Here is a 121,896-nt window from a genome sequence, read left to right on the forward strand (position 1 = left end):
TGCAAATACATAGAAAATACTATAAAAACATCTTAACTCTACTTTTAATACATCAACAAAAATCCGATATTCAAATATTTCAAAATACTCAATTAATGTACTAAGTTACTTTTAAAAAGAACCTTTCGTACACATGAATTCATCCAATTGTTAAACATAGATTCCAGATTAGATGGTGTATGTGTGATGGGTAAGACTCTTGTCAGAAAGATGAATTCTGCTTTTAATATGTTAAAATACATTTCGACTATACAAATATAGTTTTCGCACCTTAAATTTAAATATAGACTATTTTACCATTCTCGAGTATCTTGCATATTGAAATTGTTACGCATACAGGGTTACCATTTAATTTTGGAATAGATCACCAAGCTAAAAATATAAAAATTGATAAAAACTTACATGGCTACGTCCTCATCCGAGAACAGCGGAGATGGATTTCTAGTGGACTTGGTTGGATACAAAAAACAACAGAGTTGTGATGTCTTAGGGACCAAATCCCTGGGGTTTTATACCCAAAAGGACCCCCATACACACTTTGCCCCCCATACGTAGGGCCATTTGGGATGTAAAATCAAAAATCTATGAGAATCCCGCGTAGTTTAAACTGAAATAGTTAAGAGGTTCTATTCCCGCTTCTAGTTTATGGGCCTCCATAAAATTCTACACCCAAAAAAAGATTTTTGGTGGGAACACTCGTTTGTTATAACCATTTTAGCGCTAAGAATCCACACCTGATGTAAAACGTTGGGGGTCAGTTTTTCAATTTATTCGCCATGGTCTCTACAAATCATAGAATGTCGTAGAAAAATAAACCGTTTTTATAATACACTCGGCTCTTTTTTACCAAAACGACACTTTTAGCTAGCAAGGGGGGACACCCGCTGTGTCTATTTTACGTACGTGGCTAAGGGCAATTCACTACCTTTTGCCCCTTAGGGGGGTTATTCCGTAAGACGGATAGCTTTGCTCGTAGTAAAAGTGTTTGAAAATAATGTTACAAGGGGAAAGTGTTTGTCGGTGAAAATAGTTGTGAATAGATACACAAAAGGCTGGACCCATTGAACTACTTGGATTTATTACATAACACCACCAAAGATTCCACTCGCACGCTGAGAAAAGTGTTTGACAGCGACGGATAGGGCTTTGACAAGTGGTTGAGAAATAATGAGGGACCCATTGACCTATAGGTAAGTAGGCCAATTACTCGGGTTTATAGCTACTGGCTGTTTGCATAACATCATGTCAGATGATTCCACCACCCCTACCTAATAGGGACGCTAAAGGGGGGGATCCTCCAACTATCGATAAATCATTTGACCTATTGTCTACCCTTTACCGGGACTTGTAGAATTTCTATCTCTTTGGTTTACCAATATGGGCGTCGCTATACACATAACACCGCAAAATTAGACTAATCGCGTGAGTCATTGAGTCAACCCATTACGTCATCCTGATTACGTCATCAAATTATTATCGCTATATATAAGGCATTCATCCCCATCATCCATCGGCAGTACACTACAAACCGTTGCTCGAGCATCATGTCTAAACGAAGCTGTGTAGATAACGTTCCAGGGCCGACTAAAATGTCTAAATTTTACCAGACTCAGCGGAAAATTAACCCTCGGTATTCACTTTCATCCGAGCTTTTCGTTACTACGGGTTTTACGTCTGAGCTCGATATATCTGAAGCTCTATGCAATAAAATCACACACCAGGTCTTTGAGATGTCTTCGCGCGCCTGGGACGATTTATACGGGCACTGGGAACAAATAAATGATCCACAAAGGCTCCCCTTTCGATCACCGTTCCCGCTATCTGATGCGCTAGTGACCGCCGCCATGTCTGACCAAAAAGAATTAACCTTGCAAATTACGATATCCGAAGCGTCGGTCGAGAATTGGACAGACTCCAAAATATCTTTAATTCGCACATTCAACTTCTTAAAGTGAACCAAAAACTCTTTGAATTAATGGGTTACGTTATAACCGATAATTATCGCAAAATTTACGAAATATTGTATAAAGAACCATGCGCGCCAAACAATTTATTTCTTTCCGTTGAACATGAAAGGTATGATACCGTTGTACGCTACGCGTCCAATTACGTAACAGCATTTAAAATTATTAAGATTTTAAAGAAACAGTTGCCAACCAAAATATGTTTTGTGTATTTAACTTGTAAAATTTGTTCGCTATGGTATCTACAAACCATAAATATATTAAAAATAAATTGTTTTATCTTTAAGCGTTTTTTTTTCATCCGCTATCAGAAAAAAATGTACTGTAAATTTGAATGTCATGTATAAATAAAACCGTATAATTTGTATACACTCGACTCTTTTTATTTTTTCAAAACACTTTTAGCGAGGACCGCCCGCTATTTTACGCTACCCTTTTACAACCCTTAGGCCCCACCATATAAGATGGAAAGTGTTTGAAAATACTGGCTTGGAGGCGGACAAGTGTTTGTCGGCGGAAACCCATTGAACTATTTATTACCACCTCGAAAAGACAGGTGCCCTAGGCCAGACATTCACTATGACGGATAGGTTTTGACGGACCTATTTAACGGTTTATAGCTGTTTGCATAACATCGTGTCAGTCCACACCACCTGCCGAATAGCGACAGATAAATCATCTAACCTATTGACCTAAAATGGGGGGTTACCACCTAGGTTTTATGAGGGGTTATAACATCGTAAATCATCTAACCTATTGACTTCGTAAATCAGCTAACCTTTTGACCTGCCGAATATTGCCGCCAAAGGGGGGGAAAGGGGGGAATGCTTACCCCCACGGGGGTCTGTTTCATCCCGGTTTCCCCCGCCCGCGGGGGCCCCCTATCGGTAGACGCACTCCCTTATCTCTCCATAATTTAGCTTTCCCTTCTAATACTAAATTATTTAAAAACTCATCCGCGGGGGCTTGAGCCGCTACAGCGTATTCGTATAATGTTTGTAAAAAATCAATGGCTTCGCTACCTTCGCCGCCGTCGAACCTAACGTTTAACGCGGGGAGTTTGAAATTATTTCGCCGTCGAAAACTATCGTGTTCCGCCCGTGAACCGCTCCTCTCTCTCAGTTTTCGGGGTAACTGCGCGTATAATTTTATCATATTTTCTACGAATGCTACGGTGCTTTCTTGGGGGCCCTGCTTCCGATTTTGCAACTCCCATCCAACTTTACGCGTGTAGGTTTCATCTAGAAAGGTATCCTTGAAGAGAATTTCAAAAGCGTCCCAGGTTCGAAACTCTCGATAGGTTTCCCTATACCATAATTTAGCCTTCCCTTCTAATACTAGGGGTAAATTATTTAACAACTCATTCGCGGGGGCTTGAGCCGCTACAGCATAGCCGTATAATGTTTGTAAAAAATCAATGGCTTCGCTACCTTCGCCGCCGTCGAACCTAACGTTTAACGCCGGGAGTTTGATATTATTTCGCCGTCGAAGGCTATCGTGGTCCGCCCGTGAACCGCTCCTCTCTCTCTCTCTCTCTCTCTCTCTCTCTCCTCTATTTCCTCCGTCGGGGTGGATAACTGTTTTTTCTCGGAAGGGATGCGCACTTGGTTAAACGCTTCTCTCCCGCTTAACGGGCCTAATTCGGGGCCTCGACCTAGTTCCCGTATTCCTTTCTCTATTTCCTTGACTAAGTTGCTGTCCTATATCTAACAGTCTATCATCATTTTGTTGAGCGAACTTCTTTAGATATCCTACCAGAGATGGATCAGGCGATTGTACCGTAAAGGTGGTGGGGTCTATTACGGGATTAAGATTTTGACGGGGATCTGGGTGAGATTTTTGGGCCCCGATAGAATTAACTAAGGTCATTAAAGAATCATGTTGGTGATCGGATATTTGTTCAAACATCTCAGAGAGGGCTTTAGTCTGATGGGAAGATATGTCTTTCAGTAATTGACCCTGATTCGCTAACGCTTGAAGGAGGGGATTTACTTTATCCGATTGGCCGAAGTTTTTAGAATTAATCCATGTTATGGGGATTTTAGCTAATTTCACCACAATCTCGTAGGGTTTTCTAATAAAAATTTATCTTTTTATCCAAATCAGGGTATCCATCGACATTAACCGCAAAATAAGATTTATAGTAACATAAAGAGGTAACTCCATGAAGAGGGAAAATAATTTGGTCAGCGTATCGAAAGCACCCATTATGCTTTTTTCTTCGGTTTCGTCGTTATTGGTCATTATATAACCTTGCGTATTTTTTGGGGGAAATGAGGGCGAATTATCGTCTATGCGGGGGTTCATTTATCGGGACCCACATTGGTATTATTGGGAATTAAACATAACAATATATATTTAAAAGAATCAATAATCTTTTCAAATCAAATCTCGTCAGAGTTCTATGTTTTTCACCAGTCCATCCGGTGGCGCCATTATATTACCCCTTCGCTCCCGCGTATTCGTTTATATTACGACGTAGCAGTGCGATGATGATGTCGAACAGTGATTAGGATACTCAATGAAACTCTGATTGAAATGCTTTTATTGACATATAAAATTACACAAAAATGCACTATATAAACGAAAAGTTAAACATGGGATTTCTTACGTAAATCGGACGTATCCTCGGGATACCTGGAAGCCATGGTGAGTAATCACACTTAAAAATGGGAGCGGTAAAATAAAATAAAGAAAGAAAAACTTGCGTTAGGCGCTTAAATTTACTTAGATTTTTAATACACTTTTATAGGGGAGTAACTCTAAATTAAGACTGGCGTGGAGAAGGTAAAAATCGTTTAAGATACCGTTATGGGTTAGGGGCTCATGACACGGGGTGTTTCTCGCTCTCGGGACAGGAAATTAACAAAACACTCTAACTTGGTATTGGAGGAATCATTGGGGAGTATCGATTTAACATGGTTTTAGGGGCTCTAGACTCAATATTTTAACTTGTCGGCGTGTATCCTTAAACTCAGTTTTCCGTCTCAGGGAATAGTGAGGGGGGTTTTAAGGAGATTGTCAACGTTACGGTTTCGCAGTCAGGGGATGTTGTCTTCTTTCTGCTGGCTCTGTTTCTTGGTGTCTCGAATACCGGGTTACTGCAAAGCGACTTGTACGACTTTATTTCTCGATAAAGAAGGGGACGATACCCAGGAATGTCCTTTGCCAGTGGTATGATACTTCGACGACAGGTGGGTTTGGAGGGGTGCCCTTAGTTGACTCGATCTGCTGATAGTTTTTCCATACTCAGGAAAATGTTCCTTGATTTAGGGATTCATTTGAAAATTAAACGCAATGGGCCTTTCGCCTCTTTCGGGTTGACCGTTAAATTTGTGCATTATGCATCTTTTATTGGGACATCGCGGACTGAGCCCGGACTGGGTTGGGGATCTCTCCAGTTACGATTCTGTTCGAACTCTTCCTGTTAATTCTTCTGTTTCCCTTGCGTTCTCTGGTTTTGTTGTTCTTCCGTCTAGGGGGGGGGGGAAGTCGGGTGTCGGAAGTGTAGGCTTGGTAGTTGTTTTTACGTGCAGTTATATTTTCTCGGGAGTTTGGAGGGCGGCGCTATTTTCTATTGGAGGGGTCTCTGTTTCTACCCATTTGGACGATTTTATCGTTTTTGTCCTTGGCAACGAAGTTTGAGGGGTTTTTCCAGAGCCGAATATGACCTTTCACACTGTAAGGCAGGGGTAAGGTCAGCCGTCACATAGTTTTGCGTGGAAAAGGTGGGAAAATTTGGACGCTCTTTCTTATTTAGAACTGTCGCCTCATTGTGCAATCTGACCTTTTGGGTGGATTTTCAATTTTTTTCCTGGTGCCGGATTGTCTATCAGGGGGAAGGTAACACTAAGGTGGGACAATGAATGGATTCGCGAAATTACTAGTTTAAATAAACTTTTCAGATGTTTAGGGGTTTTAATTTTAATTTTAATGTTTACAATTTTAAAATTATATCTATTTTCTGGGATTTTTCTGGGGCTTTCTAACCATACCAAGTATTGTAGGGGTTAATCAAGTGTATTGAAGAATTTTTAATTAGTTGGGGATCTTTGATTAGATTTGAGGTTCATTATAGGAAAATACCAAATATATGATTATGGGATACACAAAACGAATGATTTTTAAAAATACAAAAAAAATAAACAAAAAACATCTTTCTTTTTTCTCTCTCGCCATATGACGCCATAGGGGTAACACAAGCCATAAGATTTTTAGCCAGTCCAAAAATATCGCAAAAGCGAAAACGTTCTCTTCTCATTCAAAAAGGCAACGGTTTTTTATACCAGCACTCCTAGACCAACTTATTCAATAAAGGATAAAATTAAAAATATTTAGTTCCCGCGTCCAGTGTCGGGCAAATATCTCAAAAACAAAAACCAATTATTTCCCCCAGGAAAAATGTGCCGTAGGTGGAATTCCACTCTCTATCTCACCACAGAAAACAAAAGCAAAAAACACCGTCACCTAAGAAATCTCCCAAATCTTTTTATTTTGCCAATCTTTCATTAAATGAATACATAAATTTAACAATGCTAGACTATCATTTCTTTTTAAATTAAAATTATAAAATTAATTTATTATTTTACTGTAAGATATTCCCGTACATCTTGATGTTAAACAAGTTGGCAAGCCAAAATATACCTCTCCTCGGAAGAATTGTCCCTAGTGGTATTAATTTCTCGAGACGTCCCTTAAAGATATCTCCGCAATTCAGAGTTATTTACTAAAAACGTAATCTCATCCCGGTTCAATCCCGCCCGGTATAAAATTTTAATTATAATTAAAATAATTGAGACGAAACAACCAAGTTTAATTTATTCAGAATAATATAAATTAAGTAGTTACAACAGCGAGTTAGACGTACTAAAACAATGCAAAATTGAATTTAACCCTATTTACAGAACCGTCCAATTTCCAATATCATATAATGACTCGCACACCCAGGAAATCAATGACTGCATTAGGAATCGTAGATGTCCAAATATCCACACCAATAAAAAATGAATAAACAAGAAGTTAAAAACTTACCATTCACAAAGCACAGAAAGCCACTTGACTAAACGACAGCTCGTATATCAATAAATGACCGTAGACGGAATAGTTAGGGCTCTTTATAAATAAAACAAACGAACCCAAGTGATGAACTGCATTAAACATCTTAATCAGTCGAGAAAACGTTTAAAATAAATTACGAAGTAATGACTACCGAGTTGAAAACCCAGACCAACATAAGTGTAAGAGCGCTATGTAAACAACTCGAAATTTTCTTCATAAATGAACTATTACCCTTGAAATCTCATACGCTCAATCCACAATATATAAAAATATACGTATGAAAAAACTAACGGGTTCTACCAGATTTGACCTTTAAATTTTCATACGTAAAAAATTTAGATTTTAACAAGTTCACAAAAATTAAACAACAAAGTTCATTCATCCGTTTAGTAAAAAAACCCGCCTTATCATAATGGTTCCTTAACTTTAAAACTTTCCCTAAGGAAGTCAATGGCTCGGCGGAGAACTATCCGCATGGTTACAATGCGACCCGAGTTCAATTCCTGCTCACGATAAAATTTTACATTAAAATACTTTTATAAATATTTAATTAAATATAAGATTAATATAATTTATAAATATTTAATTAAATATAAGATTAATATAATTTATAAATATTTAATTAAATATAAGATTAATATAATTTATAAATATTTAATTAAATATAAGATTAATATAATTTATAAATATTTAATTAATTATAAGATTAATATACTTTATAAATATTTAATTAAATATAAGATTAATACAATTGATAAATATTAAATTAATTATAAGATTAATATAATTTATAAATATTTAATTAAATATAAGATTAATACAATTGATAAATATTTAATTAAATATAAGATTAATATAATTTATATATATTTAATTAAATATAAGATTAATATAATTTATAAATATTTAATTAATTATAAGATTAATATACTTTATAAATATTTAATTAAATATAAGATTAATACAATTGATAAATATTAAATTAATTATAAGATTAATATAATTTATAAATATTTAATTAAATATAAGATTAATACAATTGATAAATATTTAATTAAATATAAGATTAATATAATTTATATATATTTAATTAAATATAAGATTAATATAATTTATAAATATTTAATTAAATATAAGATTGAATTGAATTGAATTTTATTTTTTGTGCCATGAAACAGTACAAACGCACCAACAAGTCATAACACATAGTTGAGTTTAAACCAAATACAAGTTATACAATATATCAAAAATTGAAAAACGTCGGCAATAGTGCAGGAGTCGTAATAAAATTATATTAAAAGTATTTTACAGATTTCAAACAATTATCTAAATCATGAGTTAGACAAAACTATATTCTTATTTAAAAATTTTTGGTTTAAAAACAAATTGTTAATTTTCCCGTACACAATAAAATTAAGTAAAATTCTACGTAGGGAGTCACTGCATTCGGGACTTACATAAAATAAATCTGGATTTCTAGTTGAGCGTTTTGGGCAGTTAAAAGGAACGCTATTTAATAATTCGGGGCATTCAATTTATAATTTATAAGTCTATTTAAAAATTGTATATAACATTTAATTAGACCTTCCATTATGGAGTCTAATTTTAATTTCAATAATAAGTCGTTATACGTCAAACGCAAAATAAATTTAAATAAAATTTTAGATAAATAATAAAACTTTCTCTGAAGTGATTCTAGTTTAAGTAAATTTGTTTCAGAAGTATTGGTATATTGTAAGCTCCCATACATTACTAACGAAACGTACAGTGAATGAAAACAACTATCGGACTGTAACTGCCGAGAAATTCGATATGAGCACCCTAAAAGTTTCTGACATTTCATTATCGTTTTATGTATTTGAAAATTATAGGTATTATTTTTGACAGTAAACTCACCTAAGTCTTTTACTATTTTTTCACGCTTGAGTGTAATTCCATGTAAGTTATAATTATATATAAAAATATTAGTCTTGCGAGGAAACGACTACTGTTTTTTTTTCGTCTATCGGGATATTATTATTAACACACCAATTATTTAGTCGTTCCAAATGACTCTGAAGTTGTTTGCCGTCTCCAGGGTTGTTAATTATTTTAGACATGGTCATCAGCGAGTTGTAGTAATTTTGAGTGTTGAAACTGAGTAGGTATGAGGGTATGTCGAAAGTATAAACGTTAAAAAATAAGGGTCCAAGGGATGAGCCCTGAGGTAAACCACACGAAACTACATATGAGGTATTAGATATAATGTTATTACATTTTATATAGTTAGTTCGTCCAGACAAGTAGTTTTCACACCATCGAAGTAAGGAGCCCGATAGTCCATGGAATGCAAGCTTAGATATGAGTTGTTGGTGAGACACCCTATCGAAGGCCTTAGATAGGTCGATATATATTGTATCGACCTGACCTTGGGATTTTAGAGACGGCTCCACAAAATTTGTAAAGGATAATAAATTAGTCTCTACAGAACGGCCTTTAACGAAACCGTGCTGGGTGTCTGGTATGAAAATCTTGAACCAATTGTATAAATTAGCTTGGAATATAAAATCGAACACCATACTTAGTGAGTTGAGGACTGATATCGGTCTGTAGTTTGAGACGTCTCCAACAAATCCACTCTTAATTATCGGAGTGACTATTGCGGACTTCCATATCATAGGAAAGATTCCAGAATCAAGAGAGAAATTAAAAATATGAGCCAACAAATCAACGAGAATTCCACTACACCCTTTAATTATAAAATTCAGGATTCTATCTGGGCCTGCTGTCGTTGATGGTTTTAACTTTTTATTGGCGTTAAGTACGTCGTTCTCTGTGACCTTGAGTTTGAAAAAGTTATTTGGCGGTCTATCCAGAGATGCAGAAAATGGGAAGGCTATACTTGAGAATGACTTAGAGAATTCGTTTGCAATTTCAGAATTATCTGTTATTAATTTATTTAGTTTCATAAGTGTAATAGAATGTGTTTTGCGTTTTCTGGTATTGTTAACGAAAGACCAAAACTTCTTTGAGTCTTTACCAACACTCTTGCTAATGCTTTCCAAGTTTATTTTCTTGTCGCGACGTATTAGATTTTTAGTTAAATAACGCTGTGTTTTAAAATTATCTACATTTTCCAGATTCGGGAGGCGTTTTGATTTTCGATGAAGGTACTTTTTCCGTTTAAGGGCTTGTTTCAATTCGGAAGAGAACCAGTTTGGATAATTTCTAGCTGACTTACTGAGATCATATGTCAGATCTATTATAGGCACAAATAAGTCCATAGATTTTCTGATCTGGTTTGTGAGGAAGTCAACTGCAAAGTTGACATCAGTGGAATTGAATAACGGAGTCCAATCGACGGAAGATAGATGGTTATATAAACCAAAGTAATCGCCTTTTTTATATAAATAGATGGCAGTGGCGTGAACCGGGTTGTTCTGTGGAAAATCATGATATGCCACACAAAGCGAAGGGTGGTAATTATCTTCCGGTACCAAAGGCATTGCCGGTTTGATAACCGTCTTGTTATTTTTAACTAGACCTTTAAGATTTGGGATATTATTTATTTGCTTTAGGTTGCACAGTTGTCCAACTTCTAGTAATATCTCAGATTTTCCTTTCACATAATATGGACAAAGAGAGTTATCAAGAGTGACCCAATTAACTTTTGGTAAGTTAAAGTCCCCTAGAATGATTATATCCCCATCGTACGTTATCAGCTCACTTTTTAGAACATCACCTAGCTCTTCATAGCGTGCAACTGGGGTGGTTGGGGACAAATAGATATTTCCTAATAATAGTTTAGCTGTCTTAGATATACTTATCTCCAACCAGACCGCCTCGAAGTTTTTCTCTAGGTCAACACGTCGTACACAGTGGAAGTCTTTCCTCACAGCTGTGAGGACGCCACCGCAAGCGCCATCTCGGTCGTTTCTGTGCACATGATACGTGTTTGGAAAATAATTGGAGTCAGAGTGCTCATATGTTAAGAATGTTTCTGTGACACAGTAGATTGGATGATCCTTGACTATTACGTTTTCAAAAAATATGTCAGCCTTTGTACATAGGCCTCGGACGTTTTGGTAAATTATTGTGGTATTTTTACTCATGTTCATATTAGTTTGGTAAGTTGTTGTCTAAATTTTTTTCAGTGTCAGAAGCAATATTTGTTTTGTAAATATATTTATGGTCTTCTTTTAGTAAACCACTGAACTTCAATACTAGAGAGTTATATGGAAAATTTTCTGGATTCATATGTGTATTGAATTCTTCCGGGTCGTCACTAGTGAATAAAATTTCTCAGGTCTTCGTTTGAGACGTGATTCAGGAGCTTCGTTACAAAAAGTGCATTTTCCCTGGATTCCATAGCTACGTCTCTGGTGCGCTTCTGAAGTGCTACAATCTTATCGCACTTTTTACCGCCTGTCATCATGAATTGGTTTACTACTGTTTTTGTCTTTTGTTTATTTAAATGCTTTAAATTTCGAGTTTGAGAAGGATTTTTTGAGTGTACTTTAGAATTTTGAAGGATCTTCGCATAGGTTTTATCCGTAGGTCTATCGCTCTCGGAATTTAAGTCTGTTTGTAAATCGACTTCAATCCCTTCGAACCTTTTACTTGATAAACACTGGAATCGGTGAACTTCTGTAAAGCATCTAGATCGGATTTTAAGATTTCGTTTTCTCGTCTTAACGCCTCCATTTCTAGTTTCAAGGCCATATTTTCGTCTCGTGAGGTATCGAGATTTATTTGGAATTTTTTATTTTCCCCCACGAGTTTATCTAATGAGTCATTAATTCGGTCTAGAATACTGCCCTTCGGACGAGTTACGCTGTCCATTGACAAATACGAATTTAATAGGTCTATAATAGAAGGTTTCAAAATGGGTGTGTGAAAATTTGAGGCCGAGACTATGACGTCATCCTCATTGTCAGAGTCAGATATTAAAGCCAAGGATTCAATATGTTCTAAAAGCAGCATTTTTTTTGGTCCCGGTGAATTTATAACAGAATCATCCAATTTCAAAGACTTACAATCGTCACATTTGAATAAACACTCTCCATCAGCGTTGAAATATTCAGATACATCCGATTCCACAATGTTGAAACACGCAGCGTGGAAATTAAGCCCACATACCTTACAAGGTAAAAATGGCTGCCTACCGTGCACCCCATAATCGCATTTCTTGCAAAGGCCGCAGCGTCCAGGAACGCCTTTAGGTTTATTTTTTTTTGTTTCACAGGTTTCTTCACCCTCGTTGTTGTTGATTTTTGACTCATTAGGAGTTTGAAATTTTAATTATAACGCGGACATGGGAGAACACAATATTCGGTAGTAAACTGACCTTAAAAAATGTTAGGTCTTAGTCGAAGGCTTAACGAGAAATTTTCAAAGGAGCGGAGCGATTAACACGCACGTCTGCACTCGATGGAGGACAAAAAAAGATTAATATAATTTATAAATATTTAATTAAATATAAGATTAATATAATTTATATATATTTAATTAAATATAAGATTATTACAATTTAAAAATATTTAATTAAATATAAGATTAATATAATTTATATATATTTAATTAAATATAAGATTATTACAATTTAAAAATATTTAATTAAATATAAGATTAATATAATTTATAAATATTTAATTAAATATAGGATTAATATAATTTATAAATAATTAATTAAATATAAGATTAATACAATTTAAAAATATTTAATTAAATATAGGATTAATATAATTTATAAATAATTAATTAAATATAAGATTAATATAATTTATAAATAATTAATAAAATATAAGATAAATATAAGATTAATATAATTAATAAATAATTAATAAAATATAAGATTAATATAATTAATAAATAATTTATAAAATATAAGATTAATATAATTTATAAATATTTAAAATGATGTAGAATAAATTATAGTACCTAACTTCGTAAAGGACATTCGCAAAAGCTGTTTTCGAAAAACACCGTAGCTTAACAAGCGTCGGTGGCACAGTGGTTAGAGTAAATCTCTTAGACGCAGCAGACATGCAAATTGATACTAAGACGAATATCGTGAACAATTGGTGGAAACTGTACCATTGGACGTTGAGAGGTTGCCATAACACTCAGAACTCGGTCCGTCGCAAAATTCAATAAGAAGAAGTTTATGAGAAAACGCCCGTACAAACATAACAAACACAAATACAAACACCACAGACTCAACACCCACAACCGTCATAACACAAACTCAATATTCACACCCTACACATAAACTTTACAATAACGAAATATCCAATCAAACTGAGTTAAAATTGTCGCGACGGTGAACGTTTACGAAACAAACCATCTAAACCAAACCCAACCGCAAATTAATCCGTTAACGCTCACCGTCGCACGGTGGTGTTGCCAACCCTTCGACAGTCCTAGCAACTGCGAACGCAGAGATTTCGAGAAACTGCGTTCGCAATGTTTAACCTTTGCACGGAAATTGGGAACACAGACACACAGACAGATAGACACGGTGATTGTATAACCCTTCCAAGGGGACTTTGTCCCCTCGGAGAGGTAAAAATAAATGACATGAGGTCCGCAGTTCTTACTTTGATTTGGTTGAAATTTATGAGAATTGTATCGAATTCGCTTACGATAGCGTTCTAGCGGAAATCCATAGTCACGATTCGATTTGCCTAGAGAACAAAAGTGTCCAGGGTCATTTGATTTGTAAACGGTGGTCCAATGAGAGCCCGGAAGAGTGTCGGGGTCCGTATTAATTACGAAACAGTAGGTTTTTTTAATTGGAGGAGTCGGTAATCTGTTTGCCGGAAACACTCCGATAAATTTATCTCTGAAGTATAGATTGAATTTGAATAGTGTTCATCTTTCATGTCACCGTTAAAATGCATAACTTTTCATATAGGTCTTTTGTTAAATTAATTCCTTTAATAGATGGCTTCAAAGTTCCGTCTTTTTTCTTAAAATGTCGCACGTCGAAAGTCTCGTTATATTTTACGAGATATGTATCTTTTCCGAGGTCGTACGCTTTGTCACAAACACCAATGTCCAGGGTATAATCGGGACTTCTCTTTTTTAATTTCATCGCTGATGAAACAGTTGTAGCTCCAACCCCGAATATAATAATGGCGACACCCAGGATAATGTGTACTTTACCCATGCTTACCGAAATGTCGAATAAAGATTGTGGCCCTTTACTCCTTAATTTTAAGCATGCCTTGACTATAAAAGGCCCCCTTAATAATATCACCCGACAGGTCTTTAACAATGTACATACAAGGATTTCTCGTAATTACTCTATGAATTTAAAATACTTCAGCTGTGAATGTTCCCCTGTATGCCTTATCAAATGTTGATTTCGCTACTGCTAAACGAACCCTATCTCCAATTTGTAAAGTTGGTTTGCCTAACATTTTAAGACTACTATAATTTTTTTTTCCAAATATCTGATTCGTTGTTTTTATTAACGTCTTTAGGCGCAATACCCGTTGTCGAATGTGGTCGAGAGTGATAAACTTTTGCAATGAATGATAGTTTCTTAAGGTAATGAAAATCACCGGTTTTGGTAATTATTTTAAATATTTTATTTTTTTTATAGTACGCACTAATCTTTCGATCATAAAGGCTTTTTTGTCTGAATATACGAAATAAAAATGTACGTTATATTTTTTTAAAAGAGTTTGAAATGGGGCGATTCCAAACTCCGAACCCGTTTCAGTGCCTAAATTGAGAGGCTCTCTCTTTTTGAAAATATCTCAAAACGCTTTTACGATTTCGCCAGCAGTCTTATTTTTTAATGAACGAAGCCATACGAATTTACTGAACACGTCCTGTACGAGAAGCGTAAATCTCCTATTATTATTATACCACTTTAATATTGGTAGGTCTTATAGGTCTGCCATAAGTGTCTCATCTATGGTTGTCACATATAATTTCTTACGTTTAAATTTTAACCTTCTAGCCCTATGCTGAGTGCATTTTACTTAATTCTTTATCGGTTTTTGCTCTTTTTCCCTTCATCTTTGAATGTTTGTAAAAGAATAACAAAAACAAATTATAGCAAAAAAATTTATTTTAATAAATTAAATCACATTTTAAGTTGGAAACATTTTCGACAATATCAAAATATAATTGACTTTCTTTTACTGAGGGATCTAGACCAAAGTTTTTTTGGAATCTTACAACGATATGATCATAATTTAACTGTGGAATAACGAGTAATATCATATTTTCCACTCGATATTCAAAATTGGTTCCATAGCCCAGCTTACAGGATACATCGTGAGCAATAGATGATTTACAATGAGGATTCTCACAATTTTCGGTAATTTGAAACATCTTCTCCATGAGGTCTTGTAGAATTATGTCACGCATAATATTTTTCGCTAATCAAATTAGATTAATTTCCTCATCAATTGTATGTTTACAATGTTTTAATATATTCTATGCTGCTTGGTTCAGAGTTAATCAATAGTTTGTTGAGTAAAAGAGGTGATACAAATGATTTTTTCCTCTTGCGTAAGATCGCACGTCTACAAGCTTTTGTTTTGGACCCTTGAAACAGTAGATTTCAATCTTTAATCCTTCAAGAGGTAGCCAGGTGTGAAAAATAGCGACTTCATCTTGAAAGCAACCCGTTATTTCCTTTCCGAATGTAAAAGGGATTGCCAGGCTTCTAAACTCAGTTCAAATTCGGCGCAAGTGTCAAGTCGATATATTTTAATAGATGGGTTAACGTATCCTATCACGGTTACTTCTTGTTTAGGCGAGAGACTGTGAGTTCGAGACATCTTTGACAATGCGGATTCTCGAGACAAATGAGAAATGTCTGTTCGTGCTTTTTGGTTTTATACCGTAATATATGTAACTTGCCGTTCTTGATTAATGATAAATCGGTTTTCGTGCTCTCCAATAATAATTAAGTTTTGAATATTAAGGGGGAGGAAAATTTCATTACCATTCGTAAACTACCGTTCCATTGAATTGAAAGATTATTAGAATTTGCTGAAGAGTCATAGGTTAGGTCAAACGCGAATAGCTTATTTCCGTTTTTATAATTTTCGTAATTAATACAGTTACCGGAGTTATTTCCAATTAAGTCCATTGCTGAGAAAAATGTATAAAACGATCTAGTGTATAGATTTTTAACAAAATCTGGTGTGAGAGCAGTTTCGGGAATATTTTGGTCGTCTAGAGATAGTTGAAAATATCATAAATTATTGTGTTGAAATTCAAAAGGATTCTCTTGGCTCGAGCCATGGTACGCGGAAATGTGCGATTCGGAATTTTACCTAAGAAAATATTTCATATTACAAAATCACTCGCTCCAGCTGAAATTGTAAATGTTTTAACAACAGATTGGGTTATATCATACAAAGCTCTCTGTTTTTGAAGTATCACGTTATGTGCCAGCTGAAGATCGGGGTTCACAAGAACATGTTTAGCAGTAAGTATCGCGTACTCAATAATAACCCTATACTTATTCTGCACAGCTTCTTGGGAAATAATTACGAACTCGTCGGAGTTTTTTAGAAGTTGAATTCTTAAATTTACTTTATTTAAAAGAAATTTATCTATTTAACAACAATCAACATGAAGTCTACCCATAAATTCACAAACCCTCGATCCTGCAATATCTTTACTTCGTTTCAAAATTCCATTGTTTTCTTTGGACTTATTATCTTCATCAAAGGCCTGGGTAGGATCTAAAACCCGTCTTCGTAATAGCCCTCGTTTGTATTATACGATTTTTTGGGCCATTATCAAAATTTAAAAGTGTTGCCAGATATGCAAAATATAGATAGCAATTATTGCTGCTTTGAATTAAAGTTTCATTCATAAATACATCTATTTGGCTAAAAATAGAATGAAGCGGAAGATTACATAGGGAAACTTTTTACTCCGCCGCTGGAATATCAATTAAAGTTCCATTATGCTCTTTCTTTACTCGAATTCTAACTCTCAACATCAGGTTAGATAGGTCGATGTAATAATCACCTCCGGGGATTGAAAAATCAATTTGAGTAACATTTCTCAATGGAGCAATAGGTAAATAGTCTACTAATTTATTCCCTTCAATATTTGCACTTAGCATCGGCTCGCTAAATAACTCCAGTTCAGAAGCCATTGATTCAAATTGCGTCATGTTTTTTGGTTCTTTTTCATTTTTTTTTATTACGGCGTAATTGAGATTAACGTTTCTTCACTCTACGAATGCCAGATCCCTTGGGTGAAGTTAGTAGAGTATCACCGAGTGTATTTAAAAGATTTGTTCCAGCAATTTTACTATTTTTTTATCGATTCTTTAAAATTTTGACCGGCTATTACATCGCTCATTATTCTTTTACCTAAGTCTAAATCGTGAATTCCTAGTGATTTAGCTACGGGTCTAAAAAGAGGCGTTAGAAATCTCGCTAATCTTTTAAAAATTGAACCGAAGCCACGCCCTGATTGACATTGACTTCTTCGAAATACGGTATATCCACGCCCCGATTGAGTGTAATAATTGTAATACCGTTCTATAATGAGATTGTTTTAAGGCGACTTTAGACTAAGCATCAACTCTTTTAAATAAAAGCTTCACTATAGTTTTCCCAAATTTATATGGTAGAAGTTCACCGTAATCTGATCTCAATGGAATCTCTATGGTTTGAATTTGATCGTTAAGTACCGGGAAATAGTCTAAAACATGAAATCTTTCAACGTGGGCCCGGTTCTTATTTTCGTTTAATTTTATAATTCGCAACAATGGGGTATTAGTGTGGCCAGTAATAACAGATTGTATTATATTCGTATAAACGTATTTTCCGGAAATGCCGTGATTAAGATCTGCAGGATATCTACTGATTTCATTAAAAAGTGGTCTGCCTAATTGATTTAAACCAAAACAGAACATTTGTTAAAGTTTGGGATTATCAGATGGAAATGTTAAAAATTTGTTTTCTCCCAACCCTTTAACGGAAACTGTCTAATCTGAATTAAGAGTAAACGTAAACAGCCCAGTTTTGTTGCGGTAAAGCTTCTTTCGTAGCCCCTAAAATATCTTCTATTGTGTAATACATGAAACTTGGATTTCTACAATGTAATTTGTCTACAACATTAAGCCGATTGATGGTAGTGTGGTAGATTTGCAGTTGACTCTCCTCAACTCTGTTTAAATCTTTTCGAAAAATTATAAAATTAGACGTACGATCTAATTCTAATCTAATTTGAAGCGGATCTAATGGTTTGGTTTTATAAACCGATTAAATATAATCCATTTTGTACTCAATTTTTAAGAGTTCGGGTAAAAGTCCGAATAATTTAATCTCCACGCCACTCATTAGTTCAATTTGAAAAAAAATATTTACCATTTTCTTTGAAAATATAAAAACCAGCTTTAATAGAAAAGTGCAAATCAAAATATTTTTGAAGTTCGTTTAAAATTTGCAGTTGAATCCTTATTAGCTTCATAATAATTTCGTTCAAAAGTGAAACTGTCGCTTTCCCAATTAAGAACCTAAACTGGCACGTTTTTATTTAAGTGGAAATCAATAACCGAATCTTCGTTCGACATAAATTTTTCCTCCCATACTTTTAAGGAGAAGGAGGATTAATTGGTTTTGGAAGAGTAGTTGGTAAATTATTTTCCTCTGAAGGTTTTAACGACTCTGGTGGATTGATAGCTTCATTGATGATTGGAATTAAAGGATTTTCTGGTTGGTTAATGTCCGGTTTTTCTTCTGGTTTTGGTTGCTGTTTCTTTTTAGTTTTTTGTTTTTTTCTCCCGGGTTGCGATTCCAAATTTTCTACAGGTATATGTCGTGGCAAATACTTTTGTTGAAATTTATTTACAACTAAAGCTTTTTTAACTCGTTCTTCAATCAAATTTGTGGCGTAAGTCAGCGATATCATTTTGGCGTGATTCGAGAGAGGGTAATTTGAAAGATAGTCACTATCTACGAAATCATTTTCCCGAAACGCTAAAACAGACGCTAAGGGCGATGCTTGCGGAATACTTACTTGAACATCGCTTTGTAACCGTATTTTTAATTTTTAATCAAGCTTGTTTCCATCCACTTTTACCAGAATTAGATTAGAGGAAGTTATCATAACTAAAAAAAATTACTTTGGGAGAGTAGTAAAATTCATCTATGATGAATTCACTGATAAAACAAGAAAAGTGCTATTAAAATAATCCATATAAAAGAATTATTATGTTGTATTTTTAATTATTCCCCACCTGATGGATCCTTAATTTGACTTGATGATAAACTGTTCTTGGATATACCTACTGACAGAATTAGATTAGAGGAAGTTATCATAGAGCCCACTGTGGTCGCATTTGACCTACCAGAGAGAGAGGGGAAGACTAGGCGGGATGACAATTTTGCCCCCCCCCCCCTACACGGGAGTAAGACCGAGATCGGTACCTGGTGGAAATTTATAGAAACACGGGAAAATGTCAGCCGATAAAATCGCTGAAACGTCTATGCGATCTATTATGGATATTAACAGCTTAGAAAGTGAGACAGATGCATCTATGAATATGAATTTCCATCCTCGATCCTAGCTAGATGCATCAACTCAATATAGTCATTATTTAATTAGATAATATAAAACGAAAAATAAGTCTGTAGCAAGTAATTTCGATAAAAAATTGGAAAAAATTAACCAAAAACGGCAAAGAATACTAAGCCTTCGCCAATTTTAAATCGGTGCTTAAGCCGGAAATGAAAGAGAAAAACGATTCAAAAGCTAACAAATTTACCAATGTTGACATCAAAACGAAGAGTTAATCCACCCTTACAGAATCAGTGGTTGTTGGGACATTAGTTTGTGATATTTCAAAGATGATCAATTTTAACGTAAGTGGATCATTCCCTCTAAGTATACAAATTCCGGGTCTCGGTCGGGTATCTTAGTCTGGGTTTCGTGACGTCAGAGCTTGTATAGAGAGCAAACTCCAAAGAGAAAATGTTTGAAAATATTTCGGTGGAGGCGCCACCGAGTGGTCAAGACGGCAACTAAAGGGGCGTTAATTGAACAAAACTCTACCCTTGGATCTGAAACTGACCTTGAACAACTATGGTACAGGTTTTTTGGGGGGATAAATTGGATGAGCCAACCCCCAAAATTTCTCTCTCTCGGGCTCTCGAGACCCGTTTCAGACGTGAAGCGTACCATAAGAAATGTAAGAAACGTTACATTCGGCAGTATAAATTCAGAGTGAAGTTGTGGTGATACACAGTATAGGGTGGATATAAAGGGCTGCAAGACCAACCCCGACAAAGACTCTAGTCATAGGTAGCATAGCGTTTTGTCTACTTAGAGAGAATGATCCACTTATGATTTTAATTATCATGTAGAATTAAATTATGAAGTAAGTTGTATTTAGGAATTTTGGCATTAAAGATAAATAAGAATGAATAGAATATTGAAGCATATGTTTTAAAGGAGGGCGACCGGGTGGTGACCTCTTACTTTACTCCATACTCGTGGGATCATTTATGAACTCCAAACAAAAACTAAACCAAACAATTAGCAAGGGTCTACTTCCAGTAGTACCCGGCTTGATGAAAAGAATGAGCAAGGATCTACTTCCAGTAGTACCCGGCTTGATGAAAAGAATGAGCAAGGGTCTACTTCCAGTAGTACCCGGCTTGATGAAAAGAATGAGCAATGGTCTACTTCCCGTAGTACCCGGCTTGATGAAAAGAATGAGCAAGGATCTACTTCCAGCAGCACCCGGCTTGATGGAGGGTCTGGGTCATTTTCGGATGTTACCCGACCCTCAAAAACGTCTATACGCAATGCACGCCGCAAGGCTGCAAGGATCGCTAAGAAGGAGGTTCAGTCATCCTCGGGTGACAAAGTAACCCCCTCACTTAAGAGCCTCTGGTCGGAGGATTCCAATCCCTCGCCTGGGTCTTCTCAATCTGCGGCCAAAAAGGCTAATGAGCGTCCAACTCCCATGTCCTATAGTGACGCAGTAGGGTTGCCTAAAATGGCCATTGTAAAAGATGGCTTTCCGAACAACCTTATCACAGAGGAGGAGATAGGCGTCGTCCAGTGTGGGATTCTGGAGAAAGTTTATGGGACACCTTCGGGTGAACCTCTTCCTCTCATCAGGAATTTCCAGCTGGTCGGAGGTGCCATCTCTGTGGGGATGCCCCAACCGGGGAGTGATTGAGGAAGGCCTTTGATCAGAACGACTGTGTTTTGGAGGGAACGAAACTTTTAGTAATAAAGGCTATTGAACTACCGAAACCGGTCAAGGTCGCCTTCAGGACTAAGGACGTCTGGACAAAGAATCCAGAAGTCCTTCTAAAGAGGCTGCAACTCTATAACAACAAGCTCATTACGAGCCGTTCGAAAGTGGTCACCTCTGTCTGTGACAAGAACTTCATTCGGTGGATTTTCCAGATGGATGAAGATTTGGTCGCAGTTCTAAAGGAGGCAGGATTTACTGCCTACACAGGGGTGGATAGGGGGACTTTTAAAGTCCTTAAAAATCCTAACACCCCAGCACAGCCTGAAGCGGTGGCAGAGGACTCTGCTACTGAGATGTCGGACTTTGATCTGGCAGGAGAATTGGGTAATATCACCCTGGGCTCCATGTGGGACATTTCCGACATCACGGTTGTAGAGAACACCTCCACCGGCGCAGAAGGGTCTGTCCAAACCACATGGGCATTAGGTGAAGATGCTAGCGGTTCAGCTGGTGATGGAGGTATGGTTAGTCCGGTACCAATCCCCTTAGCCGGCGAGTAGCCCAGCACCAACACCGGCAACTGTGGTTGGACATGAAGGTGATACAGATTAATCGGCATCACTGTAAGGCAGCCTCGGCAGATCTCTGTCGCAGGTTTGATGTGGAGGGCTTAGACGTGGCCCTCATACAGGAGCCTTGGATCCATAATGGAAGAATCCTAGAGCTCAAAAATGCAGGTACTATTTATTATGACTACAAATCTGCTAATCTTAGGGCATGTATTTTGATACGATAGGATATTCACGCTCTTCCTCTTTCATTATACCAATCTAGGGACACTGCCACCGTAAAAATCTTCTCTTCATCAGCTGACGGAGAAGAAGAATTAATGATGGCTTCTGGCTATTTTCCCTATGATGCCTTGTCCCCTCCATCACAGGAGGTTGCCATTCTGGTGAACCACTGTGAGAGTCTGGCAAGAAGCTTCTCATTGGGTGCGATGCCAATGCTCACCACGTTGCATGGGGCAGTAGTGACTGCAACCAACGCGGTGATGACTTAATGGAATATCTGGTTAGTACTAAACTTCATATTCTTAATAAACACAATATACCAACTTTTGTTACAAGTAACAGGAATGAGGTTATTGACTTAACTCTGTGCACAGAAAATGTATTAAACTCTGTGACACAATGGCATGTGTCTAATGAACCATCACTTTCGGATCATAGGCAAATATGTTTTTCTGTTTTGGTCAAACCTGCCCAGGTACTTACCGAAATACGCAATTCTTAGTAGAAGGAAAGTGAGGGCGAGGCATCGATCCTAGGATCGAGGATCGAGGATTTAAGGGGTGAAATGGGGGTAAAATCGTCGAAAAGTCAATGTATTTATGATATTATTCGCGACGATTTGTTTTTTCTCATATCAACATATTGTGTTCAGACCAGCTTGTTTATTTATCTCCGCTTATCTCGAGGGACACTTGAACGTATTTCTCATCGCGTTTTATCGTACGGAATAAGTTGAAGTGATGTAAAAAGTGATAACCTGGGAGATAACGCGGATTACCCGGGAATATCTCAAGTTTTAGTATGAGAAACGTATCGTTCTCAAATGGTACTTGAATATACTATAAAAGGGGTTGTATAGCGTTGTGGGAGGTCATTCCACGGTTAACTGCGGTAGCTATATTCAATATGCCTAAAGCTCAGTATACATGTCCTACGTGCGCGAAAAGTTTTTCTATCAAATCAAATTTAAATCGGCATGTTAGAGAAGTACACGGTGATAGACATAAGTTTGTCTGTGAAGTCTGTGGTAAGACTGTTGCTAGATTGGAATATTTTAAGAACCATCAACGAACTCATGACTTGAACGCACCCGGCCCTTCCGAACCCATGGACTTGTCTCGCACACCGTCACCAATACAACTTTCATCAACATCTTCCGGTCCACCGTCACCTAGCCAGCTTCAAGACATTCAACTGGAACCTACCCGTACACAGCCGTCTACAGCGGATTTACCCAACAACCTAACACCATCACCTGTTCCCGCCTCATCAATACTTGACGAAACACCACCAGCATCCCCAAGTATGGTTCAGGCCTTGACTGATACGTTAGCATCTATCCGTTACAATGCTGAAGACTATGATATTGATGCGGGGATGTTTATCGGACGTTACCGAGCCGCTTTCAGTAAATTTCCAATGGAAAGACACACCAGTAAACGTGGAATTAAATAGTTCTTACTCGTAAGATCTGTTTATATGAGACCTTTAGGGGGTGCGGAACAAAGAGCGGAAGTACGACCCTATTTCCGGAGCATTGTGCAAACCACATTAACGGCCGATGTCATTGAAAACCAGCTAAATGACTGCATTGAAACAATACAGTCAGCAGCGGAAAACTTTGAAGCGACAGGTATGTACTAAAATTTATAAGTTATATTTGGAACTAAAACATTATATTTTTGATAGGATCGGGTTGGGTAATTGACCGTGTTCTGTATGTAGAGTTAAATGTAGCATCTTACCAACCGTTACGGGGGTCATCGTATATGGAACTACCTGAAAAACTATCTCGACGTCACGCGATTCTTAATATTAGAAACGAAAATGATGAGAAATGTTTTCTCTGGTCAATTCTAGCTAAACTTCAACCAGTTCCTAAGATTCAAAACGCTAATCGTGTTTCCAAATATACACCTTTTGAAAATGAACTTGATACCAGTGATATATCTTTCCCTTTCAAATTAAACGCTACGGAACTTAAAAAAATTAATTAATGAATAATTTATCAATATCTGTTTTTGGCTTCTCGGGAGACATATTCCCCCTTTACGTAAGCGCTAACAAGAGTGGTAAGGAAAGGGAGGTGGATTTACTTTACATCACCGATGAAACTAAAGATATTGACGTCGGGAATAGACATTACTGTCTTATACGAGACCTAGGAAAACTGCTACAGCATCTAACAAAACACAGAAGTACAAGTTATTATTGCAGGTAATTTAGTTTCCAATATATTAGTTTGCAATCTACTAATTATTTTCTGTATTAGAATGAGTCTTCACCGATTCAGTGGAAACAACGCGGAACAGCGACGTGATGCGCATATCGAAGAATGCGCCACCCACGGCGTCCAAAAAACAGTTTTCCCTACCAAGAAGAAGACGGTTTATTTTGATAAATATGAGTGGACGGAAAAAGTAAAAATAAATATTATTTAATTTAACACTTAATGAAATGAAATTATTAGGTACAGTATGTATTTTACGCCGATTTTGAAGCAATCCTACCGAGAGTTCAAGGATGTGATATAGATCCTGATATAAATACCAGCAAAGTAAACATGCATATCAGTTGCGCGTATTCGTGGGTGCTTGTTGGCCCTAACAGAAAGTTATTTGACAACATTTTATTTTAGATAAATTACAATAGGATACTTATAGGTGTACCAGTTCGAACCGATTGCTATCGTGGACAAGATGCAACCCGAAGATTTCTGGAGTCTATTCTGGAATTAGAGACGGAGTTGATAAATCTCATTGAGACAAATGTACCGATGATTATTACCCCGGAGGAGGAGGAACAGTTTCAAGCTGCTACGCTTTGCTACATTTGTCAGAAACAGCTAAATCAGGGAAATATGCCCGCTGTTCGAGATCATTGTCATTTCAGTGGCAAATATAGGGGGCCAGCGCATAACCTCTGTAATCTTCAAAAGAAAGTTCCAGAATTTATTCCCATTTTCCTTCATAACATTAGCAGGTAAATTTATTAATTTAATTAACCAGGAATTGTAATAATAATAATAATAATAATAATAATAATAATAATAATAATACATCTTCATACAAGGATCGAACAAGGGTCGAAAAACTGCCTCGGGCCGAGGCCGAGGCCGAGGGTTCAAAAATGCTCGGCCTCGGCAACGGTTAAATGGTCAAATCAGTGGCGTAGCGTGGGAGGGGCAAAGGGGGCCATGGCCCCGGGTGGCTTAGATGTAGAGGGCGGCCAGTGGCCTGGAAAATTGAAACGAACGCGGCCGGCCGAGATCGTGTATCAGAAAAATTATAAAAAATTATTAAAGGTCTACAATGTGCATGTTGAGATTAACAAATCTGGGTTTCTTGGCCATCGAACAAGAGGTACCAATTAATATTGACCATTTCATTAAAGAGTTCGCGTTGCTAAAAACACGCAAAATAAAATTTTAATTTTTAAATGACTGGAATCCTTTTGCAATCAACAGAGCAACAAAGTATCAGAGATTTTCACCGATTTTTTGCTAAGTTGCGAAAATAAAGGGGGGGCGGCAAATTTAGGGTTTGCCCCGGTGAAAGAAATAAACGCTACGCCACTGGGTCAAATGGATAAATAAAGCTTCCAAATGAAAGTTTTAATATCAAATATTATAGATGTTTCGTCCCTCCAAGCAGCACCGCCCCCTCACGTTTCGCTTTTCGACGATTCCCACGAAAAGAACCTAAAACAAAAGTTAAAAAACTAAAACTTTCGAGTATTGACTCCTCATTCCGCGCAAGTCAGGAGAAAAAGCGTTCAAGGTGCCGGTAGCCGCACGATCGTCTCCACATATTCATTCTCCTTAGATATAAATTTTACGGTAGAAAATGGGCCAACATTTCAGTTATTCATGTTTTTAATAAGAGCGAAAAAATCCTCGGTTCCTCGGCTATATTTAGACGACCCTCGGACCGAGGCCGAGGGTTTTCCAAATGGCCGAGCCCGAGCCCGAGCCCGAGCCCGAGCCCGAGGCTCGGTTCGATCCTTGTCTTCATAGATACGATTTACATCTTATATGTCAGGAGATTGGTCATTTTAAGGAACAGACACTTGTCTGTATTCCTTCCACTAGTGAAAATTATATTTCGCTGAAAATAGGTAAAATATATTTAATTATGAATTTAGCCTTATAATTAATTTTATTATTTTTAGGGAGATTTCGGTTTTTAGACTCTTATCGATTTCTAAGTGATAACCTCGATGCTCTAGTATCTAATCTCGTTTTGGAAGAAGCCAGTAAATTCAGGATTGTTAAGAAATATTTTGAAAGTGATAAAGTTCAACTCTTCCTGCGGAAGGGGTCTACCCGTACGAGTATATGAACGATGAAAAGAAATTTGACGAGATGATGCTGCCATCTAGAGAAGCGTTTTTCAGTTCATTGAAAAATCAAAATATTTTAGAATCTGATTATTTCAAATTTCTTAACCTCGGTTTTCATAGGGGAAAACACCGACCTCTATGTAAAAAGCGATGCGTTGCTCTTAGCTGACGTTTTTGAAAATTTTAGAACATTATCTATAACTCATTATAAATTAGATCCCGCTCACGCCTACACCGCACCAGGTTTAGCCTGGCAAGCAGCTTTGAAGATGACCTATGTTCGCCTCGATCTCATACTTGATATTGATCAACACTTATTTATTGAAAAGGGTAACGTTTTTTGATATTTTAAATATTATTGTATTTACATTGAATTTTTAGGTATTCGAGGGGGTGTTTCAATGATCTCAACTCGTTATTCTGAAGTGAATAACAAATATATGCCCGACACATATGATTCGTCTAAAGAGAGCAGTTATATATGCTATTTAGGTAATTGACATTTAAAAAAATTAATTTTAATTATTTTAATTTATTTTGTTTAACTTAATTGAAGATGCGAATAATTTGTACGGTTCTGTTATGTGTGAACCACTACCGCTAGGCGACATCCAGTGGGTTCATGAGAATGATTTGCAAACACTTGGTGAAAATATTCTGAGTATTGCCAATAACGTTGAAAACGGATACATTTTAGAGGTAAATAACAAGTGTTATAATTATTGAATTATATTTTTAAAGAATTGTTGCCTTTGCAGGTGGATCTTGAATATCCTCCAGAGTTGCATGACTTACATAACGATCTCCCAGTAGCGGCGAAATCTAAAGTTATTACACATGATATGCTATCTCCATACTCCAAAGATCTCGTAGGAAAATTAAATATTAAGGAGAATCAAAGTCTACCGAAACGTCTTCCTAATTTAAATAATAAAGAGAAATACATAGTACATTACCGCAATTTAAAATATTATGTAGAATTAGGTTTGAAAATAACCAAAGTATATCGAGCTCTAACCTTCACTCAAGGAAAATGGTTGGAAAAATATGTTAGATTCAACACTGAATAGAGGAAATTATCCAAGAGCTCATTTGAAAATAATTTCTGGAAACTTATGGTTCGGGTAAATCAAGTTAAATAATTTATTGTTGTTTTTTCCTTACTTCATTTAATTCTTTAGAAAAACAATTGAAAATTAACGCAAGCATATAAATTTCGAGTTGATCCATAAACCAGAAAGAATGTTAAAAGTTAGAAGTTCCCCGCAGTTTGAACGCTTTACCATCTTTAATGAAGAGCTAGCCGGTGCTCATAAGAAGAGAACTAAAATTGTTCTTAACCGGCCTATATTTACCGGATTCACCATTCTAGATTTATCCAAGGAGCTCATGTATCGGTTCCATTACGGATTCATAAAAAAACGTACGGGAACAAAGCATCACTATTATTTACAGACACTGGTAATTTAATTTAATATGATTTTTTATTTAAATAGTACTAATATATAAAATATTTACAGACAGTTTAACGTACAACATTAAGACGGATGATGTTTATAAAGACTTTGAAGTTCATAAAAACCGCTTTGACTTCTCTGATTATCCACCTTCGCATTTCCTTCATTCTAATCAGAATAATAAAGCTCTCGGCTATTTTAAAGACGAGACAAATTCACAGTTAATTGAAAGCTTTGTAGGACTTCATCCAAAGCTTTATTCTATTAAATTGTACGGGCAGTCTAAGACCGCTGAAGAGATAGAAAAGGAGTAGCGATTGGGGAAATCTTTAGAGTCAATTTTAAACCATAAAAAGGTTTGTAAGGGCGTTGCCATGAACGTTATTAGAAATGTCATCCGCCACGAAGACTATGAAAGTTGTCTTTTTAATCAAGAAACCATGTCAGCCGAGATGATGCGTATAGATAGTTTCAAGCTTGAGCTATTTACTTTAAATACTAGAAAACTTTGTTTATCACCAAATGATGATAAGAGATATATTCTACCCTGCGGGGTTCGTACCTTAGCGCATGGTCATAAAGATATTGAAGAATGATAATATATATATATATATATATATATATATATATATATATATATATATATATATAAACTGCTATTGCTATAAATTGTAAAAAAATTATTTTATTGAATACATTTTGTCCATAAACTCATTAATCAATTTATCGTTTACAATTTCGTCTTTCTTAAACCTCGACACAATGTTATACATTTCTATTCCTTTACACCTGTTTATAGCAAAATAAATACAGAATGCTCCACACGTATTACTAGAATTACTCTGTAATTGATTAGAATTAAAAGTAACAGTTTTACTGTTTCGTTCAATAAAGTCATGAAATTTAAAATAATCAGGCAGGTTTCCAAAGGAATCCCTGAATTCACTATTTTTATGTTTAGAAAAATTTATTAGAACCCAGTGTTCTCCAGGCCCAGCACTCGTATCGGTATTTACAATAAATAGAGAACACGCCTCGAAATATACTTTTAGTACTTAAATCTTTTTCAAGAATTTTAGTTATCTATAGCGAATCCATTAATTACTGTAATCTAAAATCACGGTTTGATTTTTATCAATTTCAATAAAATTTTGAAACTCAGCGTAAATTAGAATGGAAATCGTCTCCGGTAACGGTTTTGCAAATTTTAATTCTAATCTCAGGTTACTGTTTTTTACAAGATGCAAGTGATTAGAGTTGTTATTAAGATCCGAGGTTAAATTGTACGCGAATAAACAATTTCCGTTAGGGTTATCTTCTCGACTTATCTGATTCCCTTCATCTACGTTCCACTGATTAGTTTGAATGAAAAGATTGCAATACGCTTGAATATATTGATTGTCCTCAAAGTTTAGAGATAACGCCTTATGAGGGACGCTTCTACCGTCAATGTACAATCCAATACTTGATAAATTGAAATGTTGAAAGTTGTACGGTCATTTTTTCAAATCTCCTAGAAAAGCTTTTTGTTCCACAAACACGATAACAACTTTCTTGGGTGCTTGTCCGGTAAATAAATGATCTTGCATACTAGTCATAAGACCAGCGGGTATAGAAAATGAGGTGCACTCCGAACGAGTTACAGGATATTTAGCGGTTCCATATTGTAGCGCCTTGGCTTGAGCGAGCGATAGTTCCGGTATCACTTTAACTTTCCTCAGATAAAGGGAAGCTGATAAAATCTCCACTTTACATTTTACGTGGAAGTGAACGCAAAAATCTGCTCTATTTTTATCGAATTTAAATTTCAAATCAACCATATTTAATAAAAAACGTGGTTGTTGACATAAATCAGTATGGACTACACCTACTGATCTTTCATTCAGAAATACGTGAACGTCGCTAAAAAGCGAATGAAGAAACAAATTCTCGGGGGCGATATTGTCGGCTAGAGTTCCGGCTGCCCCACCCGCAACACCTGGAACCGAAGGTTGCGGTAGTTGACCATTATCTTTAGTTACCTTAACTCGAACGTTCAATAAAGTTTGTGAAAGTCTATATACGTTTCAGAGTTACCGTTGGTAGAAAATGTAATTGATGCGTTATCAACTATATTTGATATTGGATTATACTCAACCCATTCACCACCAATAATCGAAGATTGTGTCATAGGTACTTGAAACAAATCTAGTTCTGAATTTATACACTCAACTGAGTGCGGCTGTAAAAGGGACATTATGAGAATATATCGGAACGTTTAGGGAACCGTCCTTTCGATATCCTGCCTGCTGTTGAAATGCCGCTTTTCGACTGAGTTCGTTTCCTTTTATTTCCGGAACCCGTCATTCTTTTAATATGATCCATAGCTGAAGATGTTAGTCTCATGGCTTCATCAGCTGCTGAAGCTAAAGTTTCCCTTCCTTTAATTGGGACTCCGCTAACAACATCGGTCGCAACTTTCGCTCCGGTACTTAAAAGTTTTTTTCCCAAGTAAGAAGCGCCTTTCTTCAGTAAAGGTACCGCGAATCTAAACGTTGAACATAATATATTTCCTAGTCCATGTCCTCTTTGCACAGTTAAACCTCTATATACAGGTATTCCACCGAAACCAACCTGGTTTAAATAGTAACTTTCATAATCAGTTCTTGAAGGTGAATATTCAGACCTCATGATGTTAACTGTTCGCTCTCTTAAGCTAGATTGAGGGTGTGTCCTGAATGATTAAAGGTTTATAGTGAAGTCCACATTTTACGGGGTTTTAAAATGTAATACAACGTGAGCTTTTCCACTATGAAACTGTATTGGCTCACCTAAATCATCTGTTATATTAATCTCTATAGTCTTAATATTATTACACACGACTGGTAGGTAATGAGGTTGTGAAAATATTTTGTAGCTGTTTTCCCATTAGACTCAGCTTTCTCTTCGACGCTTATGATTCTTAATAGAGGTGCTAAACTATCCCCAACAACGCTATTTTCAACCAGATCAGAATAAACGAATAAGGAATGTAACCCAGCGTTCATATCAAATGGGTAGGGGGTTATCATTGAATTTAAAATGGTGAAATCATTATCTCTTCTATCCTTAAAACCTAGTAAAATCGATAGATCGGGGCCAATTACAGCTCTGATTTTTGGTTGCAATTTAACTTTAATTCGATTAGAATAATTTAAATAAGCGAATGTAACTTGTTCTTCTTGGTTGTGGACGTTCATAACATGTAATAGTTCTTACAGAGTTTTATAAAAACCCGCGGGAACTTCAATTATTTTATCATAATCGAGAGGGTCTTTAACTAGAGGGTTATCTGTCATTTTATCATATTCGAGAGGGTCTTTAAAAACCAATAGATTAGGTTTCCGAACGTTATGCCATGTCCTAGGATAGCTTATTTCCGCTAACCCAACTTCGTACTGTTCCTCAAATCTTAACGGTTCAGCTAAATACAATCGAAATTTACCAACGCTATTATCTTGGTAATATAATGACGAGGAATCCGAAGGTAGCGTTACGTAAAAACTCATTTTAAATCCACTTCTTGTATCCAAGAATTAAATGTAGGGTCGTAATCTTGCCACTTGACATACAGTTCTACGCTGCCATCCGATTTTTTCCTCTTTTTTATTACTTTTTCGATGATGAAGTAACAGTCTTTTAAATCTCAACCAGCAATCTGAACCTCCTCGCGATATAATACTCCTAAAATGGGGTTAGAATTTAAATCCATCAGCTTATATACAGGTGGGTCACGTGGTAGTCTCTCAGCTATTTTAAACAATTCTGTAGTAAAATTCGGGTTATATTTCTTATCGAAAATTGATAAATTTATACTTATTCTACAAATTTCTCCCATTTCAAACGCGTATGTTAACGGAGGAGAAAAATTTACCGAACCGTAAAGATTTTTCCATATTTTAGCAGAGTTATCTAGAGTAACTTCCGCGGGTTTACATTTAATTGATCTGTGATAACTATTGTTATAAGCGTTTATAATATCATCTAAAACGTCTACATATTTAAGGGTGTTATTCTGCGTGAAATAGCGATATAAACGAGATTTAAAACTTCTAATGAATCTTTCAATAATGGACGCTTTCATTTCTGATCGAGTAGCGAAAAAGTTAATACCCCTTCGCTGTAATTCACTCTGCACTTCTTGATAGACAAATTCGTTTCCATGATCACTTTGAATTCTCTTCGGTTGACGACCTTTTTCAAAAACGTTACGTAACGCTTCTAAAATTGTTACACCTTTCTTATTTTTAACCGCTACAGCCATAGCGTATTTGCTAAATATGTCGATAATACATAATACATAGCGAGATCCTGAATTATATTTAGACAGCTTCTGAAAATCTGCCAAGTCCGCTTGCCACTGTTCGTCAATTCCATAAACAATAGTTCGATTTCGTTTGAATCGTCTTCTAGCAGGTTTATGCAGCGTATATGTATCCTGCTTTATTAGAAATTGTTTCACTTTTTCCAATGAAACCTTTAAACCTTTATGTCGAGCTGAATTATAGAGCGCTCGAACTCCAGCGAATGACCCTGGGTCTGCGGGGTTAGTATAGATCTGCTCAAGTTCTTTCTCCATATTGGGTAATATTTTGATGTAATGGCATGTAACGCCAAAAAAGGAAATTAAATAATTCTAATATTATAATAACTATGATAATTAATACAGCTGTGATAATTTTCGGTGATTTTGAAAATGATTGTGATAAATAGGCTAAAGGTTCTAAAGAGACCGTTTCTCTACAACCTTCCACTGTAGGCTTATACTATGAAATGAGAACAAAATTATCAGGTTAATATATTTTATTTAGTATGTATCCAAGATCTTAGAGGACTAGGTGAAGATGATGATAACATTGAACTACTTGGTGGTGTATGAAATACAGCGAATGTTTTTAACAGTGTCAATCTTACAGGATTTTTAATTAAACGTTTTGAAATATTTGACTTATGAATGCCCTCGTAAAACTCTGTAACTAATATAGGATCAATCGCTGTTCCAGGCGTTTTTCTCACAGCGTCATACAAAAGATCGATTATATTAGATCCTGCAATCACTTAATTATTGTCCTCGAATAGAAAGCTCTCCTGAGTTAGCCCATCTAATATACCTCGGATCTTCCGTAGTCGCTCGGCATAATGAAATCGCATCACTAACATAAGTTGCAGGTAGAGAATAAGATATTTGCGCGAACCAGGTTTTAGGCCGTTCAGAGTTTTCAATAACGGGAGAGATTTGCTCTTTACGTACGTAAGTTAACCGTCGTTGGAGAGTTTGATTGTATAATGCTAATTTCTCTGATTCGTTTAAATCTGGATTATCTAGAATAGATTTCATTTCATCATCGAGTGTCTTCTCTTTTTGAAGTTCAGGTGTTTCTTCTGTTTTGGAAGGTGGAGTGTTTTTTAATCTCTCCATTACATCTTCAGGTACTAGAAGCATTTTTCGAGCCATCATCGGTTTATAGCTCGGCTTATTGCACTTCCGGCGACTGAGCTAACTATAGATAGCAGTGGCGCTAATAAAAATGGAAGAAAACCACCATTTTGTACCAGTATCTTTCGTCGTTTTGATATAGGGTTCTTCTTCGACACGTTTCGTATAACCGCGCTATGTTTCTTTAACCGCTTACGATGACGTTCTGACAGTTCAATTGTTCCGTGTAATACATTTATACAACATTCAACGAGAGCCAGTATAGCTTCCTTGCTAGCGTATTTAATAGCTGTCTTTCTTTGATTTAGATTACAGGATGTCAGGAAACGTAGAAAGTCTAGGTTTTCCTTTACTCGTTTTGAGACATCCATTTAGAGATTTTCTTAGCCTTTCTTAAAGCGCAATGAACAGTTTCGGAATGAAAAGGGCAGTTTAATTCAACGTCTTCTAGTTCTGATAATTTAGGACAACCGGTATCTTCGATGTTAGTTACTGGAACACCGAGGAGTGTCGATAATACTGCAGCTTTTTCTAAACCTTTGGTGAAAAACGAAGTCGCTTTTTCCGCTATCTGATTGCAAATGTCACGTCTCGTTCTGTAAGGACGTTCGCCGTCATTCCATCGAAGATGACAAATGTTATGAGATATCCATCTGCATTGTCTTTTATCTTCGTTTGAAAGCTCTTTGAAAGGACATGGAGATTTGAAAGTAAACACTTCCGATTCTTCAGTTTCTAATACTACGTAAGCTAATTCTTTAATAATCCACTCTCGATTAACCCTAAAAAAATTCCCTTCTATAATACACTTCATTTTGGAATAAAGACAGCTGATTCTTCACCCGGTATTAAACCTGTTCGTAGTAAATACTGATCTGGGGTGTGAGGTTTCAAGTCAACTAATAAATACCCAAACTTCCGTGACGTAGCTTGTTGAAACGCATCAATAACGTATTTGCTATTGGTTGGAGATATCTGCCTCGCGAGATGATAAATTGTTGATTTATCTCGTGGTGATTTAAAGTTCTTATTTCTTTTCCGGGGTAATAAAAGTTTTGCATTAAAATTAGTACGGAGGTGTTTCTGTGATGAGATCCACGAATAAATAAATTAGTTGCATCTTTATTATTAGATATCTCGCATAATAAATCGTCTAAAATAACTAAATTCCTAATTTGCGGGTTTAATATATTAACATCGAGTAACCCTTCGTGAAACTCGACTGAAGGTGTGTGTTCTAATATTGATTGAAATAGTTTCGGCTGATACTCGGTATAACACCATATTATCCTCTCCGGAGGAGGGGATATGCAGGTCTTCTTATATTGAATCAACCGTCCCACCAGGAATGACTTCCCGCATTGGGTGGACCCGGCTACAAGCCCATTCATTGGATGTTGTAAGCTTAAATCCATAATGGTTAATGAGAATCGGAACATTAGTGCAATCAATTTTATTAGTTTTTTAACAAGTTTTTAGCATTGCATATTATTAGTGACATTATATTATTTAAAATTTCTTTCGACAATTCACAGCGAATAGTAAACATTTCAATAATATTTTCACAATCTACCGACATAATTATTTCATAAAAATGCAAATCTACACGCTTAGAATAATCCGTCATGATACAATCATGCTGGAGTTGAGATGGATGATCAATTTGACAGCCATTGCACGCTTTCTTAAGAGCTTCGTGTAATTGTTTAATTACAACGTAAGTCATCACCTCCTTTATTTCCTTGATTTTCTTTAAACACTTCTGAATAGGCTCTTACTGGTCGAGGAAATTCAACCAAGAAGATTGAGCGAAAGCTACCCCCTCTTTAGTTGGTAACAGTTTTCCATAGTTTACCCCATAACCATGGTACATTTGTCTAACATCTAAAACCTTTTGTTCGGCAAATCTATGAACCTGTGAAAACCCATGAAGTTTCAGCTTCGTTATTGAAATAAGCTACAATGGCATCTTTCTTTGTCCATAGCTCTTGCAGTTCCGCTTCTGTTAGTTTGATGCCCTTTGTTAAATCTAATAGACCGCAGTAGATGGTTTCATCTGCATAAACGATTAACCCTTTATCACCAGACACAGGAAATGAACAATTCCTATAAAATAAATACATTAAGACAAGTTAAGAATTATCACTGAGTATTCCTACTTACATTTTAAGGTTCCTCGGAGTCTTTTCCAATACAATTCAGATGGTGAACTTTCTAAATATGGTCTTACTATTATACGGTTTTCCCTTTTTATACTCTAAAATTATTTATCTTCGATATCTTATTTATTAAAATGGGGCTTAAAATTAATTCCATTCTACGTATACGCATTTTGAAGTGTATCGCGTTACGTATATAGGAATTTACCCGGTCCTCATACGGAATCACGTGTACAATTACAATACTTGAGAACGATACGTTTCTCATACTTAAAATATTCGTTTAAAGAAATACTTGTGAGATAGGTTCAATTGTCAAACGTACTACAATGATATTAAAATTAAGTTTAAAAATATTTCCATTCTACGTCATTTTAACGAATATTCCATGACGTCAAAACACTCAAATCCATGTTTTAAATTCAAATTAACCGCGTCCCATATTCCATGACGTCAAAACACTCTTAAATTCAAATTAACCGCGTCCCCCGGGTAATCCACGCGCGCGCCGCCTAGGTTATCACTTCTTACATCATTTTAACTTATTCCGTACGATAAAACGCGATAAGATATAAGTTCAAGTGTCACTCGCGATAAGCAGAAATAAATGAATAAGCTGGCCTGAACATAATATGTTGATATACGAAAACAAATCGTCGCGAGAAATATCATAAATACATTGACTTTTCGACGATTTTACCCCCATTTCATCCCTTAAATCCCGGATCTCGATCCCGAACCTAAACCTGAACCTGGGATCGGCGTCTCGCCCTCACTTTCCTTCTACTGCGATCAATATCAAAGAGTAAATGTCTGCCCGATGTCGAGTCGATTAGAAAAGGCTCAAACTTGATTTTGAAATAAGCGGGTGGCTCAACGCTACAAATACACAGGCATGGGACACTTGCGAATTAGACGCGACATGTACCGTTAGTTTTCCCGATCGCCAAGTGTTTTGCGTTTCTTGTCGTAGATGGTTTCACGTTAAGTGCGAAGGTTTAAAAGAATATAAAATTTTCAAAACGTATTACGTTTGCAAGAAATGCCAAAAATTAATAGAATAGCCCGAGAGAAAGTAAGATCGAATGTTTATATAAAAAACATTCAAACCTATATTTTCAGGAAAATGTTCCTCGAATATAAATTCGCCATAAAATTGATTCATCGCCAATAAGGCCAATCTACTAAAGTTTCAAGTTTCCCCTTTAAAGTGACCAAATGGAAACTTGGTTCCCCAGCGTCCCAAAATATTTAGCATCGCCCATAAAATTTAAACGCCACTAAAGATATGGCACAAATATATCCGGCCAGTAATATACTTTTAAATTTGAGAATGTATGTATGTATGTGTTAGAATGAATGAATGAATATTTGAATGTTTCTAGTATTTTGGTATAATGGTCTCTTACGTATGGTTAAAAAAAAATGATATTTACTTAGCGTGGTACCGGCCAAATTAATAAAAGACGGCGTTCTGAATAGATTATTTTCTCAGAACGATACCATTATACTAAACGTAAGCTAAAAACCAATGGATTTTGGGACAAAAATTCTAAACCGTAAAAGTAAAATATTCATAGATAGCAATATTAAGAATTTTGAAGCCGTCAACATTAGAGTGTTTTTTAGGCATTTTTTTGGATTTAAAATAAAATGTCTATTAGAACATTCTTATTTAGACGGTGAAATCTACATATCAGTCCCCGAACTCTACATATCCGCCCCTGCACGTTCAAGACCCCGACGTTTTTGCTATTAGGACAAAGTTTTATTAATTGGTATCTTTTAATCAAAGGAAAATCTTTGATATCTAATATTCCATTTTGTTTATCCTACCACAAAGTATGTCGTCTTATTTTAACGCATCTCCGCCCTCAATATTAGAACAATGAAGATAATAAATAACTCCATCTAAAATATTATTTTTTTACAGCGCTTAAAATTAGAGACGCCGGAAAGGATATTTCCTTCATTAACATCATCTTCGTTTCCATGACTGATGTTGTCAGATAAACTTCGTTCGTCGCCGGATTTTTCAGATTGACATTCTGTATCAACATTTTAATATTCAAAAACGTCAAAATTAAAATAATTCTGCCTGCAATTTGCTCAACTTTAGTAGAACTAGAATCAATTATTTGCTTTTCGGAGTCAGTAATACATGTTTTACTTTTTATTAACCAAATACAAAAGTTCGTAATATTTTATTGCACTTTACCGTGTTTACGATATTTTCATATGACCTTCATTTACATTTTCGCCTATTTTCTCACGCTCAGAATGGATATAGGTGCAGGAAATGCTTAGTCATAAAGTGCCAGCTAGGAGCAACAAACAGAAGGAAAACGCAGCTAGCCTTTAAACACGCTAACGAAGGGTTGTGTTCGAATTTCATTGGACGAGCGTCAGGAGCCTTTACGCTGAACGTTTTACGGGCGGGGGGGGGGAGCCAGTTTCCGAATTTCCCCTTCCGACGGCAGCAGGCGATAAAGCGTCTAGCGAATGAAAAATGTACACAAGAAAATCCACGACTTTTGACGGGTTGCGTTCTCCTTGTGTGGGGTGTGATGTTTATTGCTCCTAGTGTAATTTATTTAATTTATAACTCTAGGGGCTCTACTCTACGTTGTAAATTTAAATAATAGGGCTCTTGAATTAAATTAAATCCAGCTGAAGTGAAAAACATACTTTATTTTTGTCTCTACACGCGTTCTCTTTCAACTCTATAAAGCCTCTGCCCGTTTTTCGGGGCTCTTCTTGTTTCCTCTCTCTCTCTCTCTCTCGCAGCCAATTAAAACACGCACTTTAGACCGTGGTTTTGCTGGACCTTGACGAGGAGAGGGACATGTTGTACAAATTACGGGGTTTTTACTAAAGTTATGTTTAACAATTATTTTTCTTATATTCATATAAAGGTTTAAATGCAAACCAAATAAACAAACTAAAATAAAATACAACACCTAGGTGCCCGCTGCCAAGTTATTTTTTAAATCGCGAATTTTTATTTCCAACTGCTTTGATTTTCTACTGTTTAAAGCGCCCTTATTAAATGGGATAAACCGCGCTATTTACGTCGCTTAAGTTTTTTCCTTAAGCTTTGTTTTGGTTGTTCGGTTAAATCGAGGGTTAAATATGGCGTTTTAAAAATATTTGAAAAAAGCTTAATTAAATATAAGTTTTATTAAATTAGAGTGTATTTGTGGATTTCACAAAAATTTTGCCTCTTTAATTAGCACAAACTTATCCGTGTGGCTTTTGTGGGTTTCACAAAATTACCGCCTCTTTACCTAAAGGTTCATTAGAGAGGTTTTAGGTTTCCCTAAATAATAGCACTTATAATTTGAAAATGGTATTCAGAAAGAAGCCAAAAGATTACTGTACGTTAACAAACAAAGATATTGTTTTTACCGTGACTAAAATCTTGGAACGAGACTTTGAGAGTCGTGACTATAAACAATTGAAAAGTCTAATTTTTGGGAACAATATTGCTAAGGAATTGAATGTTTCTAAAAACGCTATAAAACAAGCCAGACGAAGAAACTATAATCGTTATATGAAAGACGAGGCTTCTTTGGGAGATACACCCGAGGTTGGATTACGTTATCAAATAGAAAATGCAATAGTACCGCGTAAGGTGGAAATTTCAAGCAGTGTAAATTCCATTCTATGTTCGAGCCATCTCGTTAACGTAACCGACGAGAACAAAGTGGTAAATGTTTCTTATCCAGCAAACGAAATTCCCTATAAAAGACCTTTAACCAAATTAAGTATGAAATATGTTAAACCAGAAATCCCCAGTAAGAAGCTTAACCCATTTATTTGTATATGTCATGAATCTTCTGTAGGAGGTGACTGCGCTGAGTGCACGATATGCAAAAACGTATATCACGTGGATTGTATGCATTTACCGAACGCGAAAAACGAAAGATCAAAAACTCAATGTTTACTTTGTCAAAATGTAATTCGGAGGGGAGTAGTGAACATGTTTCAAAACTGTTGGCTATCATCTAGTCTTCAAGACACTATGGAGGTAAATTTAACTCCGCTAGAAAATATCCACAATGAAGCTTTCAAAAGTTCCTTTCCGAGATTTGGTGCAAAACGCCAAAATTTTAATCGGTTCTCTCAAATATCTGAGTGGTAAATATACGGATCGGGAGCTGGATATTTGATCATAATATTTAGACTGTCTAATGAAAAAAAAAAAACAAAATTCCCCCAGATGCTTGTAAAAGTTAAATTTGAAATGAAATTTTAATAATAATAAAAAGCTGGGCTAATACCATTATACCACCACAGGCCCAAGTCAGCTAGCGACCTTTTAAGGTGACCAGGTTAAACAGTCTTGGAGGTTGGTGGCAAGCCCTTCATTCTACCCGACCCAAAAGCTCCCATACACTTACTACAAATTTTGATAGAAAGGGGAAACCGAAATAATCGGCGGAAACCCCTTTAACGAGTGGGGAGAGAACTTGCATACTCAATCCGTGTTCGGATTTTTCACCCACAAGCTGGGATCGAACCACGCTGCGAGGCGAAAGTGCTAACCACTCCGCCACCCCACAATTTATGAGCTGGTAATCAACTTCTAAATTTCAGTTTCGAGACATCCCCTCAGATATATGATCAAAGACGACTACCCTTTACACATAAATTTAGGATCGCCCGATGTAACGACGCATGCGCGTGAAAATATTTATTTTATTACTTTTAGTTCAGGTTTCTGGTTATAATTCACAATGGACGAAGAGGGTTCAGTTGACTTAGAGATCGTTAGTTATAATTTTCGTTTTTCTTCAATTTGTAAGAAGTTTATTATAAACACTTTAACTTTATTTTTCTGGTTTAGATTAACGATCCGGAATACACCGTTCCGATTCTCGATGGCTTTGTAATCCATAACACGGATGGGATCACGCAACCAGCGGATGCCGATTGCCGCGGCGAAGAAAAGGGAATATCTTTTCTATGAGCTTCAATTGACGCTTAAAAAGAGCATGACTTATATGAAAGCCACATACCCACAAGTTTGTTTAAAAATTAAATACGTTATAGTCAATAAACAGGAAAAAAGGTGGTAAAGGCCAGGTCAGGTGTCAGATATGCTGCGTCATTAACAGGGGAGTAGAGACGGGGGGGGGATAAAAACCGTATGGTCAACGGCCATCAAAGTTGGCAGTTATGATTTTTCCAGTTCTAATTTGGTTATTCCAGGCTCCAAAAGAGGGGTCGAGGACGCGATGTTATGGAATTCCTTGTTTACGGGAACATTTTAACCATTCTAGAATACTAAATTTAATTTTTTACACCTTCCAAATCGCTGGGATAACCTATCAATACGCTTTTTCCCCCAAAATGATTCTCCGGTTCCTAACGATTTGGTGAACTCGAGGTTTCTATGCCCACCTGACTAAAACGACGACAGTCCGCCCCTGTGTATAAGTTATAACAGTATCACACAAACCTTTTTTTTTCAGCTGCAAAATGATGATCAAAAGTGTCGGGTGCGGGAAATGTACAGCGATTAAAAAAAAACAAGACATTCTAGTGGCGCAGAGGCGCAAGAATATTATTAACAACTTAAGTATGCAAGGCCAGCCTCTTTCACAAGCTGCGAAGCAAGCACTGCTTACAGCGACATGCCCCCCTGGCTGTCCACCTCTTTGGACCCACTAGACACGGCCCTTCAGCAAATGACCACGGATGTGTCAAGGGTTCAATTGCTCGTACGAAATTATATCTATCAGAAGACTATAATCATTCCCTTCAAATAGCAATAGACTTCTACTTCTATTTAAAAATTACTGGAGGGTCGTTTAAAATATCTTTATTATTACAGACACAGCATCTGGTCCAAAGAGGAGGAAGGAGAGGAGGTCGCGGAGGTCGCGGAGGTCGTCGTGGTCGTGGCGAAAGCTCACATAGACGCGGGCCAGGAGCCGGGTGGACTCATAACCCATATTAATAATTTCATTAATATTCCTGTTAATTAAATAACTTTTTTAATAAAATTTGTATTACTTGGAAATATTTATTCGCATTTTGAAGAATACTCGTTTTTGGAGGGCGAATTTACAAATACAAAACTATGTAGCCATTCATGTTCACCTCCCCACATATACTCCTAACACGTTTTTATTTACTTCTTATAAGACGCTTATTTCCTACTCTCTACCTAAGATTCCAAAGCCCTCGTAGTAGAAAACCAACTACCTGCAGTGTTCGTCTTGTTGGTTTTGTTCTTTCTAATGGTAATTTTAAATTACTCACAAAGGAGAGTACCTGAGGTGTTTATTGCCGATTTCGTTCAAAGTCGGGCGTAATGTAGACCTAAATGATATATCAAATTTTCATTCGATTTGCAATGGCAACCGAACATGCTTTTGTCATAACGTTACAAAGTTCTACTAAAAATCCCAGAGGGTTGAGACCCAAATAGATGGAAACTACTCCCCCGCCCTAAAGGTCAATTGCAATTAACAATTATACTAAACTTCTATAGCTCGTTCGTTCCATTAGATTTAGGTGTAAGTTATTTAGAAAATAGAACATAGATCAACCCTCAATTTTCGTAATTAACCAAATTAATAGAATTGTTAACCTCAAAGGGAGTATAAAGTTAATCGCAAAATTGTTTGCTAAAACGGGCGATAACTGGTTTTAACTAGCGCCAATTACCTTTAGCTTCTATTAAGTCTGGTGGAAAAAAAGGTGAAATTAGTTGATACAACATAAATATGGTGCTTTAAACTCCCTTTAAGATTATATATAACTTAAATCCCCGACTTACACAAGGATAAGGACCAAATAGATCCATTTGCCATTTGGACAAACATATCCGCCATAGGCCGCAAAGCCTTTTGACTACTTCATCATTAAATGACACCCACTCACGGGTTGAAAGAAGTCTGCATCGTAAAAAAACTAAGGATAAATGTGTTTTACCAAGAATTTTTTATTTCCTAGAATGACCATGTCCTTAAATGCCTATGGAGGTTACGTAATTATGCCTTAGCTGCGTCTCAAAAATCCGAAAAAGAATGTTCTAAGAAATCCTCTAAAGTTCATGGTTTTACTTTACTTCACTATGAGCCTCGAATACACGTAAGTAGTTAACCCCCCTATTCCTGGATACGCGTGGGGGGCGCAGCGTGCTTTCCCCCACGCGTCCCCAGCTGCGTGACGGGGGGGAATGAAGCGGGGAATCGCGATTCCGCCCCCCCTCGGGCGCGTGTCACGCGCGCGTGACCTGAATAATTAATGAGATTAACAGGTGTTAATTAGTTGACCTGTCAATCAACTAGAGTAGGTAAGCAAGTGTTTTAAAAAGGGTGCATATTAATGAGCGTGGTATTGTTTTACCGTTATGGGTCATTGACCTGTTAGATAGTAACATGTGTTTAGGATCATCAAGTAGTTATATTATATGTTTGAATATTAATTTTTGGCGGGAAAGTGTAAGCGTCGCGTGTATAAAAATCAACAAGTGGTTAAACGCTTTAGGTTTATTAATATACACTTGACATGATTTTGGCGGGGAAACGGGTAAAGTTTGTACCTTTATAATTACCAGTTAACCTGGTTGCTAGATGGTTAACAACTCATTAGCATTTTTGGCGGGGAAACGGGTATAGTTTGTACTCTATTACATGTTTGTATCTTTATAATTAACCGTTAGCGGTAATTGACCTGGTTGCTATATGGTTGTTAAAGTTTTGGCGCGAATTTAACATGCGTTTATGATGATGTAAGCGCGAAAATGAACAAGTGGAGGGGGGTAAAGTTTGTATTTACTAGTATAAACGTTTGCATGGTTTAATTACCTGACAACGGTTAGGAAGCGTCTTTGGGATTATGGACCCGAACAAGTGATCTCTTTTAGTGGATATTATATGGTTGAGCTTTTAGCATTTTGGCGAGAAAATTATTTAACATGTTCTGAAGACGGTTAGCGTGGAAGTATTACCTGTCAAGACATCAATGTTAGGAAGCGTCTTAAGTAATCTTAAGAAGTAAATATTAATGAGTTTTATAAGCTATGTTTTAACGTTAGGAAGCGTGGTAAAAATGATTCACTTTTAATGACTGAACATAACGGGATAAAGCTTGTATCGTGTTATAACCTGTCATTCGTGGTCATCTTTATAGTGTCCCACCAGGGGTGTCTCATTGGTTAACAAGTTGTCCCTATATGGTTCGTTAATGATTATAGCAGCGTCACGTGATCATCTTATTTACGGTAATTGAAATGGGTCTTCCATAAAGATTGCTGGTGAAAGTTTAACATTTGTCAATGCTTCACCACTAGACTGGTATCTTTGGATTCGGGTAGAAGTTTCAAATATAAGTCACCCCTAATACGGGCACCTTTTTAACGGTTTTTAGGTTATTAATCTTTATGCACATAAAAAGTATAGACTCTTAAACGCGCCTTCCCGAAGCGCGGTAAAAATGATTCATATTTACAACACATAACGGGGTAAAGTTTGTAGGCTGGTTTCGAGTGGTCTCTCTTTTAGCGGTTGTTAGTCATTTTTGGCTGGAAAATTCATGTGTTTTGGCCGCCAATTCATATTCAAACGGGTTCTGTGTATTGAAAAGGGTGTCCATGTCTGTTATTTGTAGGAAATTTGCCATATATACTTTAGATCAAGTTTGTTTTTAAACAAGTTGTCCCTAAAGGATTTTTATATATATATTAACATAAAACGTCGCATTAAAAGTCGGTAGATGGCTTGGGCCTAGTTTATGACATTGTAAATGCATCAAAAACTATATATTACCGTCACTTAACCTTTAAAAACGACGCGCGGGAAAGTTTGTGAAGTAATTAGGGAGTGGATATTTCAAGTTTTTTAAACATAGTCAATACGTTAATAACGGGGTAAAGATATTTGATAGGGGTTAAATCAACAAGTGGTCTTAAAAGGAAATATTAATCAGTTTTATAAGCGTTGTTTTATTAACCGTTAGGAAGCCCGATAAAAATGACAAAGGCTTAATATAAGTTTGTAACTCTCTTTTAGCTGTTATTAAATGAACTCTTAGTAATTTGTAAAATTCACGTGATTTGGCCGCCATCTTTAATGTTGCATATTCAAACGGGTTCTGTGTATTGAAAAGGGTGTCCATGTCTGTTATTTTTAGGAAATTTGCCATATATACTTTAGATCAAGTTTGTTTTTAAACAAGTTGTTCCTAACGGATTTTTATATCGTTACGTACCTAGATGACTTGAACTTGATTATTATGACATATGTATCATATATTACCGTCACGTAACTTTTAATAACGACGCAAGGGAAAGCTTTCTAATTTATATCGAATACATTGCCACTATACGAAATATTTACATAAATTAAACAAGGTCGGTTCGCGCTCGTGAAATTTAAATAAACGTAATAAGTAATTACATTGGTATAATAACAAACAAACCGGGTTTTAGTTCTGTAACAATTAATCTAGTTTACATCTAAAAAAAACCAACTTATACCGTTGCTTATTTGAATAAAATTGATAATAAAACTTTTTTACAAAACTCAAAAATGAATAATACAATGTTATAAAATAATTTTCAACTCTGAACCTGAAATTAAATGTGTTTGTCAAATTGTTATCACTTTTCTAAATTATCTTACATCCTTCTATGTTTAAAATAAAAAACTCTGATTTAAATTTAAGACTTTATTTATATTTTACAACATTTGTTGTTGACACAAAGGAACTATCGTTAATAACATTTAACACGCTATCAATAAAAACCACTAACTCGTCTATCGCCTTTAAGAATCCAGTTTTTGGGGGTCGTTCCAAATGCATTTCGTGAGAATTTTGCTCTTTTTGAAAATATCTCATTCTTTGTGCAATCAAATCCATTTCAAGTTGACGATTCATTTTTTTCAATTCTTTATTTATATGTTTAATCAGTTCATAGTCCTTGTTTTCTTTATAAGTCATTATTCCACAACAAAAACAAAGCGAAACTAGTTTGTATAAAACGCGATGTGGTTAGTTCAGTACAGGTCGGACACAAAGGAATCTGATTACCGCTAACTATCTCTCTACGCCGTTAGAGCTCCTCTGATTACCGCGAACTATATCTCTCTCCACGGCGTTAGCGCTCCTTTAAAGGAATGCTTTTTTCTCCGCGTTTATCTCCATTTTTAACGCTGTGATTTATTAAGAACAGGTGTTGAGCGGAGAATCCCCCGTTGCTATGGTGACCTCGGCGCGACGTTTATTTGAGTATCAACAAACTTAGCAAATAACCTCGCATGGTTTAAATGTTCTCCACTTAAATATACATCGCTATCTATGGATATTTTCATTCGGATACATGATTACCTGATATGAAAACTGTACAAGTTTCAATTTTGGTTTAGTTGTCCCAAACAGGGGAAACCATTTTCGTGTAAAGTTAATCTAACAATGCCTCACGTACATAAATCGTTTACGTATACATTGTTTTATATTACGGTACCATCGGTCTGGTCTAATAAGAAATCGAACATGTTTTGTTCGCGAAAGATAAGGAGAATGAGATTAAGAAACTATCATTTTTAATATTACCACTTCTATAATGAACTAAGGTAGTGCTTTGGGGTCCATACCGTTACTTAAACAAGTCGCTCCTATATGAACTTTTAAACGGTTATTCGTGTTAAACGTGTACATTGCATAAAACATTTACGACAACATATAACCAGTCGAACATGTCTGCGATTATTTATAATTTTGCGTTAGTTTATCAATAATATCGTGTATATAAATTATAGTATTAAGAACTATACTTGTATTGAGCCGTTATAAATGTCGTAAAAATCTTTAATATTTAAATCTATCGTTAACTAGCTGTATATTATTCCGTGTTTACCAAGCGGCACGAGGAATGTTTACGTAGCGGTTTAATAGACTTTAACATGTACGGTCCGTTAATTTTCGTAAGTGGTAGCGAAATTATGGAAGGGGCCACTACGTGAAAGAACGCTCATTCAATTTGTGAACCTTTAAAATGAGTTTAAAGGTAAAATAGTGGTAGCAGATATGGGCTTATAGTAATATTTACAGATTCTATTTAGATTTTAGAGTGGCATTGCCATTTCTCACCACCAGGGGTAAATTGAACTCTTATAAACGTTCGTTGTTTATTAAAGGACATTATAGTATTGCCAGCATTAAAGGACATTATAGTATTGCCATTTCTCACCACTAGGGGTAAATTGAACTCTTATAAACGTAACAAATAACGAACGTTACTTAATTCGTTGACCGAGGGTATTAAAGAGCATTATAGTTTCACCACCAGGGGTAAATTAAGAACTTAGTGGCAGCACACACTACCCTGATTGTAACGACTGCATTATTAATGTAAGCAATGTTTAAATACTTGACCAACGAATGTTCCTGTATGTTAGTTTAATGTTGATATTTCGGTTAATATTGCAGTAAAAAAGCTAAGCCTAACAAATACGTTGTCGTCAAAACTCGGACCAAAGCTATAACTTGTTTTTCTGTTATAATCTCCCGCGTATTAACTTGGTAATAATAATGGTTAAACGTATTTTATAGCGTCATATGAAATAACGGGCGGAAATAACTTACTAGCAGGTGTTTTCGGTATTGAGTGTGGCGGCTGAAAGGGCAATTTTGGACTATTTGGTACCGTTTGAGAGGCGGTATTATTGAACTATACATGATAAGTTTAAAAAAGTTTAACATATTGGAAGAAATGCCTTTCTTCGAAGAGTACCCTTTAATAACGCTCGTCTGTTTAACTATATATTTGGTTTTTTTTCTTGTGCCAGGTGTTTTGAAAACCATAACCACTAGATAGCGGTTTTTAAGTTACCGCTAGGTGACGCTAGTTACAATTTACCGCTAGGTGACGACAGTGGCCGCTACGTGACGCCGGTTACATTTTACGCGAGCTAAATTTTTAACCAGCTTTAAATACGTAAAAATGCACTTTGAAAGAAAAAGAATAGAGAGTTTCAACTCAAATTTTTCGGCAACCTTTTTAAATGTAAACGAGTTGGCAAACGCCGGCTTTTTTTACGTTGGGAATAAAAATATTGTCATGTGTTTCTGTTGTGATGGTTTGGTTAACGATTGGAAAGAGGGGAATGTACCTTTACTAATTCACATCCAACGGTTCCCGAATTGCAAATTTGTTCAGGATGAAACTACGGATAACATTCCCGTGCTACGCAACCTTTTTAAATGTAAAGAAAGGCAAACGAAAGAGTACCTGGGAAACTTTATCGACTTAGATCGAATAATTGTGGCCACGAGATTCGAGTGTCCTAATTTCCCCGAATTAGAGCTAGAGCCGGGAGAATTTCACCACCATTTTAACAACGACCATACGAGGTATAAATCAATGACCACCATCTTTTGTCGGGGAAAATATATAGTATTTCTTATTTTACAGAAATGTGTGCGCCTATGAGAGAGAGAGAGAGAGAGAGAGAGAGAGAGAGAGAGAGAGAGAGAGAGAGAGAGAGAGAGAGAGAGAGAGAGAGAGAGAGAGAGAGAGAGAGAGAGAGAGAGAGAGAGAGAGAGAGAGAGAGAGAGAGAGAGAGAGAGAGAGAGAGAGAGAGAGAGAGAGAGAGAGAGAGAGAGAGAGAGAGAGAGAGAGAGAGAGAGAGAGAGAGAGAGAGAGAGAGAGAGAGAGAGAGAGAGAGAGAGAGAGAGAGAGAGAGAGAGAGAGAGAGAGAGAGAGAGAGAGAGAGAGAGAGAGAGAGAGAGAGAGAGAGAGAGAGAGAGAGAGAGAGAGAGAGAGAGAGAGAGAGAGAGAGAGAGAGAGAGAGAGAGAGAGAGAGAGAGAGAGAGAGAGAGAGAGAGAGAGAGAGAGAGAGAGAGAGAGAGAGAGAGAGAGAGAGAGAGAGAGAGAGAGAGAGAGAGAGAGAGAGAGAGAGAGAGAGAGAGAGAGAGAGAGAGAGAGAGAGAGAGAGAGAGAGAGAGAGAGAGAGAGAGAGAGAGAGAGAGAGAGAGAGAGAGAGAGAGAGAGAGAGAGAGAGAGAGAGAGAGAGAGAGAGAGAGAGAGAGAGAGAGAGAGAGAGAGAGAGAGAGAGAGAGAGAGAGAGAGAGAGAGAGAGAGAGAGAGAGAGAGAGAGAGAGAGAGAGAGAGAGAGAGAGAGAGAGAGAGAGAGAGAGAGAGAGAGAGAGAGAGAGAGAGAGAGAGAGAGAGAGAGAGAGAGAGAGAGAGAGAGAGAGAGAGAGAGAGAGAGAGAGAGAGAGAGAGAGAGAGAGAGAGAGAGAGAGAGAGAGAGAGAGAGAGAGAGAGAGAGAGAGAGAGAGAGAGAGAGAGAGAGAGAGAGAGAGAGAGAGAGAGAGAGAGAGAGAGAGAGAGAGAGAGAGAGAGAGAGAGAGAGAGAGAGAGAGAGAGAGAGAGAGAGAGAGAGAGAGAGAGAGAGAGAGAGAGAGAGAGAGAGAGAGAGAGAGAGAGAGAGAGAGAGAGAGAGAGAGAGAGAGAGAGAGAGAGAGAGAGAGAGAGAGAGAGAGAGAGAGAGAGAGAGAGAGAGAGAGAGAGAGAGAGAGAGAGAGAGAGAGAGAGAGAGAGAGAGAGAGAGAGAGAGAGAGAGAGAGAGAGAGAGAGAGAGAGAGAGAGAGAGAGAGAGAGAGAGAGAGAGAGAGAGAGAGAGAGAGAGAGAGAGAGAGAGAGAGAGAGAGAGAGAGAGAGAGAGAGAGAGAGAGAGAGAGAGAGAGAGAGAGAGAGAGAGAGAGAGAGAGAGAGAGAGAGAGAGAGAGAGAGAGTTTCGCTGAAAGAGAGAGAGAGAGAGAGAGTTTCGCTGAAAGAGAAAGTTCTTTTTTTGCCGAGGAAGATAAACCGCGAGCTATTAAAACATTCCTGCACGTTTTATACAAGGACAAAATTTTACAGTTTCATTGATTCGATTATTCATACAATGTCCTTTAAAAAGGGTACGTTAAAACTTTTTTTAAACTTTAATTTTATTTAACACGTATTTTATTTTAGTTTTTCTGACGTTATCTTCACCCACTCAATTGGTAGTGACCGTATCAATATTTAACAAAGAGCCAGGTATTTATATTTCTAATGGAGCCCAAAGTACGGACATTTCCTTAGAAACATGGGACGCCCTTACAAAAGAATGGTCTTCAGTCATTGAAAAACTAAACTCAACAACAATAAAAAAGATTTATCTGCCAATTCCGACCGTCGAACCTTATTCCGATTGTACTTTTGAACACAATTTCGAAGTTTCTTGTTCGGGAGGAAGATTTTCATGGAATTTAATGCCGTTTACTCAAAAATATTTGGAATACGAAATAAACTTATCAGCCAGTCTATCACTTAGTAGAGCGCAAGTTCTGGCTTTAAATGATATTAAAGTGTTTATAGATGAACATTTAAGTCTGTTAAAACAAAGCGCACCGGTTATAGACCTAATGTTTAGTGTTTTGGTCGACAATTTTTCGAAATTTCAAGCGGTTTATAAACCATTACAGAAGCGACAAATTCCCTGTGTCTTTATAGAAATTTACGCCGCCTTTCGTATTTCTCAGGATCACCAAGTGGAAAAAGATTTTTTGGAACAATTTATAGGTTATTGTCCATTTGACGTAAGGGATTTGATTGATCATTGTTTAAATGATGTAATATATTTGAAAAACATTTTATAAATAAATTTTTTATTAGTAAATGTGTTCTTTGTTATTATACCATACGAAAAATTAGTTTACACTAGCAAATTATATACACGAGGAACCATGATAATAATAGTTTCAGTATATTTTCAAAAAAAGCCTCCTCGGGACAGGCGCTACTAGCGACGATGCGTAACGTACGAAAATAGCTTATTTTAATTGTACATCATTTAAAATTTCCTTACCAACGCGTTCAGAATAGTCTTTTCGTATATCAGTTTTAATATGATGAAAACGAGGGGAAAGACACTCGCTCACAAAGTTTTATTGATTTAACGTCTACATTTTAATACTCATTGTTTCTGGTTGAAAATTATAAAATGCTACAAAGTGGTCTAGATTTTTTCCGATCTAGAGTTTCAATGACATGATTAATTAAGCTATAGACCAGAACCTTCTCGTTAGTGCTTGAATAGGGCGCTTGATTTGAATCATACTCGTATGGTATATTACCGCAGTTCTGGTTTAAAACGAATTTACATCTCGGGTAATATTTAGCGTGCTCTTCCATCGGAATATCGTTCTTGTCCCAAACCAATAGCTCTCCAGAACAACAGAAGCATTTGACACAATCTTTGTTGTACGTGTAGAAGAGACCTGCTTGTGCTAAATCTCTCACGTCTATGTAATCAATCGGGAAATCCTTAAACGACTGTAATCTTAGAAATTCAGATCGCATAGGTCCTAAATTCCAAAAATCGTTCGTTTCGCGTAGCACGGGAATGTTATCCGTAGTTTCATCCTGAACAAATTTGCAATTCGGGAACCGTTGGATGTGAATTAGTAAAGGTACATTCCCCTCTTTCCAATCGTTAACCAAACCATCACAACAGAAACACATGACAATATTTTTATTCCCAACGTAAAAAAAGCCGGCGTTTGCCAACTCGTTTACATTTAAAAAGGTTGCCGAAAAATTTGAGTTGAAACTCTCTATTCTTTTTCTTTCAAAGTGCATTTTTACGTATTTAAAGCTGGTTAAAAATTTAGCTCGCGTAAAATGTAACCGGCGTCACGTAGCGGCCACTGTCGTCACCTAGCGGTAAATTGTAACTAGCGTCACCTAGCGGTAACTTAAAAACCGCTATCTAGTGGTTATGGTTTTCAAAACACCTGGCACAAGAAAAAAAACCAAATATATAGTTAAACAGACGAGCGTTATTAAAGGGTACTCTTCGAAGAAAGGCATTTCTTCCAATATGTTAAACTTTTTTAAACTTATCATGTATAGTTCAATAATACCGCCTCTCAAACGGTACCAAATAGTCCAAAATTGCCCTTTCAGCCGCCACACTCAATACCGAAAACACCTGCTAGTAAGTTATTTCCGCCCGTTATTTCATATGACGCTATAAAATACGTTTAACCATTATTATTTCCAAGTTAATACGCGGGAGATTATAACAGAAAAACAAGTTATAGCTTTGGTCCGAGTTTTGACGACAACGTATTTGTTAGGCTTAGCTTTTTTACTGCAATATTAACCGAAATATCAACATTAAACTAACATACAGGAACATTCGTTGGTCAAGTATTTAAACATTGCTTACATTAATAATGCAGTCGTTACAATCAGGGTAGTGTGTGCTGCCACTAAGTTCTTAATTTACCCCTGGTGGTGAAACTATAATGCTCTTTAATACCCTCGGTCAACGAATTAAGTAACGTTCGTTATTTGTTACGTTTATAAGAGTTCAATTTACCCCTAGTGGTGAGAAATGGCAATACTATAATGTCCTTTAATGCTGGCAATACTATAATGTCCTTTAATAAACAACGAACGTTTATAAGAGTTCAATTTACCCCTGGTGGTGAGAAATGGCAATGCCACTCTAAAATCTAAATAGAATCTGTAAATATTACTATAAGCCCATATCTGCTACCACTATTTTACCTTTAAACTCATTTTAAAGGTTCACAAATTGAATGAGCGTTCTTTCACGTAGTGGCCCCTTCCATAATTTCGCTACCACTTACGAAAATTAACGGACCGTACATGTTAAAGTCTATTAAACCGCTACGTAAACATTCCTCGTGCCGCTTGGTAAACACGGAATAATATACAGCTAGTTAACGATAGATTTAAATATTAAAGATTTTTACGACATTTATAACGGCTCAATACAAGTATAGTTCTTAATACTATAATTTATATACACGATATTATTGATAAACTAACGCAAAATTATAAATAATCGCAGACATGTTCGACTGGTTATATGTTGTCGTAAATGTTTTATGCAATGTACACGTTTAACACGAATAACCGTTTAAAAGTTCATATAGGAGCGACTTGTTTAAGTAACGGTATGGACCCCAAAGCACTACCTTAGTTCATTATAGAAGTGGTAATATTAAAAATGATAGTTTCTTAATCTCATTCTCCTTATCTTTCGCGAACAAAACATGTTCGATTTCTTATTAGACCAGACCGATGGTACCGTAATATAAAACAATGTATACGTAAACGATTTATGTACGTGAGGCATTGTTAGATTAACTTTACACGAAAATGGTTTCCCCTGTTTGGGACCACTAAACCAAAATTGAAACTTGTACAGTTTTCATATCAGGTAATCATGTATCCGAATGAAAATATCCATAGATAGCGATGTATATTTAAGTGGAGAACATTTAAACCATGCGAGGTTATTTGCTAAGTTTGTTGATACTCAAATAAACGTCGCGCCGAGGTCACCATAGCAACGGGGGATTCTCCGCTCAACACCTGTTCTTAATAAATCACAGCGTTAAAAATGGAGATAAACGCGGAGAAAAAAGCATTCCTTTAAAGGAGCGCTAACGCCGTGGAGAGAGATATAGTTCGCGGTAATCAGAGGAGCTCTAACGGCGTAGAGAGATAGTTAGCGGTAATCAGATTCCTTTGTGTCCGACCTGTACTGAACTAACCACATCGCGTTTTATACAAACTAGTTTCGCTTTGTTTTTGTTGTGGAATAATGACTTATAAAGAAAACAAGGACTATGAACTGATTAAACATATAAATAAAGAATTGAAAAAAATGAATCGTCAACTTGAAATGGATTTGATTGCACAAAGAATGAGATATTTTCAAAAAGAGCAAAATTCTCACGAAATGCATTTGGAACGACCCCCAAAAACTGGATTCTTAAAGGCGATAGACGAGTTAGTGGTTTTTATTGATAGCGTGTTAAATGTTATTAACGATAGTTCCTTTGTGTCAACAACAAATGTTGTAAAATATAAATAAAGTCTTAAATTTAAATCAGAGTTTTTTATTTTAAACATAGAAGGATGTAAGATAATTTAGAAAAGTGATAACAATTTGACAAACACATTTAATTTCAGGTTCAGAGTTGAAAATTATTTTATAACATTGTATTATTCATTTTTGAGTTTTGTAAAAAAGTTTTATTATCAATTTTATTCAAATAAGCAACGGTATAAGTTGGTTTTTTTTTAGATGTAAACTAGATTAATTGTTACAGAACTAAAACCCGGTTTGTTTGTTATTATACCAATGTAATTACTTATTACGTTTATTTAAATTTCACGAGCGCGAACCGACCTTGTTTAATTTATGTAAATATTTCGTATAGTGGCAATGTATTCAATATAAATTAGAAAGCTTTCCCTTGCGTCGTTATTAAAAGTTACGTGACGGTAATATATGATACATATGTCATAATAATCAAGTTCAAGTCATCTAGGTACGTAACGATATAAAAATCCGTTAGGAACAACTTGTTTAAAAACAAACTTGATCTAAAGTATATATGGCAAATTTCCTAAAAATAACAGACATGGACACCCTTTTCAATACACAGAACCCGTTTGAATATGCAACATTAAAGATGGCGGCCAAATCACGTGAATTTTACAAATTACTAAGAGTTCATTTAATAACAGCTAAAAGAGAGTTACAAACTTATATTAAGCCTTTGTCATTTTTATCGGGCTTCCTAACGGTTAATAAAACAACGCTTATAAAACTGATTAATATTTCCTTTTAAGACCACTTGTTGATTTAACCCCTATCAAATATCTTTACCCCGTTATTAACGTATTGACTATGTTTAAAAAACTTGAAATATCCACTCCCTAATTACTTCACAAACTTTCCCGCGCGTCGTTTTTAAAGGTTAAGTGACGGTAATATATAGTTTTTGATGCATTTACAATGTCATAAACTAGGCCCAAGCCATCTACCGACTTTTAATGCGACGTTTTATGTTAATATATATATAAAAATCCTTTAGGGACAACTTGTTTAAAAACAAACTTGATCTAAAGTATATATGGCAAATTTCCTACAAATAACAGACATGGACACCCTTTTCAATACACAGAACCCGTTTGAATATGAATTGGCGGCCAAAACACATGAATTTTCCAGCCAAAAATGACTAACAACCGCTAAAAGAGAGACCACTCGAAACCAGCCTACAAACTTTACCCCGTTATGTGTTGTAAATATGAATCATTTTTACCGCGCTTCGGGAAGGCGCGTTTAAGAGTCTATACTTTTTATGTGCATAAAGATTAATAACCTAAAAACCGTTAAAAAGGTGCCCGTATTAGGGGTGACTTATATTTGAAACTTCTACCCGAATCCAAAGATACCAGTCTAGTGGTGAAGCATTGACAAATGTTAAACTTTCACCAGCAATCTTTATGGAAGACCCATTTCAATTACCGTAAATAAGATGATCACGTGACGCTGCTATAATCATTAACGAACCATATAGGGACAACTTGTTACCCAATGAGACACCCCTGGTGGGACACTATAAAGATGACCACGAATGACAGGTTATAACACGATACAAGCTTTATCCCGTTATGTTCAGTCATTAAAAGTGAATCATTTTACCACGCTTCCTAACGTTAAAACATAGCTTATAAAACTCATTAATATTTACTTCTTAAGATTACTTAAGACGCTTCCTAACATTGATGTCTTGACAGGTAATACTTCCACGCTAACCGTCTTCAGAACATGTTAAATAATTTTCTCGCCAAAATGCTAAAAGCTCAACCATATAATATCCACTAAAAGAGATCACTTGTTCGGGTCCATAATCCCAAAGACGCTTCCTAACCGTTGTCAGGTAATTAAACCATGCAAACGTTTATACTAGTAAATACAAACTTTAACCCCCTCCACTTGTTCATTTTCGCGCTTACATCATCATAAACGCATGTTAAATTCGCGCCAAAACTTTAACAACCATATAGCAACCAGGTCAATTACCGCCAACGGTTAATTATAAAGATACAAACATGTAATAGAGTACAAACTATACCCGTTTCCCCGCCAAAAATGCGAATGAGTTGTTAACCATCTAGCAACCAGGTTAACTGGTAATTATAAAGGTACAAACTTTACCCGTTTCCCCGCCAAAATCATGTCAAGTGTATATTAATAAACCTAAAGCGTTTAACCACTTGTTGATTTTTATACACGCGACGCTTACACTTTCCCGCCAAAAATTAATATTCAAACATATAATATAACTACTTGATGATCCTAAACACATGTTACTATCTAACAGGTCAATGACCCATAACGGTAAAACAATACCACGCTCATTAATATGCACCCTTTTTAAAACACTTGCTTACCTACTCTAGTTGATTGACAGGTCAACTAATTAACACCTGTTAATCTCATTAATTATTCAGGTCACGCGCGCGTGACACGCGCCCGAGGGGGGGCGGAATCGCGATTCCCCGCTTCATTCCCCCCCGTCACGCAGCTGGGGACGCGTGGGGGAAAGCACGCTGCGCCCCCCACGCGTATCCAGGAATAGGGGGGTTAACTACTCACGTAGAAACCGTCTCAAATAATACGAGGTCTAGTTCCCTTCGAATAGATATTGAAAAATAATTCAAATAAACCGCCACAGGTATCGAATAATTTATACGTTCGTGGAGACCATGTCGCCATCTAGAGGAGTGGAAAAACGCATATACCACAAAATCCTACGAAAAATTCGTTAAAATAAATGGACAATATTTTTTAAACGGTGGCGTGGAAATTAACGAGACTATCACGAAATATACCCCTCTTCACGGTCTTCGTGATGGCGTAAAAATAATTCAGGTATTCGAATGGGAAGTAGAGAAAAATCAATAGAATAAATTTGAAACACGATAAATCGCCGAGACGCCATATTTCCTACCTAAATGGATTAAGAATAAATATAATAATTTCGCTATATTTCTAAAACTAGTCCGTGCAAATTAAAGAAACTACCACGAAATAAACCCCTCTTCACGCTCTTCGTGACGGCGTTAAAATAATTCCGGTATTCGAGAGAGAAGTACCGAAAAAACGATAGAATAAGTTTAAAAACGAAAAACCGCAGCTACGACAAAACACCATTGGAAAAACGCACTGCCTAAATAGAATAATTTCGCTATATTTCTAAAACTAGTCCGTGCAAATTAACGAAACTACCACGAAATATACCCCTCTTCACGCTCTTCGTGACGGCGTTAAAATAATTCAGGTATTCGAATGGGAAGTATAGAAAACGTGATAGAATAAGTTTCAATAGCTAAATAACGCGTTGACGACAAAAAGCATAACGAAAACGCGTTAGAATAAATATAATAATTTGGCTATAAAGTTTAAACCTGTGGAGGGAAATTAACGAAACTACCACGAAAGCTATGGGGAGTGGTTTTTCTTCCGGGAATCACGAAACGAACGGGGTGCAGCGTGTATTTTCTCTATTCACCTTAACATGGTCTTGATACTCTGAAACGAACTCATTTTTCCCACCTACGCCACAGTTTTGATTTAATATTAAAGGGTATTTACGTGAATCACTTATTATTTTTATTATTATTTTTTCTAAGGGAACAATTTCGTGAACCAAGCAAAATCTGAGATACAAAATTTTAATTTTTGACATCGCACGATTTGCGAGCCTGCAATAAGGATTTCAATTTCAATTTCGGGTAACCCCTCAGATATTCATTTTGGTACCGTTCGGAACGGCGGACTACAACCCCTCTTAGATCATTGTTATTATAAGTGCAAAGCCGCAAAGAGCAATTCTGCAAAGTTCAGAGCCGCAAAGTGCAGAGCCGCAAAGTGCAGGGCCGCAATGGGAAGGGCTGCTAATCAAAAATATTACAGCGCAGTTGACTAAATGGTCGTTCAGAATTTATATTAAATTTACCATTAATGATACTGTTTAGTTTTTCCTAATTTGAATTGATGTTTGGTAAATCTATTACTTTAAAAAGGTTTGAAATATGTCTGTAATTGTTGTGATAGGATGGGAAATTTCTTGATTCCTTTAAACGTAAGATGTTTGTAACGAAAAAGAGCCAGAGAGGGGGAAATGCCATAAAATTTAACGAATATGCTTCAAGCTTGTAGAATGTGGAGATTTCGGGGTCGAAGTTAAAAGGGTCTAAAAAATAAACAAAGCGCCTTAGTGGTGCAAAAGCGCCGAAATATTATAATGAATTTTAGTATTGAAGGTCAGCCGTTGTCCCAAGCGGCACGACAGGCCCTATTAGTGGCCGAATACCCTATAATGGACGTCCACCTCTTTGGACCATCGTTGTATGTGGCTCTCCAACAAATGGCAACCAACGTTTCGAGAGTCCAGTTATTAGTAAGAATAATTATAGACTCTCGCTTCTATTTAAAATTGACTGAGGGCTCGTCTAATCTTAATCTTCATTATTACAGACACAACACTTGGTTCAGAGAGGTGGACCAAGAGGAAACCGAGGAGGTCGCCGGGGTGGGCGCAGCGGACGCGGTGGCCAGGGCGGCCAAAAACGAGGTCCCGGATCGGGGTGGACATTTAGTCCATGTTAAATCTGTTGTTTTTTGTTTTTTTATTAGTTTAATAAATGTTTAAAAGAATTTGATGTTTAAAATAAAAATTAAGACTTTTTATTCATTATTTATTAGCATTTTGAAGAAAAGTTAGTTTTGGAAAGAGATTTATAAATAGAAAATTATAATTAATAATGAGAAAAAGGGTAGACTAAACGAGATTAGCCAGTAGAATAAAACGGGAAAGAAAAGAAGCCAAAACGCGATAGAATAAGTTTCAAAGAAAGATATGGGTGAAAATTGTACTTTCTCTTCTGTTTAAACAAGTCTTTTGGGTTTTTCACAGCAAAATGTTTAAAAACACTTGATTATCAAAAACACCACAGAACTATCATCGTCACTTAAAAATTCTATTTCTTCTATGCATAGAAATTTCTTACGTAACTAAAATGCTGCAAATCACTTAATTATAACCGTAAAAATATTATATTTATTATTTTTCGTTTAAATATGAAGTCCACGTTCAAGTAATTGAAGAATAATTCGAATAAACCGCCACGGGTACAGAATAATTTATGCGCTCTTGGAGATAGTGTCGCCATCTAGTGGATAGCGTAAAACATGCACAACGAAAAGCCATTCGAAAAACGCGTTAAGCCCAGTTTTCAATTACGATAAATTTCAGGCTTTTCACTTTTGCTTTTTTGACGCGCTTTTATTTCAAAATAAGCATATATCAAATCCATTTTGATATCTGCTTCTCGTGACAAAAAAGCCGATAGCGAAGATTCTCGCGGTTGGTTTTAACGCGAAAGCGTAATTTTTTTAAGAAAAATTCGTTGATTGAAAACGGGGCTTTAGACTAAATAGAATAATTTCGCTATACTTCTATAACCAGTCCGTGCAATTTAACGAAATATACCCCTCTTCGCGTTCTTCGTGATGGCGTAAAAATAATTCCGGTATTCGAATGGGAAGTAGAGAAAATCGATAGAATAAATTTGAAACACGAAAAAACGCGGAGACGCCATATTTCCTACAAAAAAGGAATTAGAATAAATAGAATAATTTGTCTATAACGTTTAAACCGGTGGAGGGAAATTAACGAAACTATCACGAAATATACCCCTCTTCACGCTCTTCGTGACGGCGTAAAAATAATTCAGGTATTCGAATGGGAAGTATAGAAAACGTGATATAATAAGTTTTATAGCTAAATAACGCGTTGACGACAAAAAGCATACGGAAAACGCGTTAGAATAAATAGAATAATTTCGCTTTGTTTTTAAAACCGTTCCGTGGACATTAAAATTTTTTACACTCTAGAATAAAAAACAATAGTTATTATTATAATTATTATTATTATTTTATAGGTTCAAATAAAAATAAATAAGGCGAGATTCCCTTAAGTTGCTATTAGGTTCGAATAAATTATAATTGTCTAGTTTCCCTTGCCTTAGAATAAACTCTAAAATTAGTTTTAATTACCGCGATATAAACACAAAGATATGGCCTAGATTACAATAAACGATGAAGTCGAATATAAATATTTTATTTACTTTTACTTAGCTTTATTTGAATTACACGTATTTCATCATTTTGAAAGTTGGTTTTAGTTTAATCATAAAATCATAACCATGGTTTAATTATTAATTTCGTAGCTAGAAGGCAAAAAGAATGAGCATTCGCAGCATTCTCGCATTTAGAATAAATAGAATAAGTATCGTCCTACCTGGCACACTCAGCGTCTCCAGCATATCGGTTTTATTCTATTTATTCTTTTTAGGCGGGCCCCACGTAAACGTATCGTAGCTCCAATTTTACAAAGCGACAAGTATTATACAAAAACCAGTTCTGCGAACTGAAAAATTAGTGTTTATTCCTTTTAAATAGTACTGCTATCAAGGGACTGATATTAAAATTATTTTGCGAGACTTACTTTACAAAGGAACAATCTCAATTAAATAAATAAGAGTATTTGTGGCATTTTGATGGTTAATAAATCAAAAATCCACAGAAATACTCACAGCAATAATCAAAAAATCTTATTATTTAATTGAGATTGTTGCTTTGTAAAGTAAGTCTAGCATTAAAAATTTTAATATATGTCACTTGATAGCAGTACTATTTAAAAGGAATGAACAGTTTTTTCAGTTCGCAGAACTTTTTTGGTATATTTTATAATTGTACGAAAAGCACTACGTCTGCAAAATTTTAGGTCACATATACTTGATGCTTTGTTTTTAGCATTTATGTATGATGAATATGGCTATCAAGCTAGCTACCTATTGGTTGGATTTAACACTGAATATCAGCAGTATTGCTTTTGTCATTCCATGCAAATTTAACTTGACAAAAATTTGCCTTATCTTGAATTTGAATATTTTTTCTATTCAGCTTCAGACTTATTTTGGCTTTTCAAACTATTAATTCAGTTTTACTTGTGTATATTTAAGACTAATAAACCTATGTGATGAAAATTCGAATTGTAAAGCTAAACAGGGTGCTAAATGCAAAGCAAAAATTGCCAGAAACTAATTACAATATAAAATATATGAGTGTTGGGGAGTTGTTCTGTGCGGAGACAGTTGAAGCTTGGAGCTCGAGAGCAGTTGCTGTTAAAATTGTTGTCCCAGCCTGGCTACGATACAGGCCCGTACTGGTATCTCTTTCGCCCGATATAGCCTTTTCTGCAACTCAACAATTCAACCCTCCTAAAATATGGTTAGCCCACTCTATATCGATGTCCTGGCTACGGCCCTGCTACGATATCCTCTACTTTAATGGACCCGACATTTGTAATACCGAGAGTGAATTTGTTCTGATTTAGTAGCTAAGCCTAGGGTAATATTAGACCAGAAGGCCTGGTGTTGTGTAGTGACAGAACTGGCCCCCCTAAACATTGAGGTTGGAGTTCCATTACAAAATAAGAGGCTATATTTACTTTCAATTTCATCAATGAAATAGTTTATGCATTTTACAATTTTCAAATAACTATAATCAAACTGTTTTGAAAAAAAAGTTAAGATGCAAAGAAAAACTGAATTCAACCTTGAATTTCATGAATATTGCCAACCCCACTTTATTTGCTGTTAATCTATGTAAGTGATAAGAAGTGGTTTAAAAGTTCTTAATTTGTAATTATTGAAATGAAATATAAGGATCACAATACGGGATACTTAGGTTTTATTACCTATAAAAACAATCATACTTTTTTAAACAAAAAATGAAAATTTCCTTTAAAATGATAATTTAAAACTTTTGAAGAAGATGCACCATTTTTGTTTTATAGTTACTGGCAAGTGAAAGGGAAATTATACAATTTTTTAACATAAAATAAGTCCTTAATAGTACCTAAAGGTGCACCTTTATTTGTCCTATCTATAGAGTATAAATAACTTAAATTGTCGTTTTGCAAATGTCAAATGGTTTAAATTGTTTGAAGCCGCTTCTTATTATTGGCTTTTTGCACTAGGTCCAAGAAAGGAATCAGTTGAACATGAAACTGCACCATTCAGAACTAAAGAGCAGGAAGAGAAAGGCACCAATGGACATTGTTTCATTTGTATACCATACACAATATAAACAAACTATAAAAAAAGCTTCATGATTTCTTCTCCATCTTTAGAATAAACTCTACATTGTTAAACATTCACTCTTTTTTTATGTTTAGAATGTCAGGTTTTTAAGGCTAAAAAATGTTAAAGACTTTTAGATTAGCCCAGTTGTTTATATATTATAAAAACCAACGGTCAATTGAGACATTTAATAATTAATCATATTCTTCATTTAAAACCAACGTGTGAATGAAAAGCAAGTCCCAAAGGAACAATCTTCACAATATTTGCTACAATTTTGGGCTTTATTTTCATACTGTGGCGCTTGCATCCAATTTTGTGAATATACCTGAAACAATAATAGTTATATTAAGTTGATAATACTATTACAAAATTAAAATACTAATAATTGTAGTAAGTTTTATCTAACAGCAATAAGAGGTATTTACATGAACACATTGCAAACTGAATAGTGAAGGTCTTAAATTATTTTCTTATACCTCTTATATAGCAAACTGATTTCGGTGAAATTTACAGATATTTGTTACTGATTACTCTCCGAAATTCCCATGGGCAAAAAACATAGTAAATGCTTTTGGGTAAGAAAAGCGATCTATTTTGGGCTCTTACCTATATACTGCGTCTCACTATATTAGTGAAAATGCACTAATCAAAATTTTCCATCCAGATAGTTACAAATATTCAATTTAACTGGTATTTCCCAGTTTTTGTCAACTATCCAACTCTGATTAAAATGGGTCTTTCCCAAAACCTGAAATGTAAATGAACTTAGGCTTCATTGGGAGAGTAAGTGCTCTGGGGACAAGATACATATATGTGCATCTTGTCCCCAGAGCACTACTTTTGTTTGTGATATTAAACATGGCGGGTATGGAAATTTTCTGCAGAGGTCCATTGTGCAGCCCCAGCCTTTTAAACATGAAAAAGCCAAGTCTTCAAAACGGAGCGCAAGGTTTGCTTCGCCGAGATGCTGGAAAGATCACTCATTTCATGCATACCATGATATTCAAACCTTTGAGCCGCACAAAAATTACAGACACAAAGGACATGAGAGGAAGTTTCCTCCTCCGCAAGGCATGCCCTGCACATAGTCAATATAAAATTATAATTCTTTTTCTAACAGATTTGAACCCAGGATCTTCCATTGGACAGAAGCGTGCAATACCTAATACTACACAATATTACAATATTTAAAAATCAGTGTAAAAAATTTATTTTAAAATTCCAGAAAAAGAGGTTACTACTATTTAAGGTTATAATTTTGAATAATTTAAACTAAAAATATTAAAATCTCCTCTTGTTAACTTTAAGACTTAACAGAGAATATAACCGTCTATATTGATGAAGTATTTTTCAGCGGTATACAGTTAATAACAAAAATTTATAGTGCTAATAAAAGTTTATTAAATTAGTTCCCTTGTTTAAGAAACTTCTACACTGCGATAGATTCTATTATAGTTTTAATATAGTTATGGTCTGCTAGAAAAAGGAAATAATTTTTAGAGTTGTTTTTTTCATTAAATTTAAATGAAGATTATATTTAATTGAGTTTTCTCTGAATTGACATTGCTAGAGAACCTATGTACATTTTCATACATACATCAAAGTATAATTGGTCCTGAACCTGCCGTTCCTATCCCCTCTAGCATAGTTCGCGGCCTTATCTCTAACTCCATGACTGACCGTCAACTCAAGCTTTGGCTTGAGATGGATGGCCAAAGGCAGGCTAAAGAGTTTATCTCGGGCCCCTCTAGGCAGAGAGCTAAGGAGCTGCTCTCGCTTTCCAAATCTAATATCAGGTTGGTCATTGGCCTACTAACAGGTCACTGTCTCCTTAACAGACATCTTCACCTGATTGGAATCAGTGATGATCCAATCTGTAGGGCATGTCAGGCTGAGGAGGAAACCGCCTCTCATGTGCTTTGTAGGTGCGATTACTACGCGGCCCAAAGATTCGAGCATCTTGGTATGCATCAACTGGAAACTTCTGATTTCTATAATATGCCGGCCAAGAGGATTCTCCGTTTTGTGTCGGATATTGGACTTTTTAAGTCTTAAGGTTCGGGTTTTGCACAATGGACCTCTGGTCGACGTGCGCGAACGGGCATTCCCAAAGCCCTTCACCCCTTCATCAATAATAATAATAATAATAATAATAATTGGCAATTTAAATCAGACAACCCTGATTATTTCCCTTAATTTCCTTGAGAGGTTGTATTAACTTAAATATTAAATTACAATAACGGGAAGCTTCTACGGCTCTAAACAACCCATCTTGCCAATTAATAGACGTCAATGTTCTAGAAAATCCCTCACTTAACATCAGAAAGTATTTTGAAGAGCTCTGTTACTATTACTTCAGAAATGACTTATCAAAAAATTTAGCACCCTTGCATTTTAGTTTTACATCTAAACTTCAGGATTTAGAATCATAAGCATAAAAATTGAATAGGAAAATGTTAAACATCCAAATTTAACAGAAATCAAGGCTTTATGCTTCACCAATTAATTTAAAATTATAGAATTTGCAGCTAGTTAAATAAATTGGTAATGCGCTCTGAGTAATCTAGCTAAAACCACTGTCAAAACAACAATATGTTGTCAATACTTCATTAGGTGCACAATACCAAAATCATTGAACAATCCATTCATCGTAATAGTTGTTTCATTAAATTAGCACGCACAGAATAAAAGAGTGGTAGTGTTTAAATTAAATCGCATGAAACGATATAAGATTTGCATTAAAGTTTAGCAAGAGCTAATAACTATAAAAATTAAATCTAACACCCTAGAATTGATATTCTAGAATATATTTGGTATGCATGAACCATAATTGAGATAGCCGGCACGTGTAATATTAGATTGAAGTCTTACGCTTATTTTACATGTCCTTGCTGTAGTTAAATATTTTTCATCTCTTTGATTTTTGGCTAAAATTGTGATAAAAATTTAAAGAGCCACAAACTGAGGGCCACCATTTTTTACTGCTAACAATATCCTTAACAACTGCAATAATGAGTAAAAGTACTTTTGTTCTGACATATTTGGCCTTTCGACTGTTGTTACGTGTTTTAGGAAGCGTTTCCTATTTTTGTATACAGGTCGACGGCTCGGCCAGGACAAATGATGAGTAACCTCTGTAATACTTTGGCGGTGCACGGGGTAAATAAATACAACAATCTGATGTTGTTACAGCTTTACAAGCGCTTTCACAATTAATTTCTATGTTAAAAAACCCACATAAGGCAACTTGGCATTTATGTCTTGTAAATGTCAGTTTAGTACTTTACAATATATTTTGAAGCCAAACCCAGTTTGTAAAAAACCATTAGGAAGAAACATTTACTACCATATTAATTTCAATTATAAAATTACCATTTATAAAAGCTAGATTTCATAATGTTCCCACTAAAAATAACTAACATATTTATGATGAGTAATTACCTCTAGAACTGCTACATATACTACCATTACTGGTAGATTTTTTTCCTCCATTACTTGCGCCAGTACATGGTACAGTTACACCGTTACTAGAGTTTCTAGAACGATATTTTTGGGAAGGTCCCCATATTCGCACTGTTCCATCGTCTGATGCACTGGCTAAAATGCTTGGCACAGCTGGATTCCAACTAATGCAGTTAACAGTACGCGTATGTCCACTTAAAACTGAGATAGGAGCTTCTCGTTTTATATGCCACACATACACTTTGTTATCTGAAAAGTTAAAATTATTAGTTTATTACAAAAACCATGTTTAATCTTTGATAGTGGACGAATTGTATGCTATTAAAAATGAGCAATGATTTGGTTACATTGAAAACTTATAAAACAAATATATGAAAAAAGACATTGCCTATGATGCTACTTTAAATTTACTCTTGTTTTGACCTATACAATTACATACGCATAACTAAGCCTAGAGTAGTCTATATATTTTGTCTCAGAAATAAAGATTTAAAATGTATTGAAGTTACTATTTCACAAGTATGTTGACATGAAACAGGGTATTTACTAAAAAATATATCGAAGCTCAAATATTTAAAATTTCACGTTTTATGTATGAGGTAAGAATTATTAGATCAGACAAAAAAAAACATTATCAAGATCTAAAACAAATATGCTGTTAAAAAAATAAGTTATACTTGACCCACACAGTTTGAAATGCAACTGGTGGCACTAAATTTTACCTTCACTTCCACTGGCTAAGAAGACTTGATTAACACCGCCAAAACAGGAGTGAATTGTATAATATCCCTGAGTAACCCCTTGGAACTTCCTCACTAGAACTCTATCTTCTAGATCCCATAAATGAACTCCCTTAATTTCAAAGAAAAACAAAATTGAATAAGCAATTCTTAGTGTCTATTGGTTTATACAATTTAAAAAGTAACTTACTTGGGTGGCCACATTTATCAAGGCTAGCCTGCCCGTGTCGTCACAAGTAAAAGACATCACAGCATGGTCTTCTTGGATTCTTAAAATATTAAGCAGCGGCATTTGTAATAAGAAATTCCAGATGAAGGAAGACATTTAATGTACATAGTTTAATTTTTTACTAAACTGTAGTATATTCTGCAGCTTGTCTACCAAATTTATATAACTCACAATTGTCAGTATAACCTACTATAGAAATTAAAGGTATTCTACATCCGTAATTTGTACATGGATTTCTAAGTTTATGCTTTTAAAAATCGAACCATGAAACACTCAGGTTTGAAAAAATCCAGACCAGTGGTTTTATTTGGCTATAACCGTTTTTTTTCCGGTTATAGCCGGCTAAAATATAAACAGTGCCTTTTACTTATGTAAGTAGAAATTGTCTGCAGTTATTGTCGTAAATAAGAAACTAAACAAATAAAGCGAAATAACTGTATAAAATAACTGAATTCTTCTGATTTCCTCTGGAAATTCCCCCTAGTTTTTGTGTATGACGCACCGACAGAAGCGTGGCAGCGGACTTTGGAACTTTAAACCTACTGAAAAACTGGTAAAAGTAAACCGGTTTCTAAATATGAAACAAAAAATAAACTAAATTCCTAAATAAAAACTATTAATTTACTAAAATATTCATAGTAATTTGTTTTGAAATAAAGCCAAAAAATTCTGGATTTTTTCAAGTGGCTATAACCGGTATGGCTGGTTATATGCGCCAACCCTGAACACACTAGGCCAAAAAATTTCAAAAGTACCAATATTACAGAAAAATAAATTACCACTTTATTCACAGTAAGTGTTTTTTTAAACTAATCGTCTAATTTAAAAAAAATTATATAACATAGCGGTTTTTGGTTTATTTATTTTTCCAGCATTCGTGATCAAGTGTCATAGATCTTAATTAGATTTAAAAAAATGGTAATTACAAATATTACTTACATGTTATAATCTGTGAGATCATCAAAATTATATCCTCTGATTCTGCGATGTGTGTCCGCTGCTAAAACTGCTTTCCCATCACGCCTACACCAAAGACATTGCACTCTAACTCCTTCCCAAGAATCAAGAACATTTCCATCTAAATCCTACATAATGGATTTAATAAGTTCAACCAAAAAATTTTAGAATTCAAATATTACAGCAAGGATAGCATGCCAATGACCCACAGACTCACTAACCATTAGGAAACCCTGTGAAGTAGTCAGTAGGAGACGTAGAAAACTAAAATACCCCGCTATTTAATAGATCACCATAATTTAAGTTTGGGGATTACAAACAAAAAGTTAATATCATAATCAAACTATATATGTAACTTCCATAAAGAAGGTGTCTAACTATTCCTGTGACATTACACTCCCTTTACCAAAAAATAAGTTGGATTTCAGTTTGTATACACATTATTAGTTGATATTATCTTGGTATTAACTATTAAGTAGGCTCAAGTTGTCAGCATATTTCAAGTTACAAGTTGAAGGGGTAATAAGGGAGCGACCATTAATTACGTGAGGCGATTTTGGCGAGTTTTCGACCACCCTCCCCCTAATATCACGTAAGATTTTTAAAAATATGTATTTTTTTAGTGTAAATACGTTAATCTGTTTAATTACATTGGATTTATTTAATAAAAAACAATTTGTTTAATTATTTATATTGAGGACTAGTTAAGACTGGTATTTAAGACAGAACGTAGTTTAGAATCACAGTGAGAAAATCGAACAGTAAAATACTTAAATTTTAAGTATTAAGGAATAAATTCAGTCCACGGGGACTCATGTGTGGTCTCAAGAGTGACTACTGGAACCAACATGTCCATGTGATTTTCAGTAAAATCATCTGCTCCTTCAACCTCACTCTGATTTAGCCACTCTAAACCGTTGTCGCTTGCACACAGAAGCTCAGTAACTCGACGTGTGACAATCCATGAGGGTCACACTTTGCGCTGGTGCTCTGTGGACTGCACGCCGGTGCTCTGCAGCTCTTGTGATGGATGAAAAGTAGATACCAAATGTACTGCAGCATCTCTTTCAGATCACCACATACACTTGGGCAATAGAGGTCATATGGCATGCTGGTGAAGGAGTGCCAGGGTTGAATCAGTAGGCATTGGCGAATCAAGAAGGGAGCAAATGACTTTCCGTCACGCTCTTCAGGTTCCGGGACCGTCAGATACCCATCAACCTGAGTGATAGGGTGTATGGAGGTGGCATCTAATTGGCGCAGGAGCGCATATCGTAGTAGCTTTTATTTCATCCCCCCGGCGCAGAAAACGATGCTCAAAGGTGTTATTGTTTAGGATTTAGCCATATTTTAGTGGAGAAACATGTTTTACTTAATTTAACCCAGTTTTAACGCAATTTTACACTGTTTCTTGCAGAAAAAAAATTACATGATATTTGCCGAAACCCCCCCTATCCTCTGAGATTCAGCTCGACCCCCTCCCTCCCCTAAACACCTCACATAATTTATGGACGCTCCCCTAAGTTGTTATTCAGTTGGTTGAAAAATATTTCTTTTGCTAAGTTTGTAATTAGTTGGTTTTTAGTAGTCACGAAGTTACATATTATTTTAAGTTGGTTTTAAGTAGTCAGGAAGTTACATATTATTTATAAGTTGGTTTAAGTAGTTAAATGTAAATGTTGATTCTGGTTTAGTTGGAAATAAGTTGATTAATAAAGATGATTTAAGTTATTTTTAGTAGGCATTTGTCCCAAATACAAACTGAAACCAAGTTGAAGTACAAGTTGTCGTAAGTGGTTTTTAGCCAGCCTATTTTTTGGTAAGGGTCAATCCCCCTGATGTAACGAATTTGTCACTTTTAGGGGTGAACATGTATTTTGCAAGAAAGGTAAAAGAAGTAGAGTGCAGGAAATGTGAGCAGCAGCAGTTATTTGTTGGGAACAGTATGAAATTTCTAGATTTGTTTAATTTCCGGAAAAATAAAATGCGGAAAAATTTATAGAAAATTTGCAAACAATATATTAGACTAATCATGGAATGAAAACCCAATTTTTTTTCCAGAAAAAAGACCTCTGTCATTTTCCGACTTGCAACACTAGAAATTTCTGTTTTGTTATTTTATCAAAGTGCATTATTATGTTAAGACCTCATGGTCATACTCTATCCTACCAGTGTCCCTTAAATTACTATGAAACTTAAACAAACTCCTAGGTCCCGACTAAGCTCCCATTTCACTTAAACTCAGCGACACCCATAACCTGGTCTAATCCTCTTAATGGGCATCACCCAGAACCCAATTACTCTTCACTTAAAGGCCCCTCTGTAAAACTATAATAAAAATACGTTACCTAATCTTATTGGTGAGTGTGTGTTAATTAGTGAGAAGAGTATGAATAAATTAAGATTATTTTGGCAATAAGTCATTGTTTCCAATCTCCACATACACTTGGTAAACTAAAATCACAACTTGGGCAATACGAACCAAAATAAATGTGATCTACACGGCGCAAAAGAAAACATCCGCTCTCTTTTCATTTATTAGTGCGGGAACCTCTTTTTAAAGCCTTAAGTCTTTTAAGTCCCCAAACTGAATTGTACCCCTTTTGACCACGAAAGCGGAAGCATTGTTATACGTGTGATAGCATTAACAATATTGTTTCAATATTTTAACGTTACAGCTTTATCTAATTTTCAAAAGGGGGAATTTCATTTACAAATAGTTAATATTGGATGGCGTTACCGCCTTATCTAATTTTAAGGGGAATTTCACTTAAAAATAGTTAATATTGGATGGCGTTACTGCCTTATCTAATTTTAAGGGGAATTTCATTTAAAAATAGTTAATATTGGTGGTGATACCGTTGAAAATAAATTAACTGTTATGGCTTATAGTGATATAATATAAATACATACACATTGATAAAATTGTCCACGAGTACCACCAGTGACAAACTTCTTCCCATCTTTATGCCATGCGCAGGAAGTTAAGCTGTCTTCTGGAGAATGACTCATTTTCACTCTTAGTTCACCAGTCTGAACATTCCATATCCACAAATCTGAGCAATCATCTGGACCACAGGCTATCAAGTAAGTGTCATCAGGACTCCAACATAAATACGAGACACCATATGAATGACCTTCGAAGGTTTTGTTGTGTGTTAACTCAAATGTGTCCTAGATAGATAAAATAAACACTAAAATTATACTTTCTTGAGCTTAAATTAACGTTCAATTTTAAAATTATCATTATGAATTTTAATTATTTGTTTATATTTAAGTCCACAATTATTTATCAGTAAAACAGCTACTCAGAATATTGTCATACCAGGTTGACATCCCAGATGATAACTGTACTATCTTTGGAGCCAGTTGCTAATTTCATTCCAGAATTAGAAAATTTGCAGAACCAGACTTCGTCACAATGATCGTTTAAAATTTGGATGGACTCACAAGGAAATTCTTCACTGTAAAAAAATTAAGTTGAGTTGAGTTGAGTTTACCCAAAAACCAAAATTTCCCGAGAACCGGAAGTGATTTCAGTCTCGATTAATCATTCCTATGTCATATATTGCAAGGGCCATGACAATTAAGCTATTTTTCTATTGTAAATATTACACTTATTATTTAACGAATATACCACTTATTCTAAAATAAAATGTTTCAATTTCTATCAATTAGTTTTAAATATAAAAATATTTTAAGTATAAAAAATTTTATACACAAAATTCCAGATTACAGATGGTAAGCCGTATTTGAAAACTTTGACTTAAGGAAGTTTGTTTGTTCATAAACATTAATATCCATCAGTGAAATTCAAGTGTTTGGCTAATTTCACTTAGCTCCCAATTTATTTGTTTTATAGGATATCAAGTTTACTTTTCTTTTTGTACGAAGAATCACAACCACTTACTTAGAGCAAATGTGATCTATCAGAAGTGAAACGTTGTCAAGGCTGCTATCAGTTTGAGAATTGTGATAAGGACAGCGGTCTTTCTGAAGCTCCACAGCTTGTGATAAAAGTGTTTGAAGGCGACGTGGGGGAAGCATGACACTTGGAGGGAGAAAAGCTAAAAAAAATAAAAAACTGGAACATTGAACTTTTTCTAAGTGAACCTGCTCCCCTAAGTTCAGTTCCCTTAAAAGCCCAGATCACCCAGTTCATTAGCATGGACCTCAATTAGAGCTAATCCCAGTAAGAAAGTTCCCCAAATGATTAGTTACTAATTATTGCATCAGGGCCAGAATAAGGAAGTTGCCGGGCGCAAGGCAGTTGGGGGGACACCAAATTAGAAAATTCTACTGACTGAACATCTGTATCTGCTAACCTAAATTGTAATAACCATGGAGTAGGTTGAGGAGGAGGTTAACGAGATGTAACAGACATTTAACAGGGTTGGCAAAAAGAACAAAATTTTTTTATTGTATAAAACACAATTTGTTGTTTTAAACTGTTTTTAATTTAAATTAAAAATTTTCTAAAAACTGTAAAAAACAATTAAAAACCGCGGTTTAGAACATATTTTAAACTCTTCTTCATACTTACTTAACAATAGAAGCATACATTTTTAGATGAAATAGTATTTTAATGCGGGCTAGAGATACATTTCATACACATCCCTATAACAAATTCATTTTCAAGCTACAGCACCCTTATAAAATGATAAAACTTGCTGCCCCGAAATTAAAGCTGATACCTTTGTAACCGATTTTGAAAGAAATTCTAAGCTTCAAAGAAGCAAAAACATTTTCGAAATATGGTGATACTGTGTCGAGTTATAATATTAAAATTCAAAATGTACTAATACAACCGGATACTTAGTTCAAGATGATATAAATAAAACCACCTTGCAACTTTTCCATGAGCTTTTGTCTGGAAAGAAATCCTTTGCCTTCCCACCGGGACATAACACGTAACTCTTCTCCTGTATTGCACATCATATAACTGAAATGAAAAAAAAAAAAAACACTTTTCAAATTAAACTTTCATTTTGTCTTTGAAAACCAAAAACATACCTGCTGAGCATATGTACATGAGCTGTTTTGTGCTTAAGAGGAGTTAGTTCATGTCGTAAGCACTGGAGAGCATCTAATATTCTGCCATCCTCCAAATGCTCTAAGTACTTTTGCTCTAACAGCAGAAACTTCATTTCCTTAAGAAAAAAACCAAAATGATACAAGGAAATTCTTGATATGTCGAAGGAAGTTATTCTCAAAACCAATTTCAAACAATTTTGATAGCAAAGTAGAAAATAGTCAACAAATGGCTAATGGTTCCACAAAACCAGCTTTCAAATTGATACTGCATGCAGGTACCTCTTCTTTCAAGGTGGGGTGGCGGAGTGGTTAGCACTTTCGCCTCGCAGCAAGAGGAGCCGAATTCGATCCCAGCTTGTGACACTGGGTGAAAACTCGGAACAACTCCTTCTGCGTTGAGTTTGCAAGTTCTTTCCCCACTGGTTTAAGGGGTTTTCCCCCGAGCTCTTCGGTTTCCCCTTCCATAAAAACTTGTCGAGGTTAACGGTAATAGTTAGTGTAGGGAGCTGTTGGCTCGATCGCGTGGCATGCAGGGCATGCCACCACCCTCCTACGCATTGTAACCCAGCCACCTGAATTAAATGCTTCAAAAGTCACTTGATGACTTAGGCCTAAGGTGGTGCCTTGGGTATTAGCCTAGCTGATTATTATTATTATTATTAGGTATAAAACCATTTTCTACTTACTTTCAGAGCTGTGGGCCTATTATCAGGACAATAATTTCTGGGGGCCAAATTGTTCTTAAAAAGCTCAAACGCTACCACTATGGTATCTGATAAAATTGTCATGGTATCTGATAAAATTGTCATCTAACTAACAACATTTTTTGCGACAAAGTTTACCATTTTCAAATACTTGACTTAAGAAATTTAAAATTAATTAGAGCTGCCATAGTGATGGCAATAATCTTCCTAATAGGCACTTCAAGAATTTATTTTAGTTTTGCTTGCGGTCCACTACTTAGCCCCGAAATAGTTCCTTCCTTTGTGCTATAATTAAATTGACCCATTGGTTCTCTAAAATTACGCCGTTTCTGACACGATTGACAGCGATTTGTTAGATGTAAAAACTACTTCCTATTCCCCCCCCCACTCGCGAGGGGAAAATACAGGCTATGTTGCAAGCGGACAAAACAAACAGACATTCTCTTTAAGTTTAAATAAATTCTTGGCACCTCAATAAGTTCCAATACCAAGCCCATAAATTTTATCACTATCCAAACATCAAACCTGCTTATAAAACAAAGACCATTCGCCAATCACACTAAATCTAAGATTAATGTCTTAACACAATATAAAATTCATAAACGAGACTATAACTTTATTGTCTAATTAAAATTGATTCAAAAACATTTTAAAATAGAGCGAACTTTCCAACCATGGTTCATCTTCAGTCTACTTTCTAGTGTTAGAAAGTAGCCTGAAGATGAACCATGGTTTGAAAGCTCGCTCTATTTTAAAATGTTTTTAGATCAATTTTAATTAGACAATAAAGTTATAGTCTTGTTTATAAATTTTATATTATCATATCAAAACCACGACTTCTAAAATCTTTAATGTGTATGATCTTAACATAATAGTTGACCATCATGTTAAACCTTATTCCAGCTGCCATCTAGTAGTTTAAATCTGTACTAAAGTAAGAAGAATGTCACTTTTGTTAACACTTCATGAATCATTTAAGATGAACTAGTGAAATTAAACCACTAGCATTATCAGAAATGTCTTGCAAATTATTGGGGTGGCAGAAATTTTGTCAAACTAAAGTAATTCTTAAAATATTAATAACTTAAGTTTCTTAAGACTTCACTTAACTAAAATTAAAGTCAATAAATTATGCACACAAAGTAAAAATATCTTACCACTATAGATTGAGGCGTGTCAAGCAAAAGTTTTAATTCATTTAAGTCTGACTCTGCCTGTAAATTGAAAATTAAGTAGTCAATTAAAAAAATTGCTTTATTATGCATAGTTTTTTAGTAAGGACATCGCACTTCTATGGGATTTGGCTTTCGACCGATTTTTTCAAATTGAAACATGTTGTTGGGCATTATCAAAGGAGCAAAATTGCCCATTACCATTTTTTCCCTAGCTTCTATAGTTAGTCCAGTATCAGCGGTCAAAGGTGGACGAAACTTAGTTTAGTCTTTTTGTTAAAAGAAGTCACGGTCCATAGGTTAGCGGTCTACGTTTGCGCATCGCTAGTCCGGGCTCACTAACAATAAAGTTTACTTGCAAAGATTCGTGGTGCTTCCCAAAACAGACCATGCGATTTGGTTTCATTCTGATTATTATTGCTCATAAAATATTGAATAATAAATAATTAAACATACGAAAATTCATCGAATAATGAGGTAGAGGTATAAACATCTTGGCAAGAAAACTCTATTGATAGCAAGAACGAACTAGCGATGCGTGAGCGTAGAGCGCTAGCCGATGGGCCGTGACTTCTTTTAACAAATAGACTAAACTAAGTTTCATCCACTTTTGACCGCTGATACTGGACAAACTATAGGAGCTAGGGAAAAATGGCAAAGGATAATTTTGCTCCTTTGATCAAGCTTAACAACTTGTTTCAATTTGAAAAAAAATTGTCGAAAGCCAAATCCCATAGAAGTGCGATGTCCTTTGCTAAATAATTAAAATTAAAAACTGAATTTTACTAGTTGCCCATGGTTCAAAAGTGGTTTTCAGTCAGAAGGTTCAGTTTTTAACTTTCATCAATTAATTATTTTCATTGCTCATACAAAAACAGCTGTAGGCTAGCGGATAGCTGTACATATTTCTTACAAAGAATTTAGGTGAATACTGAATTAACAAATATTAGACAGTAGGAACTGTTATTGCATTTAAAATAAAAATAAAAAATATAACAAAATTTAGCTCATGTCAATGTTAATCAAAAATAGGAAACTATTTAAAAAATTTCAGCTCAATGAGCATACTTATAGACAAAATAAAAACTTTCTTCTATTTGCACACATTTATTATCTTATTAAAACCTAAGAACCATTATTTAAGGCCAGTTTATGCCTTTTAACAAGTGAAGAGATTGTGAAAGGTTGGAACTGGCGTTGAATTTATGGTTTAATAGTGACAGCCTTATTATAAAAATTTACCTTTGACCAGTCTCCATTCATAATATTTAATTGAAACTTTGCAGCAGCAGGGTGATCCAAGCGACAGCCTGACTCTTGTATCAATTGTTCTGCAGTTCGACTGAAAAAGAAATTATAAAATTTATAGTATCTTGGTAAGACTATCTTGTTGGCAGAGGGTCCTATGACACAGCATGTTGGAACCTGCTTATAACTTTACAAGGTCAAGCTTTGGCTAGAAAAATTCCAGAACTTCATAGGCGATCTAGATTTTCACCATATTTTTTAACTGGCGGTGTGGTCTTCCCTCCCACAAAATTGATACTACATTTTAAAAAATGGGTACAAGCAAAAAACCTTGTTTAATTTTGACGAAAAACAGGTAGAATAATTAGAGGCCCAACTATTTTTAAAGAGAAAGATAGACCAATAATTAAAAACCTAACATTAAAGGGGTTCAAAAATGGTGTTTTGAGGGAAGATATAAAACTGCATTTAAGTTGACTAAGAAGTATTTAAATGTTTCAGCCTGTAATGTGACAAATTTGATTTGCCCAATAGCACTTTTTATGTAATAGCTAAGCAGGGATCGTGATTAAATATTAGATTTTTTAGTTTCTTACTACCTTACCTTTATACTAGATAATATATTCCGCATGTGCATACCACAACTTACAAATACACCTTATTTAGTGCAAACCATTTCATATTTTTACAGTCAAATTAGTTTAAGTTAAAACTAGAAAACATCCACGACAATTAAAACTTAATGGGATTGCAATCAGATTGAGGTCTTGAGAAAATTTATGTGCAGGCAAATGACCTAAAAACGCCTGTCATTTGCAATTAATTTTGATTTTAAGAATTATATACCTAATGTATTTATATTAAACGAATCTTTCTTACGATTGAGGCCACGGGGTTGAAATTGTGTGTAAAAAATGTGCTTGGCAACACTGCAAAACCGCCACTGCAGAGCTACCAGTCCATAAAAATGGTGCTAATCCCTTAGCACCTCTTCTAATACCTTAGCACCACTTTTAAGAAAAAATATTGTAAATTCTAATGGAGTCTTTCTCATTGTAACAGCCTCCGTCCAGCTTAGGTGGTGGGATGGAATTTTGTTGTAATGGCCTCTGTCATAGGACAATGGACGTCCTATGTGAGAGGCCAATACCAAGATATTTCGTTGGAATGGCCTCTGTCGTAGGACAGTATACGTACTCTGTCGTAGAGCACCTCCTACATGAAAACGGTGCCTAACCGTTGCGCGCTAGCCTTGATATAACTAACTCTATATAAAAGAACTGTTTCGTTGGAATGAACTCTAACGTAGGACGCTATAGTTCCGAGGACTGAGGCCATTACAACAAAATAAATTCTACTTATTTTCCCCTAAAATCAACTTGATTTCTCCGAAATATCGTTATATGACGATATTTATCGTAGTGCTTAGCGCGATAATTCGATATATGTACAATATTTTAATATACAACTTACAAGTAGAAAATATATATTAACTTCACGGTATATGTTTACCCACCCAATTGGGCGGATTTATGCGGCAATTTTCGCAGTGTTTCCAGGTGAAAACTTATAAACACAGAACTTCAACCCCGTGGCCTTAATCGTAAGAATGACCCTATTAAACACCGAATGAATGTTGAAAAATAAAGTAAGCACAAGGGTTTTGGAGTGCTTAGCACTTTCGCCACGCAGCAAGAGGAGCTGGGTTCAGTCCCAGCTTGTGGCACTGGGTGAAAACTCTGACTACTCCTTCTGCATTGAGTTTTCCAGTTCTCTCCCCAATGGTTTAAGGGGTTTTCCTCCAAGCTCTTCGGTTTCCACTTCTTTAAAAACTTAGAGGTTAACGGTAATAGTGTGTAGGGAGCTGTTGGCTCACGTGACATGAAAGGCTTGCCACCACCCTCTTACACATTGTAACCCGGCCATCTGAATTAACGGCATTAAAAGTCGCTTGATGACTTAGGCCTAAGGTGGTGCCTTGGGTATTAGCCTAGCTGATTATTATTATTATGTTAATATTTAGCAATTTTTTAACTATAAGTAGATCTGATATTTCAAATAATGAACACTATGATTAGCTATCTTATGAATATTGAAAAATAATCAAAAAGTCACAAAGCAGAGGAAATCGTAACTCCTCAAAAAAGTTGGGGACTGAATCAGAGCTGATGTAAAAAACTGTTTATTTTAAATAAGTTCAATTACTTTGCGATAAATTTAAAATTATTATTGCTTGTCAACTTATGCACAAATAAGCACTGATGATAGCCCCCACAGAAATCCTGCAGTGTATTCCAGCTTTTCATAACAAAAAAATGTGCACAACTTTTCAAAATTTAAATAGAGGTAGATTTTCCTTCAGCAAAAACGATTGGGTCATTTTGAAACCATATAAAATGGCCCTAGCAATTTTGGGAAACACTAATAATTATCCCAAAGGGACTATTAACGAAATACAATATCCAAATCTATTTATAGATGTTCATTGCATTACATTAATTACTTTTTATTTGAGGTCAAATTAGGCCTATAATGGGTTGTGTTAGCAGGGCCAGATTACAGGGAGGGCAAAGGGGGGGCAATTGCCCCAAGGCAACATCCAAATAAGGACAGTGATCACTCTTGATGGCTTTATTTTTACACATTTAAACTTTAGAGTGGAATATCTTTACGACCAAGAATGTATTTATTTGTACTCTTTGATCAGGAGTAACTATATTGAGATAATCCACAGTCATCATGGCCTAGTTTTCCTCCACCATGAAAGGGATATAGGAAAAGTGGCTTTCAATGGCATAGGAAGAATAAATTTTAGAACACCAATGAAACACTGATGATTTCATTAACATTTACAGCAGATATTTCCTGAATATTGTATCAACGTAGTCATTCTTTATAAGTATAAATAAATACATTCTTGTGACATGCTTCTCGTTTGTTTGGTTATAATTTCATTTGGTCAGGTCCATGGTTGTGTTGCATGGGTTATTGACATAGAATAGCCCTCAAATTCAACTCAAAGTTCTGTTTACACCCTATTACATGGCAGTCAAGCTATACCGCTAAAATCCAACTTTTAGGTTTTAATGTTTTGCAATGCAAAATAGGTAATAGTTAGTGTAGGCTCGCGGGCATAACAGGTTTGCCACCACCCTCCTACGCATTGTAACCCAGCCACCTAAATAAATGTCTTAAAAAGTTGCTTTTATGACTTAGGCCTTAAGTGGTGCCTTGGGTAATTGACGGCTTTTAAAATTCATTTTGCGCGTGAAAATACCTCTACATGTTATGGTCAAAAAAGTACGCAAGGAAGGCTGTGTGCCCAAGACATGTACCTGTAGTGTCGCGCGCTAAAACGTAATTTCAAAATCCGTCAATAGCCTAGCTGATTATTTAATGGTTGAAGTGTTTGGATTGCCCACCCAACTCAGATAGCAGATAGATACATAGATAGCAGTCATAATGTTAGCTTTGGCTAAGACATTTTCGTGGAATTTTTTACTCCACATCATAGTGGTACTACTCAATATTACCCCATATTGTTAACTATATTTAAATGGTTATTGAAACCATTGAAAAAATTCTAACACAAAATGGGGTAACCTTTCCCATAATACTCTTTACTTTACTATACGGGAAACAAGAGTTTTTGAAATATTAAATGGATAACAATAAAGTAACTTGTTTTTAAAATATTTTGGTTAAAATATCATAACCCAAAATTGTTAAATGTTACAATATTCTTTTTTTCAAGAAGATAATGTTTGTAGAAGTTTCAAATTAGACTATTTTGGAATGAAAGAATATTTCCATGGGAATTTTCAGGTGAAATTAAAAAAAAGGTGCCGATAGACATAATGTCATGTCTTAAGACTTCACAGGCCTGTAGAATTTCACTATTACCATCATTTTTCATGAAAAAAGGTAATTCGTGAAAAATTTACTTTAAACTATCCATTAGTGGCCATACCAATAGTGTCTCATCTGCTTTATTTGGTTAAATCCCCAGAATAAATGAATAGGGTTTAATGACCTTAAAGTAGTTTTTCTTTAAAATACCAACAAATACGTTGATGAAGCTCCAATAAAGAAAATGACTTGATTTACAATTGTAACTACGAATAAAATTTTAAATTAGCGCTCAAATAAAATATTAAAGAGTTTACTTACTTAAGCACTAACCCAAATGTGGTTGTGGGCTCACTTATAAATGTATTAAGTTCATTTCCATTGACGATTATTTATGGTTATTGTAGGTTCATACATAAATTAACTTACCTTTTGTACATTAAATTACCAATTCTCATTTGGGCTAAGATAGGTTAAGTTAGGTTATTATTAAGTTGGACAATACTTGGATCATTATGGCTAGGTACTGTTCTCTAGGTCACGTTATAATACCATAGTACTTCTTACAAACTGGGCTTTCATTTAAAAAAAAATAAAAAAAAGAGGGGGGCTTGTTCTTCAAAATTGCACCAACCCTGCTATACCAATATGTGATCATCACCGTGAGGTACCAATATAAAACCTCTAACTACAACTACGGTAAGCAAGCTGAAACTTTAAATCACTAATAGTATGAATAAACATACTTCAAACCCAGACATCTTAGATGCTGTCCGATCAACCTTATTATGTCTTGATCAGTCCTTGATTTGATTTTTGATAATGTGTTCAATTTACTTGTTTCACCATTAAGTTCACCATTCTCTGTTAGGGAACAGCTTCCCCCATTTCTGTAATGAAGAGTATTCCCACTGCATGTAGATGTGCCCGATTCCCCATTGTGTTGTGGACAGCCATTGGTAGCTTGCATGGTAACTGAATTAGGAGAAAGGCGCTGCTTTTTCCGCGGTGGGGGAGATGCTCCACCGTCGTCGGATTCTGCGCTCGAGGCCAGGCTTGCTTTAAATTCGACGTTTTTTAAGTTTTGGTGGACCCGTGTTTAATATATTTTATATACCGATACGCAAAGGATCAAAAACTACGCGATGATTTATTACTCATAGGCCAAGGCCTATTATGAACAATTTCCTAAATCCCGAAGCAGTGATCACAACATTATCGCAACCTTCAGGTGGCATAACAACAAAACCACGAACGCCACTAGTCTCTCGCGCATCTCGGTCAGCTGTGATTTTTGGAAGAGAATACACTCACGACGTCATTGCACATTTTTTTAAAACTACTTTAAAGGCGCTACCATTAGGATTACGACGTGTGTACATGTGTAGCTTTCTACCAATGGCCATCTCTTTGTTCAGTACCGTGAAATACGTATGCTTATTCATTAAACAGACCATTCTAAAAAAGGACCTAATATTTTCAGAAGCCGAGAGAATTTATTTTTAAATTCAATGAGTTTTACATGGACGTGACCGAAATCTAGCACTACGTCCTCTTTCGGATGTCATCAACAAAAGGCAGATAAATATCTAATGTTTAACGGATTTGTTTCACTTGATTAGGATTAATTTTTATCTTCTTAGTTTTTATTAACTAAATTTTGAATCTATTCGCGACCAAAACTAGTCTAGGTGGCGTAATGGCGCTAGCTTCTCCAAGGTAACGCTCAGACTTGTAAATAGCGGTAGTCCACGCGTCAAAAACCCCTGAAAAAATCACGGGACTCATAAAAAATGTATTTAGAAGGGGGTAAAGAGTCCACGGGACTCCCTCAAATTATATCGTTAGCTGTGTATAAAGAGGGAACATTTCGAGAATGGACGCTTCAATAAAAGATACTCGGTTTTTACTCCCCTTTCCAAATTCATCTGGGAAAGAACTATTTCCGGTCGGTCAGTTAAACCAAAGATAATATAAACTCGTACCCTAGATTCGAAATCACTCTCTCGCGCTTTGCCGATAGCGTTTACCCACTTCGCGGTGGAACTCAGAAAAAATTCGCTCCAGGGCTTGCGCCTTACCGAAACCGATGGAGCCCAATTTTTCTGAGGTCACGTGCCAGAAAAGGGTAAACCATAGAAATCTCATAGGTAACTAGAATGCTGCCGCCTACGGCCGAGCTTGACGCCAGTTCGCCTTGAACCTTCAGGCAATGAGAGGCCGTAGAGTGGTTCCGCCAGGGAGGATAATAATCCTCCTTGGATCCGCTACAATAGCGGGAGATGGGTGACGTCATTCTCTCTGGTGACATTAAATTCTTGGCAGAACCACTCTTTGAGCTCTGATTGGCTGAGATCTGGCTATCGTCTGCCACGGCGTTTGGCCCATTTGCCAGTTACACGGCAGCATTCTAGTTACCTATGAGATTTCTATGGGGTAAACGCTTCGTAACAAAACCGTCAATGGGAAAGCTCTCAATATTCGAATCTAGTTTACGAGTTTAAATTATCTTTGGTTAAACAGTTAGAATCACTAACCAAAAAGTCATATATAAGCCAATTGGAGACGTGTTTCTGCCCTCATGAGAATTTTGCGTCAGATAAGAAATGCGTCGGCTCACGTATATAAGGAACATACTATACTAATGTTAATTTTCGATAATATATTTTAAGCTGAAATATATAATGTTACTAAAACTAAGTATAAGAAGATAATATTATTATTATTATCATCCTCTTATGGTATAAATAATTAAAATTATACGGAATATTTTTATATTACCGAGCAATTTTAGGGCTTCTCATGGAGGCAGAGTTAATTCATTTCGTATAAAAATATCTTTCGGAAAAAGATGAAAAGTAATTCCTTTAGCACTAAACGTATTGCTTTTGCAGTACGGTATGCAACAAGTGTTTCCTTTTAACCAGGTAATTTTTTTGGCATGTTAAGGCTTAGCAAAAAACCGATGTTATGTTCGAGAAAAGTTTCCAGCTTTCTAATATTTCAACAAGCACTATATAAATAGTAACTTATGAGTACTGGCTGTCGGAAATATTACTTCTTGGCAATTTCTGGGAAGATGTTTTATTTAAGCGCCTATTAAATAAAAAGTTGAATTTTTTTCTCTTTAAGGCATCTGTATAGTGTATACTGACCGCCACTATTTCAGCTCTCCGAATATTAGTCGGACTCCCAACGGAGCTAGAGCTCCCCTATATACTTATCTGTGAGGCCTATAGGAATTTACAATGACAAATGAAAAATTTTGAAAACTTGGGCCTACCAGGGAAAAACCTCTTTTAACTTAAACAGGTGTGGCCCGTGTGGGAAATTATTAGTCCATAATTAATAGTCTTGCTCTGTATCCCATTAGGCACAGTAATTGTAACAGTGCCATTGAAGACCAAAATTTTGATTTATTAAAATTATTAAAGGTAGAAAAAAATTAAGCTCTATGGGTTTGGAATGAAGACTTTAATGGTTAAATTAATTGTGATAATATTAACGAGCATTTTAATTTACCCGATCATGATTATATATGGAAATATGTAAACTTTGATGTTGGGAATATATAATGAAATAATGCTGTAGTTCGATTACTGACTGTCTCTTTTATAATTTCCATAAAAAATTTATAGAGTGTTGTCGTCTGATACGATTTTGAAAACTGGTTACGTCACAGCTATAGTGTTAATAGTGGCCGCCATGACAGTTACCGTTTTTTATCAATAGGCAAATTACAATGGTGACGTCGCAGGGTTTCAGACGACAACACTCTATAGGCTTTGCCTGGTTAGGTGCCATTTATTTTCGAATATAATATGGAGGAATAAAGAGAGATTAATAAATTTAAACGAGGGGTGGGGAGCAAGAAAGAGGGAAGAGTCCTGACTCGTAGAAAAATAGATCGGTGGAGGGGTCCGGGTCTAGTGGACTCTCTTAAAAATATACACTATTTACAAGTCTGGTAACGCTTATGATCTATCGTCTGCAACAGACAAATTAAAAAGTCACAAGAACGGTTTCCTTAAATAAATTTATCAAAATATAAGCAAACGCTGCAAAAATTATTTATTAAATCAAATTTACGATCAACGATGAGGAAAAACTAATAGCGTCTGCTTTAGTCGCTACCTATATAGTTTCCAATCGCGAATCAAAGGGGGCGTAGTCATAGGTTTCGGTTGCGAATACTCTTAAAACATTTATTGATAGATAATTCTATTGTTTAATACGTAATTATTTTATTATTAGGATATTTTTGCATAAATTATTTAAATACGTTGTGCAGAGGAAATAGGCGCCATTTCACAAATATACAATAACTAAAAGCAGGACTATCAAGAGCTCGTTATGTTTGAAACGAATGGGATTTTAACGTAAGGCTAAAATTTAAAACATATGCACATATCCCCCAATGCATGCTACCGGATTCATTTTCTCCACCAGGTAGCGTAAATTCCTTTTTTCCCTCCCGCGCCTGGCTAAGTGCTGAATACATCCGCCTTTATCCCCAATTCAAATTTAGGGGGGCCTTGGTAGTCTTTTGATAACAGCGAAAGTGCCTTAAGACCTTATGTCGCTTTTTCGCTAAATGGATTTTTACAAAGTGGTGTAAAGAGAAGAGCGCGAGCGCAAGCTCCACTCTTCCGGAGAAAAAAGAAGAGTGCGAGCACGAGCTCAGCCGCTAAGAATAAAAGAGAAGAGCGTGAGCGCAAGCTCAGCCGCTAAGAATAAAAGAGAAGAGCTTGAGCGCGAGCTTAAGCGCCGCCCTTAGAGAGGAGAGTGAAATTTAAAACAATTGATTCCCGCCTTTCTTCACGAATCACATCACGTGGTGCTTTTTCTGAATGTGAATTTCCCAGAATCTATCGGTCTCTGAGAGAGGGCGCTTCTCATTACGAGCAGACCGCGAGCTATAGCTTTTTCCATAGAAATCTCATAGGTAACTAGAATGCTGCCGCCTACGGTCGAGCTTGACGCCAGTTCGCCTTGAACCTTCAGCCAATGAGAGGCCGTAGAGTGGTTCCGCCAAGGAGGATAATAATCCTCCTTGGATCCGCTACTATAGCGGGAGATTGGTGACATTAAATTCTTGGCAGAACCACTCTTTGAGCTCTGATTGGCTGAGATCTGGCTATCGTCTGCCACGGCATTTGGCCCATTTGCCAGTTACACGGCAGCATTCTAGTTACCTATGAGATTTCTATGGCTCTTCCTCTTAAAAGAGCGCGAGCGCGGGCTCCCCCTCTTGTACTAAAAGAGAAGAGCGCGAGCGCGGGCTCGCCCTCTTGTACTAAAAGAGAAGAGCGTGACCGCGGGGGTCAACCTCTTGTACTACAAGAGAAGAGAGCGAGCGCGGGCTCCCCCTCTTGTATTTAAAGAGAAGAGCGCGAGTTTGAGCTCCCCCTTTTGTACTAAAAGAGCTCAGGAATTTAGTTTTGGCCTATCTCTGATGGCGATACTTATGACCAAAATTTTAACTACGCACGAAGCCTAAGGGATAAAGCACTTCGATGCTACTTTTGCAAATGGCTCAGCAAATAGCCCCCTAAAGTAATGTTTTTTAGTCTACTTCTATAAAACCTTTGGTTTTATTTATGCGATTGTACCGTGTGGGACCATTAAATCCACTCGTCCATCTGATTAATCAAAGCGAGATATGTGTAACGGCCAAGCCAACGGGTGATACGTGGGTACACCCGTGGCGGAAGTATTCCGATCACCAGTTGGGGGATTGGTGGTCGTCCTCACCATAGAAATCTCATAGGTAACTAGAATGCTGCCGTGTAACTGGCAAATGAATCAAACGCCGTGGCAGACGATAGCCAGATCTCAGCCAATCAGAGCTCAAACAGTGGTTCTGCCAAGAATTTAATGTCACCAGAGAGAATGACGTCACCTAGCTCCCGCGATAGTAGCGGAGTCTAGGAGGATTATTATCCTAATTGGCGGAACCACTCTACGGCCTCTCATTGGCTGAAGGTTCAAAACGAACTGGCGACAAGCTCGGCCGTAGGCGGCAGCATTCTAGTTACCTATGAGATTTCTAGGGTCCTCACACGGCCACCCACAAACTCTACCTCCCAGACGCATGGGATTACAAGAGTACGCCACTACTACCGGCTAAAACCTAAGATTTCTTATGTTTTGTGCAATTCAATGGAAAAAAAATGTTTCCAAAATTTTATCACTCCAAAAAAATGTTAGTACGATGGTGATAAGAGGAAGGAAAGCGCCAGATAATTTTTGCTATTCGCGACTGTAACTAGGTGGCGTAACGGTGCTGGCTTCTCCAAGGTAGAACCTAATATGATCTAGCTTCTGCTACACACAAATTAAAAAGTCATAAGAACGGTTTTTCTTTAAAAAACTTATCAAAATATAATTAAACGATGTAAAAATTATAATAAAATTCAAGTATCATTATATATAAAGTCAAATTTACTAATAGCTTAATCCTGAAACCCCCCTTATTTCCGAGCCTACTTAGGTTCTTTGCATAGGATTCTGCTCAGCAGACACTTCGCAGCTTTTAAAGACAAAGCGTCTTTAGCAGAAGATAATCTAGCATCTAAGCTAATTTCTTCCGTTCTCCGCTAGGCTGCTCTATATTGATTGAATAGGATAATTGGCATGGGAATAATTTCAAGTCAATAAGTTCCAAATATTATGAGTGAAAAAATGTTTACAGAGGTTGATGTTTTTGTGGGTAACAATACTATTATTGATATGGACATTTATCAGCTTTGGCTGGATGGTTTTACTGGTAATCAAATACTTAAAATAATAATTGTGGGAGTTTTCTTTAAAATTGCTGTCTGCATACCTTTTGGAGATAAAACACATTTGCTATTTTAGCAAATTATATAATTTTGACTAAATTATATTTACAGTGCTTACTTCTCTAACTATAATACTTAAACGAAACATTCGTAAGCTTCATTTCAAAAGCAATATAACATATTTAGTGAATTTGTAAAATAGCGTATCTTCAGTAGGTTGAAGGGGGGGACCAACTCTGGATTCCAACTAGAGCTGAAGTATGAACTTTAAGTCTACAGTTTGTATAGTATGTATACTCTATGTGTGAAGGATTGGTCGGTTTAGCTAAGGAGTTTTTGAAACCTAAATGGTTACTGGCTCAGCCTATTTCATTATTCAATATTTCTACCAAAACATGGGGCTAATAATCTATCTAGTAATGCAATCGCCATCCAGTGAGTGGATGCAGCTTATGAACCTTTTCCTCTAGTTGGTTTTAAATAAATGTTTGTTTGTGCTTTGATTTCGTAATCATAATTAAATCCTAAAGAATTTATGAACAGCCATAACTATAATGTAAAACCTTGTTAATAATTTATAGTTTCGGGTAATACTACAAATCTTTGTTGAATGTTTGATAGCGTGTGACTTGTGATATTGTATTATTCGCCCTTTGCGCAACAACTTCCACGGCCATAGATTTATCGTGTACCTCAGATTGGGTTTTGTCCATTTGGATACAGTAAATGAACGAGTAACGTGAATTGTTGGGTCTTAGGTACAAGAAATAACAGCAAAATTTTTCTCAGCAAACATTTCTCAGAGTTGACAAACTTTGGTTGAGTTGAAAAATGTAAATTTCTAAGACCTTGACGTTAGAAAAACTGTGCCAGCACCCTTAGCTGAGAAGATTTTTCACACCCTAATTAAGTTATTTCAACATAAGGTTTTAAATTACTCTTAAAGCAAGAGCTATAGAAAATAAAAATTTATAATTTTTTTAATTATTTTAGTTTTGTTTTGGATTTTTCCTTAAAACCTGATTATTTTCCATCTGAAATGCATTGTGGGTAATCTACATATATTCTTATGAAAGCCCAGATTGCTATCTATCCTGTGGCGCAGAGATCATCAAAATTGGTTACGTATATCAAGCATAAATTACTAATATCCAAACCACTAATTGGCCACCCACTTATGCTCTCCCCCTTGCTCACTGACTACGATAAAAAATGCGGTTTTCTACTTAAAATCACTTGTACTACATGGCTAAAGTGTACGCAAAATCTATAAGATTAATTTAAATCTTAGCGTTTTTTTTATCCTCGGTCCACATTCTAGAAGTGACATCACATCCCTGGTTCAATTGAACAAGGTTTCATTAACGAGAATACTTATATGCAGGGACGTCATTTGGGTGGGGCAAAGGGGACCATTCCACCCCTGAATTTTTATAAACTAAAGAAGCTCATAAATTGGATGAAGTATAAGGAATATCTTGAGAAAATGTCTTGTTCTGTCTATTATCCTGAAAATCACTAGCAATTATGCAATTAAAACTACTTCGATTAAAAATCATAAAATATTAAATTTTACGCTTTTTTGCCCTTTAAAAAAATGTTTTCTAGAGCTCAAGTTCTGCCCCTCCTGAAATATCTTGAAATGACGTCCGTTCTTCATTTATTTCAAATTTATTTAAAAATAATTCAGGATAAATTTGGTGTAAATTAACCAAAATTTGTAATTGGTGCTTGTAAATTTGCTGTACCTAGTGACATATTAAACTACTTGTAATATTTAATTTAAGTTAATATAACCCTTAACCAACCCACTAAATATTAATAAAAATAAATTGGGTTACAATGCTATACCAGTAATAGAAGTGTGCGTCAGACTTTCTTCTTTCAGACCTTGGTGTGGAGATTTTATGTTGATTTGTGAACAACATAATCCAACCTTGTAAAGCAGAATATCTCTGGTTAAGGCAATTTAAATTTACCTCAATCATTCCAAAATTGTTCCTAAATTATTTTTTCATAAATCTTCACTAAAAAAATTAAAATCAGGACAAGTTATTTTGTAACGCACGTTGAAACATGTTCAGTATCATATGTTTGGCTGTTCCTCCTTCGGGAGTGTTTCATTTAATAACACAATGCACAATGTTTTAAAAAAAAATTTAAATATTCATAATTGACAATGGAAAATATTTGCACAATTTATGAAATCTAACAAGTTTTCTCTCCTCTTTAAAACCAATGTTAAAATTTCTGAAAAATCAATCAAATTCACTCAATATCGAATTGGTTCCCTAAATCCAATGTGTTTAGACTCGATACAATGAAAAATGTATGTGGAAACGAGACTTGCCTACTACACAGATCCTTTAAATATAAATACATTTTTGATACAGATAAAACGGCGTTATTGGAATCCCTCCCAAGCCAATCCTTACTCCCTAATCTTTGCTAAAAATTGGTGAAGTTATTCTTCTTCGTCTTTGGTTGGATTTTGTGCAAATATATATCCACCTATTTTGTTTCTACCAATTTAACCCAAAATCACGGATATTAAAAAAAATTAAAAAGACTGCTAGATTAAATAAATGTACTTTCGTGGATTACACTTAAAACACAAGATTGGAAAAGTATGTATTAAGTCATTGATTGTTCAAAAAACCTATATAATTAGCGCTGCACGTTCGCTTTGCTCTGCGCCCCTCCCCCCAACCCCATTCTTTATAACCACAGTGGGTGTATAAAAAAATAACACATACTGAAATCGTACCTACTGACATTGAAACCACTAAACTTAAATATATTTGGTGGATACATATTGGAATTATACAATTTGGCTGAATGTGGGTACAAAAATTCAGGGACACTATTGATTGACTGGTATTGTAATGTAATCCCATTATAAACATTGCTAAGCTACCATATTGAAAACATTGCAAGCCTTATGTTTGACTTAACAGTACTTTTAATTGTTTTTGCAGCTGCTGAGGCTGGAAAGAAAATTTATCAAGAAGAACTTTCATTAACACATTCAACTTTGAATATTGGAAATCAGACTTTAGTCACACCCATTGATTTACTTGTAAGCGACATCTTGGATCATTATCGTACTTTTCAGATGCTAGAACGCCACCTTCAAAATCCACCACAACTTGCTGGGCAGTGGGCTTTTCAGCTCTCACCCGCATCACAAGATATGTTGATTAAAAAGTAAGTGCTCTAGGCTATTAAATTTAATTGAATATTCTTTTAATGGGCAAAGTTGCATAATGCGCTATTAAAAATACATTAATTTTTTTCATAGTTTTTTTAAAGGAAAAGTTTGGTTTCAAGTTTTCTAGCGCTAAAACTATAATTTACACTCTTAAGAAGGCCATACAAGTGATTTTTTTATCGAACCTTAATAATTAGTTATGAATTAAACTTAATTCATTAACGCTGAAATTTGGGTGCCGCCATTACCGATTTCAAAACAATCTAGCGATCCATCATCGAAGGCACCACGCACGAAACTATAGAGCCGGAGTCTCTTGCTCTATCCAAATAGAAATAAAAGCAGACTTGCTGTTGTACATGCTGCATTTTCAGCGTGATTATCTCCATGTGCTCACATGACTCAGACTCCTCAATCATTGGCCATAGCGAACGCCTTGCCATCCGACGGAAAATATTAAAATTAAACAGTAGAAAAATCCAACGTTGTTAGATTTTACCAAAATGCCTAATTGTGTGATTGAAGGTTATAAAACAACTTCAAAACAATCTGGTGTTAGTCGCTTTAAAATTCCCAATGTGGAAGGACATTTAGAATCAGCTAAAAAGTGGATTAAATATGCCAAAGAATCGGTGAAACAAAAGTTCGAAGAAGTTATAGCAACATTAGAGGCTAAGCATTTGTCCGATATTAATAGGGCGGACAGGCGATTAATTGTAAACCAATTTTGTGATTCTTCTCGAGTATGTCAATTACATTACTGTTGAATTTGGCAAAGAATTTTCGAAGCAAAAGTTAACGCTGAAGTCAGATTCTGTGCCAACACTAAACTTACCAAACGTAGTAGAAGACGTGATAAATATTTCATCTGGGGAAGAAATTCATGAAAAATCAGCCAATGAGGCAAGTGATATTACATTCCCCAAAACCATAGAAATAGGAATACAAACTGATCCAGAAATTAGTAATAAAACCCACTACATCCTTCAAAATAGTAAAGAAGTTGCTATTCATACACTGTTTTAAGATTGAAAACTTGTATGCAATTGGAAATCGAAATGGAAATTTTAGCTCTACAAGAGAAAAATGTTGTAACAGTGTCAACAAGAACCTACGCTTCACCACAAGGATATTCTAAAGAAACTTATTCATCACCCGCAGCCCTAAGTGGAATCTCTGAGGAATCTAAAAAATCTTCAACAGGTACTGCGTCACTATACGAACCTAGTCCACATTCAACATAATCGTCCAACTATTCACCTACACTTACAAAATCTATTCCCAAGGACATAGTCGAGGAAAGAAAATATATCGTTTTTGAAAGTCAACTGAAGCAGTTGCTATGTAGGCTACGATGTGGGAAAAGTAACTGCGAAAGTGCTTTTGGTATAACAGAAAATTTTCAGTTGCAAACTAGTTCCAGTCAATTAACGGTCAAAATGGCATGTATTAGTGGGCATGAATTTGTTTGGTTCTCTCAAGCCTTACTGGGAAGAATGCCGGCTGGAAATCTGTTATTAGCTTCAAGTATTTTGCTTTCTGGTGCTACATTTCAAATAATTTTATCTATTTTTGAATTTCTGGGATTAGAGTGTATCAAAAATCCTACTTTCTACTTTTTGCAGAGAAATTACATAATACCAGAAATTCGGGTTGCATGGAAAAAAGAGAAAACTAATATTATAGAAAAATTAGGAAATTCTCCTAAAGTAGAAGTTTCAGTCAATGGACATTTTGATTCTGTATGCCATTCGGCAAAATACTGTGGTGTTACGTTCCTTGACCAAGATACTGACAAATGTATCCATTTTGAAATACTTAGCAAAAATGAGGTGGAATACAAATTGACAAATATGGAACTGGAAGGCTTAAAAAGGTGCCTCTTAAAAATGGATAAATGTGGAATTCAAGTCACCAGAATTACATCTGACCGTCATATTCAGATTAGATCATTTTTAATTATCCAAATATCGACCATCAATTTGATGTTTGGCATTTGTCAAAAAGTAATGCAAAACAAATTACAGCTGTATCTAAGAAAAAGGCCAACAAAGATTTAAAACCCTGTGTAAAATCTCTTAGTCGTCACATGTGGTTCGCTGCAGAACAATGTAACGGAGACCCTAACATTCTAATTGATATGTGGAAATCTGTTATTTATCATGTCACTAATGTTCATTCATTCGCAAGTTTGACCCACTACCAAATTTGCATTCATGGTCCTCTCTCAACTGAAGAATCAAGAAAAAAGAAATGGCTTAAACCTGATACTCCGGCTTACAATGCTTTGTATGAGATTATTAACAAAAAGAGACTTTTACGGGACTTCAAACAAATAAGCGGATTCTCTCATACTTCTAAATTGGAATCGTACCACAGCTTACTTCTAAAATATTGTCCTAAGCAGCAAGAATTTAACTTTGATGTTATGGAAGCGCGTACAATGTTAGCCGCTTTAGATCACAACTTTAACGTAGACAGAAAATTTTATTTTGAAAATAAGTCGAATCTACAACCAAACCACTTGAATAAAGAAGAATTTGAATATTATTTTTCCAAAGCCACTGGCATGCAAGACCTCGCAAAGAGCCTAAATCTTAAGTGTTCATTTATGATATTATCAAAAATATTGCCAACCGTAAACTAACTAACAAAGATGAAATACCACTGGCTTATTTGATGAATGCACCTCGTAAAAGACCAAATATTGCTCCGATTCCATGTCCAGACAAAAAAAGTTTAATCGAAGCTGCAAAAAAGTAAGGCATTTGTAATCGAAAGCAAATTTTAAAAATGTATTTACCTATTCTGGTGCAAACATTTTTCTAATTTCACCATTAAAAAAATATTAGTTCACTATCTACATTATCTCCTTATTTAGTAGAACTAATTGGGCTAATGAAATAATAATATAGTATATTAAAGATTAAATTTAATATTTAAAGAATTAGCTTTAGTATTATTGAATGTGAAAAACAAAATTTTTAATATTAAAAAGGTGTGATTAAGTTGAATAAGTATTACAGTATAATCAATTGACTTAATCTAGACATTTAAAACTGTAATTCTGGGTAATGGGGTCAATAATTTAATAATAATAATAATAATAAGCTTTTATTGGATAAATCCTACTAAGTTGAAAAAACTTTTTTACAGAGGGATCCATTACATTAAAATTAAATTAAATCTAAGAGATATACCAAAAATGATAAAATTGTCCAATTACGTAGTCTTTAGCATTCTGACGAAAACTCCCTAATGATTGACTATTTTTTAAATCTCTGGGCAGTTCATTCCAATATTTTACCCCAGTGACACTCAGATTTTGCTTACTGAATTTATTGACCTTAGGGGCCAGAGAGAAGTTAGTCAGTTTCTCACGAGTACTGTACTTATGATGTACATTTTTTTCAAATAAGTCCAGAATATATTCTGGTAATTTTGATATATTCACCCTGAACATGAAAGTTAGAAGCATCCAAATGTATCTCTGTTCCAGTGTCATCCAGTCCAGTTCCGCACGCATTTCTGTTGCAGATGATCTTCTATTTTTATGCAACATAAATTTACCACATTTATTGTGGATTACTTGAAGTTTCCTGATGTATAATTTAGGTCCATTCATATATAGAAGGTTGCCGTAATCAATTATTGGCATTATTAATAAGTCATGCAATAACTTGATATTATATATATCCAAGATCTTGAAGAATCGATTTAACAACCATAGTCGCTTATTGACTTTTGAAATAACATAGTCTATATGTGGTTTCCACGATAGGTCCTCATCACTCACTCTTTTCAGATCAGTATTTCCAAGGGATTCGATTAAGTTAGTGCTAGATTTAAAGCGGTGAGGGGAGAAAATCATAAAAACAGTTTTCGCTAGATTGACCTGCATATTTTTAGCCTCTAAAACGTTTTTAAGGGAGTTAAAGTCACTCTCCAGATTATTTGTTAAAATATTAATATTAGTAACATGGTCAGAATTCAAAATGGAATTGTCATCAGCGTATTCAAAGGATTTTGAATTTGATAAGGATTTGTAGTTATTATTGATATATATGTTAAACATTAACGGGCCTAGGATGCTTTCTTGTGGAACGTACTTTGAGATCTATCCGTTAGATAAGATTCAAACCAATCAGTTGTATTGTTGTCAGCACCGATATTTTTAAGAGTTTTAATTAACAAGCTATGATTAACTCAATCAAAGGCTTTTGATAAGTCCAGGAAAATGACTCCAACAATTTTGTTTTCCTCCAGTTCTTTTATTATTGTTTGGTGGAGATTTATGGCGCATGTTGTGGTGGAGTAACCTGGTCTAAAGCCCGATTGATTTGGTGATAACAAATTGTGTAGAAGGACATAAGTTAATAGCTGGTCATAAACACACCTCTCCAGTGTTTTTGATAGAATTTGAAGAATTGATATTCCACGGTAATTTTCCAGGTCCATTAGATCACCTGCTTTGAGAATGGGAATGACTTTTGCTCTTTTCCAGGCTGACGGGAAAGTGTTTGTCTTAATAGACATATTAATGAGTTTCGTTAACGTTGGGACCAAGATAATTGCTAGGACTTTAATTAAAGAACAAGAGAGGCCATCTGTGCCAGTAGCTTTGGTTGTTCGTAATTTTTTCAAGTAACTGAATACTTGATCTTCAGTTACTTCAAGTAATGAGAAAATTTCATCCGTCATGGGCGAGTCACCTTGAATTATATCTGTGGCGTTCTGTGTGTAAGCTTGATTTTTAATAAATTTTTTATTAAATAATTCCGCAATTTCCACCGGATTACTGGTCAGTTTGTCATTAGAGTCTCTAATAGAATTGATTTTATGGGTGGCATTCTTTAAGTAAGGTTTCAAGGTCTTCCAGACAGCACCCGGGTCCTTGGACAAAGTTATCTTTTTTGCAAAGAAGTTTCGTTTTTCACACTGTAGCTTATACGTTACTAAGTTACGTAAACGTTTGTATTTATCGGCAAGGATTGGGTTCCTATAAGACCTTTTCTTCAGGATGTTCCTGCTGTGTATTAGATGTTTAATTTCATTTGTGAGCCATGGAGGGGTTATTACTGATTTGTGTTTAGACCTCATAGGTATATGGTAGTCCATTGCCTCCCAAATTGAGGCTTGCATTTTTGTGACACCTTCATCTACATTCTTGAAATCCAACCCATCCAGCTTGAACGTAATATCCTTAATTAGAGCATGAACATTGTAATTTCTGTAATTCCTAACTTTTGTAATTTTCTTGTCAATTTTTGGGCAACTCTTTTTACGGATGCATAGTAGAAGATCATGGTCTGAGATGCCAGTTGGTATAACAGCTTGATACGAAATACGATTTGGATGAGTCACATAAATGTGATCAATTAATGTTGCACCTTTCATAGTTACTCTAGTTGGGTCTTGTATAATTTGTTTATAGTCTTCCATAGAATTAATCAATATTTTAGTTTTTTTTAGAATATGGATTGTGAAGGAGATCACAATTGAAATCCCCCAATAGTAGTACTTCGGTATTATTCTCCCTGGCAGTTTGTACAATTAGTTTTAATTCATCAGATATTAAGTCTGTATCTAGGTCCGGAGGAAGGTAACAAACACCTATATGTATTGGTTTAGAATTTTCTTCAACTAACCTGCACCATAGTATTTCATAATAGTCATTTTCTAGGTTTAGGTTCGTGTCGAACTCAGCTTTACTAATAGTTAAAGATTCTTTATAAAAAATACAAACTCCACCACCTCTGTGTGAGTCACGGTTTTTTCTCATTAAATTATATCCATCTATGTTAAAAATTATGTCCGGAATGTCACTTGTTAACCAGGTTTCTGTTAAAGCAAATATATCTATGTTGTATTGGTTTATGAGGTGAATTATGTCTTCTAACCGACCCATATATTTTAGGCTTCTAACATTAAGGTGACATATACGGAGGCCTTTGTTATTACTTATCTTGGGTACCCCCTGGTTGATCCCAGAAAGTCAATTATCACAGCCCCCACGTGCTTGTATTAAAGTTGTATCATCTTTTTTATTATTTCCCTCAGATTTTGGTTCTCTGTATCTAGTAATCTTTAGTGGACGTGGCCAGTTCTCTCTGTTGGAAACAATTTTATGATATTTCGCATTGCAAACCAGTAGGAAAGATTTTCCCCTGTTATTAGATTCTATGATTGAGATTTCCGGGTTTTCAATTCCTAGACTGATTAGATAGGAAACAATGTCTTCTTCCGTCGTTTCTTCATCCTCATTTAAAATTGCATATTTATATAATGGAACATATCCATAATGTGATAGAAGCACATCGTCAGACGTGCCCCAGATCTTCTTTGAATCTTTCTGGTCACAGGACAGGCAAATACCATATAAGCCTTTTGGCCAGATTTCTGGGAATAGAAAACTTTCTTTACTTTCAGTAGATCGCACCACAAAGCAGTTGTATAATGTGTTGGGGTTTAATGAACGAGCAGTCTTTTTTATATCTGTGTAAGTTAAGCCAATTGTATTCAGTAATGTTTTCATGTCCACTTCTGACATGGACTTAGAACAGTTTCCAAAAAAGTAATTATGATATTGAGATGAAAATTTTATGCTACAGTTTTTCTTTTTATCAATTGGCATAGTTCTTTCAAGCTTTTCTGAGGCTGACTTTCTATTTACACGGACATCCCTAGTGCCTACCATATTATTCCTTGTGGAATTGCCATTTCCATTAGGCAGGAGTTGTTTATTATTCCTCGTCGTTCTCAGGGGTGGACTAGATTTTGAAGTTGAGCTTTTTTGTGAGTTATTTCGATTCACCAACCCCTGAATGAACCTCCCAGCGTAAGTATCTGAGTTTTTTACCTTGTTAATTGTAACATCTTCACTGTTGTTGTCTAAAAATACCTGTTCAGTCAGCGTGTTCGATTCATGGTTATCTTGTCGCTTATTATCTTCACATACATTTAACCTGTTCGAGATGTCTAGTAACTGTTGTGTAGTCGAATCATTGACTTCGTATTTCTCTTGCAAAGTTGCGATATCCGTTTTTATAGACTCTACTTCATCTGTAAAACTTTCATCAATGGTTTTAACATCTTTCTTTAAACATCCTATGTCTTTTAAGATCTGATCAACTTGAGTGACCAGTACATTAAATTTGCCATCACAGAGACAGTTAGATTTAGTTGTATGATCACCTTTTATTTTAATAAGGTCTTGTTTCAAGGACTTAATTTGTATTCTAGACACTTCAAGTTGTTTCAAAAGCTTGTTTTAAACCAGATCAACACTGGGTGCAGCAATAGAATCTCTTAGCCTCTGTCACCTTGATACCAATACAACCAATGTGGTAACTTGATAGACATAAGTCACAAACTGCCATTGTATCTGCTGTTTCATCTATTCCACCATGCTTACAGTTTGGCAAGCAGTATTTAGTCATAATGAATCAATGAATATCCCAAAAACTGGGGGTAGTCAAACCATATTTTAGAAATAATACAGTAATAATTAAGAATAAAGATATAAATAAAATAGAAATCGGGCCTTAGGCTGGAGCGAAAAAAGTTGCGACTAGTGCAGACGTCTTTTTTTTTATATATAGCACCAGAGAAATGATTGAACTTGAAAATTTAATATCGTAAAGATATAAAAATAGCCTATAGAATTTATATCAACATCGCAAAACTATAGTAGCGAGTTATTGGGTTATTTACTATCACAACATTTTTAGCACAAACTATTAGTCATTAAATAGATATTCAGAATCAGAATATCTTATAAATCATCATCATAATATCATAAAAATATTGGTAGCGTATAAAACTTATTAAATAGCCCTAAATCTCTCCATTTCCACTCCAGGTTCGTAGCTTGTATATGAATTTACATCATCTCCAGGAAAGTTTTTTCGTATGTCAAGAATTGTGCAAAGTGGGACAGCGTTGCGATTACCTCTCTCCAGCTTCTGAAAAATGAGATGCGTATACGTTCGATAAGCTGTATAATGATATGTTCTAAAATATAAAATATAATTACATATAATTTACATGTAAATTTGAATATAAAATTACCTACCTGTTTGTAAAATTTTCAGATAATTGTCTTTGACGAGCGTGCAAATAGCTCCTATAAGTGGCTCTCAAAGCACGCTTTTGTTGGCACATAAACTTATAATCAATGTCATTAGTTACACACTGAGCTGGTTCATCTCCATCAGATTCATTTAAGTACTCAATAACCTTCTCAATTTGTTTGCAACATTGAATTTGTTCATCATCACCAATTAGGCCAACCCATTCAGGGACACATTTCCCACATGTGCAGTTTTTTTATTTCCTCTAAATTGATTTGAATTTGGGCATTACCAACTATCTCATTTCTTCGTTGATTTTCTATTTTCGTGAGTTCTTCTTCTGTATATTCTGGTTTAACTTCATAGGGATTTACACGAAGCATTTCTGATTTATGAAATATAATTGCAAAAAATTAGAGAGAGACTGTTAGAACTAGGCTTAAGAAACACAGCAGACGATTTATAATCTAGTATTTTTATTGGCCAGTCTAAAACAAACTCACCAACGATTGAGGAGTCTGTGAGTCATGTGACGACATAGAGAGAATCATGTTGAAAATACAGCATGTACAACGGTAAGCCTGCTTTTATCTCTATTCGGATAGAGCAAGAGAGAGTAGGCCCTATAGTTTCGTGCGTGGTGTCTTCGGTGACTGATCGAAATCGGTAATGGTGGCACCCAAATTTCAGCGTTAATTAATTTAAATTATAACTAATTATTAAGGTTCGTTAAAAATTTTCTTCGCTTGTATTTTCTTCATAAGATTGTAAATTATACTTTTAGCGCTAGAAATCTTGGAACCAAACTTTTCCTTTAATTTATCTTTCAAACAGTTAATAACATTAAACATAGTAGGAAAATAGCTCATTACAAACTGACTATAGCTATATTACAGTTTGTAATACGAGTTATTTTTGTCAGAATCTTTTGACTGTAGTCTTCTTTCCTTTGTGGGTTATTACTACATTAGATTAGTACAAAATAGGCTTGTTTATAAAACATTTACTTATCTCATTTGACATGCCATTCACTAAAAGTAATGCTAGTAAGGGCCATGTAAAATATTTCAAAAATTAAGATTTTCTCAAACCGCCCTTCATTTTTTCTTAAATGTCGATGTGCAGATACTACGAATTTGATACTCCGGTTGTGAGAGAGTTCTTAGGCAAGAAACTTTCTTCACGTAACCGTAAAGACTTGGATGAAGTTAGTGAGAAAACTGGTATTAATATTAGAAGTTGCCGTAGACAAGTAAGTCAAAGTAATTATGTGATATTTTATGCCCATTGAATTGTTTCCTAAAAAGTTCTTACTTTGTGATCTTTGATTCAAATAACTAGAGCAAATTCAATGAGTTAAACTTTAATTGGTCTGGAGATTGAGAATTATATGAAGCATAAAGAATTAAATTAGATCAACAAATGGGGGAAAACTAAAAAATCTTAGTTTTTCTCCAAAATTGGTTGTTCTTGGTTTACTCATTTACGTTTCGTATCATTTAAAATCCCATGAGATTTTAAAAATTATTTTGTACAATCAAGAATGTATTTATTCTTGGGTGCTTGGAAAATCGTCACTGTCTTGTGCTTCAGTAGTGTTGGAAGATGTAAGCTTTACGAAGCCAATGAAATGAGCTGATTTAATTGTAAATTAAATTATTTAATCATATTTATTGAGGATATCCAACTTAGCGTTACACAGCTATTTTACACAGGTCCTCTAGTGAGATTAAATTTGAAATACTACCATTACAATAATAATTTTCTAGGTAAAAAACATACCAAGAAAGTATTTATTTATACTTAGGGAGAATGACTATGTTGAAAATATTTTTAGCATTGCTCCCAATCCCCCTCATGTTCTAAAAAGTCAGCCTAGGGTCATAATTGGTTTTCCTAAATCTTACGCCTTCCAACGCAATTGAAGCACACACCAGCGATATTGTCCCCCCCCCCCCTTTCATGCAGGGGGTAAGTTAGATCATAATGACCATGGATAATATTTACATAGTCATTCTCCCTAAGAATAAATAAATACAGTCTTGGTCCAATAATTTTTTCCAAATTAAGAATATTGCCAGTAGTAAACAACTGTAGCTTTGGTTAGATTGCCTGATATTCTCAGTTGAAACAATGACACCCATCTGTCACAGAGGTAACTAAAATTTGTTAACTGTTTGTTTTTTGTTCAGTATAAATTATGAAGTTTTTCAGTGATCTTATCAATTTTGTGAAAAACATTTTCAAGAACATCAGGTGGTGTTTTCTATAAGTACCATATCTTCTTGGCTACTGTCCATGAGAACTTTTGAATGCCTCATAGACAGCTAGTATGATAATAAGATTCGTTGGGGGTTTAAAACTGTTAAAACTAACTTCAATTTCTATTTTAAAACTCATTTAATCCTGGGTTAGGCTAATAATAATAATAATCAGCTAGGCTAATACCCAAGGCACCACCCTAGGCGCAAGTCATCTAGCGACTTTTAATGCCTGAAACAGGTGGCCAGGTTACAATGCTTAGGAGGGTGGTGCAAGCCCTTCATGCCAAGCGAGCCGACAGCTCCCTACACTAACAATTACCATTAACCTCTATAGGAAAGGGTTAAAATATTTACATAATTCAAATAACATGTGACTCAAACTGTTCTGGATAATTTAAATTACCTCTTCCATTACTGTTTCATTTGTAAATTTATTGTACAAGAGTCTAAGCTGTCGGTAAAGCTTTCCAAGTTGTCAATCCTCAAAAAATCAAAAAGTGCTGTAGTGTGGGGTTAGAATTTGTGCACAAGAAAATTTAATATTTGCTCAGGTAAATTGTTTTAAATTTCCAGTAACATTCAATGTTCACAGTTGCGTTGAATAGAAGATTGCTTGGTGATCTGGAAATTAATTTAATAAGAAATGGTCACACTAGGCAGTTGATTAAAATAACTTGTAAATCAAGGAAGATATATTCATTAACCAGGTTTTTTGATAGTTTGACAATGTGAAAAGAGTGTATAAAGTTGTTGAAGATCAATCAAAACCACTTATACCAAACATTCAAAACAGTCTCCTTCTTCCAGAAGGCTTAGCCAGGTTTGTAACCTTTTTTCAATACTCACTGGCTGGTCGTTATATAAGAATATCTAATTTTAGGAAATATGCCGCAATAGCGTATATGACCAATAATAAGTTTGAAACTAGCAAACGAAAACTTCAGTATTTAACGTTTGATGATTTTCTCCATTGTGCTTTTGAAATGATGTCGAAGTGGTCTTGTCATATGCCTGGTAGGTTTTGCTTTATCTCATCCAATGTATTTCAAATTTAAAAATTATGCACTCTTTATAATTTTAAACAAGTGAAGTCCACTGCCAATTGTGAGTTCAAACACTCCTTCACTCAAGGCTTGTAGCTTTGACAGTAATACATTTGCACTCCCGATTTGACCGCTTTATGATTTTAACATAGTTCAATAGTTAATGGATAAATTGGTCCCTCCCTCCCTTTATGACTTTCTGAGTATGCTTTATTACTCATAAATAAATTAATAATTCTTAAATCATTTTTGCATTCTGAAATTGTTAAAAAAACCACTTATGTGGAATTTGTTTACATAAACTTTAAAAGGGGTCTAATTTTTTTAAAATACTTTGCCTTTCCCCTACCAAAAAATAAGTTGGCTTTTAGTTGGTATTAAGTTGGTTTTAAGTTGTCAGCATTTTTCAATAAACTAGTTAAAGGGGTAATAAGTGGATATTAAGTTGGCAGTATGGTTTTAGTTGGTAATAAGTTGTTTTTATGTATGGTTTTAGTTAGTATTTAGTTGGTATTTGTTCCAAATACAAACTTAAAACGAAGTTCCTAGACCACTTAATTTTTGGTAAGGGTTATTACATGATGATTGTGCTTTTAAGAAATAAGTATTGTTTGGTAGCTCATCGCAGGATGGCATTTAAACAACACTGCAGTATTAAAATTTGTTTACTCATGAGCAGTGTTAGCATGGGGTACACTATTCTCTTCCTTAAACTTGTTTTAAATACTATTTTGAAGGGTCACATTAAGCAACAGATATCAGATATCAAACATCAATTCCTAGAAGTTTACCATGAGTAGTTGAATGGTTTTTTACACACGGGTTGAAACTCTAAAGATGATGTACACTTTAATAACCCTTCCTTTGCCCCAATTCAATATCTTATTTAGAAATCTAAATTGCTAGTGGTAATAATTTAATTTTTCAGATTGTAGGTATGAAGAAACTGCAATGGATATAGACAGAGAATTTCTTCAAGAACTTCGCGAACTTAAAATGCTACTTGAAAAAGATCTCTTAGAAGAACATAGATCTCTTGTTCTCAAAATTATAAGAACAAATAATAGGCCAAATGAACGTGCAATGAGTGATATGGAAAACAATTTTAAGGTACAAGTTCTTAAATTTAATTTTTGGTTCAAGTTTTCACTTACACAAAATATTAAGTTTACCACATGAAATCAAGTGTAATACAAATTATATTCAATTGCTAATAGTATAGAATGTATATGTGAAATATTTATATAGGAATTCTTAAGTATTTCATTATTCCAGTCAATTTCAAGAACAATGATAAATATTGCCTATGGCCTAAACCACAGTAAAGAAGCGAAAGACTTATTCGTAGATATTGTAGAAAAGGTTTGTACTTATTCAATATTCTTTGATGGTGAACACATTTTGCAAAAGCTGAAGATGAGAAAATTTACCAACACATATTCAAAAAATGTACGTGTGGCTTAATTGTAGCAAAGGAAATTTAGCACTTCCGTTAAAACTTCTTAAGTTATGGGGGTTGCTTTATTATTTTATAACTAATTAACTATTGAATAAAATTACCTAGTGTAACTTGAATTTATGACAATTAAACAGCTTAATTTAGCCATTTAGCAGCCAATTTTTGTTATCAAAGGCTAATTGTTCATTTCTAAAAAGTCATGGTTAAAAAGGTTTTGTAAAGAATTATACACTATTATTATTTAATTTTTTCATTTTGGGCGTGGTTGTATTTATTTACTAGTGGAATTAATTACTTGTTTATTACTCTTAGATTGTGGAATCATGTAGAAATGCAAGATGGACATACAGTGAGCTACAACGATTTCTTGATGTTTATTTGGATGTACCTATTCAAAATGACTTTTTTTCTAGGTATGTATTGTCACGCGATAAATTCACGAGACGTTGGTTAAAGGAAAACCGGTTTTTATTTATATACAGGGAATAATTATTTACAGAAATATATACACTACACTGGATTTACAACGCGAACTTAGGGTGGCGATAGCTATTGGCTGGGGACTCGGTATTCTTCTCTCCGCAGAAGCAGGTCTCTTGCAAGCGGGGCTTTTCAGCCTTAAGATTCCGCAAGAGAACTAAGTTGTCGGGGTAGCTTTTGCAGCCTTTCCGCCGAACAATTAAACCCTTAGTAGGCTGGACTTTATCAGTCTTAAGTTCCCACTAAAGGTTTACCTCTACAGAGAGAGGCAGAGAGATTGCCCGTTTCCCCGACGCGACCCTTATTTTATAGCACGGGCCGGGGGGGGGGGGTACAACGGGGAGCCTGACCCCATAGGACGAGCGCCGCGGGAGGGAGAGCTGGTACGTCCGGTCTGTGGCACGTGGCTTATGTATTTTGCCAGCGTAGTCTGTCCGTGACAGCTCCCCCGAACCCCGGCGTAAAACTGAAAACAAGGTTTAATGAGGAAAAAGTGATCCGTTTGTTAATTCCTTGAGGATGCGACGACGAGTTGCTGGAGCATCGAGAGGGGCGTCGAGTCTAGAAGAGTCCTGCAGGTAGCGGGCGACACATGTAGATACCACTGTCGAAACTATGAAGCGAAATTCCTGGCGACGCGAATTCGGTGGGGAAAGAGAAGACGTCAAAATCCAAAATTCCCCTAACAGCAGCCTCGGCGTGGAGATACTGTTTGAGAAGGTCAAGGATCCCAAGATGAGGCGTCGTGGTAGTGGCGTCGAAATGATGTAAAAGAGAGCGAGAAAGGTCGACGATAATCAATGCCCAATGGTGAAATGCGTAATACGGAATGAGCAGGACCTTATTGGCGAAAAGATCGCTTGTGGAGGAAGAGAAGTGTAGCGCTTGGCGAGGTGGGTTCCTGAACAGAAACTCAGAAAAGGCAACCGGATAGGCGAAAACGGTGTTTGGTGGTTGAGCGTTGATGCGATGTTGGATAAAAAAATCCACTAACGAGGTTGAGAGCTCGTAAGGCGATAGATCGGCAGCGTCCGTGGGTGGAATCTTTAGGCACGCGATATCTCTAGGAGTGAGTCCAATACCAAATTTTCGACGAAGGTGTTGAAGCGGCCGCTTGATGAGTGGGGATATTGCGACTTTGCTGAGTTTGCTGACGGCACTCGTTCCGGCGGTTTTGTTTTTCAATTCTGCGAAGGATGTTGGGATGAAGAGGGTCAGTGGCTTGTAGTGACTTGGTTCGTGCTTGATAAAGTTGGCGACGACGCTGCTGCGAAGGTTTCATTGTTTTGAAACGTGAGCGGAGAGATAGACGTCCGAGATCGAGAAGGTCGAGGAGATGAAAAAGTGACGATAAAATGGCGGCCGGCTGACTTCTGGTGTTGTTAGTGGCGATATGAGAGTCGATCAGGAATGCCAGAATCTGGCAAGGGAAGGGAATTTGCAGGTGCGGGCGAGGGGGTGAGAGGTTGGGAAAGATGGTTTGTGGAAGCCGAACAATGAGCGTTATTTCGTGGAAACTCTTGGCGATTTGGAGGATCGGTTGACGAAAATTCGAAAACCGTCGGGTTTTTTTTAAACGTAACTCGCAAGGTGGTGCTAGCCGGGCCAAGCGTTTCAAAATCTTTACGCGCGAAATACGGTTTTAGGCGCTCGACGGAGACGATATCGGTCTTTGAACCTTCGGAATTGCAAACTTCATAGTTGTTTGGGGCGGTTTGCCGGATGATTTGATACGGGCCGGTGAACTGGTGCAACAATTTTTCCGAGAGACCAGGAACACGCCGAGGTGTTTTTCGTTGTGTCCCCTTCGTTGTACGAAATCTCCCTGCGGGTTTGGTCAAAGCGCTCCTTGTCTTTTTGTTGCGCAATTGCATGACGTTGGGCAGCCAAATCCCGAGCGCGTTGGGCGTAAAGGATGTTTTCGAAACCCCATTGGCTTTTTACCGTCGCCGCTGGTAGCTGGAGTGCTGCGTCGAGACGGAGACCGGCCTCATAACCGTGAAGGAGTAAAAATGGCGTGTATTTGGTGACTGCGTGAAGTGACGTATTGTACGCGAATACGAGAAACGGCAGGAAGGGTCCCAATAGCGATGGTTGCTAGACACGTACTGGGATAACATGTCAGCGATGGTTTTGTTAAATCGCTCAGTCTGGCCGTTAGTTCTCGGGTGTTACGCCGTGGTGCGTCGGTGCTCGATGGTGAATAACTTGTTGATCTCTTCCACAAGTTTATTTACGTTTTCAGTTCGTCGGTCCGTAATTAGTTCCCGAGGCGCCCCGTATTTCAAGATGACATCTTTAGTGAGAAACTGGGCTGTTTCTTCCGCAGTAGCACGAGGAATTGCTTTTGCAACGACTGTCCGTGTGCAATAGTCGGTGCAGATCAGTACGTGGACGTTGCCATCGTGCGATTGAGGGAATGGTCCGAGTTTGTCGAGGCCGACCCGGGTGAAGGGTTTCGTCGTCGTCGTCGGCGGTATGGGCTGTAATAGCCCGGCCGGTTTGAAGGGGTAGGTTTTTAGTTTCTGGCAAGACTCGCAAGACTGAACGTAATGGGTTACGTGCGCTAACATTTTAGGCCAGAAGAAACGACACCGGACTTTTTCCCACGTCCGCCGAAGACCCAGATGACCGGATGTGATATCATCGTGAAGGCCGAAAAGGATGGCAGAGCGAAGTTCTTTGGGTGCAACCAGAACAAGTTTAATGACATCACCCGTCCGAATTTTGCGATAGAGTAAGCCGTTGTGAAGTTCGAAACATCGAGCGGCGCGGATGACTGGTTTTGGCACTCTGATGGGAAGAGTTTCAAAAAATCTATGATGGCGGCTGTGTACTTGTCCTTGCGTTGTATAGTAGGAATATCGTATTGTGACAAATCCAGGGTGGAGCTAGACGTGGCGTCGGACATAAGCAGGGTGTCATGGATTTGTGGCGCTGGCTCGAACGGTGAACGAGAAAGTGCGTCGGCGTCTAGGTGTTTCTTTTCGTTTTTGTATTTGATGATCGGATTGAATTCCTGTAGGGTCAGTGACCACCGAGCCACACGTCCGTTAGGGCTTTTGACCGACGTCAGCCAACAAAGGCCGTGATGGTCCGTGACCACGGAGAGCGAACGACCATAAATATACGGACGGAACTTTTTCACCCCGAACACAATTGCGAGACATTCCCGCTCAGTAGGACTGTAATTGCGTTCGGCGGCGTTAAGCAGTCGGCTTGCGTATGCGATCACTCGTTCTTGGCCATTGATCTTTTGCTTGAGAATAGCTGCAATGCCGTAAGCAGAGGCATCGGTGTGAACCTCGAACGGCTCCTCCCATCGAGGATGTTGAACGATGGGTGTGGAGATGAGACAATCACGAAGTTGATGGAAGGCATCCGCTGCAGCGGTACCCCACCGGAAGACGATGTCTTTCTTTGTGAGTTCCGTGAGCGGCTTTGCAATCTGGGCGAAGTTGGCGATGAAGCGACGGTAATACCCAGATAGCCCCAGAAACTGCTGAACGTTTTTGACAGTTCGAGGGGTGGGGAATCGAGTGACGTCCTCCAAATTGCGGGGATCTGGCGAAATGCCGAACCCGTCGATGACGTGCCCAAGGTAAACAATGCGGGGCTTTGCAAATGAACATTTGCTAGGCTTAATTTTGAGATTAGCCCGCCGAAGGCAAGTAAGAACTTGGTCGAGGTGGCGTAAGTGGGACTGGAAGTCACGGGAAAAGACTACAATATCGTCAAGATAGGCCATGGTGATCTTCCACATGAGCCCGCCGAGAGTTTTGTGCATAAGTCTCTGGAAGGTGGCCGGTGCGTTACACAGTCCCATCCCCAGAACGTTAAATTCAAACTGGCCATCGGCCGTTTTTTCTCTGTCAGACTCGTCGATGTCCACTTGAAAGTATCCGGAAGCCAAATCTAGAGTCGTGAACAAGGAGGCCCCTGCCAGACGATCGAGAGTGTCGTCGATACGAGGGAGTGGGTGTACATCCTTCTTCGTGACTAGGTTCAGCTTTCTCCAATCGACGCAGAAACGCCAAGAGCCATCACGTTTCTTGATGAGGACGACCGGGGACGCCCATGGACTGCAAGACTCTCGTATTGTGCCGTTGACGAGCAACTTGTCAACTTCCCCCTGCAGTATTTCCCGTTTCTTTAGTGATTTGCGATAAGGGTGGGAGCGAACTGGCGCAGCATCCCCCGTGTGGATTTGATGGCTGATTAAAGATGTTCTGCCCAAATCACCTTCCAACAGCGGCGTGCTTGTGGAGAAGACCGACGAGTTCCAGTAGCTGGGCGCTAGAAAGCTCGGTCCCAATGTCCAGATCAGGAGGGATAGTATGGACTGCGCGGGCGTCGTCAGGAGAGTCCAATAAATGAAGTTCCAAGATGTCGTGTGCCCGTGTGATGGTAGTTTTACGGTTGAGGATTATGGGACGGTTGTGAGGGTTAGCGACCCGGATAACCCCATGGCCATTGTCGAAGGACGTGAGAGTTTTGCAGATCAGTAAGCCATAGCGCTGGAATGTGGACGACAAGGGTTCGACTAACATAGAACCAGATGCCGTAGGAGCGATGATTTGGAGTGTGGACTCTGACTGGCCGGGAATAGTGACGTCGTGAGCGTTTCGAACAAGATTGGAGTGCTCGAAGATGGTGTCTGGCAGAGGAAAGTCGTCACCTCTGATCGTCACAGATCGAGTGCGAAAGCTAAGTTCTACATCGTTGCGATCGCAAATCTCTAATCCGAGGAGCAAGTCGTAGTCGAAATTCTGAATGACCAAAGCTTCGATGTGGTGCGTAGTTGTGCCGATAGTAACGTCCAGGCGGCACGCACCCAGCGGAGGAATGAGTGACCCATCGGCCACACGTAACCGGATTGGGCCGGCGGAATGTGTTGGAAGACCCAAAGAGCGAACCAAACTGGGGTTGATGATGTTTTTTGTACTCCCAGAGTCGAGAATGACTTGAATTGAGTGGTGGTTGATTGTGGCGGGTAGAGAGACTAGTTTGCTGGCAGGATTCAGAAGTAGAGGAACGAAGTCTTGGGCGGACGGTAGAGTACCCTCCCTTAATACTGCCGTGGCCCGTTTCCCTGGTTGTGAGACTGAGGATGGGGCGAAGGACTGCGGTTGCGAGTCCATGCGGAAGCGGACTGTTGTTGAGGGAATGACGATGGAGAGCGAGGACGACCACCGGAGTAGTCGGACCGGCCGGGCGAACGACTTCGGCTGTCGCGACTATAGGAGGGCTCACGACAGTATGAAGCGAGATGATCACGGCGGCCGCAATTGTAGCATGAGCCGTATGAACTCGAGTCCCGGCCCTGGTATTGAGGACTAGGGTCTCGGTGAGAGCGTTGACCGTGCATATGGTCCATATCGCGACGAAGGCCTTCAACCTCTCGTCGTAGGGAATCGTAGTCGCTTCCTGTAGATGGTTGGAGAAGCGCAGGAGTGACTGTGCGAGCTTCAAGGTGTGCGGTACGGGTAGCCAGTGTATTCAGGAGCTCCAAGACCTTAGAATCAGCGAAGAGGGTGGAGCCCGACGGAGGAAGAGAACTTATCATGCGGACTTTGTCCAAAAAATCGGACGTAGACGTCGGGCTCATGAGCGTCATCTTTTCCTTGAATTCGGGAAGGAGACCATGGAGAAGGAAATTGACCTTCTCGGGCTCGGCCATGTTCGGGTTGGCGAGAGAGCAAAGACTAATAGTCTGTCGATAGTAGTGGACTGGGTCCACCCCAGGCAGTTGGCGGTGACCGAGTAGGTCGGTGAATATGGCGTGAGAAGATCTCCCGAATTCACTGGTCAAGGCGGACTTCCATTGGTTCCACGCGGTGCGAGGAGCGAGTGCGTGGCTGCACTGAATACCAAGAAAGAGCGGTACCGAGGAACACCGAAGGGAGAAGGGCGAGGCGTTCCATATCAGTTTTTCCGGCGGTTTTGGTTTCGAAGATGGTGACGAAATCGTGGACATCTTGACTTGCCGGAGCAAACTTCGGAGTGGTGCTGTGAAGAGTGAGCGCAGAGAGGGCGGCCGAGACCGCGGCGGAGATTTCTGCAGCCGTGGCCATGGTGGAAGTTGGTCGGCGAAGAACACGAAGTGGCTGGCGAAGTCCGGAAAATTCTGGCGGAAAATTGCGAGTCCGAAGAGAGACACGCTGTGGATCGCTAGCTGGCGGGATGACGACGTCGGGAGAAGCTCGAAGTAGCGGAGCCGGGAAATCAGGCAATGGAGACGAAATCTTCGTGTTTGGCAGCGAGTAGAGTTCGGTAGCGGCAGAAGAAGCGGGAGGAGTTGGAGACAGCGATGAACGCTCGCTCATGAGTGGGGACAGTGGCGGGAAGGTAGGGAGCGAAACCGGCGCCTCCACCAGTTGTCACGCGATAAATTCACGAGACGTGGGTTAAAGGAAAACTGGTTTTTATTTATATACAGGGAATAATTATTTACAGAAATATATACACTACACTGGATTTACAACGCGAACGTAGGGTGGCGATAGCTATTTGCTGGGGACTCGGTATTCTTCTCTCCGCAGAAGCAGGTCTCCTGCAAGCGGGGCTTTTCAGCCTTAAGATCCCGCAAGAGAACTAAGTTGTCGGGGTAGCTTTTGCAGCCTTTCCGCCGAACAACTAAACCCTTAGTAGGCTGGACTTTATCAGTCTTAAGTTCCCACTAAAGGTTTACCTCTACAGAGAGATTGCCCGTTTCCCCGACGCGACCCTTATTTTATAGCACGGGCCGGGGGGGTAAAACGAGGAGCCCGACCCCATGGGACGAGCGCCGCGGGAGGGAGAGCTGGTACGTCCGGTCTGTGGCACGTGGCTTATGTATTTTGCCAGCGTAGTCTGTCCGTGACAGTATCTTCTCATAAATTGTACTCTAACTATGGTACATAGTTTGACAGGTCATTTTTATGAGGCCAATTTTCAAAATCATATAGTCCACTCACACAGAGCAAATAAAAGTATTATTGAAAGCTGGTCTTTAGTCTATTATTATGGTATATGATTGAATTATAGACTGAAATGATTCACAAAGACATCCCAATGGAAGGTACGAGGTGCGTTAGAATACGGGGATGAGCCCAATTACTAGTATCAGAAATACATGAACCGAAATTATCAACGTCCTATTCCTCTAACACGGGAGGCAAGTTCTGATTCCCCCCCCCTCTATTTAGTAAAGAGGAGAAAACCCCCCTCGAAATTCAGCCTCTCCCGATTTCACCAAGGCTACTTGAGTACGCCACCTGGCTATTGATATTTCCTCTCACTAGATGTCGAAGTAATTTACCCGTGATGCACTATAATTTTTCCTCTCCCGCGGGCGGGCTGAAATCCCTTCGGTTTTTAGTTCCACATCGAGATATATATATATATATATATCGAAGTGGGACTATTGCTATGGACGGATTGTCGTTAAGTGTTGTTTGTTTGTTTGTTTGGTGTGGAAAGCAACGACACGGCAGATGGCGCTGCGAAAATAATTTGCGGTTTTGGCGAAACCGGGATTCGAACTCACAGTCAAAAACTCCGAATAATGACGCCTTTACGCTCTCGGCCACTGGAAGCTTACCAAAATTTGTTCGGAACTTCTACTGTATTCTCGTCAGTTTTAGCGGCGCGGGGGGAGTTGGCTAGTTAAGTTGTCGAAATTCTCGTCCGTTTTTACGCCTTATTTTACGTATATTTTCGGAATTTAAGGTCAAGTGAACCTCAAACTTCGCGTCGGGTGGTGGGTGGTGGGTGGTGGGCACACTCGCTTAAGATGCCTCGCTCGAAAGTGAGTACTCGAATAAACGAGCTCGAAAATTTTAAATGTTCGGGTGGTGAGCAGTGGTAGGTGGGCATACTCGCTTAAGGTGCCTCGCTCGAAAGTGAGTACTCGAATAAAAGAGCTCGAAAATTTTAAATGCCCTCTTCCCCATATGTACTTATAAATGCTCTAAAAGCCCCACAATGAGATACTTATTTTCTTATTTAAATAAATCAACAAGAGACATTAAAAAACTTCATCACTCGTTACACCAAACAAAAGGTTCAAGACAAACTACGAGTTCAATCCACACTGACGAACTTCCTTTTGGGTAATAAAAGCAATAGAACCATAGATAAACAATTATAAATTGAAGTCACTATCGGGATAAGATATTATATTATTAAGAACACGCGTACGCTTAAAAAGTTAAAGCATTGAAGACTCTATTTCCCTTCACACACTTACGTACCGCCATTATTATTTATTGGGCTCCCATACTCATCCAAAAACTAGGGGCATTCGGGCATATGTAGTTTTATATCTATGAAGGTAAATTTTTATTACGATAATCTTTGCCGTATACCATTCGCAAAACTTAGGTATATTAACTTACAAGTTCACGTAAAGACTACCCGTTTATAGCTCTACCACAAATAGATCGAAATTTAAAATATAGCTTTTTGTCAAATTACCTTGCAAGTTAAGTCAATAAATGACCTCAACAGCTTATGAATTGGTTTGCCCACCCATGTATCCCGAGGGTGGGCGGTGGCCTCTCTTTAACATAGGATGGTAAATAGTATATCTAACTATAGGAAATCACATGGGCTCAGCAGTTTTTATATTAGTTTGCCCACCCGGGTCTCCTGATGGTGGGTGGCATCCACCCTTTCACTTAGGGTGGCAATTTATATATCCAACGATAAGAAATCACAAAGCCTCAAAAGCTTTGTATTAGTTTGCCTACCTGTGTCTACTAAGGGTGTATGGCTTTGCCCATTCGAATACACTGATGTGGAACTAATATTACGGCCTGGGCCGACTTGTTATTTCCTCCCTTGTACTATGGGAAAATGCCCCCCAATAAAAAGGAGGTCGTTGATAATTTCGGTTCATGTATTTCTGCTAGTATGTTCTTCTTAAGAGTAATTTCACATTATCAATTTACATACTAATTTGGATAATTTTGATAGCCTTTTTAACAATATGTACTAAATTTTAAAATAAGCTTTTCCAGTGGTAATTAATTATTTATTAACATAACAAATGTTGTAGATTCGATGCTTAAAAATCTTCAAAATATCATTCCTATCCTTTTACACAAAAACTTTCAAATCCTAAGCTCTTTAATAAACATCAAAACCACCCCACGCGTTCAGAGCATTTAGGGTATAGAGTAATGGCACTGTGACGTCCTAGTACGTCACCCATGCTCTTTCCTATAGATAAAAAATTTGCGACCAAAATGGCGGCCATGGCCAAAGCTACGGAGTGCTACTACTCTATAGTGCACAGGAATGCCTTGTGAAACATTTCTGATTCTATTACTGAATAGTGAAAAAAAATTGATCGTATTGGAGAAAACTGTTGATTAAGTCAAATTAAGCACCAAAAAATAGTACTTTGTGAAAAACCAACACTTAGCGTATTTTCAATTGATTGTCATTATGCCTTGTGCAGGGATCCCAGACTACCTATAATTCCTATTAATTCCTTTATTTCCTCCTATTTCTCAAAAATTTACATACAAATCCCTATAATTTAAAAATGGTCAATAAATAGCTGTTGAAACTGAGGCTGAAACAATTATGGGAAACTAACTAAAAACCTTAACTTATAAATATTAAAAAAAAAACACTTAGCCGGGTTTTTACTTGATAATAATGATGTATATTATCTCTAGGACTGAGGTTAGCATTTATTTTATCGAATCCTATTCATAAAAAAAACTAAAACACTAAATATTTTCCCATTTTAATTTTTAAACACGTTTTAAGTAAATATTGAAGCAATATTACATAAATTAGTTTTGATTTAACTTTTTTTATTTTTTCAAGAGGTTTTTACTATAAATTCCTATAATTTCAAGTAATTTTTAGTATAAACTCCTATATTTTCTGTGTTAAGTTCCTTGAAGGAAAAACCATATTTAGTATTGTCATATACCCAGTTGTTTAAATTAGACTGTTTTTTTTAGTGAAATCCACTTAAATGACGTATGGGAGAGATACATGAAAACATTATCAAGTTGTATTTTGAAGTTGTATCATCATTAAAAATTCAATTAGAAATTGTAATAATAAATATGAATAAATTCATCTTGTAAATAATTTTATCAATTTGTTTATGGTTTCACTTAAAAAAATCTATATGTTGGTGGCCTTTTTTTATTAAATAGAGTTTAACTGTCTTTTACTTTTACGATTCTATGAGCACATGTTAGGGTCCCAAATAATATAAGATTCTCTAGTTTGTGTGCAAACCAGGCGTGCGAAGGCTTTATTCATAAAACTTATATTTCTACCGGGTGTATCGTAAATGGTGGTAACTAAACATTTACCAATGGCCTTGTACTCAGCTAATTATTGGAAATAGACTGTGATATATGGGTTATGTCCTACACGGTTGTTATGCCTGGCGGACCTGTAAAAATATCGTCTGCTTAGTAGATAACGTCGGGGAGGTTTATACTCGTGTGAAGTGCATTGTATTCTCATGTTGATCAGATGTATAATAATTATTGTTCTTAACCTTTTTCTATTAAATGTTTTAACTTACTAAACGGCGTTTCTTCAATGAATTTAAGGTAGTTGTGCGCCAGATTTATGGCGTATTCCATTGGGACCGCTTTTCGAGTGCTCTGGATTATACCATGGGCCAATAAAAGAAAGATTTCATCTTTTATTGGCCCATGATTATACGGTGACGTCACTACTCGAGCTCCGATGTGACAATGAAATACGAATTTTTAAGAGAGTGACGTATCGTCTGCTATTTTCCGAGAGTCAAGCTTTAGTGTATGAAGTTCGTATTCCATTGGTGATCCGAGCGCTCGGAAAAAATCGCTCGGACTTTCAAGACCGAGTGATTTTTTCCGATCTGCGAGCGAGTGGCGTTGCCAATGGAGGACGTAACTCGGCCTCCGAGCTGCTCGATTTTTCCCAATGGAAAACGAAAATAAATCCCGAGCGCTCCGAGCATCCCAATGGAATACGCTATTAGTGAGTTGTCTAAAGATTCCGCCGACGCTAAGCCTAACGAAGCGAGGCCTTTTCAAGAAATGGCGGTTGCGTATGATAATCAAGATAGGGATTCGTATATGGGTAATTCCACGTCAAATCGCCCGATTTTGGAAAAAGTTCCCCACGGCACCATAACCAATTTTGATGAAAATTTACAGGTTATTAACATATATAGTTTTAGTGGGAAAACTAAATATTTAGCTCTTAATTCCTTGTAGTTTTTAAAATATGATTTTTTAAAAAAAGCATGTGCAAGGAACGACAATTTTCTTTAATCGAAAAAGCCATATTTAGGTCTAAATAACTCGAGAAAAATTAAAGACGGTCCCGTGAAGTTAAACACAGGTAAAAAATATGTGATCGAGAGTCCTCGTGTGAAGTTTGAGCCAAAACAAATAAACAGGTAATTAATTAAAAAAAAATTAAAATGGAGATTTTCGCTCAATTTTAGTTTCGCGAGGTAAATTCCACGGTATGCGTTTCCAAAACTATTGATTAGATATAAGATATTGGATTATTTATGGGGTAAAACATACCCAATTAACACGAAAATACCAATAAAAAATATCTTAAAAGTGTAGTTTCTGGGTTATAGTTGCGTGAATCGACCCGTTTTTGTGAAAAATTAGAATACATGGTACTGTTTCAAGCGAAATTACGGTATGGCGCCAAATGATACTCATGTGAAACGTAATATAATTTAAAAGCTAATATTCCAAGCTACAATACGGATAAATAAAAAAGTTGAGTATGGAAGAGCGCCAACTTTAAAATTAAGATTGAATTTTACGAAACTTTGGCGCTTTCTTTTCGACAATTGTGTAAGTGAGGTTTACTATACCTACCTGTTGATGACGCCACGAGTCGAAACTTCAGTTTCATTGTTCAAGACGCTTTACAAGGTCACCACTGAACCAATACACAGGCAACCCTACATCCATTCGTCGTGTATTATAAACCCTTATTATCAGAAGAGACGCTTGAACATTATAGCTAATTAATTTCGGATTGTCTCGCACACAACTCCAATACAGTGCATTCATTTTGACCAAAATGATTGCTGATATCATGTGAAAACTTCCCACCACCATTGACAAACTAATTTACTTCAGTGATGGAGCCGGCAGTCGGTACAAAAATTTTAAAAATCTCGCCAATTTATGCTCCCACGAAAATAATTTTAAGATTGAAGCGGAATGGCACTTTTTCGCCAACTCACATGGCAAAAGTCCCCGCGATGGACTTGATGGCACTGTGAAAAGACTTGTGGCCAAAGCGAGTTTGCAGGCTGCCAAGACTTCCCAAATACAAAAACCAGAAGAGATGTATACGTGGTGTATACAAAATATTAAAAACATAGATTTTGGATACATCGCTAAAAGAGACGTTGAAATCACGTCGAAAAATATTCGCTAAACGAGAGATATGTCGGGATAAAAACAATCGCTGGAACTCGATCACACCACGCTTACATTCCTGAAAATGAAAACGAACTTAATTGAAAGAGAGTATCAGATGATCAATTATCGACGAAAGTGATTTTATTCCAACCAAATAATATGGAAGGTTTAGTTTGGGAAGAGCGCATGCCAGGTTCATTTATTACGTGTACATACGATGAAGAATGGCCGGTAGGAAATATTGTAGAACGACGCGAAGAGGAGAAAGACGTCTCCGTTAGCTTTCTTCGTAGAAAACATTTAAAGCTCTATTGGCCCAGGAGAGAAGACCTATGTTGGGTACCTTTGCGGAATATTATTTCCGATGGAAAAACCTACTCAGCACTTTAGATTGGAAAACAATTACATTTTTGTCAAAAATTAATAAGTATTTGTTTTGTTTGAGCAATTAAATGAACAGTTAAATGCCTTAAGATCAATTTTCATTTTAGAGATAATTATTTTTCTAGCCTAATTCCCACTTAACGACTTTTCGATATTTTCGCGACGAATTTAGTTTTCGCCGTATAGCTTGGCTCTATAGTAAATTTTATTCGCGACCTTCAATTCGTCTCACGAAAATCAAATTTCGCGCTAAGTGGGAATCAGTCTTAATACTCACTTTTTTAATTTACCATATTGTAGATTATAATATATAATATATAAGCTTTCAAAATATAATATGTATAATTTAATTAGGCGCTGTAATAAATTTCGCTGGAAACTAGCGTACATTGATGTTTTTCAGCCCAGGAAATAAGCCCCCGCGTATAAGTAACTTTGTGGTTCATAAGTTGCCTTAACCCAAGAGAAGCGAGAGATATTCTACTCGTCGGCTATCACAGCAGAGGTACACCAAGAAAAGGAGAGGTTAGTAATCATCAGAATGACTCGTGGCGTCTTCAACAGGTAGGTATAGTAAACCTCACTTACACGATTGTCGAAGAGAAAGCGTCAAAGTTTCGTAAAATTCAATCTTAATTTTAAAGTTGGCGCTCTTCCATACTCAACTTTTTTATTTATCCGTATTGTAGCTTGGAATATTAGCTTTTAAATTATATTACGTTTCACATGAGTATCATTTGGCGCCATACCGTAATTTCGCTTGAAACAGTACCATGTATTCTAATTTTTCACAAAAACGGGTCGATTCACGCAACTATAACCCAGAAACTACACTTTTAAGATATTTTTTATTGGTATTTTCGTGTTAATTGGGTATGTTTTACCACATAAATAATCCAATATCTTATGTCTAATCAATAGTTTTGGAAACGCATACCGTGGAATTTACCTCGCGAAACTAAAATTGAGCGAAAATGTCCATTTTCAAAATTTTATAATTAATTACCTGTTTATTTGTTTTGGCTCAAACTTCACACGAGGACTCTCGATCACCTATGTTTTACCCGTGTTTAACTTCACGGGACTGTCTTTATTTGTTCTCGAGTTATTTAGACCTAAATATGGCTTTTTTTAAAAAATCATATTTTAAAAACTACAAGGAATTAAGAGCTAAAAATTTAGTTTTCCCACTAAAATTATATATGTTAATAACCTGTAAATTTTCATCAAAATTGGTTATGGTGCCGTGGGGAACTTTTTCCAAAATCGGGCGATTTGACGTGGAATTACCCAAATGCCTCTATTTGGTTTTAACAAACTAAATGATGACAATTATGGACAATGGAAGATTGATATGCGTTTGCTCTTATTGGATTTGGGATTATGGAACATCGTGGATGAGTCGGAAACTCCCCCTCCAGAAACAGCCAGGGCTGAAGAGAGGGAACGCTATCATGCGCGCATGCAAAGGGCGTTATCGAGAATCACAATAGCGGTGGATAATCAACACAAGAATATTTTACTAACATGTAAAACGGCAACTGAGGCGTGGAAGTTGTTGGAGGATCAACACGAGCCAAAATCGCGGTCAAGAATTTCAGCATTAAGGGGAGAATTTTTAAATATTCGTTTTACGGAACCTGAATCTATGGCTGGGTATTTAGCAAGAGTAACTGCGGCTGCTGAGAAGCTAGAGTTAGCTGGACGAACACTCCCTGCGGATGAGATCGCGTATCAAATGATCCATCATTTACGGAGTCAGTTCGACAATGTTGTCTTTAGAGCCCACTCATTAACAGATGTAGAATTCACACCAGAGAACGTGAAGAGGTTGCTGATAGGGGAATTCGAAAGGCAAAGACAATTGGCTCGTGAGAAGGAAGGTTATTCAACGGTGGTTTATGCACAGGCGAAACGTGCAAACACCAAACAGCGAAAGACTAAGAAGCTTATATGTTACAATTGTAACAAAGAAGGTCATTTCGCAAGGGATTGTAAAGTGGACTCAGGCAGCAAACAACAGGCAGAACCCAATGATCGGAAGAAACAAAGAAGAGAGTTTTCTTTGCTTCGGCGATGTTGACTGAAATATAGACGGATGCATGGATTTTGGATTGTGGTGCAACCCACCATTTCTGTAAAAATAAGGAGTGGTTTACGGTTCTTACGAAGACTGATAGAAAGGTGGACTCAGCTGATAAGAGTTCACAAGCTGAAGGTATTGGAGAGGTCCAATTAACACTACGAACCCCGACAGGGGATGTGTCGGTCACATTGAAGGATGTCTTCTACATGCCAAATTAAAAACGAAATTTATTATCATATCGAAGAATTGATAATGAAGGGTACAGAATTACGACAATCAATGGTATTGTTACGGTCCTAGATGATGGAACAGATGAATTTATCATGACTGCGCGCTTGCAGCGGAATAACTTATATATAGTCGATGGATTTGTAAAGAAAACAAGCGAAAGTCATGTTGGAGTAGCGGATGAGGAAGCGCTTTGGCACGTTCGTTTGGGGCACCCGAATGTGGACAGAATGAAACGGTTAAGCAGAAATGCCATTGTTCTTGGTTTACCAAAGTTTACAGGGCAATTCACGCCATGTATACCTTGTCGGTTGGCCAAGTCAACTAAAGCACCCGCAAGGGCTATAGAGAAGATAACAACAACACGATCATTGGAGCTAGTCCATAGCGACCTTTGGGGCCCTTCACCAGTTCTATCTAGTGGAAGGGCAAAATACTTTTGTGGATGACTTTACAAGAAGAACAAGGATATATCTCCTGGAATCTAAGCAGAATGTCTTAGAAGTCTATTTGGAGTTTAAGTCGTGGGCAGAGAGACAGACGGGTAACAGGCTTATGAGATTAAGAACAGACAATGGCTTGGAGTACTGTTCGAATGCATTTGAAAGATCATGTAAAGAAGACGGAGTTCAAATAGAGAGGACAAATACGTACTCCCCGGAAATGAACGGCGTCGCCGAGCGTTTTAACAGGACGGCACTTGATGGAACTCACACGTTATTAGAAGGTTCGGGACTTCCCCAGACAATGTGGGCTGAAACGCTGCGTACATTCGTATACCTGAATAACAGACTGCCACATTCGAAATGGTCCAATATGGTTCCTGAAGAACGATGGACTGGAAGGAGACTATCAGCACGCCACTTGAGACGCTTCGGATGCCTCGCATTCGTCCACTTACCAAAACCGCAAAGAAACAAGTTGGAAAGACGAGCACGTCCTGGTATCCTGGTAGAATATGCCACTGCGACCAGTGGGTATAGGATATGGCTTCCACATTCAAATGACATCCAAGAAACGAAGCATGTCACGTTTGACGAAATGAAACGAGGGTGGGAAGCCATACGAGGAAATCAAAATACCCGGAAAGCAGATGAGATGACTAATTTTTATAATGAATCCTGGCCAGAGAATTGTTCGGATGCAGAAGAGTCACAGTATGAAAGTGCAGATGAGGTCGAACCTGAAGTACAAGATCTTTCAGTAGAACATACAGATAATTCTGATGGAAGCCAGGATGGCTCGGATATTTCGAAGGAGAGTTCAGTCATATCTAGCCCTGAGACACCTCCCGTACCAGAAGTCAAACATAATTGGCGAAGAGAAGTCAAAACTAGAACTACCGGAACGTCTAAAGGGTGTATTGACGTTTATTACTATGATGGTCAGTCGACGCACAGAATCAGATCGAATAACGAAATGCAAAAATACTTGGAGGATAGAGGAGAAACCTTCGACCCATCGGAGTTCAAGTTTAAGGAAGATAATGTTGAGGCAAACCTGGCCGACATTCCACACACATATGCGGAAGCCATGCGTAGTAAGGACTCAGATGAGTGGCACACAGCCATGACGATGGAGTTGGACACATTCCGGGACCGAGATGTGTATGATGTCGTCTGTAGACCGGACAATAAGAAAGTCTTTGGTACAAGATGGGTTTACAATATTAAGAGGAAGGCAACAGGTGAGATCGCAAGATATAAGGCGAGACTTGTAGCCCAAGGTTATTCCCAAAATCCGAGTGAAGATTATAATCTTACATATGCTCCGGTTGTTAACTTTACCTTGATCCGGTTATGCGTTTTTCTATTTATTGTTTGTCTTGGTTGGACCCATCGCCAACTGGATGTAAAGTGTGCCTATCTCTACGGGAGCCTTGATGAGGAAATATATGTTGAACAACCAAGCGGTTTTTCACGATCGGGGAAACATGAGGTATGGCGACTAAAGAAGGCACTTTATGGTCTTAAGCAGAGCGGCCGACAATGGCACTCAGAATTAGATGGTACATTGAAAAGGATGGGGTATACTAGGATTCCTGGTTGTAATTGTATATATAGAAGATACATGATGTCAATCTTGATAGTATATGTTGATGATATAATTCTGATGTCCAAGAATTCCACGATTATGGAGACTTTAGTAAAACAACTACAATCCGAATTTGACGTATCAGATTTAGGAGAATTGAAGCATTTTCTAGGAGTGGAATTTGACTTAACGAAAAGAGGCGAAGGCATCATACATCAGAAAAGCTATATAAACAAGATCAAGACTGAATTCAAGGTAGAAATTCAAACTGGCCAAAGGAAAAAGGAGATCCCACTACCTGTCGGAACTGATTTGCGAAGCAATGCTAAAGTAGATATCGGCAATCATGAAGAATTTCCATATCGAAAATTAATAGGGATATTGCTATATATTTATCCCAACGGACTAGACCGGATATAACATTTGCGGTATCGTATTTGGCACGCTTTTCTTCATGTCCAACGAAGAGGCATTGGGATGCCGCCCAGACGCTTCTACAATATGTTGTTGAAACGATTAATAATTGTATTCTTTATCATAGAACGGATGCAATACAACTGGTGGCTTTTTCCGATGCATCTTGGGCATCTGACCTAGATGACAGGAAATCCACAAGCGGTTTCATCATAAATATTGGAAATAACCCGATCATGTGGAGGTCGGTCAAGCAATCATGTGTAGCACTGTCGACGATGGAGTCTGAGTATCTAGCACTGAAAGAGGTGTCAACCGAGATAGCATGGCTGAATCCGATAATAAAAGAACTTTTTAACTCGACCGATATGGACCATTTAACATTACAATCGACAGAATTGAATTGTGACAATCAAGCGGCAATAAATTTTTCTAAAAGTGACATTGAAAACAACCGATCAAAACACATAGACGTGCGTTTTCACTATGTTCGGGACTGTGTGAACAATAATATATATAACTTACAATTCGTCCGAACTAATGATAACATTGCAGATGTATTCACTAAACTATTACCTAAGAGAAAGTTTAAAGAATTCTGCATCCTCATGAAGTTGTGTTTTAACTAACTTTGTTAATTCTTTATTTATTATTTCAATGTTGTTAATAAAGTAACTTTAACATATCCCAGTCAAGGGGAGTATTGGAAATAGACTGTGATATATGGGTTATGTCCTACACGGTTGTTATGCCTGGCGGACCTGTAAAAATATCGTCTGCTTGGTAGATAACGTCGGGGAGGTTTATACTCGTGTGAAGTGCATTGTATTCTCGTGTTGATCAGATGTATAATAATTATTGTTCTTAACCTTTTTCTATTAAATGTTTTAACTTACTAAATGGCGTTTCTTCAATGAATTTAAGGGAATTTTTAAGAATGGCACCTTTTGTTTTTTTTTGGTTTTTGTTTATTGTTTTAGGTGTATTATTTGTCAATGATTACAGAAATGGCAAAAGTTTTAAGCGCAATTTATTATTTAGAAAGATATGATAAATATAAAATTGTTACTTACCGCCAATATTTATCTAGGAAAATACATAATATTTCGACATTTTTGTACGTATTGGGTAAGTTATGACTGATACTACTAAATTTAAAAAAAAAGTGCTAAGTGAAATGTTTTTTTTTACGGCGAATTCAATTTGTTTTTTTTTATTAATTTTTTCTAATTGTTAATTAGTGGTCAAGGAATCTAAAAAAATAAAATTATTTTGCGGAAACATGTTTTTACAAGAAAATAAGGAAGCCAAAAATCTTGAAAAAATGGGCTTTTTAATGATACTGCATTATACAAAGCTTTTGGGTAAAGTAGGACTGATGAAGGATAAAATTAGAAAATGTGAGAAATGGGAATTATTCTTTGGGCACAGTTCGTAACTAAAAGTGAAACAGGACTCGTATTGGCGCCTTACGGTGCCGCGCACTCGCTTCGCTCGAGCGCTGGGGGCGCACGGCGCCACCCCTGCTCCATTCTTGCTAATCAAGCTGTTCCATCTATAACGCAACCTAGAGGACAGTACCTAGTATAGTCTTTTGTGGTGCGAATTAAACAAGGGATAGCGACTGAGAGATGAATAGATCCCACACGAAGGAGTTTTCCCTCCTTCTATTAACTCCACAAACGGACATCATATCCAGTGAAAACGTACCTAGTATCTAGCGAAATGAAATCGCCGTAAAAAAACACATTTAACTTAGCACTTTCTCCTTCTATTAACTCCACATACGGACATCATATCCAGTGAAAACGTACCTAGTATCTAGCGAAATGAAATCGCCGTAAAAAAACACATTTAACTTAGCACTTTCTCCTTCTATTAACTCCACATACGGACATCATATCCAGTGAAAACGTACCTAGTATCTAGCGAATTGAATTCGCCGTAAAAAACACATTTCACTTAGCACTTTTTTTTAAAATTTAGTAGTATCTTGCCGTTAAATCTAATTCGTCATCAGTCCTACCTCACCCAATACGTACAAAAATGTCGAAATATTATGTATTTTCCGAGGTAAATATTAGGGGTAAGTAACAATTTTATATTTATCATATCTTTCTAAATAATAAATTGCGCTTAAAACTTTTGGCATTTCTGTAATCCTTGACAAATAATACACCTAA

The 121,896-nt window shown here is 36.6% G+C and overlaps 3 protein-coding genes and 1 long non-coding RNA gene across 6 annotated transcripts; 3 read left to right on the top strand and 1 right to left on the bottom strand.

Annotated features, from left to right (window-relative positions):
* Nucleotides 1-22,851: 22,851 nt before the first annotated feature.
* LOC149946484 (uncharacterized) lies at nt 22,852-28,540 on the top strand. Of its 2 annotated transcripts, XM_090173011.1 has the most exons (8): nt 24,999-26,114; nt 26,169-26,479; nt 26,556-26,669; nt 26,721-26,831; nt 26,896-27,038; nt 27,098-27,463; nt 27,521-27,800; nt 27,860-28,540. In XM_090173011.1, exons 2-6 carry the CDS (start codon nt 26,335-26,337, stop codon nt 27,407-27,409), a joined length of 825 nt encoding a protein of 274 aa, XP_090029137.1. In that variant the 5' UTR covers nt 24,999-26,114; nt 26,169-26,334; the 3' UTR covers nt 27,410-27,463; nt 27,521-27,800; nt 27,860-28,540. The 2 variants fall into 2 exon arrangements, with proteins under 2 accessions (XP_090029138.1, XP_090029137.1); XM_090173012.1 differs by lacking the exons at nt 26,556-26,669; nt 26,721-26,831; nt 26,896-27,038; ... (1 more) ...; nt 27,521-27,800; nt 27,860-28,540 and adding exons at nt 22,852-23,631; nt 23,688-24,215; nt 24,271-24,418; nt 24,469-24,555 and having other exon boundaries at nt 24,637-26,114; nt 26,169-26,334.
* A 32,493-nt stretch (nt 28,541-61,033) lies between these two features.
* LOC149946485 (WD repeat-containing protein 26) lies at nt 61,034-80,241 on the bottom strand. Its single transcript, XM_090171462.1, has 13 exons — nt 79,593-80,241; nt 74,992-75,091; nt 73,735-73,791; nt 71,853-71,989; nt 71,684-71,781; nt 70,750-70,906; nt 70,165-70,303; nt 69,753-70,013; nt 66,822-66,967; nt 65,844-65,922; nt 65,636-65,765; nt 64,893-65,162; nt 61,034-61,776 (listed from the first exon to the last, which is right to left on the bottom strand). The coding sequence occupies exons 1-13, from the start codon at nt 79,814-79,816 to the stop codon at nt 61,739-61,741; spliced, it is 1,836 nt and encodes a 611-aa protein (XP_090027588.1). The 5' UTR covers nt 79,817-80,241; the 3' UTR covers nt 61,034-61,738.
* Nucleotides 80,242-85,363: 5,122 nt separating this feature from the next.
* On the top strand, nt 85,364-112,259 carry Fibp (acidic fibroblast growth factor intracellular-binding protein). Of its 2 annotated transcripts, XM_090171278.1 has the most exons (10): nt 85,364-85,615; nt 88,610-88,838; nt 98,040-98,166; nt 99,624-99,683; nt 99,898-99,998; nt 100,059-100,192; nt 101,150-101,331; nt 101,497-101,583; nt 101,993-102,093; nt 112,123-112,259. In XM_090171278.1, the coding sequence occupies exons 1-10, from the start codon at nt 85,519-85,521 to the stop codon at nt 112,199-112,201; spliced, it is 1,197 nt and encodes a 398-aa protein (XP_090027404.1). In that variant the 5' UTR covers nt 85,364-85,518; the 3' UTR covers nt 112,202-112,259. The 2 variants fall into 2 exon arrangements, with proteins under 2 accessions (XP_090027404.1, XP_090027405.1); XM_090171279.1 differs by lacking the exon at nt 99,624-99,683 and having other exon boundaries at nt 85,369-85,615.
* Nucleotides 112,260-113,130: 871 nt separating this feature from the next.
* Nucleotides 113,131-120,613, top strand: LOC149946487 (uncharacterized). The gene is made up of 2 exons (XR_016480298.1): nt 113,131-113,248; nt 119,841-120,613. It is a non-coding gene; the product is annotated as an uncharacterized LOC149946487 (long non-coding RNA).
* The last annotated feature ends 1,283 nt before the right edge of the window (nt 120,614-121,896 follow it).

The sequence above is a fragment of the Leiobunum rupestre genome, chromosome 4 (genome assembly GCF_980474605.1).
Source record: "Leiobunum rupestre chromosome 4, qqLeiRupe1.1.hap1, whole genome shotgun sequence".
NCBI classification, from domain to species: Eukaryota; Metazoa; Arthropoda; class Arachnida; order Opiliones; family Sclerosomatidae; genus Leiobunum; species Leiobunum rupestre.

Coding starts and splice junctions, on each gene's coding strand:
- LOC149946484 (XM_090173011.1), top strand. CDS start 26,335: ATGAACGATGAAAAGAAATTTGACGAGATGATGCTGCCATCTAGAGAA. Junction 26,670..26,720: donor ACACTTATTTATTGAAAAGG/GTAACGTTTTTT, acceptor TTGAATTTTTAG/GTATTCGAGGGGGTGTTTCA. Junction 26,832..26,895: donor CAGTTATATATGCTATTTAG/GTAATTGACATT, acceptor ACTTAATTGAAG/ATGCGAATAATTTGTACGGT.
- Fibp (XM_090171278.1), top strand. CDS start 85,519: ATGAGTGAAAAAATGTTTACAGAGGTTGATGTTTTTGTGGGTAACAAT. Junction 101,584..101,992: donor TCGTAGATATTGTAGAAAAG/GTTTGTACTTAT, acceptor TATTACTCTTAG/ATTGTGGAATCATGTAGAAA. Junction 102,094..112,122: donor CAAAATGACTTTTTTTCTAG/GTATGTATTGTC, acceptor TGTTTTTTTTAG/TGAAATCCACTTAAATGACG.
- LOC149946485 (XM_090171462.1), bottom strand. CDS start 79,816: ATGCAAGCTACCAATGGCTGTCCACAACACAATGGGGAATCGGGCACA. Junction 70,304..70,749: donor ATAGATCACATTTGCTCTAA/GTAAGTGGTTGT, acceptor ATTTTTTTACAG/TGAAGAATTTCCTTGTGAGT. Junction 65,163..65,635: donor CTTAGCCAGTGGAAGTGAAG/GTAAAATTTAGT, acceptor TTAACTTTTCAG/ATAACAAAGTGTATGTGTGG.